Raw genomic sequence first — 142500 nt, forward strand, 5'->3', positions numbered from 1 at the left:
ATAGTGTTAATCTAACACTGGCAATTTTACTGTGATACTGCCTGTTTTCCACTTAGTCGTACATTATTCAACACAGTTCTCGCCGCTATTGATGTTTTTTCATTGCACACCCGAGCAGTTATGTATAAGTTACAGGGCTTGCTGAGCTGAGAATGTTATTAATTTAAAGTGGAAGTCAACCTTAAACAATCCTTGGGAATAATATGTTATATGTTACCTCATTTGCCTAAACATGACATTCTGATTAATAATGCATTTGTGGAATATGAGTTCTGAAGCAAAATCCAGCCGTTTTTACCCATCTCTGGGGGCGGCCATTTTGCCACTTGCTGTAGACTAGGGATGACATCACAGTTGGTTTGTTTTATTCATTATTTCATTTCGGACACATTATTACAGGTTATATCGATCACATCATATCATTTGCAACATTGCTCAGGCAACGACCAATCAAAGCTCACCTGTTTTCTGAAGCTGAGCTGTGATTTTTTTTTACCTGAGACCTGAGCAACTGTTTTATAATTTTCACTCTACAGCAGGGGTGCTGTAGTTCGGTCCTCGAGAGCCCCTATCCAGCCTGTTTTCCATGTTTCTCTCCAATAACACACCTGATTCATGATCAGGATCGTTATCAGGCTTCTGCAAAGCTTGCTGATTAGCTGATCATTAGATTCAGCTGTGCTGCAGGAGGGAAACATGGAAAACAGGCTGGATAGGGGCTCTTGAGGACCGAACTTGAGCACCCCTGTTCTACAGCAAGTGGCAAAATGGCCGCCTTCTGATACTGATAAAAACTGCTGGATTTTGCTGTTTAACTCATATTCCACTAATGCAATATTAACTAGAATACCATATTTAGACGACTGGGGCTGCATAGAACATACGGTTGTCAAGATTCTTTTTTTTTGGGGGGGTGGGGGGGTGACTTCCCTTTTTTAATAATGTCATATGTGACTTTGAAATCACTAGCCCATTCCAATCTATTTGACTGAATGGGAGGTAAGATGTTTGTGCACATAAACGGATACACGTCCTCCGCTGGTCATATAAAACCTCTGAGGTTTGGCGGAAGAGTAGACCAAGGTGGAGCTGTGTGTGAGGCAGGCAGACATGTGGCGGTCTAATCCCACAGACCTAACAAGTGGCTGCTTGGCCAGTAGCCTTACCAACACCACCCGCATGGTTAGCGCTCTGCCCAGAAAGCCATTTGGCATAGTAATGAGTCACGAGCAGGGTGCTGGCTTGAGGTTTGAACTCAGGCTTAGATGGAGTTGGGGAGGGCATCATTTAGTGCCATGTTAACTGACTTTATTAAATTCTTGTTTTCCTTTGTGTTGGTTTTTGTGCTGCCTATTAGGATTTATAAGCCTAGTCATGAGTCGGTGGTAAATGCCAGCAGTTTTGGAGACATGTTATTCATTATTAATGCTGCTGAATGGTGTTTTAAGGCTTTAAAAAAATATGTATACAAGGAAATTAATTATTGATCGTTTCAACGAAACTCCGAATTCCAGCCACTTGATTAAAGCATAAGGTTGGAAATATGTGATGCAACTAGGGAGTGTATTTTGCATATTTTTAATTGGTTGTTTTTGTATATGCAAATGCTGGTTATTATTTCTGTAAGAGGATACAGTTAGCTACCGTCCCTCTCATGTTTGTACATGAAATGAAAATCACTGAGATGCTTAGTTTGCCCAAAATCCAACTTGGTGTGAAAAGTGTCAAAACTTTATAAACTGTCAAGTTAACCAGGATTCCTTTAGTTGATGATCAGTCTGCAGTCGACACAGGATCTCTAAAGTTTACTCACCCTGTCGACCAACAGAGTGCCGAATTTCACCCATCTGCTCTAAAAAAAGCCAATGACTGCTGAGGATTTTAGCAGCATCCTACTTATTGGGAAACTGTACTAACCTTGTTGGCTCACTCATTAATATTTAGATTATTGGCTTCTTGTTTTTAGTATAATTATTAATTCAATCTACTGTAGATCTGTAGGCCACCTACTCTATTACCTAGAGTCAGTTGGTCTGTTACGGTGTGGTCACGGAGCGGCGTGATGTCCGTCGGCGTGTGGAGTGGAGGACCCAAAATGCAGGGAGGCAGGAGAACCACAGCAGGAGTGCGGGCGAGACTGGCGTGCTTTATTTTACAGAAAACACTAACCGAGGAACTGGTTAGCATAAAATAAACAAGGAACTGAAAAGGTACAAAATCAAAATGACAGACAGAACTCCGGGGTTGACCGTGACAAGCGGCAATGATCCCACACGGACTGATCACCACCCGGGAACTAAATGCTAGCCACACCTGGGGCCAGGCACAAGTGGCTGAGGGCCCGGATTGGTCAACCCGCGGAAGGGCGGGAACCCACTCAGGGCCCTCAACCAAAGCCAGATCTCCCCAGACATGACATGGTCTGTCTCTGCTCCTCTTCGTGCTCTTGACACTGACACAACAACAGACCAGAAAATAGATAGTGGCAATAAACTCCCATCAACCGATTACAGACTTGAACTTGACTTCTTCTACATAAAAATATGTAATACATTGCACATGGTTGCTAAATGTGTCCCAGATGTGAAGGATTCAAATATTGTGGTCAGTACTGTCTACACCCTGAAATGTGTGCGGCGTCATCAGAAAATGTTTTCAAATGCTGTATGTCAATTTACTCATAGATCCCCAGGGAAATTGTATATATTATCATAATTTTGTTGTCTTGTTATTTGTTGTTTGTTTGGGACTTAGTGTTTTAAGCCATGCTGATCCATCTGAGGCCTTAATTAAATATTGCTAAGGTTAAGTCTCTTTCTATCAGGAGGATCGGTTGATTTTTATGTGAAATCAATAGACCTTCTTGAGGTTAAGTCTCACTGACTGAACTCAGGGTTGCATATTTGACCTTTGGAGGTTCAGATTGACGGGTAAGGTCAAACACATCTGCTAAATGCAAAGTAAGCCACGATCAATAAAGATCAATATATGTGTATGTATGTATATGTGATGTAGCTTTGACGCCAGATTATACTAACTTGAACATGAGTTCCTTCCCCAAAAATCCCAGTTTTGTACTGCCAACACAGTGCCTTAACACAAATGCCTGAGCGCTGGTGTACTAACGAGCTTTATTTTATATTCACACAGGGCACACAGCATGGCACATTTATGCTACGCTAACTAGATTCCAGATGCCGGGCATCTGAGTAAGCACAACTGTTTATTTTGAGTTAAGAATAATGTGCATAATATTCTTTTTTAAAATTGGTTTTAGAAAGGCCTGCTTTGTAGCTTCCTCAATGCTTACTAATACTGTAAATGTAAACTAATCTTCACTTTTCATTTAATGGGTATAGCATAAAAATGTAGATGTATCAAAATTTGTGTGTTAATTTTGAATTAACTTAAAGTTCCTTTAACGGCACTATTTTTTCTAAGGCGCGATTAATGACTGTTCTTTTACTTTGAATTGATACTGGGGGAATTCCAGTCACAACACAGCAGACACGTTTATATAAAAATTTTGCAGTAATAAATGTAATAATAATTAATATATTTGTGGAGACTGGGGACAAGTTGTATTTTACAATTTTAAAAATGTGCAGAATTTCTTAAGTTATCTCATGTTAAAGATTAGATAGCTCTTAATATGAAAAGAAAAATGCACTGAAAAGTCACCAACGTCTTACGAATGCAATTATGCCATCTAGTGGCAGAAAATGACCCCAACACAAATCAATATCATACTCGATTATTTTTTTTTTATAATACATTACAACTTTGCTTTTTTCAGATAAGTTTGATTAAGGTCTTTTAAACAGTTATAAATCATGTTTTTTTCCTTTTAATTATCATAATTTTTTTTAACTTGCTTACGCTAAATGTTTTTAAAGTTGTCAATCTATGTTCTTTTAGTAAAAAATTTTTAACCTTCTTTTGATTTCTTTTTTGCTCTGAATGTTAACTACTGTGTTGGTTGATGCTTCTAAGTGTTGTCTTTCCTTGTGTAAAGCACATTGAGTTGCCTTGTGTATGAAATGTGCTATACAAAAAAAACTTTCCTTGCCTTACATCTTTTTAATTTTAACTAAATTTTATGAATTATTATGAAATTACTGTATCAATGACTAAAAGATGCAGCCATATTTCTATTAGTTGACCCCCCCCCCCCCCACACACACACACACACACACACACACACATACACACACACACTTTTGTGTTAACTAGAGTATAAAAACTTAGGGGGAAAAAATATTTTATTGCACGTCTAGAATCAACATCTACTATTGAAGTCATGTGATTAATTACAATTAAACATTTTAATAGCCTGAAATTCCCAAGACAATTTTAGGATCCAATGATGCATATAGTAAAATCTAATGATTACTTTAACACATGTTCGCATGTGGTTAGGACGGATGAGCCTGACGCTCACACTTTTTTCTTCCTCATTGTTGTTTCCCTGTCAAGCTTTGCCTGAAAAGCCATGATGATTTTCACACCCACTATTTTATGTTTCCTTTTCTTGCCTGTGCCCATTGATGTTACTTTTATGATCTGCTTTGAGGTAGTCTCCCCCACCCGCATCTCTCTCTGGTGGGCTGAATGGGGGCAATGGCAGTCTTGACTGTCACTCCACCATCAGCCTTACATCTGGCACAGACTTGTGATGCACACACATGCACAGTCACAGAGGCCGCCCTGTCGAGAGTTTACTTTGGTCACTGGTCTGCTGTCCCAGACATGAGAGAGGAGCCAGAACAAGCACCGTGCATACTCGGGCTGCAGTGCTGTGATGAGATTAGACATGGCGGGTATCAGGAGTGCATTTTAACAGATTAGTGTGTCACTCTGTGTTATGTTACCCATAGCTGACGTGTTTCCAAGAACGGGAGCTTAGAAAAAGACACTGGCAAAGTTTTAAGTTTGCATGGCTGTGTCCATCTGAGCTGGCATGCATCATTTCTTGGCACATCTGAACACCTCATTGTTTGTTTGCACTGTTTCTGGGTGTTTCTGTTAGGGTAAAAAGTCTGTATTTAAGTGCAGCCACTGCCCGCAAAACACATACAGAGTTCAGCTAGAAATGCGAGGCTTAAGTAAAATAATAATCTGTGCTGTGTCTCAGAAGTCAGTGATAAAAAATGCCTTGTCATTTAAAAAGACTGGACATTTCTGAGCTGGCATAAGTCAACATAGTATCATTCCATCAACTCAAATTAGGTTACTGCTTTTGCTTTCTTTTGGGAAAGGCATTAGTACAGGACTCAGCCTTGTGGCAGTTGAAGGTTTGAATCCCCTCTGTGGATGGAAAAAAAAAATGGAACTTGAGCCATGAAAGCCATTTGAGCGTTTATTTGATATTCTTGAACTCTACCTTGAAGGGCGGCCTTGGCCAAATGGTCCAAGCAGTATGCAATGTAAGGAAAATGAAACTGACATTCATTTCCAATTATATCAATCAGTTTTGGATCAATCTGTAGAGAAATGATTGCCCTTAGAACACCCATGTGAATTTTTCAAGCAAGTTGAAATGTATATGGAAAAGTGTTATCTGAAAGTACCCTCCATTCATTTAGATAAAAAAGTGGAACTAATGATATCCAATGAAAAAATGAAAAAAAAAAACTCAATAGCGCCACCTAGGCATGCAGTACCCTCCATTCATTCGCATGGAAAAGTGGAACTATGATAATCAGTTGGTAGACATCTACATGTATATGCATCATTTTGAAGCAAGTTGAAATTTAAACTGTAAATCGGAAGTATTACGTGGGACTTGTTTCTCGTCAAAAAAAGTGAGGAGAATAAAAATCACAATAAAATAACGATTGCATTTTTATATTTTTTACTGCTTTCCACACTAATTTGGTATTCCTGCACACTAAGAAGGCCAACTTTGGTATACTAATAGAATGACATGTTTCTAGTGAGGCAAAACCATGCATTTGTATACATCTGTACACTAATAGTACTACTAGCAAAGGGCTAGTAGCACACATTTACACATAATGTTTGTGAATAGTGTTGCATTTACTAAATCAAGTAAGTATTTGTTGTTTATGTACACTTCATACATAGTCATTTGTATTGCACATAGGAATCCTTTTGTACATCTATTGCTAATAAACATTTAACAAGTAATGAGCAGCAGTTTCTATGACGCTCCAGCCGTTTTAGCTGATCCAAAATGGACCTCACTTTTTCCACACTGTGTGTTTGTGCCTGTGCGTCTCACCTCAGAGTTGCTTTGCAATGGTCATCTTCCTCAACACAAATTAGGCCATTCAGTTGCATGCATTCTTGCACATGTTTGCACTTGGGTTTGCCTGTTAAGAATTCAGCCTCATTGTTTGTATGAATGAGGGTGTGATGTCATGTGAGGGTCAGCAGAAGGACGTTATTGTGTCTGGAGAGCCACGGCGGGTGTAAGAAGTGTGTTTTCGAGTGGCACGGCCCTGACTGGCCTACACAGAGGCCCGTCTGTAGCTTGGAGAACCAGAGGAGCGCCAGGAGCCCACAGGGCAAATGAATACACTGTGAAACGTGCGAAAGGAACTGGAGGGCGAGACACTGGGTTTTGTGTGGATCGCTCTCGCTCGCTCCTCAACTCGGCAATACACATGCTCTCTCTTTCTCTGTTTCGGACACACTTTTCCTTTCACACGCTGCACACGGAGGTTCACAGTTCAAATAAACAGCAGCCCAAGCAGCCAGCCGGGTCTGTAAACAGCAATGGGCTGAGGTGATTTACTCTCTCTCGTCCCTGCTCTCTTTCAGTGCCTCCTAACGGGCCATGCCTTAAAAAGGGAACTTAGAGGAGCGACTGTAAATTTGTTGGAGACGAATTGTACTACCATAAGAAGGCTCACATTTAAAGAGTGATTGGCAGATGTTATACCTTCACCACTGGATTTTGTTCAATACAGAATAATTTTGACTCACAAGTGCTTGTTGGCTGATAAATCCAAGCTCTCACAATCCATCAACTTTGTAAATTCTGCGTGAAAGGGGCTAAGAATTCATCCTGCTATGATTCAATCAAATCAATTTTGGCGCTAAGCCGATGTCATCTGGTAATATTGTTTATCCAAACAGCATGACTGGAAACAAGCCATTTTCTCACTCGCCATGCTCATCAATAGAGCCAGCTCAGTCCTCGCCTCATGGGGTCTTCGGGGGCCCGCGGAGATTATGGATTGAAAGGGAAATTGTCATTTGCTCGCTGTGACAGATTTGAGGCATGGCCCGATAAATATGGGGAACCTGAGGCTATATTGACTGATTACTGCAGAGCTGTCAGCCATTTGCAGCACACATGATCAATGTCTATCAGACGCTTTATGAATGTATGTGGATCTAACATTATCTTTAACTGCAAGCCTAGTCTAAAATAAGATATGAGTTTATCACATACCTTATTTTTCCTGTACTGAGATTCTGTCCTGAGATAATCTCTTTCCTTTAGCACAACTCAGTGACTTCCTTTCTCAAGAATCCTGCTGCATATAAACACAGCTTGCCCAGGAGATGGATATCTTGCTTAGCTGGAGAATCCGGATGAGTCCTGGAGGTACAGCTAACCTAAAAGAGACCTCCCACACTCTAAGAGCCAAATATTTCTGAATATGGATTTGTATGCCTGTTATATTTGAGGATCTGTTTAAATCAAGGCTTCTTTACACAGCTGACATTAGTGACAGCCCACACTTAACCTGGGGTTTGGAGTGGGCCACACTCAATTATGGGGATGTGGCTGACTACCAGTTAGCAGAATCAATGTTTCTGTATTTGATCATGAAATTCATATACAGTCAAAACAAGAAAACAAATTACTCCATACATTAAAATGATCACTGGAATAACGTGAAACTGAGAAAGTAGACACATTTTTGAATCGATTAATCTATCAATTATTCAATCGATTAATCGACTAATTGGATTAATTTGAATTAAAGTGTATTAAAAAAGAATTTTTTCCCCCCCTGAGTACTGTTTATTAACCAGTGATTGGTGTTTTTCGTACTTTGTATTTGCACAGTGATTTTTTATATATATATTTTTTTTTGCCCTGCGATTGGCTTACAACCAGTTAAGGGTGGATCCCGCCTACTGCCCGAAGACAGGCTCCAGCGCCCCCCCGCGACCCTGTGAGGAAAAGCGGTTAAGAAAATGGATGGATGGATGGATATTTTTATTTTTTTTAAGGGGGGAGGGGGGGATTGATGTTGTACTATATTACTGGCTCGGTCATTGTTTTCCAAAGTAAAAACTGATGTTTGCAAATGTCTTATTTAGATTAAACACAGAAGATAACCAGTCTTCTTTTATGAAGGACTACAGAAAACAGTGAACAGTTACTGTTGATATGCTAAAATCAGAGGATTTGGACCATTTTAAATAAAAAAAAGGCTCCAAACGATTACTCGATTATTAAAATAGTTGTCAATTAATTTGATAACCAATTACTTGTCGATTAATCGATTAATTTTGACAGCTCTAGGAGAAAGATAGGAATAGTTAAATATCTGTCTCAACAGATGCACAAGTTTTATTTTAGAGTTATCTGTTATTTCCTCAAAAGATCCTACCAATAAGTTTCGGATACCATTTTCATTTTAGTGTAGGACTATTTAATATATTTGATCTGATGGGCCACAATTCAAAAGCATCTTTATTTTTAGTTCTATCAATTTGCTATAGTTCTTATCCTGGTCAGGGTCTAAGGGAGCAAAAGCCCATCCCATCTGACTGGTCGGCAGTCAAATACAGCACACATGAACAAGCAACCATTCACACTGTAACTGAAAACATTGCGACTGAACACACGATGCCTGTACTAAAGTAAGGCAAGTAACCACAACACTGCCAGTTACTTTTGGCCCAGGCTTTTGTTACCATGACAACCGTGGTTAGGGCTTAAGTTTTGGTACAAGACGTGGCAAGTAGCTACTCATTCTCATGCAGACTGGAGTCCAAAGAGAAAAGCGAGCACCCATAAAGATGAAGCCAAAGTGAATTTGGACAATTTGAACTTGTAAAGGCTGCATTTCACACCAAGTTTCTATGCCCAGACTAGCTAAGTGATGGCCGTAGAACAAAGATGAAGAGACGATAATTGTGAGATGCCACAATTGTAAATTAATTAGCTTTGTGATGTCACAATTCAGCAAAATTCAGAACAGCTCCCTTATGGACACCTATTCAGAAATACAATAAAGACAACATAAAGTTTTGATCAAATGTAATTAGTTAAAACAGGAGAAACTTCTCAGTAACATTGACCAAAAAAAGTCTTGTTCTATGTTAGATTAGGTCTCTTAATGATTTGGTAGGTGACTTGAGCTAGGCCGTTGCTGCTGTGACCTGTCCTGGCTTGTCGTCTTCCTATCTATCTGCACTCTGGCGCACTTATCCAGTTGAAACCTGTTAAGACCATCAGGTCACACATTTTCATATGGGCTAGGGCCGCTAGGCTAAGCCACTCCCCGACAGTATAAGAGTAAAGACCATTTTGAATAGAGCAGACCTTCTTCCACATTCAGCAGATAAGGCTCCACAGCTGAGCAGTCGATCTTTCTGGCATCTAGTAAATAGTTCAACCGAGAATATGCAGTCTCCTGGTTGTTGTTATTATTATAGCGAGCATTCAAGATAAAAGAACCGGTGAAAGTTCCCATCTGAACTTTCCATCTAGATCAGTGGAGAGTAACCTTTTCATCAAATCTGCCTCTGTTCACCTTCATTTCAGAAAGTGCTCTGTTAAGAAAGTGTTCCTTTAACTTTGCTAGATAGCTAGTTGTGCTGGACGAGAATTGCAAGTTATGCACCACTTTCTTTGTTCAAAATACAATGAATGACAATAATAAAGAAATCACACGACGTACCATCACACCAGCCACAAGTCAACTTCTGAGCGCACCAAATTCCCTGCAGCACAGATAGGCCAAGCAATGTAGCGTGATTATCTGCAGCCAATGATGACCAAGCTGTATCATCACCAATCATATGAGTCGGGTGTGTGCCTTGACCTCCGTTACAATCCTTCAAAATCAATTCATTTGTAATGTTGTTATTACTATATTGCAAAGAATGCTCGCAGTCCCTGTGCGGTATAGATTAGTGCTGTTCCGATACCAATACTGGTATCGGCAAAGGCCCCGATGCATTAAAAATTAAAACAGCATTAAAACAGTGGTATCGGTGAGCACTGAAAGCAACATGCCAATACCATTAGTTCTGACGCTAATATAGGATTTTGGATGCAGCATCTTATGTCTTGCTCATGCACGACATTCACTGATGTGTGACATGTTCACTGCATGCCGAGCTAAGATATCCTATTGGCCCTTGAATGCTCTGAACCAATGGCAGGATAGCTTTTTCATGTTGAGAAAAAAAACTTAGGTATCGGTATGTGGGTACTGTAATCGGAATCGGGGGCCAAAAAACGGTATCGGAACAACACTAGTATAGATACAGAAAATGAATCCTGCTGGCTTATCTCCACGTAACTAAGGCATTTCATATCAAAGTGATTTGTCAATAATGACTCATAGCCACAAACATAAACACTGACGAGTCTCATGGCGGGATTTAATGGTGTGCTGATGGAATCTTTCTATTCAGTACACTAGGTTTAACTGTGTTGAAAGCAACTAAAATTACAATCTAAATGAATGGTGTAAATTCACACAAGCAATGTCATGTTAATGCGCCTTAAAAAGTGCCTCAGGCCAAACTCTATTGAATGGAGCGATTCTGTCTGTCACAGCTCTGCCCACGCCAAGTCATTTTAGGCTAAATATTTGTATGGGCTATGTTTTTATTATTGGAGTTTATTTAACTAAAACTTTGACCTCAAACTGTTAATGGAAAGGGTCTGCATAAACTGCCACATTGCTTGAGATAAGATTCTGTAGGTTCCGATGACAGACTTGCTCTTAAACCAAATTATATGTTTCACTATTCCTTTAGTTGTATAGTGGATGTAACTTGCATTTTCTTCACATTAACTCTTTGACTGCCAGACGTTTTCAGAAAAGGGATGTCGCCAGTGCCAGCCGATTTAAGCATTTTGACTGATCTTTCAAGGTCCACAGAAAATTTTGTGTTTGGACTATGGAAACACACATACTACCAAATGAAAGATTGGACTCTCATCTTTCATCAGAAAAAAAAGTTTGTTTCTACCTTATTCCGTTTTTCAGTAATCAACAATAGAAAATGGTTAGTTTCACCCAAATGCTCTGTTTTGAAACAAAAAACGGAGAAATCAAGCTTTTTGTGAAACGATATTATTTCATGCACTCTAGTGAATTTGACACCTTTTTTTTTCCATGAATGATGCCACAAACACCGAAACAGTGCTTTACTTCTGTAAAACACTACCGCCAACAATGAAAATGTGTTTTTTGATAGCAAAATACGTTAATTTACATTCAACAGTGTAACAATTTGACAAAACAATTTGGCAAACAAATGTGTGCAACCGTGGTACTATTTACAATTGTGTGGATGTGTCAAATACAGTTTTTCTTTTTGTAACACTCCCCTGCGTGCAAGGAGAGGCAGCAGGATTTGCACAACAGATTAGTTTCACTGCGATTGCAGACGCTACATTTTTTTGCTGGCTTTTTTTCCCCGGGGAATAGCAAGTATATACTGCAGTGTGTGTTTGGCCATGTTGCCATCAAGTCTACTCTCAGGATCATGATACGGTGACGTTACGGTGGTGTTACGTCTGGCTTCCTCATGTCCTTCAGCTCCTATACCGGGTGGTTGATCCATCTTATCCGCTCCATTCATGGTGGCATCGTAGTCCATAACCAGTGTCTTCTCCGTGGTCAGATTGTACCCACTCCTCCGATGAATATGCATTGGACTCGGGGCACTCTTCGTCGTCCGATTGAACGTCCGCCTGAGCATGCTCGGTTGTGCTCCGCGTTTTCCGGCGTTAGCGTCGCTAGCCGGTGAGGCTTTATGACGTGATCATAGCCGCCGCGTCAACGCTTCCAACTTCGGCGTCAACCTCGGAGTCACCATCATCATCATCGTCATTATCAATGTGCTCTTTAGCATTGGTCGATGCTTTTCGTCTTCGAAAAAAATGCTCAAGCGTGAGCTGCTTGCAACCGGTCGCCATTATGGCTTCCTCAGCCATTGTCCCCTCAACACTCTAGCTCCGCCTCACGTCTTCTACTGACGCCTACCCAATCTTGTCAAAAGAGAGTCATCGCTGCCATCTAGGGGCCAAAAAGTGGCATTATACTAACTAGATCTGCTTGATACTTTCAGCACAGCTGACCAAGGCTTTCCTCCACCCGTTTCCCAAAAAAAAAAAAAAAAACTTGGTGAACGTCTTTTAACGTCTTTGGCGCTCCTCCGTAGGTTTTTACGAAACGTCATTTAACGTTTTTGGCAGTAAAAGAGTTAAAGCCTTAATGTTAATTCACCTGTGATCCAAAACAATGCATTCTGCATTATAAAGATAATATTTCTGAACTTTATATTATGAAGTGGTTCTTATGTATTATATAAAAGGTTCAGATACTTTATACAAAGTATAAAAGTAAAGTTTTGTGTAGAGGATGGAAGTTGTGAATCATAGAGATTTGACACCCACACCGGTCATGATGACAAGGTGAGGCTCAGTAATGTCAATGGAGGCTGACTGAGTGGAGTGAGTCATATAAAAGGGTTGATAAGTGTGGGAGCTCAGCATGTGGGTGATTCATTTATTATGCTGAAGTGGGAAAAAAAGTGGATGACGTGTATAAGGTAGTGATGGGCATGACAGTTTTTTTAAGTGAACTGAATCTTTAGAATCAGTTCATTAAAAAGAACAGTTCAAAGGATTTGTTCATCGAATCGTTCGTCTACGCCTCCGCCGGCACGGACGTAAAAAATATAAATAAAAATAAATAAATAAAACACACAGTTAATGTTATGTTGCTATTTTTGTTGTCATAAATGTGTTTCTATCAAAAACAAAAGTATGTTCTCTCACTGAATCATTCCTGAACTGGAATTGGCAACACTTTCACTCACTGACTCGTTCACTCATACATTTGTGAACCGGAAATGGCAACACGTTCACTCACTGACTCATTCACTCGTTAACGCCAATAGCATGGGAGTACGTTCGCCCGTGTCTGACGCTGGCTGCTGATTGGTCGTTCGCGAAGATTGACAACATGAGCGTGGCTGAGTTTAAATGAACTGAGAAAAGAATGAATCACTTCAGGAAGTGATCCATTCACTCACATTAACTGAAAAGATTAGTTATTTTTTAACAAAATGTACGTGAACGACAAAACACTAGTATTTAGTGTCTCTCAGAAGAAACAATGTTTTAGCTTTCTGTACCAAAACGCCTTTTTCATCGAAAAAATGTCTTTACGATAACATGTTGTATGTGCCCCCACTAGTCTCAACACGGCACTCTGATTAATATTGTGTTTGTAGTTTGTGACTTAAGCAGCAAAATCAACCTGTTTTTATTCATCTTAGTCTATTGTGTTACTTGCAGTTGACAAGTTGAAAATGACATCACAATTGCTCAGGGCTATGATAATGACCTGACACTGCTCATCTTCACAAAACAGGTGAGCCGTGATTGGTCATTACCTGAACCACTGTGATGTCATTTTAACGCGACAGCATGTGGCAAAATGGCCCCCTGAGATGGATAAAGATGGGTGGATTTTGTTGTTAATTCATATTAATCAGAATAACATGACTAGCGGGGCTGCAAAGAACATATTGAAAATATTTTTTTTAGGTTGACTTCCCCTCTATTTTTTTTCTTTCTCATTCTCTTATTTGCCATTCCTCACATCCCGCTGCTTCAATTATAACATTCCAATTTACAACCATTTTCCTTTTATAAACAGAGTGTGACCTAGTTGTGTTTTGCTTTTGGGTCCAAGGGAACATTTTAACTCAGTGACAGAAGCAGAAGCGGTGGTTGGGCACAGCAAGCTTGAAATGGAGCTTTGACGCCCAGGAGGGAGCTGTCTGCATAGGAGGTTGATGTTGTGATGGATGTGCCGAGATGGAGGCTCCAGGGCTGTTTTTTCCTTCATGTTGGTGAGCCTTGAGGGCTAGAAATGGATCAAGTCCCCTTGAGTAAACATGCCACAAGGTCACCTCCTTGCCCTGGCTCCTAATGCTGGAAACTAACTGTCCAGATTACTTCTTTCTCTCGGATCTCCTTTTCCTTGAATTTTCCCACTATGAATTAATGACTTGTGCAGGCCTCTACACCATCGCAAGACTCGGGTTTGTATTTAAGCCAGCTCCATTAACGTCTGCAAATTGCACTTCTCGTTTCCTTGTTATTTCCCTCTCTTTTGATGAATATAATTTCACCCCTCCAGCCAGGCAGAATTAATCCAGTTAATGTTCAACATGGGTTGAATAATGGTCACTTATCTGCTTAGAACATAGTTAGAAAGGAGCTTAAAGTGAGACCGTGGTCTGCAGCTTCAATAAATCTGCTTTCTGTGTAGAGAGCTTGGACCATAGTACTAATAAGTCATGGCAGCGGGAGAGTTAAGCTGTTTATTTTAAAACCACGCCATCCAACCCCCAGAAAGTCAATTTTCACAGAGTGTTATAAGATTCTGTGTTCCCAGCGTCTGGTAGAGAAAACTGATGCTACCCATTGTTTTGCAATAGTTTCAAGCAGTGGAAAATTATGAAGTCTTACAACAACAACGTGTTCACAAATGTTTTATAGTATTACTCTAATTATGTTATGTTCACTGGTACACATTTATTAATGTTGCTGTCGTTGAATCTAAATTCTAGAAAAAAAAGCTCTGTTGGCTCTGTTCACACTCTTTTACCTTGGCCCCAAAAAAATGTACAGAGGTAGACAGGAAGCTGTTGATCAAGCAAGTGTAAACAAAAGTTTCGCCTATCTTGGGTTCAGATGAGGACCATTCAACTACCAGGACCTCTATTCTTCCACCTCACTACCCACTTAATTGCTTTGGACACTTCAGGTCTCTTTGGAATGTTACACCGTTTACTTGGTGGTACGACATGATGTTGCCATGAACATCTTAGGTGCACCTAGTATATTCAAGAAGATAGACCAAAATTGCAACCAGACCTGGACCGATTTTGGAGAAGCGTAAATACTAAAGTACTTTCCATGAGAAACATTTTCTTGGCATTGCAAGAAAAGCTAAATAGGAGAGGACGCTGTGTTCCTCCCTCTCAAGATGTCTTAGCTATCAGCTGTTGGGGTTAGCCCCAGCTGCCTTGTATATTGATTCTCGAGTGATAGCCATCAGCATTTGCCACATGAAAGGAGAGGAACGACTGGGGTTTCAAAAAATATGTTTATTAAAGTCAGGGAGGCAATGTTGAAATGCTGGCTTCATCTCAAATCAAGATAACGTTACTGATTTATCAGAAGGAATTTTCAGATTATCATTTTCTTAACTTGAATAATGACTGTGTCAGATAAGACGCTCTGAAACAGTACAGCTTTCTTACATACCGATACTTATGGTAAAACATATTTATGATCTTGTACATCTTGCATTTTGAGAGAGCCGATTACTCTTCTGCTCGCTTCAGAAGTGAGTAAACTCATTTGGTACACTGTCTAAAATTACCAGGCAGAGGCTCCTCATGCATGCCAGGAGTCCTTGCAGGCAATGCTATCTCTGGTATGTCCCATAAGACCACCCCTATGCTTTTATTCTTTCTTTTTGCAAAATTTTAGATGGTTTGTCCACTTCAGGAAACCGTTTATATGGGAAAGTGGATTTACTCATTGGCAAAATGACGGACCCATTTGCTAGTTGACCAACTCCGTGGTTGCTTCAAGCAAAGGACACTGGAACTTTAAGATCCGTGGGGCTGTGGAAAGGCCTGGAGTTTTGCCTAAGCTGTAATTGATGTTGTAGTATTTTTAAAGGGGCCACAATTATGAGGTGAGGGTAAGAGCATAGTGAGTGTTGCCAACCACATGTTAGAGAGGAATCCAAGGCAGAAATCTTAGAATCTGAGTAAGGCCAGGAGACTAGGAGTCAAAACACTGTCTTCAGCAACAAAAAAACGGTCAACACATCAGCCTCACAGGTGGCTTAGTAAGCCTTTTGGCAATGACGACCTACTTTGTAAAAATGCTACTGAAAATTTGATTCAATCACTTTATTTGCGACAATGTGAATTTTTTAAATGTATGTATAGCATTGGCAGGGGAATTGTTGCTAAACTTTCAAGTTAAGTAATAATTTTAGCTGGTAATTTAAACATAACAGCAATTATCCTGTGCTGCAGAGTAAAGTGTGTTTTGTTGGTGTTGTACTTTATCTGCTCAGAAACCTGACTGATCCTAAACATTAAACATGTTCGATATATATGATGACACATCTTTGCGTGTTGTTCAGCTTAGCTAAGGACCCCATGATTGTGACATGAACAGAACAATAACCAATTAGAGCCTGAAACTTGCAATATTGCCAGACACAACTACAGTGGAACAAATGCTTGTGTTGTGTGTGTGTGTGTGTATATATAAAATGTCTTTCAAATCAATCACCACCACAAAAATGACACGGAGGTTTCCCACAAAAATGTACTTACCAGATAAGCTAACAGTTAGCCTTGCTTCTTCTGCTACTTGTTTTTCCTTGTAATTTTCAGCATTTCCTTTGGCACCATACTGCGCCTCACAGGTCAGGTTGTTAGAAATTTGTATGTGTGTGCCTCACTTTAAGCCAACAAGCCCAAAAGTGTGTTGTATCCCACACATTGGCTTTATATTTGTATTTTCATTGGTCAGTACGCCTTTTGTCTTTTTTCTATCTTATGTCTGTTTCTTATGTTAAGCAGCTCTGTTTTGTTAACAGGAACTCGCCTCCTCATTCCCCCATGCAGGTCAGCACCCTGTGGTTACCTTTACTACTCAAACTCTTCCCTTTTGCCTTGGGCCAGTTGATACAGGGAAATAGTTGGATTCGCATGCAAATTATTTCAGAGCACCACTGCTTACACCGCTAATTACACCAGTGTTGGGACATGGACTTGCTGACATCACACATGGATATTAGCCAGGAGGGAAAGTGTGTGAGTATGTATATGTGTGTAATGGGTGAATGTGTGTCAAGTTAACTAGAGAAAGTCCACACGAATGCAGGAAGTATAATACTTCATCCTCAAACGTCATAAAAAATATTTTTTCCAACTCTCCTTTCAGCCATTTTCTATGGCACTTGTCCTCATTAGGGTCACAGGTGAGCTGGAGCAAGGTGGCATACACCCTGACTGGTCACAAGGCACATATCTTCCTAGTCCTGTGAAAAACACTTATTTCCATTTTTTTCATTTTTTACATTTATGGGATGAAACTGAATGCAGTCATCCCAAAAAAACAGGGAAGAAATAAATAAGAAAAAAAACAAAAACAAATGGACATAAGTGTTTTTCACAGGACAGTGACGATATGCAAAAACAACCATTCATTCACACTCACATTCACAACTATGCCAATTTAAACAGTTCAGATAACCTAACAAGCATGTTTTTGGAATGTGGGAATAAGCCGCAGAACCTGGAGAAATCTAACAAGTATGAGGGAAACTTGCAGCTCCACATAGGAACACAGACTAGAACCCTAATCCTTAGAACTATTCTATTCATACTTTTATTGTGAAGGTTGGAACGGGAAGTCACCGCGCCATTTTGTCAGCTTGAATTTGGTTCCACATTAAAGGTCTGTTAAACAGGGGTACTCCGGTGACTGCATTGCACTTCGACGTACGGAGAGTTCGTGTGAATCGTTTCTCAGACCGCAGATGCTGTAAACCATACGCAATATATTGTAGTTGCATTTTGGAAACGCCTTTCTGATTTTTTTTGCTCTTTTCTGGATTTACTGCTCGCTACAAATTGGGACTTATACGCGCTCTAAGTTTGCTTCTCGCTGACTGTCCTCGTTGGCAGGAGTCTCGAATGTGTGCGCAGAGATTTTTTGTTTTTGCTTTTGTTTTTGTGTTTTTTACACAGTGGATAGATGTAGTGGCATTACGCAGCGGGTGATAGATAGTGGGGCTGTTGTATCAAACCCCGTTGGTGCGATGTGGCAGACGTGTCTGAAAGTCTTCAGTGCCGAGGTCAGGACTCTGGCTTCACCCAGTCGAACTTTGTAACAAGGTAAGCACTTTTTTGTGTGTGTTTGAATTTGGATGTGTTTGTATGACGCTCGAGGGGACATTGAAGACATTCCGAATTGTACATATCAGGATCCATGTTTTCTATCTTTGCGAGTTTTGGTCTGTGCGTAAGTATGTTATTTTTTGCATGTATCGATTATTTCTTTTGATCTATACCTAATATAGAGGCTTCAGCTTTCCTAGAGTAGACGTGTTTTTACTGATTTCTATCTCACCCCACCCCGTCCCATCCCCCTGGAGCGCGCTGGTCAAGCTACTGAGCGCTTGCGGCCACAGCGTCTTTTGTTGTGCAGCCTCTGTGACATATGGACTGGATGCTTGCTGGGTAAACAAGAAGACAAACGGATTAAAAATGCATCTGGTTATTGTCTGTATCCATTTCTACATGTTTCAGCATAGTTAGCCATTTTTGTCTCATAACAGTAAATTGAGTTTCAAGATTTGCACTGAATGCATTGGCTGGAGTCGCACAATGTGGCTTGCTGCACTCTGCAGGTTTGGGAGCTGCAGCCCTAAAAAAAAAATCCCGTCAACTGACAGACCACCATTATTCCAGGCAGAGGAAAACTGAATTGCATTCCTGATCATTGCTTTTTCCCTCCGCCTGGTGACTGGGGCGTATATTCTGTGATATTTCCCTTCTAAGTGTTTCATTACTTTTGGACCCCGCAGCCAGTGACTTCTGTTTGATGCATCTGTTTCTGGCAGGCAGTTAGCAGGGAGTCTGAAGCCTGTTGTGGTGTGAGGTTTCCTTGGACGCGGCTTCTATGACTCCCTCTGTTCCCACCTCAAGTGTTCTCACTTTATCGAGCAAGTTGGCACTCAATGAATAAGTAATGGGGTTTGGTCTCAATGGTAATCTGGTACTCTGTATTTGTGACTAAACATTTTCTGAGTTGGATGTACTCGCTCCTAAGAGACTTTTACCTTGCGGTATTGAGAGAATGAGTTTAGCAGAATACAAATGTTATTTTTATCAGTATATACCTGTAGACATGCATGTTGTAATTACTATTGGTCATAGTTGAATTTCAACTTTAAAATTGATTTCACTGGAAAAAATGCAGTTTGCTAAAAACTGATTTAACAACTCATGGTCTCCCAATATATAATTTGGAAATCTTAAACAACAATTTAGTCCATTTTGGAGCCTGCGGTATGGATTTGCTTTAAAATGTTACAGTTTTAACAACAACCCATGATACCAGTGATAGACAAACACATAAGCAACAACCCCTAGAACTGTGTGTAGCAAGGGCCATGTATAATCTGTATATAAAATGAAAAAAGAGGCAGTTGAGTGAATAGATGGTCCCGCTTGAAGCAGAAGTTTATCACTTAGATAAGTTTAGATTTATGATCATAAATTTTGCACCATAATGTTAATACTTGGGATTAAGAATTTATGAGCAACAACACCAGTGTAGATGAATTATACTTAATGTCATACTAAAAGCAATGGGGCCTTTTGTTAGACTACAGGACTTATTCAGTCACCACCTGACTGCAACCTGAGTCCGTCTGAATGGCATGGTTCAACTCCAGTTCAACACGCATGATGTCAGTGGACATCAATATACCTATCAGTGGTACTTTAACTTTAATAGACTGCTCTTTAAGCAATATATCATTGGTGTTGGTACTGCAACAGAGGTTTCTAAAAACTTTATGGTATAGATCTAGTCTGATATTTGATTATCAATTGGAAAAACAAGAACTGATCTCAACTGGGCGGCCTTGCATGGGGATTTAGGTGCAGTTTTACCCCAACATCAACAACTCACTCAACCATCAATTTTCTATACCGCCTATTCTTACTAGGGTCATCAAAGAGCACTATACCTTTTGGAGTCTCACCCAGAACATTGCCATGGGCAAAAGGCTGATTATTTTACAAGATGTAAATGCAGGCTCTTCCTATTTCATCCATATTGACGGTTGTAGGAGACAATACCCAGCAGAAAAAAACAAATCTCAGGTCATCACATTGACGCCATTCTGCACATTTGAGCTGCAGAAAAATAAGTGGCGCTGGCTGTTTTGGTTTCAAGTCAAAGGATCTTAAATGTTTTCATCATTTTGTTTAGACTGTTGTCCCAGGGCGAGACTAATAAGAGGACAGGAGTACGTCTCTCAATAATGAGTTATGACAGGTGGATGGTAGCATAATCACTGGCTTGGGGAACACATTGCATCTGGCTCACACTAATTGGCCTCTAATGGAAAACATCTTTGTCTAGGCTGACTCTTGTCAGGAACACCTCCAGTCATGTTTAACTGACTAAAAACGAATGGCTCTGAAGTTCACATGGATACCAGGTAGATACATGTGTTGTGTTCTTGTACTTAAGTAATTTATCTAAAATTCAAGCGACGTTACTTCAAAAGAATGAACAGAAACGTTTGCGCCTATCTCTGACAATTTTTCCAGAGAAAACAAAAGCTCAGTGGAGTGAAAAAGCTTGTTCCGCTTGCCCTTCTCTTGTCATCAGGCTCTTTCTTTAGTACAGCGCTGCCAGTTAAATCTGCAGTTTTCATCTGATCATCTAGCATGATATGGAAAAAACAGCTGATGGGAGTTGCTTGAGCATCAATGTGAAATAAGACTCAGTACTGGAGCTAGAGTAGACAATTTTGCAAGCTTGAGCTAAATGGGTCAAAACCCGTTTGCCTACTTTTAGGCAGACTTTAAGAAAAAAAAAAAGATGGCCATTTCTGTGCTCAAAACTTTTTATGTTGTAGTCCTCCTCCACCTGGACAAACATAATATTAATGTTGGCTTAGTATGTTGCCTGGGCAATTGAAAGGAATATGACAAGGACTGTTTTCCACAGCACCATACCTACATGGCTATGATTTCAGGTACTACGCAGTATTATTTCTAGTAGCCTACCTGGTAGAGTTATAATAGTTTATTTCATATTGTATGTTTTGTTTGTTTTTTGATAGTTTTAATTAGTTTTCTAAGAGGGTTTTTAGTTTTTATTAATTTTGGTTTTTCTAAAATGCTTCATTTTATTTGAGTTTTTATGAGTTTTAGTATTAGGTTGTTGTTGTTTGTTTTTTTGGTTTTGTGTATGTCTTGTGTGAAAATTACATCAGGGCAATGCTTCGTGCAGACCGAAAACGTTTGGAGCATTCTCAGTGGCGCATTTCCATACAGTCAATGCTGTTAACACGGTTAGGCGCGGTTGCGTGCCAAGTGGCGCGTTTTGTGCATTTGAAGCGACAATTCTGCTCCTTCGTCCATTATGCTGCCATTATTTGAATTGAAGTTTTGACCCTGTTGCGGAAGAGACAGCCAATGAGTGTCGAGAATGTACTTACTATATCACACACATGCACATTCACGCCAGAACTGTGTTGCGATGGTGAAACAAAAACAATTTGGGAAGTATCATTACGGTCTTTGGGACCGAGAAGTATACAACACAGCCAGCTTCTTTTACTGGCCGAGACCTCGATTAAAAAAAGAGCACGATGACATTTGGGAGCAAGGAAGTTAGCGTACATTTCTGGTGAGTGGATTACAGCTGTTGAACTGTCAAGCAAGATAACATTTTGCAGCCAACACAACCACTGGTCACCAGATTGACAAGCGATCTTTAAATGTTTTCTTTTTGCCTGTCTAAGGAGAAAGAGGAACCCCTTCCCCTTTTTGTTCGAACTAGCGCCAGTGTGGAGTCACCCCTTCATGTTCGATCTACGTCAGGGATGTCAAACGTACGGCTCGCAAGCTGAATCCGGCCCCCCAGATGATTTTGTAAAGTAAAAAAAAAAAAAAGGAAAAGAGTAATGTCAGTCTTTGTGAGACCAATTAGTCAGATAGCCAAAATCAAAACATAAATTTGTAATTTCACAAGCAATCCTCAGATGAGCAATGCAACTTGTATACAGAATTTAATTTACGGTTTGTTGAAAAATATAACAACATAGACCAGGGGTGGGCAAACTTTTTGACTTACGGGCCACAATGGGTTTGAAATTTTGACAGATGGGCCAGACCAGGAGCATTTGGACCTCATAGCACAGTAAAAACACACAGATAAATGTACAACCCAATTTACTTATAGTGTGCACTTAGGACTGCGTTTTTCAAATGTGCAAAATCCACATATTTAAAACAGCTTTTCCAATAGCTTCATTTTTATTGTTTTAGCTCAACTTTTGCTGTGTTTTAATGCTTTGTAAAGTGACCTTGGGTGTTCTGAAAGGTGCTGTTTTTAAATGAAATGTATTATTATTATTATTATGATTATTATAAAATAGCCCTAATCCAGGTAGTACGTTTGCCTCAATGAATATGCAAGATGCGGCATTTACACACTATTTGGCAAAGTGGGAGGAGAAATGTAAATAGATTATAATAGCACATACACTGTGATCTGTCAAACCTGGTGACTGCATCTATTATTAATAGATTTCAATTCAAGGCGTAAAGTTAAAGAATTTTTTTCCATTGGCCCACCCATTTTTAACCCGGGCCCACAGTACGTGTGACACATGCGGCTGGATGTACGCGCTGAGGACAAAGCGCGTACATCCAATCCGTCTCTGACCACTTTTCCATCTCCGTGGGGGACGCATAGCACACGGTGTTTGTGCAGCAGCTCAAAAAGAAGCCAAAAGCCAACGAGGAAACGCTCATAGAAATGCTCGACGCACGCCCCGGGGATGTATTCACCAATATCAACAGTCTCCTGCATGCGCGCTCCTCACCTCACCCATGACAACATGTAGAAAGACTATCTTCAGCTGTCAAAAGGATCAAAACACGCAACAGTGCCACAATGTTGACTGATAGACTGAACTCTTTGTCCCTGCTTTCTTTCAAAAAAGAATTGACCGATTCTCTGGACTATCAGGACATTATTGCTGTGTTCAACACAAAACCGTGCCGTCTCCTGCTGTAAATGTCCAAATCCAGGAAGAATTATATTTTTTGAATCAGTTATCTTGAGTTAAACCTTTCTGTGCGTAAACGAGCTTATCAGTGAGACCCCGACCCAGTGATCATATTTTCCGGGTGTGTAGAAGTTATATAGTCTAGTATAGTCTTTGGTATGACCCGGCCGGGAATTGAACCCAGGACCTCCCAGTCTCAGGGCGGACATAATTTTTTTTTTTAGAGAGATAGTCGGTATCAAGCTAACGGCAATATGCATGACAGTACACGCCGAGAGAAAACCCAATTTCACGGCAACAGAAATGCCCCGAACTGTTGTGACAGACGTCAGTAAGACAAAAGTCCTGAAGTCACGTACAAGCTCCAGTTAAAAGCTCTAAGACATAATTATGCTGACATTGTTTTGTACAGCGCCTGTTGCCAGCGTTTAGCGGTGACTGCAAGCTAACAGCAAGCTAACAGCAAGCTAACAGCAGCAAGCTAGCCGTGCTATCTAGCAGTGGTAAAGTGCTCCAGCCGTCTGATTACTTTTCAAAGGCTGGGGTAGGCTCCAGCGCGCCCGCGACCCTAGTGAGAATTAGCAGTTCAGAAAATGGATTGATGGACTGTGCACACTTTGCTGCTGACAGCCTGATTAATTTGCTGTACCTACTGATCACTTATTAACAAACCAGGCTTACTCCAAAAAATTTAGCCGACAAAATCGCTATTGTGGGTCTGATGTCACTAGTTCCATTGACCAAAATCTATGGGGAGAGATTTGTCCAGAATCTCAGTGTTTCAGAGGAAAATAGTTTGCTGACAAGCACAGATTAAGTAAAAAGAAAAAAAGAACTTGATTATCTAATAATGAAAACCAGTTGGTCGTTAATTATTACATACAAATGTGTTTTTTTGGTCTTCTGTATTTATAATTGTTCTTTAACCAAGAAAGTATATAGGCCTATAGGTATATTTTTATTTCTATCCAAATACCCGATTGTTCGCTAGAATTTTCAGTAGGCTATCTGAATACCAAAATATTCGATAGCTGCAGCCCTAATAATATTAATATTAAATTGTTTGAGGCACGCCCACACGAGTTCTTTCACCATATAACCCTGTCAAAACTAGCTTGCACCCCACAAGCCATACTGCACACGTTGCACCCTAACTTCAAATTTTTGCTAACATAAATAATATATATTATTATAGATTCTGTTTGGTCCAAAAGGAACGTAAATAATTATAGTGTTTCAAATAATTTGAACTTGTCTTAATATTTTCAAATGTTTAAACATTTTCTTGTTTTGAACAAAAATAAATAATCGTTTTGAAAAATCGTGATTTAAATTATTACCAAAATAGTCGTGATTATTATTTTTTCCATAATCGAGCAGCCCTAATTTGTGGTTTGAATTACTGTTGCGAAGTATTAAACCTGATTGTACGGTGTACAATTACATATATATTTTCTCATAAATGAACCAAAAAAGGAGAGTTGTTACCTAGCATCACGTTTCGGGCGCATTTGGAAGCCATTGGAGAGATGTTGACGTCTGGTGCCGCTTTTTAATTGGCTGCCGATAGATGATAAATCAGCCCCAAACTAAAATAATGGTATTAACTAAAATAATGGTCTCTGGTCAGCCAAGGTTGTAAGCATGCAGAGCTGGTACAATACGGGAAATGTTGTCACCTTATGCTACCTTTTAAGGGTTCATGGCTGTATTGTACTGCACAGTCTCCACTCCTACTGACCAGTGCGTTAATCGGAAGAGCGAGCCACAGCCGTTGCTGTCTTTCCCATTCTTTAACCTACTGCTGTCTTTCCTGTTTTCATCTACTTGTCTTCTTTCTTTCTAGTGACACTTGAGTGTTTGTGAAGAGGTGCAGGTTGTTTGGAGAGCAGACAAACCCTTCAATGACTCCCTCTTGTGAATGGTCATGTGTCACATGACCCTCTGTCACCCCTATGCCATGTCCTGTGTAAACACCAATGAGGATGAAGAGTTCCAAATGGCAAGTTTAAGTTTGAACGTGCAAGATAAGTCTGAGGGTTTTGAATAAAACTGCAACTCACTGATTGGAATTCCTTGCAGTGCGGTGTTCCATGTGCCATGAAAATTCATAAACTCTGTGAGTGTCATTCACACTGCATGAATCATAGGGCTGTATTTTAACATCTTCCCAGGGGGGCAAATACTTTCATTCATATTCAAAAGTGAAAACAAGCCTTTTTACTTTCTTCACTTGACCTCACTTTAGTCATTTATGAGGCGTTGGGGATGTGCTTGACTTCTATTACTAGAGTCCTCAAATCTTTGCTAATTGAAACCATGCAGATTACAAGAGGAAGCTCTGGCATTGCGTTTCAGTGGAGGGGGAATCCCAGCATGTGTAAGAAGCCTGTTGTAAATCATAAGGACAGAAGGGGGTGGGTGCAAAGGGTGGGGGGTTCAACGTGCCTCAGGAGGCATACAGGATCTCTGCCAGAACTCATGTGGTGAGGAGATGTTTGCTAGGTGAAACACTGGAGGTTGGTTATCAAACATCTGGACCTGGAGGCAGGGTTTAGTGGTTGGGAGGAGGGTAAATCATTAAAGGTCACCTTTCTCCACTTGTTGTGATTAGGTACACTTGCATAATCTAGAACAGGGGTGCCTAAAAGTCCATCCTCGAGAGCCTCTCTTCAGCCTGTTTAAGATTCCCTCCTCCAATACACCCGATTCATATGATCAGGATTGCTTCTGCAAAGCTTGCTGATGAGCTGTTCATTTGATTCAGGTTTGTTGGCGGAGGAAGACACCTAAAACAGGTTGGATAGGGGTTCTTGAGGAGCGAACTTGATCTAAAAGTTCAAGTTACAAATTGATCTCCTTTTCATATAGACATTTTTTTATGTTTCTTCAAAGGCTTGCGAGGTTGATGAAACAGTACATTAATTTCCCACCATATGAAAGTTTACATTCTGTCATTTAGAGGAAGAGCATTTAATTGCTCTGCCTGTTATTATTCATCACTGTCAAGTGACACACTTAAAGTAACATTCTTTGAATAAATAATTTTGGGAACAATTAAGTAAAATAGGATAATTCCACATAGCACATGTGATGATGTCTCACAGCACACTGGTTGAGAATCACTGATGTAGAGTCATGTATTTGTAATAATAATTCCAAATAGAATTGTTCACAGTAGAATGTACTCTGTGCAAAAGCAGAAGTTCTGTGGCCGCTTTTATTGGATGTGCAAGGTCAAATCTCGTGTGTCAGGACATTTAATTTTGCCCACCGAGAAGGAATGCAGCGTGAAGTGCTTTACTTCGGGTCCTCCAAGGCGGCTATTTGTACATGCCCAAAGCAGAAATAGAAACAGCTGACCACTTGACATGCTGTCAAACTGGGTGACTTGTTCTTTTGTCCTCACACAGGGTGCTTAATTTTTTTTGCTTTTGAATCGCTCTCTTATTCTTGGATAGACAAGTGTTTGTTGTCTGTTACAGCAGTGCTTCTCAAATGCCATGCCAGGGTGGCCCGTGTAACCTCAGGGAACTTTTGCTGTTGTTGTTGGCGTACTAGAATAAAGTGCAATTGCACATCCACTATAGTAGGTGGCAGTGGCGCTCTCACTGTCAGAGAGTGTTGAAGGAGTATTAGCTCAGCTGCAAAGATGTACAGTGGAACCTTGGAGTTTGAACGTCTCGGAATTCGTACAATTCGGACTTCAACAAAAAAATCTGAGTAAAAAATGCCTCGGAGTTTAAACTCATTTTCGGAGTTCGAACACCAAAGGAAAGCAAGCTAAGCCGAACATACCTTGAAAACGAGTAGTTGAGTGAAGCTAAGCGAAGCCGAGCAACGCCGAATGCTTACGTTGCGGTAGTTGAGACGATGCACTGCTCATTTGCAGTCACATCGTGAATACTCCCGGAGGTGCTCCATACTCGCAAGTGCATTTTGATTTTTCCACGACAATTTTCTTCGCCATGGGCCCAAAGAAAGACAACAGTGCCAGTGGCAGCAAAGAAAAACATACAGTGCTACGAACCACAGTGAAATTAGGAAGGAGATTATCGGGCTGTTGTAACTACCGTGACAACTTCTGTAAATACTGGCAGGAGGACCCCCCTTAGCTGTTCAACAACGTGCCTGACGTTAAACAACGCACGCAAGGACCGATTAGTAGTCTAACAATATGCCCAATGTAAAATACACAAACTCAGCACTGAACTAAAGCTAGCATTAACATAGCATTTATCATCCACTGATGCCATCACACCACAACAGGTAAGGTAAGGTATATTGATTGTTTAAATACTGTACTGTACTGTAAATGTAAAAAAAAAATAATAATTAAAATAGGAATTTTCTGTTTTTGGAGCTTGGGAACAGATTAATTGCATTTACATTATTTCCTATGGGAAATAATTTTTCGGGGGTTGAACAATTCGGACTTTGAACACTTCGCAGGAACGAATTATGTTCAAACTCCGAGGTACCACTGTATTTACAACAATTTTATAGGCAAATAGTACTACAGTATTTAAAGCCGTGGTGGAGAGTTGGTGGGAGAGCGCTAAATGTTCTTCTTTCTTGGAGGACGTAAGAAAAAATAATTAAGAAGCACTGGTTACAACTAAGTTGTGTGATGATGACAAATCGAAAAGATGGGTTTCTCTGACTTTGACTCAAACTGCCTTGCTTTGACAACATAGCAACTTTTCAATTTGCTTGAGTGTGGCTTTTTCTTTTCTTTTTTTAAACCACATTCACAAGTACTGATAAAAGGCACAGTTGGAAATGTTGTGGTTTAGTGTCATTTGGTGTATTTTGTGGTCGTCCTTCCACATTCGCAGCATTTCAGCTTGTTTGCTCACAGCGCTTTTGAAAACTAAAGATGACAGTAATAGTTGGGAAGGGTTCACAACTGGTAATGGAGAACTTGTCCAACATTTGACCTGTCTGTATGCTTCACATGCCATATGACAAGTTGTAACATGTCACAGGGAAGCTTTTATTTGAACGGACACCAGGGATCATTTAAAACCTCTTAAAGCTCTGTCAGAGACATCCATAGCGGTGTTTTGCTAAAAAGATACATCTTTTGCACTAGAAATAAATAGATATGCTTTAGGGCCTAAGTTACAGCAGGATGGAAAAGATGTGCGTGAGTTTGCAATGTTGGTGCTGAAGTGGTAGATCTTGGGAGGTTGACGACTTGAAAAGTAGATCTTGGGTCAAAAAAGGTTGGGCATCCTTGGTTTCGGCAAATGCACAATGTGCCATGGATGCTCCTGGCGCTTTACATGGGCACATCTCTGACCACCCGAGCTGTCCGTGTGTGAAACAGTGTGCAGAGTGTCTGTAAGCTCCTCTGTGAGGGCTTTCAGTCAGGCAAGTAGGCGTCCGTCTGGGAAGGTAATGAGATTGTCTCCCTGTTTTTGCTGTCTTAGGGGGCCATCAAGGACAAAGGCAATCTGTATGTACATTATGCTTCTTGTCCCCATTTTGCATAGGCAGTCAGTCTGTGCAGGTGCCTTATATTGTTGTTTTCTTTATTTAATCCACAACATGTTCTGACTCCGCAATGAGTGATATGTTTAAAGCTAATCTCTTAAATCAATCTTAATGCACTTCTTGGAAGTAAGTGTTTAAGAAGCTTGACAGGCTCACTCAGTAGCCATATTTCCTTTTTTGTTGCAAGTTGTGAAAATACTCAAAATACCTGATCCGTGAGATCCAGCAATTTGCTTTTGTTGAATGTGTCAAGTTTAAAAGTGTTATGTTCTGTGTATACACCCCCAAGATGAAAATGTATACCAAATCAGAGTTTTGGTATCATGGCAAATTGAACTACGGTACACTGTATGGCTTGGTATATTATAATGACCAGGCAATCAATCAACTTCAAATTTTATGCATTGACCCCTTTTTACGGCATAGCTTGACTAACCAAACTGTGCTAGCTGACGATATTAAATGCTAATCGTGTGCATGTGTTCACAATTCTGCTTTCCATCATCACTGGCTTCATTCTGCTATTATTCCTTGTTCTTGATTCCGCTGAGGGTTGTTAAGCATTGTATTCACGGCCTCAACGTTTTTACTGTGTGTGTGCTGTGGGAGGCCTGACCTTTGACCTTAGAGGACTTTACACCCCTCATGTGTAAAGACCCCATCTGGTTTTAAGAAAAAGTCAAATGGTATTTACAGAATTATCAATGGGGCTTCACTGTGCTTACGACCAAGTAGGTGAGATGATTAGATTTTTTTCACACTTGGATTCCTTCTGTAAAAAGACTGAAAAAAACTGTCTCTTTTTTTCCCTTTGGTGATTTAAAACTTGTTTCATGAGACTAAAAATCAACTATAATGTATCAGCTTGTCTCTGATGAAATCATCCGAATGGTGATTTATTGAAGAGTTTGTTTCCACGCTCATGGTGTTCTCTCTGAATTGCTGAGCTCAAATGAAAAATGTTCCACTCCACAAAACTGGGCTGCATAAATTAAAGATCATATAGCCAGCTCTTCTTTTTGCATCCAACTTCAGCTGTGCTTTTGTGATTTGTCCAATGGCATCATTTTAAAGCAGTCCCCACCTTCTTTTTTGTGACGATAGGAAGATCTGTGTGCATTGTAAGTGTCGCCGGGAGGAGCATGCAGTGACCGCCATGCCTGTGGAAATGGAGAAGACGCTCACCAAGCTGATGTACGACTTCCAGAGGAACTCTACTTCAGACGATGACTCTGGGTGTGCCCTGGAGGAGTACGCCTGGGTGCCACCAGGACTGAAACCTGAACAGGTACAATGCACCCGGACACACGTTTTAAATATTCAACCATCCACTCAAGGATGCAATCACCAGCAACTTCATTAGGTACAATGAGAGATATCTTACAAAAGCGTTTATCTACGGGGACCATATTTTCCTAATTAAAAACTGGAACACTAGGATTTCAATGATAAACAAATGTACCATAAATTCTCACCAGGAACATATTATAATAAATGGAATCGCTAGTCAATCTGGTCACCGGTGGCTAAACATGTTGTTGAATTAATAACCATGATCAGTGATTATCTTTGTAAAGACTTCATTTCTGACACAGCTCATGTATCTCGTTACTTTGGTGTACCAAGTAATTGTCCACTAGTCACAAAAGATCATACATGTGACTGCAGCAGAATGGATTATTAAATCATATACAATAACGACTTATTCTGCTATTTGATAGCTCCTCAATTTTGCTTGCTGAGCCTGCGGGCTAAAGGATAAAACAAGGATTACAAAGCTCCTGCAGTCACAATCTCCCAATCCATTCTGCCTGCAAACATGTTTACATTAAGTTTCATCAAGCCTTGCAGCAACGCAGCTAAGCTTGTGTGATACACAAACACATTAAACAGCCCAATTACCGGTGGTAGTTCATTGAGCTGTGACTGTAGGAGGGTTTCTGGGTTTATTGGCTGAAAGGAGTGTTTATGGAAGCCGCTTTCTTTTTGTTGATGAGCTAAGGGTGATGAAGTGGTCAATACAACGCCCTCTGTTTTCACCACGAGAGGCTATTTTTCATTCCTCTCCTGGGTCACATGGCCAACCTTCAAGTCGATTAGGTTCATATCTAAGGGAGTGTGACTTCGCCAGCAGTCAGTCTAAAGTGGAACCTGATCTTTTGAATACATTCAACATATTTACTGCTATTTTACAACACATGTATTAGAATAAAGAACTATAGTTAGCCATGAAGGTCTGTTTTGGGACCTTTGGCTGTCCTCCCTGTATAGAGGCCTGAAGAGTGAGAAGCTAAAATTAAACTCACATATTTTAACAGTTGGTTTGGGGTTCCTCTTTTGCCAGGGTGGTGTTAAGTCATGTCTCAAAAAATTCAAGCCAGTGCTGTAATGATGAGTATGTAAAAACACACAAGGAATTTGTCTTCACACAATCTGTCCGAGAAACACGAAAAATAATAATGACCAGCAGAGGGAGACAGAACGGGAAGCCTGGCGGTTCACTAGTTCGTGCCCTGAGTTTCTTAGATGGAAAACAAACATGAAGAACGAGTGAGGGGAAAAAACACGGCACAATATGTGCTCCGTTTAAGGATGTGTATCAGCACTATGTGAACTTTAAGTCCTATCATACCCTATGTCCTTGAATGTGGATTAATGTCTAAACAACAATGTACAGTTGTGCTTGAAAATTTACATAAGCTCTTGTATGTAAACGTATGAGCACAACTGTAAGTGTACAAAAGCTAAAAGTCACTTAATGACAACCAAAATTCACATGCACATCTCTACTAATGTCAACTTCAACCTCTGAAAATATCAAAACAATTGCCACTCTACTTTGCATTTTATGGGCATTAAGCATTCTCGCCATATAGTGTGCTCATAAGTTTACATATGCCTACGGTCTATATAAATTCAAGCACAACTTTAGAAGGGAGAACATATCCGAACCTCAGCTGCAATACAGCGTAATTCATTTTGGAAAGATTACTGAGCTACAGTGTGAATATGGTATGCCAATGTTTGTTGCCATCTCAGTATTTCTCTCAAATAATTATTAGGGCTGTTGCCAAGTCAGAGCTTGTCAAAACCAATCATGCTGCTCAACAGACTTGGAAGCATCATGTGATAAGATCTTAGTGTCATGCACAACACGTCGCCTGTATCTTCTCTTCTTTTAAAGTGTTTTTTTCTGTGTGTTTTTTGTGTGTGAACAAAGAACATATTTGCCTTTGATTTGTCAGTTGTGTTATGCTATGGTTACGGAGATAAAGAGAGCGATTTAAGAAATAAAGCTTTCAAAGATGTACTTTACAAACTGAAATGCAAATCAGATCTGGTGGAAATTGGCAAAAGGACTTGCCTGTTATGTGAGTCAGTAATGTCAGTCACAGTCTGCGGCTTGAACTAGTAACGGTAATTATTAGATTTTTCCATGGATCCCCTCTTTTACAACCTTTGCTAACGCCATTCATCAGTAAACTGTCATTTGTGCAATGCATTGTTTATAAATGTTAGCATACAAACACAGTGCTGATTCTTGTGCATATATATATATTTATTTATTTTTTTATATATATATTATGATTAAATGGAGGCCAGACAGTATTTTATTGTGTAAGCGTAATAATAATTCAGTCCTTGAAGGACAAGCACAGACCTCTTTTTTTTTAACAATAATAAAATATGTCTTCACTAACATACTATAAAATGGAGAAATTGTTAGCGCTGGTGCTGGATACAGTCTTCTTCAGCTGTCCGACCCAAGACTTGAACATAAACCGGCTGAAGTCATCACTCAGCTGCAAGTCATATCGTTTAACATTGAAAACACTTCATTCAGCGTAGATCAAAATTGTCCGCTGTCTTTAGTTTCATCTGCTTTTGATTACAGTTATTATCACAAGCTGCTCCAACCGCCTCTTGCCGCAATCGGGTGTGTATTTTGTGCGGAATCTGTCTTTAGATTTTAGCCTCAGGGCGGTGGGCCTTTCACCTCCAAAATGCAACCTTGTTGTTGTTGTTGTTGGAAGCATGTGTCATGTGTGCTCCTTTGGTAGCATGTCCCCTTTTCGCTGTGAACCCTGAGCCTTGCTGCTGGATGCACCTTTCCCAGCTCTCTACAACACCAATTGATGCCAACATAAGCAACACAAAAGGAATCTGGTTACTTTTCCAACTATCTGCTATGATTCTATCCAAACAGTAAACATGCTTGTGTAAATCCGAATAAAGGAAACACCCAATCTTCCCAATTGGACAAGGGTTATAGAAATGATGTTGGATAGTGTAAGAACAGTTTAGGTGTGGTCAAGATGTGTATGTGACAGGCAATGTGTTGCCAAGGACATGCGTAGCTAGTCAGTAGGGGTTGTTAAGATTGTCCTGACCCAGTCAATGGTATTGATCACCTTTTCATTCCAATGATTTGTTTTTCGAGCCTGCTTTTAAAATGCTCATGATAAGCACCCCCAGGCCCCTCACATTCATGTTTGAGTGGCCGACCTCCATTCTACCCCGACCCCACCCCTGTTACAGCGCAATAGCAAGGCTACCATAAATAACGTTGACGTTAAGATGACGTTCATTGTCTACCTCTGCGATGCAAAGAATGTGCTGGTAATTTGGAATGACAGATTATCATTAATCCTGCTTCTGTACACCTACTTGAGCACACGCATTTCTACATGCATATACAGTATGTTAATCGCTTCTTATCCACGTGTGCGGGTGTGCACACATGTGACAGGTCAGTAATAAGTTCCCTTGTCCATGTGAAACGATGGAAAGGCAAGATTGCATTTAGTCTATGATGGTGTCCCATAAATCAAAACTGTGTGTGTGAGTCAGTCCTGGCCTTCTGACTAGGTGTGAGTATAAGGCAAAAAAGATAAAATGGTAGCAGGCAGCTCTATGCAGTCAACCATATAATTGTAAAAGGTAAGATGGGAAGGGGCTGTCTATTTTGTAAAATTGAATTTCAAGGTCAATAATATCCGCCTCCTAAATTAATGGACCCATACCATCATCATCAGGTTTGCTCCAAATAAGCCATTTACTTTATATATATTTCTACACACGCAGATAAAAGAAAAACAGATTTGCGTTAGAAAGGATGGCTGAGGTAATAACACAGCAGTCCTGTATTTTATGAGTAATTTGGTCGTAATAACAATGGTCAATATGGTTGTCACCATCCAAATCCGTCCTCCCTTGTGTCTCCATCAGGTCCACCAGTACTACAGCTCCCTCCCTGAGGACAAGGTGCCCTATGTTAACAGCCCGGGAGAGAAATACCGAATCAAACAGCTCCTCCATCAGCTGCCGCCCCACGACAATGAGGTGAGAGTCCAAATGCAGCCCCTCCCCCATCACCTTCAGCCACATCCATCCATCTCCCCCTTCCTCCCCCTTCAGGGCAAGGGAGACGAGACACAGAAATTCCATTAGTGAAAAGTGAATTGTGAAAAATGTGTTGGCTTTATTGCATAGTAAATGCCTAATAAGTCAATAAAGTACTTGAAAAATGTCTCGTTACATTTTACTTCACTGTGTTGAATTGATTTTACAGACTTATCAATTTCCATAATCATAATTGAAAAGGAGAGATGATGAGAGGGATGGATAGATGATATATGGACAGATAGATGGATTGTTCATCAACAAAAAGGCCAACCATCTTAGAAAGTGCAATTTTGTAATCTGAATTAACCCTACCTGCTTGCTCATTTTGTATGATTGATCCCATTTGGACAACTATTGATAGATATTTCCTGTGTTAAACCTGTCGGAAACATTAACGCATAAGAACGTGAAAACTGACATGTTTTTGCATGTTCAGGTGCGCTATTGCAACAGTTTGGACGATGAGGAGAAGCGGGAGTTGAAGCTCTTCAGTAACCAACGGAAACGGGAAAATCTTGGTCGCGGCAACGTCCGCCCTTTCCCCGTGACCATGACGGGAGCCATCTGTGAACAGGTAGAAATTTTGAAAACGTCATTCTTACGAGAAATAAATATGATCCGACTGAAGCTGTTGGCCACGGTAATGTGGGAGGAGCCCGTCATCACTCTTTTAAATATCCTTTTAGAGTGACGTGACATCAGTGGATAATGGTCAAATGTGTAGCATGACCATTCAGTGATTCATGTGACAGATATGCAGAGTAGAAAGCTGACAATTTGTAGGTCCTTTTACTAGTGATTGATCTATATGTTATTTTTCAAGGCGGATTTTTCAATAACGATTATTAGTAGTCAAGGAAACACCTAACTAATATTGCAAGCTGATAATCTTTTGCAGTACAGGGGAAAATATTAGCGTAAAAAAAAAAAAAAAAATTACTTGTTCTTTGAATTTTAAACATATAAATAATTGACGACTTTGTTTAAAAATTATAACAAAAATTGCAAGGTTCTTCCAGCGTCAATAGCATGTGTTAAGCTAAATTAAAAACTAAATTATAATAATCAAAAAAGAAAAGAAAGTTTGGGACAGAGGCATCGCCAGTGGAAAAATAAATCCCCTTTTATTTCTTCTAATGTGCACAGGTATAAAGTTGTTGTTGTGCACGTTGTGTCCTGTCCACAAACATTGTGCTTGACGGAGGTAATAAACATTCTTAAATTAACACTTCTCTGACAAACTACAAAAAAAAAGCACTTGTATTGAGTGTCATTACATAGTGTAGGTGTGCCTGCCTTATGCATGAAATTAATATGTTGTTATGACTGCTGAAATATTTATTGCCTATCATCACTGTTGTTTGGTATCTAATGCTAGTGTGCCATTCTTCAAGCTGACATCTGAGCTGTCACACTCAAAAAGTAACCATACTTGTTTGTCTTCCAAATGCTTCGGGACTTGTGTCAGTTTCAAACTTATCTAAATTCTTCCTGGAAAACATGCCCCAGTGCCTCCGTCAACATTTACAGTTTCGTTCACGTACTTGATACGCTTGCAGCATAAATGGTGAATTGTTAATGCTTACCTGTTTGCAGGTAAAGTTGTACCCTGACTTAGAGGGATAGAGGGAAAATAGCGTTTGTATTGTAAAATATTAAAACGTCAAAGAAATTTTGAAGAAATAAAATGGTTTCATTTTTTTGATGGTATCAACATTAAAATACCATTCTCTTTGTGAGTATTTTTATTTTACTTTTGTCTGTTTGACTGTTGGCACTCACAAGTCAGTACTGCACATTTGAAGTGACACATATCTGACATGACTCAATTAACTTCATAAAACACATGAAACTATGGAGGACCAATTTTTTTTATTTATGTATATACATATATTTTTTGTTTTTATTTCCATTTATATTACTTTTTGGATTTAATTTTTGAATTATATTTTTATATTGATTTTTATTTTTACTTATTTTATTTTTTATTTCAGCATTTTTCGTCCTCCATATGAAACAACCTCGCATTTGCAGATGGCAAAATTGCACGTAAATAACTACACATATGTCAAGACTAGGCAGTAGCAACGTAGCTATTGTTTTACTTTGACTCAACACATGTTGTCATCCGCACACAGAGCACGTAGAATAGGGATAAGGCTGTTGAGCGGGTATTGATGAAGTCCCGTTCTTCCCGACTGCCTCCATGCAGCTGTAAGCCTTGCTCCAGTTCGGCAGACAGATTGTAACTCGCCCCCATCACCATCTTGCAGCTCCTCTAAATCTTTTCCCTCCTCAACTTTGACCCTGTGTCTCCTTCACTTTCCTTCTTTTTATCTCTCCAACTCGTCTACCTTTGTGTCTCTTATCCATATATCACTGGCCTTTTATTCCTCCCTTTTGCCCCACTAGTGTCTACCTTTCAAACTCCTCTGGTGAAGGTCACACATGTGAGCGCATCTTCTCGTTTTAGTTTGCATGTAAAATGAATATCACTATAAAGAGCTTGTGAAATGGACTTAAACTTCTGGGTAGAAAGGATCGTGTGATGATGCTGTTAAGAAAAGGTTTTCTACATAGCATCAACCTTTACCTGCCCCTCAACCACCCACCCACCCATAATAGCATTGGTTTGCACTTGAAGGTGATGTGTAATGTGGAACAACAGCAGCCTGATTGGAGAGGGATTCCATCACATGAAGAAGAAATGGGGCTATTTCAAAGGACCTTTGATCCGTGAAAGTTATTATCGGAGAACGGGGTGTATCGTGATGGTCCAATATTGAACGTTCTCCTTCTGTTCATCATTTTTATGAAGCAAAAATCTATTTTGTTTGAAAAATGATGATAGTGAATAACACACAGTTCAAGCAGTCTTTGGCCACAACATTACGAACATCTGCACGATTTGATGGTGGAAAAAAAGAAGATGAGCACTTTATAATTACAATAAGAAATGCCTCAGTATAATGTGGTTTCATGTGCATGTGTGCCTGCACATCAGGTTCTGACTCAGACTAAGATCAGAACACATTTCACCAGTCCTAAAGACTTTACATTGGCTCCCAGTCAGCTGTAGAATTCATTTTAAAACCCTCGTAAGGAAATTGTAAAAAAAAAAAAATTGCTTTTTGCTTTTTATTAATGATAATATCAAATATAAAGTATATGAAAAAATCACTGAGTGAGTTGAAATTGCACACAATTGTCCAAAACATGTTGAAGTTGAAAATGGCACCGTCTGAAATTTCTAAATTATTATTGTCATTATTATATATGGAAAACACATTTTTATAGTACACATGAGTACAAATTTCCAAATTTTGGCCCATTGACTCCCATTATAAATCATAATTTTTCATGTTTTTTGATGCACTGTACACCTGATGTGTTATAGTACATTTCTCGTGATTACCCAATTTATCCCTTCACTGGAGCATCAACTAAACATAGAAAAAAAACATTTTGACTTTAGAGTCATAAAAGCCATAATACACCAGATAATGCTAGAGAGCTAATTATCATTTTTGGTTGAGCTGACTTATGTGCTTCCTATGTCCCCATTCTTATACCAAAACAAGAAAGCACGTTTGGGATCGAGAGCTCAGGGGTGTTAGCGTGTGTGGACGCAGTAACAGTGCCGTGCACACGCATATGTGTGTCTGATCAGTGTATGTGCGTGTGTGTGTGACTATTCCAATTTGAATGTGTTTTTTTAAATATGTAAAGATGATAGTTATTTGTGCTCTTAGACAATATTGCTTTTATTGTCCATAGATGGCATCAAAAACAAATAAATAAATAAATAAACTCTATATATTTATGGATAGGTATAGGATAGCCAATGAACATTTTGAGTGGTCGCAGGTATAAAAAAAATATTCAGAAATGACTTGGATATCACACTTCCAATAGTGAGCCAACTTTTGGCTATTTTTACGTATGTGTCGTAAAAAAAATAATAATAAGTTTACCTTACGAGGGTTTTAAAATTCCGCTATTGGTCTATAAATCACTGAATGGTTTGAATCCTGAATACATTACGGAAATGCTAATTGAATATAAACCTAGTTGGGCTCTAAAGTCTGCAGATAATTAGTGGAGTTGAGGTTTCAAAGCAAACATGGCGAAGCAACATTTAACTGTTGTGCTGCATGTGAAGTCAACGGCAATTATAAATACTTAATGTGTATATTACTGTGTAATAAAGTTCCCTTGCCTTGTCTCGTATTAATATTTAAGTATTGCGTTAAAACTACATCTCCTCCTCTTGTGTTGTCAGTGTGGCAGCCAGATAAATGGCGGCGACATCGCAGTGTTTGCATCTCGTGCCGGCCACGCCTTGTGCTGGCACCCGTCTTGCTTCGTGTGCAGCGTGTGCGGCGAGCTGCTGGTAGACCTCATCTACTTTCACCAGGACGGGAAGATCTACTGCGGCCGGCACCACGCGGAGAGGCTGAAGCCGCGCTGCACGGCTTGCGATGAGGTAGACGCCAGTCATGAGCATGTGGATAATCATGTGCTGACACATCACCATGATTAACACGCACACTGTGCACATTGCCTAAGTATGTACTAAACTGCTGTCATATGATGCTCACTGGTTTTACACACACACACACACACACACACACACACACACACACACACACACACACACACACACAGACATTGTAAAACTGTAAATGACATGTTCTTAGGTCTAATGATCTCCAGACAATTAACGCGAACTTCCCTCTCTAAATGGGGACACTGACACTTTTCCAACTAAAATGACACATCTGTCTTAAACTATGGGCTGCAAAAAGAAATAAATGAAATAAACATCACATGCTTGTCTATGACTAATCACAATGAAATGCTAATTATCACGAATCTGTTCTGAATTAACCGTAAAAATGTATTGTCAAATATATTTAATTCTACTTTTGAGATTTCCCTTTGGCATTTTGTTGTGGTTTACATTGTCTGGGACTCATAATGAATGTAATTGAATGGTTCCACAAATACATTATCTACGCGGACTCTCATCTTTGCGTAATGTCAAATTAGCCCTCAGGTTGCAGACAACTGTCTCACATTGAGTGAGTCCGAAAACGCTCTCCCTTTCTCCACACTACACAAGAGTGACAAAGGCACTTTCGGCTCAAACTTGTCTGCTGCTTTGTTGTCTCGACTCATGCATGAATTATTACCAGCTAATTAAGATGACCCACTTCAAGAAATTAAAAGTAAACTTGAAATATTATTTTGTCACACAATTCCACGCACATTTGGTTTATTTGTTTAGTTTTTTACTCCAGACAAGGAAGACAAACCATGATGACCAACAACATTAAAGGACCAGATAGGAGTAACAAATTTTAAATAAGCGCTTCAAGTCGTACCAGACTTGGGCACGCAAATCCCAGTCAGTGTGAGCTTCCCCCTCCGGTTAATCCCTCCAATCTGTAATCTGGATCTAACCCGCGCCGCGACCACATCTCCTGTTTGGCAGAGCACTACCAGTGGGCTAAAATTCTGGTTCGCCGACATAGCTCAGCACCTCATTTGAACTTCTATGACTTAAGCAACAGCAGATTATTATTATATTGCATGATATATTATATTCATATTTATATATTGGTATTCCAACACATTTAAGCAGCCTACTGTGTTCTCTGGCACTCGTGTATCGTAACAAAACATTATTTTGCATGTAGCTGTCCTAACTCCCACAACTTTCCTTCTTTTTGGGGTTCTCGACTGCCACTCGTGTCCACGTTACACGTCATAGGTCACATACTCCGGTAACAACATGCTGCACTCCGCTTTCCATTTGTCGCGCAAAGGGTCAGTCAAATTGAAAACAAACTAATTAGTCTCGTGAAAAACAATGAAAACCAGACATTTTCATGAATTTATTAATAAATAAATAAAACTAAAAGAAAAGTGGACATTTCCAAGCAAATGAGAACGTTTGAGCACCCTAATTTAGTGCAATGTATGTGCAAATACACGTTATAACTAGACACGGGCCAGTTATCAGTTTGATGGTTTACCATGGTTTTAAAAAGTCAAGGTCTCAATAACTGCTAATACTGCCTTTCTACTGCTGTAAGCAGGATACAATATGATTGGCTGCTTGCAGAGTTGAGTAAATGACTACTTCTTTGGAGGCATTAGCCTCCAATGTACTTTTTTCTGTCTCCTTCTTGGGACATAACGGAGTAGTAGGGGGGAGCAGGACGAGATACTGCAAGCCTTTTTGGTCTGATTTATGTGTATTGTCCTAAAATAAATAAAAAAATAAAAAATAGGCGGCAGTGGGTACTAGTTAGCCCCAAGAACATTCATTCATAGTCTATGAGTCTGTTCTAGAAATAGCTCACCAGTGATTGGGCACTGTGACTTACTAAAATAAATTAAAACAAAAGAATGTTAATATTCATTTATTTAAACTTTACATTATGCACTTTTCTTATTAACTAAACATTCTACATTTTGTTGAAAAATAAAATACTGTTTTTATTTACCCAAATATTTAAAAAAAAAAAAAAAGAAGAAGAAGAAGAAGAAAAGAAAAGGTCATTTTAGAGCTATAATTTTAATACCGTCACAGTTATCATACTGTCAGAATCTACATCACCCCACGAAGGAATGACTCAAAATAATCTGCAATGGCCAGAAAGTTCCTGTAATAAGGTGTTGTGTAATGAAGTGTTGGTCATATCCCAAATGAGTGCACATCAGTAGATGCCAGTGAGCAGAAATAATCACGTCTAAGCCAGAAGAACTGATCCAGTGTGAGCGCAACTTTAGTTTATGCCTAGAATTATTTCAACCTTGCACCCAACTTCCAAACAAACCTCCTACACATGAAATATCTAATTGTACTTATCTGCTGGAATGAAAAGCATGTCTGGCGGAAAAGCAGACTTTGTCAGTAAAATCGCAAGTGAGGTTTTATTAATGTAGGCCTTGTGGTGAAAAGATCTTATCGGTTCCTTCTCAGATCATCTTGGCAGACGAGTGTACCGAAGCAGAAGGCCGTCACTGGCACATGAAGCACTTTTGCTGTTTCGAGTGTGAGACCGTGCTCGGGGGCCAGCGCTACATCATGAAGGAGGGAAGGCCGTACTGTTGCTCCTGCTTTGAATCCCTCTACGCCGAGTACTGCGACTCTTGTGGACAACATATTGGTAAGTCTGTGACGAGCGTCCATTCAATGGGAGACAAAAGCGGGCAGCAAATTCAAATGAATTCAAAACAAATGCTGTCATCTGACAATGTAATAGGCAATCCCTGAAACTATTACAAAACTGATGCTTGAAAACCAGATGGCAGCTATTACCCAATAAAAAAACATTATCTCCCCATGTGGCTGCTAACATACGCTATAAAAAATGTTTCATTTATTCATGACTTGTAAAACTCCAGAGATTGCCTCAGAGTACACTTTAATTGGAGTCTCTTGCTGTTTTTCTCAAAAGCCTCTTTTCTCTAATTAACATTTAAATACGTTGACTTCTAATGTAATTTTATCGAATGTGTTCTTCCTGCAGGCATTGACCAAGGCCAGATGACATACGACGGGCAGCACTGGCACGCCTCCGAGGGTTGCTTCTGTTGCGCCCGCTGCAAACGCTCATTGCTGGGCCGACCCTTCCTGCCCAAACAAGGGCAAATCTTCTGCTCCCGTTCTTGCAGTCTGGGCGAGGAGCCCAACGGCTCGGATTCCTCTGATTCTGCCTTTCAAAGCGCTCGTTCCACCAGAGAGTCCCGGCGCAGCTCCAAAGCAGCAAAGGGCGGTAGCGGAGGGCAAATGGAGACGTTGTCGGGCGAGGTGGACCCGTTGTCTTTACAAATGGACCTACTGAGTATCTCCAGTCAAACCCCGAGTTTGACACGTGAGCCACCTGCCTGGCAGAACCAGAAGCAAGTCGCTGATGGTTACAAATTTGAATCCCAACCTGAAGCGACGGCAAACCCCACCCCTCTGCAACTCCTCAGCCAGTGCAATGTCAGAACGTCTTGTAACCCGCCAGGCACTGGGCAGAATAATCAACATCAGGACCACAGGGTCAAGGAGACCAGCGGTCTGAAGAGACCACCAATCTCGGCTCTGAAAGGTCACTCTCTGAATGAGATGTGGTTCCAGCAGCCAGCTGCGGATGATTACTATCCCCCAAAGTTAAGGACCCAGAAGAGCTTCACTGAGGTATCCCAGCTCTCGCAGCATAGCGGCGGCTTTTCCGCAGACAAGCGCTCCATCAGTCTGCACGGCTTCCAGAGGGACCGAGATGTCGGTCCTCCTCCAGCCACCCAAGCGGCAAGAAGCAGGAACCCCATCAATTCACTTAACTTCACCGAGCAACTGACGCCTCTAGAGCAGACCCCGAGGGGATCCATGGAGTCCTTGGCCCTATCCAACGCTACAGGTGGGTACTGGTGGGCAAGATGGGGATTTTCTCTGTAAAATAACCTTAACCCGTCAATTCTCATACCTCACAGGCAACTCTGCCGAAGGAGGCGGGAAGCGACAAGAGCACCTGTCTCATTTCTCCATGCCTGATCTGAGCAAAGACTCTGGAATGAACATCTCTGAGAAAAGCAACTTGGACACCCTTAACTCCTCGGTTCAGTTTCAGAGCTCCGACTCCCTTCATAGTGTCAATGGTGGTCAACCCTACATGGAAATAAATCCCTCCAGGTCCTCCCAGTACCAGTTGCAGTATTGTGATCCCTCCAGTGTGGGTGTGGGCAGGAGCTCGTCTCATCTACCTGCTGGGTTCACCTACCAGGAGGAAGAGCGGATGAGTTTGGTGAGCAGCGCCAACGCTGCTCGCCTGCCACCCATAAGCGAGCGCAGGGTAAGCGGCGGTGTCGGGAGAGGCGACAGAGGAGCAAGCGTCAGAATCGAAGTGCCGGAGGAAACCACTCCGAGACGCAGACACCATCACCACCACCGCTCCAGAAGATCCCGACGTTCTCGCTCTGAAAACGCTCTCAACTTGGTCGCGGAGCGCAGGGTGAGACCTCAGGAACAGCTTCACGTTCGAGAGGATTACGATCGCTTCCCTCCCCCGAGGAGCGCCAGGGAGCAGTTTGGGATCGCAGGAGGAGGGAGATACCAACCGCAAATGTTTCGGCAATGCCCCAGGACCACATCGGACCTAACGCTTCAGAACCCCGGCATCGGGCGGCGCACAGGCTTGAATCAATACTCCTGGGATGACTATGATGATGACTGGTGCTCCACCTGCTCTTCCTCATCGGAATCAGAGGACGAAGGTTACTTTCTGGGGGAGCCCATACCCCGACCCCTCCAGATGCGCTACCTCAGCAATCAGGAGCTTGTCCACAAGTACAGCTCCGGCATGGGAGGGACCAACCGCAGTGTGCCGTTAACGACGCACAAACGGCGAAAAAGCAAGAACTGCATTATTTCATAACATTGGGCAGTCTGCTACAGCATGTGTTTATTAATATTCTTCATCTGGAGAACAGATGGGCGCATTTATAATGTTGTTAATCAATAGTCAGTAGCAAACTGCAGTCGGTGAACAGTAAAAACACAACATTGTTTGCATGTGTCTTTGTATTAATAATTTCTTCTCGCGCAGTTTTATCAAATCATTTTTGCAGAGGCTGATGTGCAATTTTTTTCATGCATAAATTAGTTTAGCTTTTCATGGTGTGATTTTTCTTATTAAACAGGCCGTGCTGTTGTTGTATTTGGTTCATACTATGTACATAGCTAAATGAACTAATCATTTCACTAAGTTAAGAAATTCGTTGTAAATGTAAATATGGTTGTAAATGAGGCCTCACATATTTTTATATTTTGTATGGATAGAAGCATTTATGTATTAAATATATATGATATGTAGATATGCAGTAGATAATTTGAAAAACAGCATAGGCATGCATGTATGACTTGGCTGACCCGATCCTGAATTTGGAATAAAGGATTATTTCAGGCTTTCATTCCATTGACAGCTTGTGTTTTTCTCTAGAGAGCACGTAGAAAAAGTGTGTCTGTTTAGAATAACACTTTTCTCCATGTGTTTGGTGCATACATGAATAACGAGGTGGAGTGGACTTTGAAGTACAGTTGGATTGGTAATATGCAAGATGGCAGCCGAAATCTCTGGTTGATTGCATCAGTGCAGAAGAATGGGAACTTTTACTATTACAATTTGCATTGTGCGCAAACGCCATCGTCCTCTACAGTTGTAACTCACATTCAAGTCGCTAAACAAGCCATGCTGCCAATGGATCATCGTGCTAAACGCTAACCAATTTCATCTGTGTTATAAGTTACATCCTGTTTTGAAATAAAAAAAAATTGTGTGATCATTTGAGTGTGCTGCAAGGTTTGTATACGCACTGCACACACTTTGACGGTTTTATAACTGAGGAAAATGAATGTAAATTCTAGGCAGAATGTGCCATATTTTTTTTTTTGCATAAGTATTAAAGTAATTTGGAACAAAATATTACCTATTTAAACACGATTATCACAACACTTTAACTAAGGCTTGATTTCTGCTGAAAAATGTATTGCAAACGTGTGGTCTCTTTGTTAGCAGCTAGCAAGCTAAAATAGCTTGAAGACTTCGATATAGAGCAAATGGAGATTATCCAGACAAAGGATTTCATGAATGACAATTTACACCATTAAAGTAGTGATCGACGTACTCCGCTCGTGTTTCAACCAAAAGCAGCATACCTTGGCTTCCACTTCTACTTCATAGGGATCTTGCCCTCCAACCAACTCCAGTTTTTGTAGATAGCGGCTCCAAACGGCTGGTTCTATAGAGTCGCAGTAATGTAGTGTCCTACTAGGGATGTTTTTTGTGAGACTTAACATATTTCCCACCTTTAACCGAAAACGGTCGCCAAAAATAAAGCTCTTTCCATATATTCCTTATGGAGGGTTGTCCTCCAGGAGGCTGAGCAATAGCTAAGTAGTGGCGTCAGCGAAAAGGGTCTATACTTAAGCTACTTCATTCCTTTTCAGACCATTTGAATGAACAATAATTTCTCACGACACCTGATTTTTGCAGGGGATGACCTGTGTTAAGTGTGAATGCTGTCCAAGGGGAAATAAGCTCTCTTGTTTTAGATTATCACCCCCATAGCCTGATCTTTTTATAAATGACGTTTACGTAGGAAACAGGGGTGTTCTTCAGGGCACGGCTGCCACAAGAGTGACAATTTACGACCGCAGATAGAAGTTCTCCGCCGCAGTTCCACCCTCTCATTCCATTGTGGTCTCAAGACACCCAGATGATAAGGGCCAATCTGCCAAAGTTGAGGCTTCAAAACCTCCACAGGCCAATTGGTGACGTCAAGCTTGTGCGATCCTTTTAATGTATTAGTGTTAAACATTCATCCACCCATTTTTGTACTGTTTATCCTGCTGTGGTTCATGGGTGAACTGGAGCCTATACTAGCTAGACTAGACTACACCCTGGACTGGTCGTTAGCCTGTCACAGGGCACTGATAGACAAACAAGCAATTACTTTACCGACTGGGATAATGTTATAACGCCAGTGTGGTCTTGACTTGTGTTGAATTTGTAATAGGCTTCAGTCGTCCTACTTGAAATGCGGTTTGAAGGTTTTGTTACTTGCTCATAAAATATTACATGGCTGAGCACTTTCCTAGCTGACTTAGTTGTTCCGTCTCAAATCATTTCTTTGCAACACGTGGATCCAAAAAGAAGTCTGCTGGGAGCTTACATCTGGTCTGCAAGTTCGAGAGCATTCTCTATTTGAGCTCTAGTACTGTACTCAGAAATTCCCTACCTGCGGAAATTAGAGCTGCTATTGCCGTAGAAAAGTTGTCACTCATTTTTATACTCTTCCTAAACTACCTGTAACCCCTAACCCTAATGCTGCATTCGAGGATGGTCGAAAGTCTGACTTTTCCAATTTTAAACCAGGAAGTGTGTACGGAAACCAGGGAACGCCTCCTTGAACTCACAAATCCCACTTGCGAAGTCGGGGGGAAAAAAAGACCCCGAGACTTCACCGACGGACTACAATGTGACGTCACTCTACAATGGCGACCCCTTTGGAAACACAGACGGTGAACTGTAAAACACAATTTACTCGAGTATAAAACTAGATAACTTTCTTCATTCATAAATATTTGACATAACTTCACGTAACACAACGTACGTGATAGTATGCCGCTATCTCCCTGCATTAAATACGGTGAACTACTGAACTGTATGAAATGCTTATGAAATAAGATAAAAACAATAAATGAAGCAAAATTGCGAGAATACGAGTTTGCTGGAGGTCAAAATGAGTTTTGAGGACCAAAATAAAAAACACTTTATCACTATCCGCCATTTTGGTTGTTTACTTTCGCCTCGAACGCTTTTAGGTTGGAATTGGGAAAAATCAACTCGAATAGATCCAATTTCCGACCATCCTCAAATGCAGCATAACCCAACCACGGCTCACCTGTTTTCTGAACCTGAGCCGTGATTGGTCATTACCTGAGCCCTGAGCAACTGTGATGTCATTTTCAGTTGACAGCAAGTGGCAAAATGGCCGCCCCCATGAGATGACAAAAATCGTATTCTCAAAACGGTTTTAGACGAGTGGGATCACATACTGTACAAAATTGTAAAGAAGATTTTTGGGGTTGACTTCCTGAGAATTGTCCTCATTTAATTTTAGAAGGTTAACCACTCACAATCCATCTTATTTTAGCTCCGTATTTCCCCTATAACAACCAAAATACACTCGCATAATAATCGGTTTAAATACGTGTCTGGTTGCCTATAAGCGTAACAAGAAGTGTCATACTGTAAATTGGATTGCGTGTGACCTCCATGTGGATTACTGCTACTAGCTGTCCTAAGCCACATTAGCACACACACATGCGTTTTGTACAAGGTGTTTGGGCACTTATCTCATGATTAGAGGGAGCGGAGCGCTTTAATTCTCTTGGCACGACTGGCACGTTAGCGAGTTTACTTCACCTGCATGACCTCAACTTTTACAAGATGATGAAATAGTCAGCTGCGCTACATCCGAGAACAGCTGTCCGAGCATGTGACTTACATTTCAGACAGACTGCTTAATGTATCGGATGGATACTGTAACCACTTAGTAAAACCTCATTCTAAATTAAGCCGTGATCATATTTTCCCCAAGTAGCACAAAGCAATGGAAATAATTGAGAGATTTTTTTGTTTTGAATACATTGTAGTGCAAGTCGGTCCGTTTTATATGGTGCTGCAGCTGACTTGACTGACTTTGTTGTAAGGGTTCTTGTGTGCCAAGCATCACGCAGAGCAGCCTTGCGGTGTTTGAAGAAGTTGAAAGTGTTTTACAAGATCAGAGAAATGATGAAAAGCTTCTGTCACAAGATTCTGCTCAATTGAGGACCTTGTGGCTATTTAATGTGTAATGAGGGAGAAACTAAACCAAGATTATTTTTTCTTAAAGCTGCTGCTATATACAATTTAAAATTCCCCATGGCTGCAATAACAAAAGCTTATGTTATTCTGCTCTAAAGTTTGATGGGGCCATTTTGCGTCATTTGACATTGAAACTATTATTTTTAAATTGATTAATTTAGAACTTTATTCTCCATTAAGAAAAAATAGTTATTTTTTAAACAAATTCACTCAGATACAATAAGATAATCCTTTAACTCCTTTAACACTCAGGTGTTACAACAGGACACATAGTGTTTAAAAGATAATAATAGCAATAAATTAAAACATTAAAACACATTGTAGTAAGAAATGCTGGTATAGAGATAGTTTTTTTTCATGGCTCACACGTTTACCTGGTATGTGCCTGACTATATCTTTGTTTCATCTGAACACTCCATATATTTACGTACCATTTGGGCAAAGACTGCCAGATACACACCAAAGACAATCAGACTGTTTTTGGAACGATATTTCCCCTCCTTGACCAGGGGCGTGCAAAGGGTGGGGCCAATGGAGCAGTGGCCCCGGGCATCCCCCCTGGGGGAAGGGGAAGGGTTTTAAACTAAGGTTAGGGTTTCAAATAAGGAATTTACATTTGGGCTAGAGTTTCAAACTGGGGTTTCAAATGAAGGTTTCAATGTACTAGTAGGGTTTCAAAGTAGGGTCACAATTTATAACAGTAGCTATAAAATAGTTTGTTTTTTTAATCAACTGTCAAAATGTGGGACCTCTGTTTTGAAAGTAGGGTTTCAAATTAGGGTTTCAAGCTATGGATAGCATTTGAAATTAGGGTAGATATGGTTAGTGTTTAACATACGTTATTATTTGTAAAAAAATATATATATATTATTAAAATGTCTGACCTCAGTTTTAAAAGTAGGGTTACAAATTAGGGTTACAAAAGCATTTGTTAGTGTTTCAAATTAAATATGGATATGGTTAGGGTCTCAATTTAGGGTTAGGATTTAAAGGTAGGTTTTTAAACTACTGTTAGGGTTTCAAAGTAGGATTTCAGAGTAAGGGTAGGGTTTCAAGTGGTTATCATTTATAACAGTGGCTATAAAATTATGGGTTAAAAAATTCAACTGTCAAAACGTGTGACCTTAGTTTTCAAAGTAGGGTTTCGAATTAGGGTTTCAAACTATGGTTAGGGTTTAAGGCTTCAAAGTAATATTAGCTTAAAATATTTTAAGTTTTAAAAATCCTCATATGTGTATGGGGCCTTTCTGGTTCCAAATAGTTCTTACGAGTGACAAAAAGTCAAGCGGGTCCCTCCTCTGCAGTCAAGTAACCAAGCTCCGTTCTTGACATGTGGACCTTGACTTAACCCTGTCCTCTCAAAAGCATGACCTTTACCCTCCCTGCAACCCCAAACCACTATTCACTTCAATTCTCCAATAAATCTCTTTGAATGGCTTGCTCTCTGATAATTGAATTAGCCTGCACGTTTTACATCTGCACATTACATCTCACAAGTGAATATGGATTGCTGACATGTGTTTGAGCTTTCTGACAGTTGGTACGGGAAAATGTTACCAGGTGTTGCAGCCCGATGGGCATCTTGCCTTAATGGAGATCCACATGATGGGTACCTCACAGTTGCTTGGCTCGAGGGCTCCATCTGGTTCATGACATGGATGCCCCCTCTCATACACTGTGAAACATTCACAAGCTCAGTACCGAGCCGGGAGGTGTACCATCTGTATTAGATTGCCATTTTGTAAATAAATGTGACATTAATTATTTTTATTTAAAGAGCAGACTTTTTTAAAGGGACAGTGTGTATTATTTAGCACCATTTAATGGTGAATTATTAAAAAAAATAATAATTATTCACTATTAATTTCAATAATATGCAAAGTTCTATCACATCAAACGTACATTTTTTTATATATATAATGGTAGGTCTAGTAATCGCCAATTGTATTACATATGCCCCCCTTTACAGGAGTCTAACATGTTTTGCCCCCATCTTTCTGCTACAGATACCCAAAGGAGAAAAACTTTGCAAACATAGTTAGCCTCTGTTGGTGCTTGCAGCTCATGTCGGACCCAATGGGTTGTCTGACGCTTACCTTCCACAGCTGGGGCCTGCAGGTGGTCGTCGCTCAGTCCCGTGAGTCGGGCTCCCTCAAATAGGGTAGATGACACAGACTTCCAACTTCCGTAAGTGCGAGTGTGTAGGGTCTCTCAGTTTTCTGAAGTGCTTGGGAGAACTGAGAGACCCTACACACTCGCACCCAGCAACAGGATCGCGCAATTGAGTGGCAAGCAGTGAGGCAAATGGGTCCTATTTTTGCAGTCTTCGTATGACCCGGCCGGATTGAACCCACGACCTCCCAGTCTCAGGGCGGACACTCTACCACTAGGTCACTGAGCTGGTTAACCAGTAACCGGAAATAGCGTAGGTGTATGACTTACGTTAAGTCGGGAGTCCCGCCTCGTCCATGGCATATACCACATAGCCACTCCAGTTCTTGTTAGCTGCTATTGCTAGCCGCTCCCTTGCTAGCCACTCTTGCTCGTCGCTGCTCCTGCTTGCTCACTCCCAATAATAATTGATAGTAATTGGTAGTAGCCTTGCTAAATCTCGTTTCTCTGAGGTATCGTAGTGTGCGTGTTTCAAAGTTGTTGCATTCTATTAGTATACCTCTAGATGGCACTAAATAATACACACTGTTCCTTTAAGTGGCACAATTGAAAATGTGACTTCACTTACTTCTTACTTAAAATAACAGATTCATTTCCATGATCACATCACACTTGTGTGATGATTTTTTTGCATAATTCATAGGGACATTAACTCCAAAACGGTCTGACCTCATTGACAATAAATTAACCAAAAATCAGCCCCATAATTAAATACATAGATTTTATTTAGCCTACATAGTATTTCTCACAAATAAGGTTAAAATACAAAACCAAAAACATTATACAGTTAATACAAGAAAAACTCTAATTAAAACAATCAAGCCTTCCCAATGCCATAAGGACTGTGGGTGTAACTGCACAAATACGCAATCGTATCCGGTATACCACCATACGTTTTTAAAGAAAGATAAATAGCGCCCTCTCGTGGGGTATTGCCGCCCTGCACATACATACACATGTCCTTGGGTGCATGTTTCCTACCCTTTTTCTTTTTGTCGTGAGACAAGTTAGGGCAATTAAGGCGTTTATTCTAAAGTGATGCATTGCAAAGTCATTGGTTGTTTGTAATTCGACCACTGCACTGTTTGGTTTATGCATTATTTTCTTTGTTAAAATGATGTGATACATTTATAAGCGGACTGTTGCTGTCTTGTGCACATTTGTTGAGCTGCTTCACACCATTTAATATTATCGTGTGATAACGTGTCATAATTATTCTAATATACATATTGGTGGGAGGCACTGAATTTGACATACATTTACTCAAGTATTACTTTTAGGGACTACAGGATTTTATTGGCTAATGCATTTCCATTACATTCCACGTGTTCATCTACATTCACATTGGTGCCGCAGTAGAATCACATCCTATAACCTGGTCTCCATTTGGTTCACTTCTACAAAAGATTTCCCACAGACGGTGATGGCTTGAAAGTCGTCTGAGATCTCCAGCAGCGTTTTCCCTTTGGTCTCGGGCAGGAAGAAAAAGACGTAAACGCAACCCAGCAGACTCATGCAGGCAAAAATCACAAAGCAGTATGAGTCGAGCGCATCCTGGAAGAAAAAACAACAGTCATGTTGACTGTACTGCCATTGCAAATCATGCAATCATTTCTTGTTGTGCACTTACAATGAGTATTGGAAAGACAAGGCCCAGCATGGCGAATACCAACCAACGCTGAACCCCGAAGAGGACAAACGCAGCCACCCGATCGGACTGGATGAAGATCTCACTGATGAGACTACTTGCTGCTCCCCCTTGCATGGACAATAAAAATGCAGACATTTACCATAGAAACATCAAGAGCTTGATATGGATTTATGTTGTAAGTGAAGCTGATACCAGGCCCTCCACAGAAGAAGATGATGAAGAGGATGATAAAAACAGCAATGAGGTAAGAAGCCCAAGAAATGGAACCCTTCAAAAAGAACTTTGCCACATAAATATTACATATTTGCTCTTTTCACATTTGAGCTCATCATTGTTATAAGGCCGGATATTGGTCCTCAACCATCCTTAATTTTTACCTTCAAGTTGAGCACAACAGTAACTGAAATCCAGCATGCAGACACGATGCCATAACCCGCCAAGAACAGTGGCCTCCTTCCTGCATGCTCAATTAAAAAACCCTGAAGAAAGGTATACAAATCAACACGGGTAGTTTACGTTCAAATGGTGCGTTTTCTAGTTGCACTGCGTCACACTTAGACCACTTTCTAATATTTTTATTTGATTGTTTACTTTGCGGTGAAAAAGAAACATGCAAGGAACAGAAGATACTCACACAAGATATGCAGGTGATAATTTCCGTTACGCCAAGTCCTATAGTCACATAGCGGATTTGATCTGTCGGGAGCCCCGCTTTCCGAAAAATGTCAAAAGCAAAAGTGCTGATCTAGGAATAAATGATACAGTTGTGGGAATGGCACGGAATGTTGTGTTTGGAATATTTTGTACGGGTTAACCACATCCTCACCATAGACATGCCTGAAAACTGGTTGCAGCAGTAGATGGTAGACATGGTGATGAGCTGCCATCGGACCGTTCGGTCCCGAAGGAGCAGCAGAAGACTTTTTGTGGGGGCCGCTTCCGCTGTTGCCTGCTCGGTCGACATTTCCTCCATCTCCTGCTTGAAGTCGCCTCGGCCCCACAGACTCTGAAGAGCTGCAATGGAGAGAATAGATCTTGTGCTTGTCAATTTGTATTTCTGATAAAAACACAATCAAATCTTCACTATATTATTTATTTATTTATTTATTTACACTACTCTTGATCAGGGGTGTCAAAATCTTTCCTCTGAGGGACACATAAAAAAAATTGAAGGATGAACTAAAAATATTAATAAATGGTAAAAAAATAAAATTAAAAAAACGGTATCACAGCTTTCTGTAAAGAGGGCACAAAGAAATTTTGGGGTGGTCAGCTGCGCTGTAACCCACTACAGAAGATCCGCCCCTGTATTGTGCTGATCTCCAAAATTGAAAACCAAAACAAGAGAAATCTGTAGTAAGTTGACATTTTTAGGATCATTAATTGGACCTTGACAAAAAGCAGCAAGTGGAGGAAACCATTTTTGCTTATTAGCTATATTCATCTTAATTGAAAGAAATGTTGTTACTATTTTACTATTAGTCATTTTCTTTATGTCTTTACAAATCTTTTCCCGACAATCACTTTTCCACCATCTTAAAAATAAATAAATAAATACAATAGTAATGTGGGCAGTGGCCAATGTTATTTTAAGTATATGCTGTGGGCCACTAAAAATGGAAGGCCAATGGCCCCCGGGCCAGAGTTTGGAATCTATATGGTGCTCATGGTGGTCATTTTAATGACAAAGCCTAGTGTAATGTAAATTGAATGCATTTCCACTACATCTTTAAACCAAAAGCACCACTTAGAGGAGTAAATAATATTGTGATTCATGAAAGGTAATTTTCCCATCACTAATTATTATTAATATTATTATTATTATTAGTAGTACTAGTAGCATTATACTAATTTATTAAAAATACAAAATGCCATCTTGCTAATGTAGAAAAACATTGCCACATTTTAGGCAACAAACCACACCACACACATGTATTTTACAGTCAGTTCATGTTGATGTAATGGGTAAAATAGCGCTCACCCTTTTTGCAGGCTTTGTCATCTCGTTTCTCGATGAACAGATATCTGGGAGCTTCGGGAAGAAAAGGCATCACCATCACTTGGACCACAGAAAAACACGCAGGCACACAAAGGACCACGTTCCAAAGCTCTTCGCGGCCCAGGATCTCACTTTGAGGAAGAGAATCAAATGTGGGGCAATCTTACATTGAAGTCATTTATATAAAATTTGTTCAGAATAGGGATGTCAGTCAATTAAAATTTTCATAATTAGTTGCATGACTTCAATAGTTAACTCTAACTTTTTTTATCTGTTCTAAATGTAGGATAAAATATTTTTTTGTAAGTTTTCATACTCTTGCTAACATAAAATTGGGAAAAAAATGTTTAACAGAAACAAAGGGACAAATGGCTGCACCTTTAAGTCATGTATACAGTAATTTCATAATAATTGATAGAATTGAGTTAAAATTAAAAAGATGTACTGTACTATAAAAACCGAGTGTGATATTGATTTGTGTTGAAATATTTTTTCTGCCACTAGATGGCATAATTGCATTTGTAAGACGTTGGTGACAGCTCAGTGCATTTTTATTTTTAACATTAAGAGCTATCTAATCTTTAACATGAAGTAAAATTTCTGAAACTAAAATACAACTTGACCCCAACCTCCACAAATATATGCATTATTATTACATTTATTACTGCAAACTTTTGATGTGGACGTGTCTGCTATGACTGGAATTCACCCAGTTTCAATTCCAAGTAAAGGGCGATCATTAATCGCGCGTTAAAAGTATTAGTGCCGTTAAAGGAATTTTAAATGAACTCAATTTTAACACACAAAATTAACACACTAATTTTGACACCCCTAGTTCAAAAAAAATGGGAACTTGAGCTAAATGTTTTCTAGTTTAGAAAAAAACATAGTTAGATTATGATTTGTGTGTAATACAAACACAAAATATTGACAGAAGGACATAAAAAGAGAGGTTGCACGAATCACGCAGATTCATACCTGAGGCCCAAAAACTGCGCAGACAGTTTGCCAATGGAAACAAAAGTCGCAAATGACATGGTGACAGTGCCTCTTATCTTCCTGGGTGACATCTCAGAAAGGTACATAAGATGGGTGCTCACTCCCAGAGCTGCAAGCCAGGAGGATGTTCATCGTGATTTCAGCAGTACAACCAATCATCACACATTCGCGTTCACACCAATGGACAAGATAAGAAGTGTGAGAGGCAATTTGTTACCTGCTGTGTAGCCAAACAATATTCTGGCCACAATGATCATTTCGTAAGACTTGGCCCATTTACTTGTCAGCATGATGGTGGCTGCAGCAATGGCAATAAAGCTGTTGCAGATCACCGCTTTTTTTCTGCCAAAGAGCACACACAGGTGTGAATCCTCAAAAAAGGCCTCGTTGAAAGCTGCCGTTGAGACCACTCACCTTCCCAGCAGGCTCGTGAAGTACTTGACACTGACGGCGCCAAATAGGCCCCCCACGGCATACATGGACACTATGAGGGACCAGATGATGGCTGGTGGTGGCGTCGCGTATCTCTCATACCAGGTGCTGTTGATGAAGCGCTGTATGAACTGCATGGAGAAGGAATCCACATGGAACCAAATTGGATTCAGTATGCACATGGTGATGTGTCTGACGTCACGTGATGACGCCTGAAAACAACAGGAAGTGTTGTGTGCGATAATCTGCACACCCGCCGCATCTCACCGACCGGAGAGGGAGAACTCAGGGAGGTGAGGTGGTATCCTGACTGAAAGCTTCCTCCAATTCCCAAAATTAAGATAAGAAAAAGAGCGTTTCCACGCGTCTAAAAGGACAAAGCGCAGAAGTAGCACAATTACAACTTTTATTCAAACTTGTATTTTTAACCCTATTAGGCCTGAACAATGAATTATATGAGAGAAAATTCTGATTCTTTGGAAATAGAGTATTTATTGGTCCTTTTGAACAAACTTTTTTTTTTTAATCAACTTCCACATATGACTTTTGATTTGTGTCATATTTTATACTTCTGGTCACAAAACTTTAAATTTGTACATTTATAATGATCAAAAATATAATAATAAACAGACATATCAAACATATTAGTACATCAAAAAATCTAAAAGAATATTTCCCACTATTAATAAGTATACAGTGATAAATGTTTTTTTTCTCAGTTATTCACAGTTGATTAAAAACATTAGGTATACTTCAATGTGCTATTTGTTTTTTTCCCGTGTAATGTTTTTACAGCAAATGTTAATTTTTAATTACATTAATAATTAAGATTTTCTCAGTTAATATGTTTAATTTTAGAACTGCTAAAAACAAGTACACTTTACTAGGAAGAGAGAGAGACATACAGAGAGAGAGTGAGAGAGAAATTTCTAGAATTTGATATGTTTAAATGCTTAACGTACATTATAATGCACGTTATACACTAATTACACTATGTATGTACACAAACGTAATATATTAGTGTGCTTTAAATTAATTTAATTATTATAAAATATGTTTTTTCCTGCTTAAGGCCATCCAGGAAACATAGAACTTTGACTTGTGTGTATTATAGATAAATTATAGATTATAGAGTGACTGTTTTGCTTCTTTTTTTTTTCAGAACTAAACAAAATGGCTTTCTTTAACATTATCTGTCATTGGTTTGTTAGGGGCATAGTGGGTGGATGACATTGACATTGACATTGTCATGTTTGCCTTCCATTGCAGAGGATGTGAGTTCGAGTCCGGGCTTCGGAATTATGGGTAGAGTTTGCATGTTCTCCCGTGCTTTGTCGGTTTAATCCCACATTCCGAAATACATGCAATGTATGTTAATTGAAGTGACTAAATTGTCCCTAGGTGTGAGTGTGTATGATTGTTTGTATTTATTTCAACAAATTTAGTCCAGGTACTAAGATGTATTGGGTTAAGAGTTCAGTATAATTAAGTAAAGTCAAATAGAAAAAAGTACTTATTTGTTTCATACTGGTAATCATTTCCTGTTTTAACTCATTCACTGCCATTGATGGCTATAGACGTCAAAAATTCATTTTAACTATTTCCATTAGTTTAACTTTTTTTTTTCCACTTTTGTTAACAAGGGTATGAAACCTAGAATTTTTTGGTACATTTAGAACAGATATAAAATTTGTGATTAATCGTGAGTTAACTAGTGAAGTCATGCGAAAAAAATTAGGAGCGTCAAATGATTAATTTTTTTAATCGTAATTAATCGCATGACTTCACCAGTTAACTCACGATTAATCACAAATTTTATATCTGTTCTAATACAATTTAAAAAATCTAGGAAAAATGTGGAAGAATGTTAAACTAATAGAAATAGTTAAAATGATTTTTTGACATCTGTAGTCATCAATGGCAGTGAATGAGTTAATATTATACTCATGAAATGTATTTAATATGATACATTTGACTTTATAGGGTTAAAGCATTTTGCTTGACTTGAGCGCGACCTTTGACACCATCTCGCACCACATCCTCCTCAATAGACTCTCCCCCACACCACCCTAGACTGGTTCTGCTCATACCCCAAAGACCACACTCAGTCAATTTTGCTAAAGTCCTTTTCATCTGTTCCCTCGCCAGTCACTTCAGGTGTGCCCCAGGGCTCTGTCCTGGGGCCCCTGCTCTTCATCATCTACCTACTCCGCCTCACCTGTTACCCTAATGAGGACAAACAAGGGCAAGAGAAAATAATCAGCAAAGCAAGCATTAAATGTTTTGTCTTTGATATTAACATATCTATTTTGGTTTGTCAGCGACAGTATTTTTTATTTTTTTTTATCTGAATTGGTGAAAGTCCATTCTGACACCCACCACCCCACCCCTTCAACTCCTCATGATTAGGAAATTTTATTTCATTATAGGTAATAGAAAGCTTTTTATAAATGAGCTTCAGATTAATGTATTAATAAACAGAGAAAACAAAAGAAAGAAAATGAAAAAAATGTAAAATTGCACTTTGTTCTGACAGAAAAGCATTTAACATTTTAGACAACAAAACAACATAAATTAAATTCAAAACATTTTATTCATCGTCAACTTTCCTGTTGATGTAACGGTTAAAACAAAACCTAGATAATAACATTTAGAATGACTAAGCAAAAATGGTTGGGATGAGTCACTGCTTTAACTTGAAGCTTTTGAGTTACATATTTTGTTTATGTACAGCATCATGGTCGAGGTCAGGGCTGTAAAGCAACACGAGCAACATTAAAAAGTTCAAACGTGAACATTTGATCGAATACAAACTATAGTAAATGAAATAAATTCTGCGAAAGCCTACCAGCTGCTGCAGTACAGTTTCCATGAGGTCCTCAGTTGCACGCACATTCACAGATCAAGAGCATGCAGTCTAACGGGAACCTGTTAAATAGCTAAGGCTGCTTATCATTAACTTCTTACACTTTTTAACCGGAAAAAGCACAAATACAGGCTGACACATGTCTTGATGCAAATTCCTAGAAGACTTTGTAAGTATCTTAAATCATTGACTATTTGTTAATAATGGAGTGTAAAGAATTTGTTTTTGGGTGCCAGTATTATTTCACTGATGTAACGGTCCTTGTCTGTTTCTCCCTGTGATATTTGCACCATACGCTTAATAACATCAAATACATTCTTTTTTTCTCCCATTTTTTTTAAACAGCACTACTAATCAAGTACCACATAACTTCTGACTTCTTTATGTTCTAAAAAGTGCATAAACGTCAAATAGACCAATATATGAATTAGGAATTGTGAAAATTTTAATATTGCTCAACAATATTACCTTGCTTTACTTTCAGTGGGGCAATGAAAAACACGTTTAATTTGTCTGAGACCACACTTGTAACGCAAATCACTTGTATCTCAAAACATCTTTCCTTATACTGAAATAAGTGGAAATGCCATTAATCCGTTCCATGCGCCACCCCACCCCCAATAAAAAACAGCCCCAATTTTTTTTATGAGAAAAACAGCACTTGAGCTTTATAAAATATACAAGTAATCATTAAATAGGCAAAACAAATTGAAAGAGTTTGCCGTTTGACAACCGTTGAATTGCCATTATGCTACTGCCCAACTTGGCCACCTGGGGGCAGTATAAGACACACATATGGATAGACAGTATTGAACATGCACGACATGAACATCTAGTATAAACATTTGAGCTCCTCACAAACGATAAATAATATAGGACTAAGTAAAAAAAAAAAAATACTGAATTTTTGCTCCCAATACTGTAAAAATTAACAATTTAGAGTGGCCTTATTATGTGGGCAACCTAGGGCACACCTGTAAAACAATAATGAAGTACTTAGCATCTTAATGTCACGCCTGCAAGGTAGATGGATTACCTTGGCAAAAGAAGTGCTCACTGTCATATTCAGATATGCACATTTGTGAGTAGTATTGGAAAGAAATGGCCTTATATGTACGCACAAAAACATATATAGTAGCATTTTTTCCTAACATTCTGTTATGTAAAAGTAAAAAGTGGGTCACATAAAACTACTCTTTATAATTCATCACAAAAGTTAGTTTAATAAAATAGTCAGAGACCAAATTGTGACCAGAGGTAGCTACTGAAAGTCAAATGAAGCGTGGACTTAAGTTCCTTGCAAGCTCTTCTTCAGATGAGCAACAGATGCAATGTGACATTGGTAAAAGTAGCCTAGCATGTGTTGTGCCATTTTACAGATACAGTACATCTTTGTATTCTGCCCTTTCACCTACTTTGTATCTTTTACAGTTCAGCCTATCCTCAGATGGTTTTCAGAGATGTTTATCTTTAATGTATTTTCCAAATGTTTTGCCATTTACATCACTTGCTTTTTGCCTCGTTTTGGATTATATGCTTACAGCTTCCTCTGGCTCCGTGTTTGCTCATCTGAAAGGAAGAAAAATGTCGATTGAGGAGGAAAATAGAGGCATGGATCACCACAGTGCCATTTGACAAAATATGTGTTGGCTTGCTAACAGGCTGGCCAAGAGTAGCCTGTGTACATGTACAGCAAATAAATGATCAACCAACAATATCTCCAATACACTTGACATTCATTGTCCGAGTACGCAAGTATTGGTAAAGAGGGACGCCCATTTTCTGCCAACATTTGCTGACAAAAATAACAGTAGATTGTTTTGTTTTAGTAGAAATTCAAACCCTGAACTTCAGAGCACGCAGGCATTCTATACTTTCAATATAAATTATTGAAATAAATAATAAATTAATGGTCCAGTTGAATGTGGAAACATTGCAATTTTATTGACATTCAACTGTCTCAAAATGCATAAGGCGCAATTTCAATCAAGACAGTAGGCTAGTGGTCCACACTGCGTTGTTGTTTGTGGTTGTGTCCAGCAGATGGCAGTAAACTGTAACTAGGGTAGTTATTATCCCAAAGACGTCCTCTCTTTTCTTTCCTCGTCGAGCGTCTCTGCCGGAAACCACGCTGTGCTGTTTGCCGTAGTCATCGTTGATTAGCACACATCCGTCAATTTTGCTATCCGTCCTCCTAAAGACAACGTTACTTGATCTTCCTCACGTATACACCTGAGACAAAACATGCCGCTAGAGAATCTCGAGGAAGAGGGTCTGCCCAAGAACCCTGATCTGAGGATAGCACAGCTCAAGTTCTTGCTCACAATGGATGGTCACCGACAAGATGCTAAAGTGAAGACTGAGCTCATGGACGCTATCAAAGCTAACAGTGAGTTAGCATGTTACTACTTTATGATCATGGTTATTGTCGCGACAAAAACGTTATTACGCGTAAAACAATGAGTATGATGGTGCTCAATGGTAAAACCAAGGTGCTAACGAGGGGCTGGCTAATTCCAGCTAAAGCACATCCATCATGCTCAACATGGCAAATGTTTTTTCTTCTTGTTGTCATTCATTTAGCTTGACATGTCTTTTGTAATGCGTAACCAACAAAGTTGTAACCGCTTATGATCATATCCCCGACCTTTTAATACATTTAGCTTTATTAATTCTGTGCCATAGACATGGCCCCCTACTATGAAACCTTATGCAAGGAGCTCAAGTGGCAACTCGACAGTGACCTGCTGAGCAAGATGAAGAAGGCAAACGAAGATGAGCTGAAGCGACTCGATGATGTGCTGGAGGATGCGGAGAAGAGCCTCGGGGAGAGTGAGATCAGGGATGCGATGATGGCCAAAGCTGAATATCTGATCAGGATCGGCAATAAGGTAAACTCGCTCTTATACTGTCTTCATAGCATCTCACCAACCACAATTTTAGCTACCATTGAACAATTGAATTAGATCCAACACAAGCAGTATTTCACATAAAAAGCCTCTGATCCTGCTTTTCCACACAGGAGGAGGCCCTAACAGCATTCAGGAAGACCTATGACAAGACGGTGGCTCTGGGTCACCGACTAGACATAGTCTTCTACCTGTTGAGGATCGGCCTCTTCTACATGGACAGCGACCTCATCACGCGTAATTCTGAGAAAGCCAAAAGGTAATAATGCCGGTCAAAAGTGTCGAGCATCGTCATTGTGTATGATACTAGTCATTGATTGCGCCCGCCCCTTCCCCTACAGCCTGATTGAAGAGGGGGGAGACTGGGACAGGAGGAATCGACTGAAGGTCTATCAGGGTCTTTACTGCGTGGCCATCAGGGATTTCAAGCAAGCCGCTGAGCTCTTTCTCGACACCGTCTCCACCTTCACGTCATACGAGCTTATGGACTACAAGACTTTTGTCACCTATACGGTCTACGTGTGCATGATCGCCCTCAAGCGCCCTGACCTTCGCGAAAAAGTACAAGAAAAACACGTGCACTCGCAAACAAGCTAGCGATTTTTTTTATTTTGCAGTTTCTAAATCATTAATGCATGGCAGTGTTTTCTATTTCTCAATGCATTAGGATCGGTAATGTACATTATGGTTCGGGATGCATGATAGTAATGTGTTTTGTTTTTCAGGTGATAAAAGGAGCGGAGATCCTGGAAGTGCTGCACAGTCTCCCAGCTATTCGCCAGTATCTGTTCTCGCTCTACGAGTGCCGCTACTCGGTCTTCTTTCAGTCACTCGGTGAGGACATTTCACATTGCCTGTTGCGTTAAATGTTGATTAAAGTGCTTGATCATGGTTTATTATTTGACTGAGCCCTGCCACGAATAGCGAAAATCTGTGTGTAATTGATGCCTCACAAGTATTTGTACATCTCCCCCACTCTAATTTTCCAAAGAAGCTCACCTCCGGTGTCTTTCCTTCCCTTCCCACAGCAACAGTGGAGCAGGAGATGAAGAAGGACTGGCTCTTCGCCCCACACTACCGCTATTACGTGAGGGAGATGAGGATCCAGGCCTACAGCCAGCTGCTGGAGTCGTACCGCTCGCTCACACTGGGCTACATGGCTGAGGCATTTGGTGTCAGCACAGAGTTCATCGACCAGTGAGTGCCGTATACGAAATAACAGATTTCCTCAATTTGTTGTCACAGAGGGCCAAATTATGTCAAGGTTACCAAGTCACAGGTCAAATTGTGTGATTGTTTTCTTTTTTTTTTTTTTTTGCATTGAGCCAGTAAATATTATTTTATGTTGCTATTTTTAAAAGTAGTGTCATTGTTATGATTAATGCCAGTAATGTAAGTGGTAGTTTGTTGTAGCAGCAGATATTTGTTATACATGTTACATGTATTTTAACTCATTCACTGCCATTGACGGCTATAGATATCAAAAATTAATTTGAACAATTTTTATTAGTTTAACCATTTTTTCCACTTTTGTTAACTAGAGTATGAAAACCTAGAATTTTTTTTATTGTACATTTAGAACAGATTTAGAATTTGTGATTAATCGTGAATTAACTATTGAAGTCATGTGATTAATTACAATTTTAAAAAATGTATCGCTTGACGCCCCTAATTTTTAATCTTTTATTTAAAAAATATATATATTAAAAAAAAAAAGTCTAGGATTTCATACTCTTGCTAACAAAAGTGGGGGAAGAAATGTTTAACTAATAGAAATAGTTCAAATGATTTTTTTGACGTTTAGAGGCGTCAATGGCAGTGAATGAGTTAATGTAACTTCCAATTGCAAAAATAAATAAATACTCGTGACAAGTTTAGCAGCTTATCTTGGTGTTTAAATAGTAAAGCTGTGAGTGGTTGGTTTGTGATGGGATATAATTAAATGCGTATGTACTTTAGATGTGGACAATAACAGGTCTCCCTGTTATTTACTTGAATGGTCAAGCTAGCATAACTTTCTCGACACTGAGCAATTTCTTACTTTGTCAATGAGCTATATTGTGACAACTTAACCACTTGCTGGCCAGTCAAGGGCTCAAATATAAAAGCTGTTTGTCTCTCTAGGGAGCTGTCCCGGTTCATCGCTGCCGGACGTCTCCACTGCAAAATTGATAAAGTGAACGAGATTGTGGAAACCAACAGGTAAGGTCACCATTCGTTAGACCACATTTATATTATCGCTGACCGGTAACTCAAAAGAAAATGCAAATCATTTTTGTTTCTACCAGGCCTGATAGTAAAAACTGGCAGTACCAGGAGACCATCAAGAAGGGTGACCTGCTGCTCAACAGAGTCCAGAAACTGTCGAGAGTTATCAACATGTAAACACGGTGGCCACATTTTGTCAGGTCAGCAAGGTGGCGCCGTCATCTTTGCTTTTCTTACACTTGTAGTTTGTTGACAAATTCATTTTTGTGTACATAATAAAATGTTTGACTGTTAAAGCTGGTGTTTTGGAATTATTAGGAAAGAGGCAGAGACATTAATTTGTATAAATAGTATAAATTATTTTATTTACAGAACTTGTTACAAAACAAATATACTATACAATCTTTTTTCTTTAAATATTACTTCTAACCTATTTTTTGTTCATGAATTACATAGCAGCCAATACATAAAGTCTAGCTGAAAAAGATTTGATGTTCACCCAAAAAATCTACAGGCTTTTTGTCGTATGAAGGGTGGTCGCGCCCCCCCAGACATTAGCTGTACTCCTGCGTTCACATTCCAAGTCTATGGTTCTATTTAAAAAAAGAATAAAATTCCTCATATTTCCACCTGCTGGAAACTTCAGTTGAGATGTCAGTGGGGTTTAAAGGTAAAGGACCAGATTGAATGTTGTACAACGCCCAGTAAGCCAGAGGCTTCAGCCGCACATACACTCACACACACACACTGATGATAGGAAATGTTAGCGTATTGTCAGTCTCACTGAACACACACACTAGTACTGTTTGATACTGGGCAGCTGGCAAGCTCAGTTTTTTTTCTACCACATTTAGGGTTGATAGGCAGATTTAAACACTTTGAACATTCAAGTAAGGTTAAAAAAAATAATAATAGTAACCCAACGACGCTATCCTCAAACAGTCTGGGTGAAACAAATTCAGGCACTTTCTTAATTGGATATTTCTTTGAAAAGCTGTGATTCAAATTACTTGTTTGGCAATGACAATGCAAAAAAAAAAATGCAATGATTAGTCCCCCCCATCCTTCTAAAACAACCAAGAAACATGTTTAAGGTCAAGTGTACGACTGGCGGCTCCATTGAGACGAAGCCTGCGGGACACTCGAACGTCACAGGCTGATTGGGCCACAGGTACATTAGTTGTGTTGATTCAGAGGCAACCAAATATGTGTTTTCAAAGCACATGTGATTTGAGACCTTGAAAAGTGAATAAAGGTATTTCGCTGTCAAACAGACACGTGCTACAGTGGAAAAAAACACTTCACCTTTGTCCCTCAAGAGACTCTCTCTCCATGATTCATGAGAGGCTTCTATACATACTGTATATATCCACGTATTGCATTTTATAGACTTGGCAGTGAAACACTTAAAATAATCAAATTCTGGCTTCTCCTCTGGCTTCCTACATAAATAACTCTTCAAAATGGTACCCCAAAATTCCTGCATGTACAAAAAAAGCCTGTGCAAAAATACACGTTTCATTTATGTACAATTTCTTAACAAAATATGTTTTCTCAAATAGGGATCCTTCTTAAACTACATACGCGATTAAGGGGTGCAAGAGGAAGCTAAAATTGTTTTTAAAAATCTACTTTCCACTTTTGACTGACATCAGTGGAGGTTTTCAGATATCAACTGGTGCTGCCAAATGTTGAAATAATGTCCTGTGAAGCCATCTGCATGAATCTCACACCGCAAAGCCAAATCTTGAAACTGCTCAAACATCTCACTGAGACCGCGGAGTAATGCCTGATTTAAGACTGGAGGAATTCAAAGTACGAGGCTTCTCACCCGTCACAACTCAACACCCACAGAAGACAGTTGAAGTGCATAAAGTTTGCTCCAGTTAAGACGTACCGTACCTGATTCCCCATGCAAGAAAGAAGAAAAAATTCATATCGGTCCACAGGCAGATGTGGATCTTCCCGCAGTATTGAATTAAAAAGATTGTGGCAATAATAGGCTTTGCACAGATTCTTGACATCCACACAGGCAATGGCGCCTCTCCAATTACTTTACCGGACCAACTTGAAAGTTGGTCGAAGACACAAAAGCAGCAGCTTTGTTGTCAAAGCAGCATTGCCTATGGGGAGAGAAGTTACTTAGTGCTATTCACAGTTGGGGAGCAGGTCTACTGTGGCTATCATTCTGCACAATGATAAGATTCGCAAATTATGTTCAAATTTGTCACATTGGACAAAAGATTCACGCGAGAGGGCGCAAACGTTCTCAAGCGTATCTAGCAAGTCTCTTTGTAGTACAGTGTAAAAGCTCATAAGAAACACGGGAATAAGGTAACACTTGCATAATTCTTCGGGGCACTAAAATCAAAAACATTTACAGGGTCGTCCCTAGCGGCCCTCGTCAAGATAGCGCGCGTAGTCCCCCAAAAGAGTCCGACTGAAGAAGCATGAAACAAGGTGATTGGTTGTCTGTTCAGGTGGAGCGAGCTCGCTCGTTAGCTGCTCCTCCTGCTCTCCCTTCCAAACAAGGCTTCTGAGATCAGGCGCTGGGGGTGAAATTGAGTCGCAAATTCCAGTAGTCCAGCAGAATCGGACATGAGAAAAATACTTTTCAACACTCTTCTTTTTCACACGCACATACAAAGCCGATGAGCATTTGCTCGATATCCTACTAGTGCCAAAATGTTTGTGTACTAGTACGCTCTTTGACTTCAATAGTGAGAGGAATCCTGTTACCCAAAATGCAAAACTGCACCAATTGACATCTGCACACTATTAATACTACAACTGAATTATTAGAATTGTAAAATGTCATGATCAGTAGCAGCTCTCCTCGTGTGCCGAGTTGTCTTACAGTAGAAATGAAAAGACATCAATAGAAACACAAAAAAATCTGGTCATGTGCTAGATGTGAACTAATAGAATTTTAGAATGCCACGAATGCAGAGGTCAACTAGTGCACAATTTGCAACACTAGTAACATGCAGTTGTTCTACTAGTGCGTCCTACTCAATTTGCCTACTAGTTTGCAGAAAGTCATAGTAATGGAGAAAATTATTATTTTTTAAAACAACCCACGCTAGTAAGACATCTGACATCTGCACACTACTAGTATTGCAGGTCTAGTTATAGATTAGAGCAGGGGTGCTCAAGTTCGGTCCTCGAGAGCCCCTATCCAGCTTGTTTTCCATGTTTCTCTCCACTAACACACCTGATTCATGATCAGGATCGTTATCAGGCTTCTGCAAAGCTTGCTGATGAGCTGATCATTAGATTCAGCTGTGCTGTAGGAGGGAAACATGGAAAACAGGCTGGATAGGGGCTCTCGAGGACCGAACTTGAGCACCCCAGGATTAGAGATATTCAATACCACAATTTTTCACACAGACACCAGTACTACGAGTATTCACTCTTCCAATACCTCTGGTAATTTTGATATGTAAAATTCAACTAAATAACATTTAGCACATGGGGTGTCATACTCATTTTAATTCAGGGGTTACTTTCACAAAAATGTCATCCAGTTGGGCCGTGGCCTAAAAAGCTATAAATAATGACAGGTCAAATATTTCTTCTTTTTTTTTGTGCAAATAATTACAAGTACATTCTGAAAATATTCTTATTGATCCTCTTATTGCAGAGTAATCTGGAATTGGGAGAGAGAAAAAATCACAATGTCATTTAGTGCTCATCATTGTGCTCTCTAGTGGACAAAATTAGCAACAACAGTTCATTGGAGCAAAAAAATAAATAAAAAATGCTATTTGTGTGGACCTCAATGGCCAGTTTGGACCACCTGATGGGCCATTTCTGTTTGACTACTCTGATCGAGCACATCTCTAGTAGTAGTAGTGTGTAGATGTAGATAGTAGAACTAGTGCAGTTCTAGCGTATTAGAACATGGACAATTCAGCGCACAGATATTGAACAAATGCTCAACTGGCTTGCCACACGCACGCACACGCACGCACACAAACAAGGAAGAGATCGGCTTGTTGTCTCCCCACTTGCTCAGCGTCATGACAGCTTGTGGCCGCAGAGCTCGCAACAGCCCTTAACCGGAACCAAAGTGCACCCTGGAGACTCCTGGCTGTCGCGCTCCGTCCTCCCGCGCTGGGACCGCCTGGAAGACCGCTCGGAATAGCGGGACAACGCCACGTCTGCGGAGGTCCGTACGTGACGTATCCCTACCGAGTACCGCTTGTCCCCACCCGTCCGACAGACATGGCTTTGGGAGAAAAAGTACGGACATTTGACTTCACTGGGCAGTCCGGATCATTTCCAACCTGAGGATTGTGGGAAACTGAGACTAATGTGGGTTTTCGTTTTTGAAGGCCTCTTTACGTCCGGGGCGGATCGCTCCGGACGATTCCCCGTCATCGTGCCGCATCCACACACTCTGTGGGCTGACACCACTGTCAGGGACGAGCCTTTGGCTGCATGAGGGGAGGAAAAGAAAACAATAATTTGAAAGAAAGACCTTTAAATCTCAATATAGCATTTCATCAATGTCATCCCCCAAACTTTCTTCACAATAATAAGTTTGATGCAGCCCCACTAGTCTAAACACGGTATTCTGATTAATATTGCGTTTGTGGAATATGAATAAAGCAGCAAAATGCAGATGTTTTTATCCATCTCAGGGGGCAGCCATGTTGCCACTTATTGTCCACTGGCATTACAGTTGTTCAGGGCTCAAGTAACGACCAATCACAACCCACCTGTTTTCTGAGCCCTGAGCATTGTGATGTCATTTTCAGTCAACAGCAAGTGGCAAAATGGCCGCCCTCTGAGATGGATAAAAATGGGTGGATTTTGTTATTTAATTCATATTTCACAAGGGCAATATTACTCAGAATACCGTGTTTAGACTAGTGGGGGGACATATGACATACAAATTTTTTTGGGGGGTTGTCTTCCTGTTTAAAATTGCATGAAATTAATCACAATTTCTCTATTCTTCTCATTTCTAGTTCCGGATTGTGAAACGGCCACAAAGAGGTAGCTGATACTTGTATCGATACCTGAAAATAAGGCCTGGTATCTGCTCGATACCAGCACCCACACCCTACTTTAAGTAATAGGAACAAAAAATTAGTTAACAATATTAATTTTCAGACCCAATGTAGCAGTTTTACTTTCTTTTTTTAATCAGTCATCTGTGATTTAATAAAACATGCTGTGCCGCAGGTCATTTTATTGATGGGCTTATGAAATGACTGATATTTACATAACATACTGCAAATAAATTCTCAAATGTTTTCAAGTACCGTCTGCAAGTTGCTTGCGTACCCCTGGTTGGGAAACACTCCTAGTCTAAGCTGTGTGAGTGGCCTCTACTGTTGTTCAATTGTTACTTGCAGACTTTCACATCAATATGTGAAGAGTGATGTGATTAAATAACAACTCTAACTGAGCCAGAAAATTTATGGGATGATTCATGGATCTGACACCTGTTAAGAATTTTGAAAAGTGAACATTTGGAAAAGCATTCGTATGTGCAGTATAAATACAACCGACATATTCTTTTATGTTGCCAAAAATTTTTACACATCATTTCTAGGACACAACCCACCTGATGTAAATGGGAGTTGTTAGGTATCCCTGGCGTCCCTGGAATGTTCCGTCCGTGCTTGCCGTGGATGTTGTTAATAGCAGGCGACTTAGACACCTTGGGTCGACCCGGTCCGGGTCCCCCTCCTCCCCCGGCACCACTATTAACCCCGCTGGCTGCAGGGGAGATTTTGCGCTTCTTGCCTTCCAGGCGCCCGTCTGAGGAGTGATGGCTGAAGCTGGTATGGTGGTCTGCCGACGACTGGTGGTGGACAAAAGGCCCCAGAGAGAGGGTGGAGTCGCTGCTGTTCATCACCACACTCATACGCTTGATGGACTCGGCGGGGCTGCCCGAGGGGGGACCCCGTGCCGGCGGGCCCGAGGAGCCGCCTGCTGACCCTGCGGAAGGCTCGGCCTTGAGACTGAGAGAGTTCGTGCGCACGCTGGGGCCACAGTTGAGGCCCACACTGTGGACGCCGCTGTGGGAGGAAGATAACGACGAGGATGAGGAACCTAGTGAGCCGTGGTGGTAGGTGCTCCCTGAGCTGCCGACATTTGCACAGTTCTTCTTGAAAGAAGGTTCTGAGGAGCTGTGGGACAATGAGAGGAGAGAGCTGTTCTTCCTCTTCTTTCCCGAGCTGAAGCTGGTGCTGCTACTGTTCGTGCCCACGCCAACTGAGGTGGGGATGACGGGGGCGGAGGAGCCAGTGGAGATCTCCTTGGGCCTGACGGACATTGACTTGGTAGTGCTGCTGCTGCTGGAGGGACGGGACTTAAGCGCCCGGCCTGAGGCAAGTGAAGGAGCTAAAGGGGAGGTGGATGAGGACAAGTGGGCTGAAGGCATCTGCGGCGACGAAGACACTTGTCGGGCCTGTGTGGTGCCGTAGGCCGGGTGCTCAGGCCCTCCCTGCGGAGAGCTGCGGGCGTTTAAGGTGGTCCCATAGGAGAGCACAGGCTTGCCCTCGAAGGACTGGCTATAGGGGGTCTGGGGCATGGTGGCAGGGGGGCCCAGGAAGCCTGAAGACGGGTTGCTACCGGGGGAATTTGTGCTTATCCTATGGGGAGGTGCAAAGGAAGAGCTGTTCTCCAAGGCCAAGGGGATTTTCCTAAAACAGAAAAAATGTAAAGCGCCTTGTAACATTGTTTTGAAAGGTGCTCTGTACATAAAGATAATGTTATTAGGGATGTAAGGATATCCAAATGTCGCAATAAGATATTATCACGATGTGAACCTCACGATACAATAATTTTCACGATATTGTGGGGAGGATGGCAATATTAAAAAAAGAAGAGCTCATACTAAAAAAAAACACTATTATATATATATATATATATATATATATATATATATATATAACAGCAATGCACATAAACAACATAAATCTCTACTAACTCTTAAAGGCAGTTACTTGCTAATGCACGCACACATGGAGTTCCTCCACATATTGACTCTGTTCACAGGCATATTGCGTCCCCCTTCATCTGACCATTAGAGTGGATTTTAAACATAGAAGGGCCAAAACAAACTGTATGAAAATTTAACTGCACTAAAAAAAAACTAACCAACAGAGGGTGCTAGAACTGCACAAATAGAAATCAACTTGACATTTTTAACAAATGTGCTGCTTTTAATATCATGACATGACAATATTGCCGTTATCGCTACATCCCTAGTTGTTATTGCAGGGGTACAAGTGCATCTGCCTCACAAATCAGAGGTTATGGGTTCAAATCCGGACTGTGGCTTTCCTGTCCGGAGCTTGCATGTTTCCTCCATTGCTCAGTAGGCTTTCACCGGGCACTCTGGTGTCCTCCAACATTCCAAAAACATGTATGGTGTGAATGGTCGTTTGCCCCTGAGTTTAGTGCTAGTAACCTACCATGCTTGTTTTTGCAATGTGGGAGGAAACCAGAGTGCCCAGTGAAAACCTCTTGACTGTGAGGCAGATGCCATCAGAGCCACCCACCGTGTTGCCTGACAACAAATACTGCATATTCTCCGTTCAGTGGATGGCAGAAAGGATGTGAACGAGGTGCTTAAAATGAACATCTTACATGTGACTAAAACTGAGGATGATTAGAACTCTTACGCATAAAGTGTATTCGTTGTAGTACAGACTTTATAAGTTGTTCATTTGTCTGTAACCAATGAAGCTTATGTTTGTATTAACGCAGCAACAAGCAAAGCCAAGAAACTGACCACAATACAATGCGTGGCAGATCTCACTAGGTACATGATAACGTCTGGGTACTTACTTCCACATCTGAGAGTTGACGTGCTTGTCCATCATTGCAGAGAGCACACATCGCATTCTGTCCCATCGCCTGTCAAAGGAGTAACAGCCTCTCCCAAACAGTCGACTTCCAAAATTACAGTACTGAAAACAGAGTTGGTACAAACAGGGGTCAAAGTTTGCTTAGTTGACAATTATGCATTTAAGGGTATTTAATGGGAAGTGTTAGGAAAGACACTTACAGCTACCGGTCGAGGGTGATAACCTGAATAGTGACAGTGCAGTTTCTCAGCGTTCTCCTCACGCTCCTCGTTCTCTCCCTCATCACTGGAGGCTCGAGAAAACCCATCAGGCGTACTTTGGGGATGATGCGGTGACTCGTGGACTATTGCAGGGTCCGCTGGCGTACCAGAGCCATGTGTGTTGTTTAATCTGTTGGGTAGAGAGCACCAAGTGATTCTCAACTTTTAACAAAAACAATGCTTCAGTTTCCATTTAACAAAGTCTTTATCCCCCCCATATAACTGTTTGTTGAATTGGGGATGACAGTCAGTCAACTGTTGAGTGGCACTAAATTTAAAAACAGCATAATACCAGACAACACAAAACAAAGCACCACTGACCGTGGAAGACCAGGGCTGTGAAATTTAGGTTTGTTGGATGGCAGAATCTTGGTGGCGTCTGGGGCGGGGCCGTTGCCATGAGCCACCGGATGGACATCATAAGAAGTGGGAAGATGGAGGGAGGGGTGAGGGTCCCTGAGAGGGGGAGGTTGCTGGGAATGGGTTTGGTGGAGTTCTCTCTCCCGCTCCTTTGTTCTGTTCTTGTGCTCTGCCAGCAATGTGTCAAAGCGCTTCCTCCGCCCTGGCACTGCCCTCCGCTGGCTCAAGGAATGTGTCTGATGTGGCAAAACAAAGGTCAGAATTCTTATTTGGGAAAAGAACCTGTTTAGGTTTCAGTTTGAACATGTGCCGATGTCTTATATTCCAGTGCATCTGGAAATTACTTACAGCCTTTCACTTTATCCACAGTTTGGTATTTCACAGTCTTATTCCGAAATTAATGGCAATAAAAAAAAAATCTCAAAATTCTACACAACACCCCAAACTCCTAAGCCTTTAATTTTCTCAAAAACAGACAGTGCGCCTTATATGTGGATCAATATTGGTTAAGTAAGCTCCATCTAGTGGATGCTTAACGCAACCCCAGCCACTACATTAGCATCTATTCTATGAGCCTTATAATGCCTTATATATGGAAAAAGTTTTTAAATAGGCCATTGATTGAAGGTGCGCCTTATAATCCGATGTGCTTTATAGTGCGAAAAATGCGGTAAATGTATTTAAGTGGAACTCTAGACAAAAATGGTCTCTGCAGTAATATGTTCTATGCTAGTAGTCTAAACACGGTATTCTAATTAATATTGCGTTCTTGGAACAAGAAATAAGATGAATCCACTCGTTTCCAGCCACCTCAAGAGGCTGACATTTTACCTAGCACTGCCCCGTTGTCAACAGGAAACATTTTTATTTTCAAAAATGAATTGAGGGCCACTGAGTGTTGGCTGATCCCTGCTCTATATTTGTAAAGCCATACTGTGTAATAAGTTACAACTAGATGTCGCCATAGCATAGAATGCAGCCAAAATGCATGCATTTAGAAGCACACACACTACGGTGGCTCAGAGACCACACTTCGCAAGCCTACAACCAATTTTTATCCTGTGTGAGCAAACGAATAACTCGGCGCGACTTAGCAGCCGCTGTGAAGCCAGGCGAAATTTAGCCGGAGCAGCTAGTAAAAATAATAATAAAAAAAAAAAACTAGCAAAAGGCTTGCGAGGACAAAGCAGAAGGTGAAAAGCGACGGGAGCCTGAATCACTGGATTCAGCGACAAGCTCAGCCGTGGAAAGGTAAAAGTGATGGTCGACCCATTGGGTCTGACACTCGATGCACCACCAAGGCTAAGGCACCACCAAGGCCCTCTTGAGAGCTTCCACTTTTGACCTTGCATTTTGGTGGCCGTGCTAAATACTTTAGCTAATGTTAGCACTATTGCTATCAACAGTTTTAAACAACTATCTCCAGGTGACTACAGACCTGTACAGGACGCCGTGTGTGACTTTGCAGTCCGTTCCCAAAGCAGAATGCGAAAAAATTTATTGATTTATTTTTAAACGTTGGTGAATATGTGAATGTGCCGATTTTAAGTGTGCCGCACCATGTGTCATCTGCACCGCACTGCACGTATCCGTGCCCGCCGGTGCGAAGTACTGTACATTGACTATAAAGTGCAATTGCACCGCCAGGAAAATGCTCAGTTGCTCACCCGCGTTTGGTGTTTAATGTACCATTCGCCAACATGTCTGTGGTGTGGACGCATTTCAATTTATATTGTGCTTTGTTAAAATGCCAGTGCTAAATAGGCCTAAAGATTTTATAATAATTTTAATTAATTATAATAAATAAAATGATAACAAAAAATTTCGGCCAAGCATTTCTCATTTTCGGTTTTGGCCCCATTTTTCCCCCCCAGTGCATTCCTAGTAAAAAGCTTGGCACTGCGAATACATTCCAGAAGCTCTGTACAGTAGAAATAAAGTCTACACACACCTGTTGGTGTAAATGGCAGTTTTTTGTGATGTCAAAAAATGACACCAAGATAAGTCATTTAAAAACATTTTCAGCCTTTAATGTGATCTTTAACCAACTCAATATAATTTTCGTCCGTTCTTTTGTTGATTTGGATGTGAGCATTGTGGTTTTGTGATGCTGAAAGATGAAATTCCTCTTCAAATTTTTACCTTTTGGAATTAGATAAAGTTTAATTGAGGTAAATCAGAGTCACTGTAAATGCTGGCAGGTCAGCGCTGACTACCATCTAATGAGTCTGAATTTGATTGGTATATTTTGAACACAACCACATCCCCAGTTATAAGAGGGTGCGCCCACTTTCATAACTACATTACTTCAGGTTTATTTATTCTTCCCCTCTCACAAATATAAAAGCTGTTATTTGAAAAAGGGTGTATAGACTTTTCTATGCCAATTGTTGGTGTCTAACAACACTGCAGATTTGAGGTATTTGACGCAAGTATAAGACAACGGCATCATTCTTTAAAAATGTGTATTTTTTTCCAGTGGCAGGACATCAAGTGACACGTCAATACTAACAAGCTGATACTACATGACAGACTAAGCAAACAGCACATTCAAAAGAAAGCATACTTACCTTGCATGTTAGGGATCGTGTGCAGGTTTTCCGAGCTGTCACATCCACGACACCACAGTGAATATCTGGATTGAACTCACGCTCTGAAGGGGAGGAGGGGGAGTGAAAACATTAAATGATGTACACAATGGAGGAAAAAAAGTAATGGAGACATTTTCATGTTAAAAGTATTAGGTGGGTAAAAAATACTTGTATAAATTTGCACTCTCATCCCTTCTCCCAGCTGACCTGTCACTTTCTTGTTAAGGTGGCGTCTGCTACTGGCACTGCTGCTGTCCTGCTTCTTGTCCGAAAGGACTGAGAGGTGGCCTTTGCCGTTGGGGATCTGACCCGGGGCCAGCAAGGGAGGCTTTGGTATGGAGGGACTGTTAAGGCCTGGTTTAAGGGCCGATGATGAGGAAGTGGTGATGGTGGTAGTAGTGTTGGAGCTCACAGTGGTGCTAGAGGAGAATGTAGAGGAGGATGATGTGGTGGCGGGAGCAGAGGGGACCTGCACCAGTTTAGCTGACGAGTCCACATTCAGATGCATCTTCTCCACCTTGACAGCCGGGGTGAGGCTGGAAGAGAAGGTTACAGAAATGAAGAGGGCAGCAAGGAGGAAGCTGAGAGTTAGAAACATAGAGCCAGTGAGAAATGCATGATAAGAGACAAACGTGCACATATGGGTGGAGCTGGAAGGACAAAACAAGAATCTCATGATCCGTTATTCATAAACACAAGTGTGTTGTTGTTATATTGGACATATCCACAACAGCACAGTCATTACAAGCTGTAATTAAGGTTGAGACAAGAGCATATCAACAAGTCTAATTTAATGTTTCCTAATGCAACTCAAAACAAATTTATTTATTTATTTATTTATTTATTATTAATTTTATGTCCACGTCATACTGTACACACACACACACACACACACACACACACACACGCACACACACACACGCAAATACCATTTGTAGATTAGGGCTGCCAGTTGAATTTTTTATCATAATCGCATGATTTTCACAGGTAACTCTTGATTAATTGCAAATTCATTTTACATTTGGTCTGTTCTAAATGTATAATAAAATATTATTTTCAAGTTTTTCATATTCTTGACAAATATGGTTACCGAATACAAATGTGGTTATATTTCAACCACTGATACAGTAGTTTAATAGCAATTTGTAAAGTTATTTGAAGTTAAAAATAGATATTGAACAGTTAAAAAGAGTGTAAAACATGAGTCATACATTTGTTTTGGTAATTTTCTACCACTGGGTGGCATTGGTGTTTCATGTTGGACGCTGGTGACAGGAAAATGTGACGTTTTGTTTTGTTTTTTTCCAAATTCAGAGCAATTGGTATTTGGAACATCAAGCAACTCTTTGTTCACTAGTCACCATTCTCCACAAACATAATTTTATCACATTTATTATTGCTAAATTGCGTTATAGTGATTCCTTTGCACAATATTTTATGTAAAATAAAGCATGAACAACAATTTAATTAATTACTTTAATTTAACTTTTAAATCAAATGTATCAACATTTTTATTTTTTAATGCTTTTTTGTATAATGCTATTAGAGCCGTAATTTTAGCTAAATGCTTTTTAATGACCCGTGGAAACCCTGAGTAGGTAGAATTGCAATTCCTATGTGTGCATTGCACATAGGTAATGTGTCCAAGATTGAACTTAAAACTAATGATTTCTTGTAATTAATATATTTTATTTGTGATGTCACGTCACAGGCCATATGCCTCTAATACATCTCCTTTGCATGGGAGGGAGATAAATTCAACTTAAAACCATATTATTATGTTGACATCTTAAAGTCATTTAACCGTATTTAGTATCTGCAATAATTTCTTTTCACTGTGGTCATGCACGGTATACCATAACAAGTACTGATATTTAAAAGATAATGTTGTGCAACCTTCGCACCACACCCCAACCAGATGTGTATCAAACTTACATCTTGTCCGGCTGCAGCATTCTGAAAGGGGGAAAGTGAGGTCTTCGCTGGATGCCCGACATCTTGTCTTTGGCTGGTTTGAGTAGTTTGGGATTGGAGGAAGAGGAGGAGGATGTTGCAGAGGAAGAGAAGTTAGATCCAGCAGTAGCAGTTCGGCTAACAATCCCTCCACTTGACACTCCAGTGAGAGACCCTGAGGCAAGTCCAGGTCCGAGACCACTGCTACTACTCCTGTTCCTTCCCGGCAAAGGAAAGGGCGAGGTGGATGCTGACTTGATGGCAGAATTATGTCTTCTCTCTGGATAAAAAGCACAAAACAATCTGGTAAATCCATTTACATCATATTATCATACGTCTCTGAGTACTCCAGCTTCCTCTCACATTAAAAAAAAAAACATGCACATTGAGTTGATTGAAGACTTAATTGTCAACTGGTGTAAAAGGTTGTTTGTTTCTATGTGCGCTGTGAATGGCTGGTGACCTGTCACAATGTATCCAACTTCTCTCCCAAAGTCAGCTGCGATAGCGGGAATTACACATGCCACTAATGAGCACTATCCATCGCTGCAAAATTAATGAATGGATGTAAAAACACAATGATAATGTGCAAAATATGATTGAAGATCACTAAGAAGGGAATATTTTGTTCAGAAATATTATTTATTTCACAGCCTAGAACTACTCACAAGAAAGACATTCATGAAACATTCTTTCACAACTCCACATCTTTTCAGTATAAATAAATCAAGAAATAATGAGCACTAACTGGTGCAAGGGTGTCAGATTTGTCTTTACACATGACAATGACACAAGATAAAGCTTTGATTGAACACTAGTCTTTCCACAGCCAAGGAGAAAGGCTAGCCGTAATAGTACATAAAAAGCTTGCTCTGACAATACTCAGCAGCATTTGTGCTCCATGCAAGCTCAGCCTTAAAATAGAAACAACCGATAGGTCAAGAGCATCATTTTCATGCCTGAGCTTCTCAGAACAACATGATCAAAGGCAATGTGAAAGACAGCAAAAACAGTGAAGATGTAACTGACTAGTGAAGGGCTGGGGGGGATTTCAAACTATGCTGAAAAGGACAAAAAGAAAAAATGAACAGTATTATACAGTATACCATTATAATAGTATAACATTGCAGTCCAACACTACACTGAGATGTGCACTTGTTTTTATGTTTTGATATTGAACATTAGTTTTTTGTTTTGTTTTTTACACTTGTAGGACAGTTAAGAATGCTTAATGTTAAATAAAAATGACCCTTACTTCTTACGGTATTTTTTTTTTTGCCAATAGTTTAACTCGGGAAAAGATGATTCTTTTCCAGTGGTGTAAATATTTTTTAAATGGCAACAAAAAGTATCACAATCGTGTATTCGACAAAAAATGTTGGTGTTTCAAAATGATCTAAGGGCTAACATGGACCTCGTCACAAGATATATATGTGTATATATATATATATATAATTTTATTAAAAACTTTTTGGGAGGTGGACAGTTTACTTGGTTGGGCCACCCAAGTATCAACATGGTGTGAGAAACAGTGAGATCTAATGTGTTTGAACAAGCATTTATATTGCAGATGCATCAGGTTATATCCACATACAAAACAGGTGGATTTGAAAAATATCTGAATTGAACTGTTCACATTGTATGGAAAAAAGAAAACCAGATACATGTCACATATGGGCAAAAAAATCTGAATTGATCTCCAGTGTGAACAATAACAAAGCCTAAGTGACCAGTGACCACACAATTTAAGACTCGTCGCTATTTGTTTGTTGCCTTACAGCACAAATCAAGATAATATAAAGGCCTGATGTGTTTGGTGTGAAAGAGACTGGGTGATAGCAGTCCCATCAAAAACCTTTGGATGATCTACAGTCCTGCTCACCATTATTGGCACCCATGAAGGTAAAGTACATAATGTGGAATATGTTCTGAAAATATTAAAGTAAATCCTTTTATTTTTTACAGTGAACTAGTGTTTTATCCTAAAGACCAAATGATTAAAAAAAACAAAATGATTTAAAACAATAAACAATGGGCGGAAAAAATAGAAATCTTACAATGTGCTCTGTCACTAGTATTGGCACCCTTTCCTGTAAATCAGTATTGAAACACATTGTGACTCACCTTTGGTAAATCACAAATGAGAATTCCCTGTTCTAAATTGTCTGTGCACAATTAACACAAATTAATCAATGAATGATGACTTTGATGTTTTTAAAAGCCACCGGTTATCCCCTTTTCTTTTGGAATTGATGACAGAAGTATTTGACTGTTGGTTCGAATGGTGGAAAAAACACCACGTTAAACATCCAAAGACCTGAAAGCCAACCTGGAACAGTTTGGGATCATGGTTTCAACAAGCACCATATGCCACACACTGAACCACAAACAGGGCTTCATGGGTAAAGACCCATTCCTGAGACAGACATAAAAAAAGAATGGCTAACCTTTGCTAAGGAGTACCTGGACAATTCTTTTGGGAAACTGTTCTGTGGACAGGTGAAACAAAAATAGAGCTTTTCCGCAATGCACGCCAACAGTTTGTTTACAGACAACGCAATGAAGCTTCCAAGGAAAAGAACACCCTCCCTACAGTTAAGCAAGATGGAGGAACCATAATTCTGTGGGGCTGCTTTGCTACATCTGGTACTGGAGGCCTTGATCGTATCACAGGAATCATGAAACCAGAGAATTATCCAGTCTTTCTAGGGGGACATGTCCTACCAAGTGTAAGACAACTTGGTTTGAGTTGAAGGTCATGGGTCTTCCAGCAAGACAAAGACCCAAAGCAAACATCCAAAAGCACACAGGAATTGTTAAAAAGCAAAAAATACTGTTTTAAAATAACCAGCAATGACCCCTGATCTCAAATTGGTTGAAAATCTTTGATATGAGCTGAAATGTGCCATTGGGAAAAGAAACCTGCAAACATTCAAGAGCTTGAACAATTTGCAAAGGAAGAGTGGGGGGTTAATACCAGTAGAAAAGTCCAATTAGTTTGGAGATGGCTACAAGAAACGTTTGGAAGCTGTCATCACTGCCAAAGGGTGTGCAACTAAATATCAAAGAGGGGTGCCATTATTGCTGCACATGCTGTGTTTTCTATTTTTTCTTTGGAATTACATTATGTAAGTTGAAAAACAATTTCCTTTGTTGAATTACTTTGGACATACAATTAAAAGGTCATGATGATATAAAAATGGTACATTTCCATTGATTGCTGAAGATATTGTCGAGATCATGCAAAAAATGAAGGGGTGCCAATAACAGTGAGCAGGACTGTAAAACACAGCAATCCCTTTTTGTATTCACCATTTTAATACAACTTCCCAGACACACACCACAGAGCGGTGACATGAAAACGGTATGCAATCATGTCCATACTGTTCTCTTTTAAATTAAATAATAAGAAAACCTCACAACAACAACACCAAGAACAACTGTCACATCCGAACAAGCTGCCCACCTACTTTGCAACAGCAGAATAATGGGCTTTCTTCCGCTCCTGCCCCACATCACACCCCCATCCCCAACCCATTCTCTGTCGCCTTGTTCTAGCCCAGTCACAGTCACAGCACACAAACTTCCTAGGAAACCCCACACACACTCTACAAACAAACCACAAAAACTGATAGAAAAGCTTAACACCAGTCATAGCACACACCCCAGGAACAGGAGGAGTCTTCATATCTTTTTTTCACAACGTCAAAGTGTTGGCTCAGTGTTAAGGGGAATGCGTAGTTTTGGAACACAAAAATGCAAAACTCAAGCCAAGTCAGTAGTTAAAAAATAAAATAAAATTAAGGGTGCATTAGCTTGGAATCAGGGTTCAAGAACATGAAAAGTTTTCTTGCAATGCCCTGGACAGTGGAAACATGAGCTTGCTTCTTGCTTGCATAAAGTGCATCCCAACTGACTTCCTGCTCGGCCACAATCAAGAAGCTCAAAAACAAAGTAATGAATGTTATCTTACTTGAAATAAATTAATGTGTTATATAAGTATTTTGCTTGTGAATGTCCCATTACTACAATCCCTTGATTACGAGATTTGATTTAACAACCACTATAACATGTACAATAATAATTTCAGAGTAATTTCAATATGCCAGATAGGTTGGCATTGTGTCATATTCTTAAAAGAGATGAGAATCTAAAGTGAAAATATGTCCAAAAGACAGTGGCTAAGAATGGCTACAAATATGGATATTTAGGGGGTTATATTTAAATCTGTTGCTAATAGTAGTAAAGCTCAGGTCATGTGTAGTAATACCTCCCTCTTGTGGCTGAGCACAAACTGTAGCTGAATTTGCCATTTCCTTTTTTTTTTTTTTAAATGGCTGTCCATTTGCCCAATGCAAAGGCTATTTGTCTATCATTCATCCATTTTCTATATTGCTTATCCTCATTAGCAATTTTCTTTTCTCATAACTGTCAGATTCCAATCGCCATGCTCCATATTGAGCAGAACAATAAAATATGCTATAGATAAATTTTAGTGTACACACAAACTGCAAAACACACATTTATATATTTTAGCTTTTTGTCTACAGACAAACATAGGGGTAAGGCTGCCAAGAGGTCGACAGCAACAATGAATGAGCTGCAAGGTGATGCCTTTCCAAAACTCTGTATCTGTGTATAGACAGGATAACCGTATCTTTTTGGTTTGTGTCATTTGAAGTGTGTGATATGATCCTATGTTTTACTTATAGCGCTATCTAATGACACAGACATAAGTGTGACACAACTGCAAACTGAAATACACAAGAAAATTGTGTGTTTGCTCAGTCTCCTACTGACCAGCAATGGTTTTGATTGGATTGCATTTTTACAAAAGGAGGTGTCTGAATGCGCAACCAAGCGAGGTGACTTTTGCTACTTTGAGCTCCCGACTACAAAAATATGCATAAATACCAACAAATGTGTTTTCATATGGACAAAGATCATTCTACAACCCTGTTGTGCGTGGCCACAGATCATTTTTGAGTTTGCAAAATACAGTGATTACAAGTCCACAGCCCTGTGAAATGCCAGGTTTTTATAATAAAAACAAAGAATGAACTATAAAGAAAAAGGAAAAGTTAAATCAAAACTTTTTTTCCACCATTAAGTAACCAAAACTACGCAATTAAAAAAAACAAATAAAAATCTTAGAGAGGAAGTAAAAAAAAAAAAAAAAAGATGTGCACACCCTCTTATAAAAATAGGGATGTGGCTGTGTTCAGAATTAACCAATCCCATTCAAACCCATTAAATGGATCTTATTACAGTGCATCTTATTAACCACCAAATAAAGCCTGCTGTTCTAGTAGATATTTACAGGCATTTTTATTATCAGGAAGGTAGAGGGAATTACCTATAATTACAAATAAATGTTATTTTATTTTATTTACAACTGAGTTGCCGGATTATAAGTCACATTAATGGTAGAAAACATTGTGGTTTATCTTGGCCCCCACTTTGTCTACATAAAGGCAGAGCAGATCTTTTTTTTTTTTTTCAAGTTTCCCATAAACACAAAATCATTAAAAAAAAATAAAAACAAAGTGTGTCCACACAGATGCTGAAACTGTAGTTTATATCCCAGGTCTTAAGTGGCACTGTAATGCTACCTCAGGAAGTCACCAAAAACTGGGAATAAAAAGTTAATGCAACATAATATAGTCAATATACTCATGGTTCAATAGTCTGTGCTTTTCAAGTGCTCTACTCATCCCAATAGTCTAGTCTACTACATCATCTAGAAACATTGTTGATAAATCTTAAATCAACAAAGTGCTTGAAGCATACACAACTTGAAAATCTGAACTGCATTTTGTGTGTTTAAAAAAAGTAGCACATCACGTGTAGAACAGAACTGTATCAAATATTGACAGGGGATTTGAACACACGCATAAATACACGCACACATCAACTACAGCGTTAAGCAAATAACACAAAGTTAGTGGAGCCCTCTCTCAGGTTTCTGCTTTAAGGAGGTAAAGTGGTTGGGTAGAAGGTGTAAGAGGAAAAAGAAATACTACAGTCTGTGTAAGAAATATCCCCAATGTTGTAGTGGCATGCAAAAGCTTACTATTTATTTATTTTTTGCAGATTTATTGTCTCTCTTATATACCTTTTGAATAAAACATCACTATCAAACATTAAAAACACCCAAGTGTCTACCTGAAGAGTGTCTTAAAATAAAGAGAAAGTGACTTACCATAATGTGCTTGGAATGCTTGGGGCTTCACTACTTGACTACAGTGGCTGCACATCACCAGGTAAAAGTCATCTTGTGCAGGATAATGGCCAAATATAGGCATGTCTATACACAGGGGAAAATTTGATTGTTAGGGTACAAGTCATAAAGAAGCAAGTAACATCTGTGTTCATGTTCATAGAACAAACAAAGACATATCAAAACAAAATACAAGTAGAATGATTTAATAGCAGTGCATGATGTTTTGTTCACAGCTTATGCTATTACCACATATGTGTAAATACAACAGCCATGTTCAGATTTAAAAAATTTTTTTTAAAGCAAATTAACGAGTAAAGTCTTGCAAATAAAAATAGGGATGGCTATCTAGCACTTGGCTGCATTCATCCTGAAGTGCAAGGTGATAAGAAGAGGCCAAGGTAGTGATCCAAAGGTTACCTGCTGTCAAATAACATTTCCATCGAGTAAACTTTTTTTCCTCGTTATGACTGAGGATGTTTTACTGGAATCCAGGTTCCAATTGTGTCTCTTGACAAACTTGCACCTTGTTTTTAAGTTTCAGTTAATTTTACCATGTCTTCAATTCAAACAGATATTTGCAGTGAATTTTGGGCAAAACGTGGAAACTTTATTATGCACTGTATAACAAAACATTGATACAAGTGTTCATCTAGTGCTGTTATTTTTTTATATATTTTTTTGCATTTGAGCTCATAAAAAAAAAAATTTGAAAACTTGTGGTTATTTTATTGCATTCACAGATTGGATGTTATATTTACATTAGTGTTTTCTAAGACAAGCAAAAGGAGGTTTCCTACCAGTGAAACGGTGCTCCACTAACCAAATAGCTTATTCAAACCTCATAAGCACAGGGAACTAAAAACCTCCTAATTTGAGAAGGTTAATTAAGAGATTGCTTGGGGTGTTATGGGGAGAAAAGCAAAGGACCGAACACAAGAGAGGAGCCTTTCTCCAACATGTACCACTCAAAGACTGTCAAGTGTCCTCAAACCTCATTGACAGGGTCTGGAAGGGATGAGGACCATTACCCAATGACCATATAACAAGATCTACCTGGTGGGCTGCCTCTCAAGGTAGTGAGTGGCATTCATTTGCGGCTGAATTGACAGACCTGAGCCTACTTGGTGTATGTGAATTGCATAAAAACACTTACTGGTAGCTCAATGTCTCCTTCACCAAGAGACTTTTGTAGTGGCTTAAGTGGTCATGGAAAAAAAAGCCAATGACTTTACAACTCTGACTAAGGCGTATAAAGGACATACTGTATCTAGATGCTAAATAGAAAATCATTGCAGCTGATGTGTACTACCAAGAGTCGGGCTTCTCTGACTAGGAGATAAACGCCATGTGCGGGGGCATGTTCACTGGTTTGTTAGTAAGTCACAGACCTGCAAGTCCACCTGGCCACAAGCCCCACAACAGCTTATTAACCAATTAAACTTCTTTCTTCTTGGGAGGGTTAGGATTTAGAAAGCTATTTGGTAAATAAAGGTAGGCCAATTGTGATTTTGTTATCATAACAAATTCATTTTAGACCCAATATTTAGTAACGATATTTGGAATATGACAAATGGTCTTTCACTTGTAGAGCGCTTTTCCACCAATTAAAGCACTCAATAAAATACAATGACAAATTTGAGGATTGGGAAAGTATTAATACCAGGTATCAATATTGGGCCAATACCAGGCCTTATTTCAAGGTAATGGCACTCGCGATGGTGACCGATACAAGTATCGGACGCCCTTTTGTGGCCATTTTACGATCAGGAACTAATGAAATCAGAAGAATAAGAAATTGCCATTAATTTCATGCAATTTTATGGGAAAATGCTATATTGGGATATACAGATCTTTCTTTAAAATTATCCGTCATTGTTTTGTGGGAAAATTTTATGTATCAAAGGTACCTGGTATCAGTAATGGTGAATACACGTACTGGTATCGCTCGGGAAAAAAAGCGCTATTGAACATCACTAATAAATTTAATTATTCAATTAAAAATATAATTATTCGTGCTCCATTACGACATCCCAATGAAATGATTCACATATCCATTCAATACATTTTCCTTAGTAGATCAATCGAAGCGCAAGTAGAACTCTTTTCCAAAATAGCCAAAGTTGCTCACTTAGAGTGCCATATTATGCTATGCTATATGTTCAAGTGTATAGCGCAAGTAAAAAGACATCCAATCCAGATCTGCTTGCAAGTCTAATTCAACACACTTACATACTGGCTGTTGCTAATGGTCTACGGAATCTGTGAAAATCTCCTTAAATCACACCGAGTGAAAAAGGATGCTGAGAAAAAAAAAGTCATCAAGAAAAGCAGAGAGACAGAGAACAGGAGCAAAGCCAAGAAACTAGCATGGTAGATGGAGACAGAAAAAGAGCAAAAGCAGGGCTCAGCAAGACAAAGAGAGTGAGCAGAAGACCTGTGCTCAAGAGAGCTTGAGAGCAGCAAAACAGGGAGAGATTGAGAGTCCAGTTAATTTTCAGCATCCTCATCCATGGCAGTGATGAATGATCTAGGTGGCTGCCTCCGAGCAGAAAATACTGGATGAATCTAAACCTGCAACTGACACTGATCTGTGACACTAACACTATATATGTAATAAACAAAGGCATCATTTACTGTGTATTTAAAAAAAAAAAAAATACAACATCTGTGTGTGAATAATCTCTCCTATAGCGTGGCGGTGGTTACACCACAGTGGGAATCTGGCATGAGTCACGGCAGAGAGTGGGAGAGCCACTTGTAAAACACACGCACACACACGAATATAATTCTATCTAGACACACAGCAAGAATTGATCAGACCAATGACAGTCTCTAAAGGATACTGCCACATGATACAGATGTGTTTTCACAATTGCATGGCAAGAGATGCACTGTGGTCATGGATTTAGAACGGCCTCTCTCACATGCGCTTTATTACAGGCAGATGCAATAACATCCTTCCTTGATTTCTTCAGTATTAAGCGCGCTCTACTCAGTTATGTGTCCAATGTAAAGTACAATACAGTATTAAACACAGTAACACAGTATACATAAGCACTTGTTTGTCAGCTGCATGGATATGCGCTACTTGAATTGTGCAATGGTCTTATGCTCTGCACACAGGCCACATTGTTGACCTACGAAAGGACAACACCAGATAAGTGCCATGACAAAGAGCCGGTAACTAGCCCGTTAGTTCACAGCAGGACAAAACAAACTTATACTTGACACATGCTGATGACATCATCAATATTCGCCAAAATGAGATGACCTGAGTGACTGTACCATTCTGCGCTCGGTCATCCCTCAGAATCAAAGTAGAAAATTTTAAACCGTGATCGCTTAATCAGCTGTAGTTGTGACAAACGAGAAAGATTGGAAAAACAAGAAAGACTTAATTTTGATAAGCAAAGAAGAATCTAAATAATGCTGTAACTAGTTCAAGTAATACATGTGCTTCATATGTGTCCTTGAAAAGTCCTAATGTAAAAAAAAGTATTAAGGGCAAAATAAAAATTTTAATAAGTTTGAGAATCTGAAAGGCATAAAAATAAACTACAAATGATAAAACTTAATCATGTCAATTGAACTCATTATTAATGCTCATTAATGTTCTGCACTAACAGTTCTTCTTTAAATATGACTTAACTGTGAACTCCTTTAAATATGACTTTTAACTGTGAAATGAATAATGATCAAATGACACAATGAGCTATCACACTTGTCAGCATAGCCTACTTCTTCCATTCAGTGAAAATGTTCAAGGTTTATACAGCAGGTGTTTGATAAGCAAGAGCGTGGTTGAGAATGAGGACGGGGGAATAGGGTTAGGTCACCCGTCACTTTCCAAATTTGCCCCCACTGATTTTGAGCCATGAAAGCAATTTCATTCCTTTTGAACATGAACACATTTTTGCAAGCTGCCCTTGAACGTATCATGAAGAGTTGCCACACAGATGACCAATCACACACACTTCAGATGAAATAGAAAGATCTAAAAAACAAACCACCCAAAAAAAACATGCAACAAACAAGCCTGCAAGAGGCAAAAAAATAAATAAAAAATTGGACACTTAGTCCAGATTTTTCCAGACAAGCAATGAAAATTCAGCAAACGTAAACGTGAAGTGATGTGGAGTAAGTCTGTAATTGACAATTCCGACTCCGAGCATACATCATAAGTGAAAATGGCAGACTTATTTCGTAAAATGAAGCTGTCCGCTCATGGAAAAGCATTGGACTTCGGATTGTTTGTAATTTGATTAGTGAGGATTATTTGGATTTTAAAATGTGATGAGATGTCATTTGGCCACTATAACAATCTGCCTGGTTTGTAAACTAGTCACAAGCAAAAACAATACAATACGTTGTTTGTTTTCACAGTGTTAAGGAAACATTTGCATTGCGTTATTGCAGAAATATCAGAAATGTTTGAATGTTCAGAATTATCAATTACTGTCCTTATTATGACCTAAATCTCTTTTAGATCAAAAATTTTGCAAATTTTAAAACACTATGTGTGTCATAACAGGGTTCTACATTTACTTACAGTGGCCCGTGGCCACTACCTGACTGTGTCGGGCCACCTGTTCACTGACGCTGGCCTGAACAGGCCAGTACAAATTTCTATAAATATAAATAAAAATGATGAAAACACGTTCTTTAAAAAAATATATTTAATAGTTTACATTTTATCGACTTAAAATGATCAATCCACATTGATTTTTGTACTGTGCTGGGCACACTTTTTTTTTCCTTTTTAGTTTAAATCCTTCAAAAGGGAAAGGAATGGCTTGAACAAGATTAAAGACCTTTAAAAGCCAGCTGTTAAATAGTCAGATTTTACACGGCAAAAAAGTAACTACACAATAGTAATCTTTTAGGATAAAGGCTTAAATAATACAGTATAAAGACACTAGATATGAAAAAATTATTGAAATGTATCATATTATATCATGAACATAAAGTGCTGTTTTGACAGGGCCACCACAACCAACATGGGTCATTGTGGCCTCCACCCGAAAACGCTTAATGCAAGACCCTGCATAAAGTTAAAAACATTTTTTTAATAAAGTCATCCGTGGGGCTGCTGTGGCTCCACCCCCACCCTTGCTTGTGTGAAAATAGTGAAACACAGCCCGGATGCTAAGACTGTGGTAATGCAGTTTTGTTACTTACATTACAGGTATGCCATCTTTTTCACAAAAAAAAAAATATGAATAATAGAAACGAATACAATCCTTATGTTCTGCGGTAAATTTGGACTTACTGCTTTGCACATATTCAACAATTCAACTTTTCATACTATAATATTTTAATCACTTCATATCTAGAAATCATCAAGTTGCATTGGATTGCAACATATTAAATCCATGATTTGAAATGTGTCGTAAGTAAACGGCCTGATTTAATGTTTATATTTTCGTGTTTTCGCTGTACTTTAATGTTAACTGTTATTGATGTTCAGAAATAGTGAGCTGGAGTGACTTTTCATTTGTATTTTTATACCCGTCCCCCATGTTCAAGAAAACAATATATTTGGGAATAAATTTTAGTGGTCTTCAGATTATTTTCAGATTATGATTTGGGGCCTGGACATTTATATTTGGGCATGACTATGATTGTGTTTGATTCGAAACATGCAAGGAAAATGAAAAAAATGTTGATCAGTCTTTCTAAGTCTAGCTGATGTCCATCAATGACTTGTTTTGTTTAAAATATAAAGACAATATGTCTGAGAGACAGCATTCACATTTGAAAGGCTGAGTTTAATTTTTAAAATAAATCAAAATATTTTCCCCTCTTCTTTTCAATGGGCTTGCTGGCAAGAAAGATGCTGCATTGTCTTTTTGTGTTCAGTGCTTCCGTTGGGTATGTTACTATAGGGCTACTTTTGCATTACTGTCATGTTTTATCTCAACCAGTCTGACTTAATTTAGTTCTTTAGCCACTAAATGTGAGAGGATGACTACTTGCTCATCAAAGTTGGCTTACTCGTGAGAAATTTGTCATCACCCCCATTTCTGAAATGATAGCTACACTTCTACTAAGAATGATTTGACGTAGTAATACAATGTCAAAGAAAGCGTGTGTGATCATCGGTCTAAACATCAAATAACATTATCATCCAAGTTGATCATATATTGCATTTTTTTCTGAATATTTATAATAAAATATAACTGTTGAAAAGATGTGCTGAGATTGGAGCAAATATGTGACAGTAAATTGGTAAGAGATATAGATTATTATACATTTAGGAGAAAAAAGCAAATTTGTGTATTTCCACAGAATAAACTGTATTACAGAACTAATCAATAACTTTGAAGAAAGATGAAAAACTAGTGTCGCAAATACCACAGTCTGTTACACATGTTTAGATGTACGAGACAATTTGAGAGTGTTATTATTTATACATTTTAAGGCAATACTCTATGACAGCCAAGTTATTTGAGAAGTTATTTTAGGGACAAATGTCAACTACCACATAAATAACAGACATGTTTCACAAATGAAAGTGTTGTCCAGTCATTTGATCTGCTGTAGAGGGCATTTTGAACGATGAGTTTAAATAGGCTTGAGCGTGTTATGTGCAAATCTGACCAAATTACTGTACTGTACACATTTGGCCCTGACCAGAAAGAAAAAAACACTCACCTTCTCTGCACAAACGCATGGCTTCGCGATTTTTCCCCAAGTCTTTGAAACTTTCCTCCAATTCAGCACCTGAGAATGGGGCGACGCGACAGAGGCAAATAAATAGTTGCACGCTGCTACCACTATGGTTTCTTCGTATTCCGCCGACAACTGCATGCGAACGGCTACAAATAAGCACACCAGCGCCGGCGACGGTGGCGCTCCACCTCGCTTCTGCGCACACATTCGGGACCGGAGCGGACTCACCGTCGTTTCCGTGGAGTTTGGCGGCGTCAACCCAGTTGCTCCAAGGCTGTCCCACCATTATTTCAGGACTCGGTAAGGATCTCCGCTCCGCAACAGTCGCCATTGCTGTGGAGCCTTCTCCCCGCTGGATCGGCTGCTGCTGCTTCAGCTGCTGCCTGGCTGCTCGGCGCTGCTCCCCCCTGACGTCATCCTCGGCCCTTTCCGACATTCTTTCCGCTACAATGTAACGACACGAGAGTCAGCTCCGCGCAGGAAAGGACTTTCCTCATGATTTGTACCGAATCGTCTCACCTCGTAACCCAAAATAAACAAATCAAAAACAAGCGCGTGGCCGCTCGGCGGTCAGGAGAAAGAAAAGCTGACGGCCCCAACTCTGCTCCCGGCTGTTAAGCATTTGCATGTTTGTTGTTGTTGTTGTTTTACTATCCTTTCTTACATTAAAACTATTTTGATGAGGCACCATTACATCGCAGCAAATGTAAAAAATTACAAGATATGCGCTGCGCACTTGGGCAAGATATCAAACTCAAGGCACTGGCGCTCGATTCGGCCCGCCACATCATTTTATGTGGCCCACGTAAGCAAATCACGTTGTGCATTTCTACATCACGCATATGTCGGTGTTTCTTCGTAAAACATCAAAATTGCAAATTGTGTTCACTTTTAATAACGTTAATATATGTATTTACAATCTCCCTTTTAAAATTGAACATTAGTTTTACTGGCTTGTGATTCCAGAACTATCCATCAATTTGTTGTAGTAAACATGCAGTAATAAAGAGTCGATCATACATATGAAAGGCCCTCCGAGAGAAAACATAATTATGATGTGGCCGCCGGTGACAAAAAGGAGTTTTACAACCTTACTATAAAGAAAACTAATTTGCTCAAAACAACTTTAATTGTGTTGCTATTAATAATGATATTCATTTGTTGAAACAGTGATTGTGTCAATGAAATCTTTCAATACTTTTCAACAAGGATTTAACAAGGTATGAAAACATTAATATGCAGAACTTTATTTCTGTAAGTATCTCCAAGTGTTTACATTTTCATATGATGACTTCTATGACAATCCCAGGAAATGACAATATCCCATCACTGATGAGCTATTTTTAGACCAGGCCCAAGGGCTACTCATGCGCTTGCGGGCACCATGTTGGTGACCCCTGGCATAGTCTAATGTGACGCTTCATGATACCGACGCCACATCATTGCTTTACTGTGCATGACCTCACCTTTGACCTTGTAGCAACAAAAAAAGTAACAGTTTGAATGCATTAATTTGCATGATTGGAGTGTCTTCCCACAGTAGATGCCTGTTCTGTTATTTGATTTATTCAAATCCTGAGCTGTTGTGCATGGTTAAAAACAGTAGAGTACATATTAACATACTGTTATGGACCATAGCATTAATTTAATATCTATGAACATATATATTTATTATAGTGTATGCACATCTCCAGGCATCACTACAATATACTGTATCTATACCATTACATATAGAGCGCTGGGAAATATATACAGTAGAAGACCAATGCAAAATGTTCAGTTCATGCAAACAAATTTTCACATACATAATTAATTTAGATGAGGCCAACCCTTCAATACGGGTTAATTTCAGCAAGACAAGACGGGTGTGTGAAGCGCCCCAAAATTCTTGATGATTGGGCTATTTTGTCACAGACATGTTATTATTTTAAACTATGTACAGTACATAGTGTGTCACTTGTAATTGTGTGTATTAAACTGGGTGCCTTATTATGTTCCAGTTAAATTGTATTTCTTGTTTGTTATGTTAACATGAATTATGTCATACCTCACAGTCATATCACAGTTGTGGATATATGGATGTAACTTTGGCTATTATTGTCTTGAGATTGTGGGCATTTGCTTGCCAGTTACATTGAATTCAAGACAAATCATCTGCAACAAAAATATACAGATATTTTATGATTGGAAAATGACTTTCACACAATAAAAAGCCGATAACATGTAAAACATGTGATGTAATATTCATTCTACTGAGGGAAAACACCCACTCCGGTCAAAGTATACTTATCAAACATGTTTATCATTTATATTGTAATGGATGCTCTTTATCTACTGGAGTGAGTCTAGCAGGGAAATAAATAATTTTTATTTACAGATCAGCTCATTTAACCTCTTAACGGGGTGGTGGTGACTCATTCATACTGATGTAGTCATATTCCTTCGCAGATTAGAAACCATTCAAATTAGGTAGAGGAAGTTTGTTGTGCTATAGACAGATAGATACCATTTTGTAGGCATGTCGCTGTTCAACCAGACTGAAGGTTTACTTTCACTTTCCAAATGAAATGTTCGAAGTGTGCCAGATCTTTTCACATTCCCTTACAAAAATGGGCAAGCATGCAGAGAAATCTTCAAAAATGTAGACAGTCAAGTGGCATCAAGTGCCAGTCACTTATTTAAAGTTTTCTGACATTGAGAAGGTTGTGGCTGTACGTTAAGAATGAATATATTGTTTCACATATTTAAACAATATTACTAGAGCATTACAGCTTTGACAAATAAAAGGAGTTACAAATAAAATGTAAGAAAATACTATTGTGGGGAAATGTAGCAAAACGTCAAGTTCAGAGGCACACTCGATGGGTCACATAAGTCAAACATGGACAAAGAAAGAAGTGTTACAGTATGTATTAAAGTATGTACATCGTCAGATGCACAGAGGTTAAATCTTAAAAAGTGCATGAACTGTGATAATGTCAATTACCTACCCACTTTTCTCTGCCGGAGAAGTCTATTTGAAGGAGGTATTTATTTTTCCCTTCTAAATGATGCAACCAAACTAACAAACATGGCATCTCTTAGCAAGATGGCCACTAATTGAGGAAATACAATAAATACACAATTCTGTAAAAAGTTTATGTATTATAACCTGTTGCTCAGAGTTATTTGAAATCTATGTATGGCCTTTCCCTGAGAATGCTCTAGTGAAGACAAGTTCAAGTTTTCTTACACATGCAATGATTGAGCTCTTTGTAATTTTTTTCTTTCAAATGTCAGTGACAAAGGCTCAGAAATAAACAACCAATAAACCAATCTCTTATTCCTTTTAGATGTATTGCAGGATATCTGCAATGGGGTAGTGTCATATATAAATCCATATAAATGAAAGTACCCAAAAATGTGGGCTCTTTCTCCCTTGATGATATGATAAAATATTAGTAGCATACTTGTGGTGGGGATTCTAGGAATGGGATGTTTTGTGAGCTCTTGCAATTCATAACAATTTGTAGGTACTAATTCTAAAAGTGCTACCTACATGTTACAGGATAAAGATCCTTGCATTCTTGTGTTGCAGTGACAGATGCATTGCGCAACATAATCGGTACGTCTTGTCTATGCATTCCACAACATAATTTTGTCTTTGCATTTACAATTGAAATGACAATGAAAGTACGTCAGATCCTCAAAGTTTAGCAGGTGAATAAAAATATTATATGGTCCTAAAGTCAAACAAAACAGGTCCAAACAGGACAAGAGGAGAAAAAAGACTGTTTTCTACACTCCCAGTTAGGGGTGTGAATTACCTGGCGATTCGATTCGTATCACGATTTATAGGTCATGATTCGATTCGATTCGATTCGATACTGATTACTGATTCCCGATACCAATCTATAAATTGATTATTGCGATTTTTTTAACTCAAATTTAGAAAATACTAATCAGTAAACTTGTACATTGACACTGTAAGATTTGTATGAAAATGTATTTATTTATCTGAAAATTCATACTGCAGTCTGTTTCATGTTTGAACAGCACCGAAATAAAATATTAAGGATTAATGGTCCATTAATATAATGTTCTTCTATGCTTAATGTGTAAATCCTAACCCTAAGTAAGACGTTTTGTTGAATATTCCCATAAAAAATGTATGTTTAAAAATCGATTCGGCCGCATATTGAATCGATTCAAGAATTGCGAGCTGTAATATCGCGATATATTGCCAAATCGATTTTTTCTAACACCCCTACTCCCAGTACATATTCTTTTCTTTTCGTTTTTTTTTTTTTTTTTACAGGGTTTCTCGACTTTCTTTTATATACATTTCCACATGAGTAACCGTGATGATGAATTAAAGGAGAGCGCTTCTAATTAAAAGCTCTAATGAAAATGATTGCTACACATTTTCACAATTAATCCGTTACTTATATAGCTTCATTTAAAACCTATAGTGGTATAAGAAGTCTACACACCCCTATTCAAATGTGAGGTTTTTGGGATATATATTAATAATAATAACAATAATAATAATCAGATGCATCATTTCAAAACTTTTTCCACCATGAATGTGGACTAACTGTACAATCCAATTGGGGGGGAAATTACAAAGAAGAAGTAAAAAATCAACAACTGTGATAATGTGACTGTACAAGTGTGCACACTGCACACCCATTTATAACTGCCTGTGGCTATATTAAAAATTAAAATACATTCCAATTTATCCATTTATAGTGCCTCTGATTAAATCCAATTGAATTCCAGATGTTCTAGTTGGCTTTTGCTGACAAAATTGTAGTCAGATCTTAAAGCACAAACACTTAGACTTTGTCTATGTGTTGTTAAATGTGAATAAAAGTATTTTCACAGTAAACTCCGTAGTAAGCTAATAAATTTATAACTCCTGCATGCATGAGTTACAGTGATCTTCTTGCGATGACGGTGGCGGATATCTAAAATTAGGTTGCCAACAGCAGTTTGTAAAATTTTGAGTAAAGCTGTAAAAAGGGGAATAAGAACCTTCAAAACACAAACCCAGATCAAAATTCTACCTGTAACCAACAATGAACATCTTCACTGTGAATTAGTAGAATTGGTCTAATTAGTAGGGGTGTGAATTGCGTAGTACCTGGCGATTCGATCCATATCACGGTTCATAGGTCACGATTCGATACCGATTAATCCCGATACAAATCCAGTGTTTCCCACACCATGTTAACACTTGGGCGGGCCACCCAAGTAAACTGGTGACCACCCAAGTAGATTTCAAGAAAATGTAATAATAATTATTATTATTATTATTATTATTATTATTATTATTATTATTATTATTATTATTATTATTATTAATATTAATATATATATATAAAGTGGGACTTTTAAGAGTCGGAATGGTTAACTCATGGCTTACTCTTTAGTTGCTCATCCATCAATGTTATATTTTATTCTTTACTCTGTAGTATTCAGATGTTTTTACTTTTCAAAAACAAAATTATGTAACTTTTAAGAGTCGAGTTTGTACATTATATTGACTTTCACTAAAAAGGGTAACTACAATAGTACAAATACCCACATTGTATTTTCAACCAATACTGTCGTTTGGCAGTTTTTTTGGGGGGCCCTTTGTGCTGCACATTTTAATTGAGCATTTACGCGCATAATCATAATGAAGTCTAATTTGAACATTTAAATGACAAGTGTTACTGTGCAACTTACAACAGCTTTTTGTAAACAACTACAATAATGGTTGATGTATAATGATTTGATATTCTATCGGGTACAAAACTGCAACACTGCATTTATGAACCAGCAGTTCCTAGGATATTACCAACTGCAATTAATGTGAATGGCACAGAGGTCATAAACAAGTGAGATATTACCTTGGCAAATAAGAAAAAAATAAACTTATTTGTAAGTCAGTCAGCTGATCCACATCAGTTTGGGTTCTCACTGGCTATGGCACACACTGAAGAAGAAATCTGGAAACACACATGCACATTGAGGGGAGTCTAGTTAATAGCATATTCTCTGCTTAATGTTGATAGAATTATACCTTGAATAACCAATTAAAAATGTGTATTTAACAAATATGTTCATATTAAGTTATTGACCAGAAAGCAGTATTGGTAATCTTCTCTATAAAATCCTTCCAAAACTTTAGTCTGCTCTTTCTACAGATAAACCATATGCAAACTGGTGTATGTATTCATCTTTTCTCAACAACTTCAATAGTTGGTCGTCAAATTATGCTATTTAAGCCACCAATAGTGTTTAGGTGGGTTGTGCTTTTTAACAAAACAAGCAAATGTCGAACAATTATTAGGGGGTCAGGAATGCAACGCACAATCATTTCAAAAATATTTATAATTACCATAAATATCATAGGATTATTCTGAAAAATAATGCTCAATAGATAGATAGATAGAATATGCATAAAACTTTGCATTTTAACAACGTCGTGGTCCATTACTGCATTCTGTCATCGCTCTCGACAATGAAAACAGGACAAGCCTACTTGAACTACATTGCGATTTAGACTCTAAACAGCTATGTAACCAAAATGCAAATCACTTACCAAAAAAGAAAAAAAAGTAAAAGAAAAGAAAAGAAACAAGAAAAAACAAATAATCGCCTAACATTAAAGTTACTAAAACTGGCAGCCCCAAACTAGACCAAGTTTAGTGTAGTCTTGCTCCCACCTCTAAAACAACAACGATCATTGGTCATTTCAAAAAGAGAGTGCGATTTGACGTGTGAAAAGGTACGTTCACTTCTGCTACTTGTTCAAGTGGAAAACGTAAAGTATAAATCTGACAGAAGCCGTGTAGTGACAGCAAGCTTCATCCATTCAGGCTCTATGTGGCTGCTCCAAATGTTACCAGAGAGCATTTGGTAGCTACGTCGCCCTGCTAGCTAAAGCCTGAAGCCAGCCATGACTAGCATTAGCGAGGAAGCTGCCAGCAGCCTGACAGCACAGCACAAGTCATTACCAGTCGTCACGGAGCCGCGGCAAGTTTCCCCTTACCAATCCTATGGTTGCCGAACGTGTAAACATACGCCAGGCCGATTGAAATCCACTGGATGCAAGGGGCGAAGGGGGCAGGACACGGCGAGAAAGAGCGAGTGCGGTGCTCAGCCTCTGTGGAGGTCTTCACCAGGTGCTTCCATGTCTGTTTACCAGACTGCATTCTGGGAAAGTGACGTCACTGAGCCTCCGACGAGCGCGACCCTGTAAATAGCTCACGCAGAATATGGCTTTCGTTTCATTGTTTCAAGCGTGTTTTGGAGAAAGACAGTATATTTTTAGGACGCGAACGGGTCATTAGAGCTCTACGCAAACATAAAAAATAAAACCAAAGAGGGCAGTCAATAATTTAAGGATGTGGGAAGTAACGTAGTTGAACTACTCGTACAGTAGATTCACGTATCTGTTCACTATTTTATTTTTCTGACTTTTTTAAAAAACTTTTACTCAAAAATTAATAAAAAAATTAGAAATAGTTAAATGTAAATATGTAATAAAAGCCACCGCAATATTCTGCAGTTTGAACATGACGACTGTTCTAAAATATATAGGAGAAGTGTTCTTAAATAATGGTTCAAATTGTATTGTAAAGGTTATATATGTTACCTAAATATTGTAAGTATTTGCGACTGGCTGGTAACCAGTCTAGGATCAGGTAAAAAATAAAGGCCCTGCATCCACCCAGTAGGTCTACTGCATCATATCCTCACTGTGTACTGGAGTTTATTCTACATAAAAGTTAAATACAACTGAACTGTACTTTGGCAGGACGGTGCTCAACTGATTGACATATTACAGTTCAGAGATTGTGTCTTGCTCTGTGGAGTTTGCATGTTATCCCATGCCTAAAAACGTGCATGGTAGGTTAATTGAAGACTTAAATTGTCCGTAGATTTAAAGGTGAGTTTTTAGTTACACCACGCCTCTTGCTCAAATTCAGCAGGCACATATTTGTGCATAGGTTGAACATTTAATTCAGTCATTATTTTGTGTACCGCAAGAGGGAGCCTGCGTACCACTAGTTGTGCAATAGTGAGAATCATTGACTGTAACTCCTTATTAAGCTTATTTTCAACTTCTTTATTTTTACTATTCTCTTCAGTACATTTCAGTCTGTATTTTTTTACTCTTACTTAAAAACAGGTGTTGAATAAATGTGTCTACTTTTACCAGTCTTTTTATGTCAGTTTTTTTGTTTTGTTTTGTTTTTTACACAAGTGTCTGTATAATCTAAGCAACTGCATCTTGTGTACTGTACATGGAAACATTTACATACAGTATTCATGTCTGGCACGTCTTGTCAATTGTTTATCTTAACATGTATGGATAAATATCAATCAATCAAACAATCAATCAATCAAAGTGTATCCATAGTATAACTGATAGGAAAAAAATATTTTTACGTTGATGTACTTCAGTGCATTTCAGAGTCTGTACTTTTTTACTCAAGTAGGCTACTAAAGTTGAATCAGTACATCTACTTTTACAAGAATATTTTCTGCGTTGTATTAATTTTAAATTTATAGACAAATATTAGCACTTTAAAAAGATGTTTTAAAGGTAGCTTGTATTTTAGAGACTTATATGCATTTCCAGTTTGACATTTTAACTTGTCAATGGTAAACAAATACAAGACCATAATATTAGGACACTGACATAACCTAAACAAAAAATATCCCCTTCATTACTGCATGTAGGCCTACTACATTTAATATTCAGTATAAAGTCAATACAATTTAAATCAATCGTTAAAACTATTTTTGTTTTAGTCAATAAACAATACATTATATATAACGCATAGAGCCCTCAATTGTCAGGCTCCTCCAACCATGGTGGATTCGGTGTCGTATTATTTTGATAAGTCACTGATGTCTGCTGACAAAGTTTTGTTTAAAATCATGTGTCTCTTCATGTGAAATTAAAAAGTAAATGTAATCACTAGTCCATTGCCTCCAATTTGGAATGCACTCTTCCTTTTGAGCTAAGAGCTCCCTCGTCAGTGGACTTTTTTTTTCAATAGGTTAAAAAAAACATACATTCCAGTAAGACTAAATTGTTTTTATTTTGTTTTTCATTTGATTGTGACTTTTTTGTGTTCTGATTTTTATATGCATATGGATGCCTGTGCTCTGTCTCTCGTCCAGTAGAGGGCAGTAAACCCATAGCATTTGGTTTGTTGACTCTGCTCCAGTAGTCGGCAATGCTGTAGAAGAAGAATTATACTAACCGATGAGGACATGGGGTCTATCACAGATGGTAAGTATTATTGTTATTTTCATCTAAACTTAGATCGCCGCTGTTAAAATCCACTGCAGTTGAATCGAAGCTGTAAAAGGAATCTGTTGGATGTTTCCACCCGACAGTACTGACGTAGTCGCACGTTTTCCAGGCTGCAGTCACTTCTCACGTAGCACTGTTAGCCGATAGCGGCTATCTACGTGACCCATAACAGTCTCTTGTGGTCTTTTTCAGACGAAGTCATTCGAAAGCGTCTGCTTATCGACGGCGACGGAGCTGGGGATGATCGGAGAATCAATTTGTTGTTGAAAACTTTCACCAAGTGGTGCAACTCCCCTGGGACACCGGAAGAAAAGCAAGTGATGTAGACAGACTTTCCTTGGGGTTTATTTGTTGAATCCATGCATATTTTGCTTGGATAAATGCTGTCGTTATCTTAATATTTCCTCACTAGAAGAAAAACGTTACAGGTGCATCGCAATAAAAATGAATGTCGTGGAAAACGTGAATTTAAATAGCCAAACTCTAGCTTCACAGGACACACCTTGAAAATTGCACGTTTTTTTTGGGCAATCTTACAAAAATACTTATAAATAATTAATATAGTAAATAATAATAAAATGTTGTGTTGTTTTGATTTAAAAAAAAACAAAAACAGCTTCACACAGTACCAGAGGATGCTAGGGACACTGGCTCAATGTGAATTCTCTCTGGGAAAGACGCTGATGGTCTATGATATGAATCTCAGGGAAATGGAGAATTATGGCAAAATCTATTCAGATATAGGTAAATATTTTTTTTTTACTTTTTCATTTTCTTAATAAAACTTCATTTTCACATGACAGACTTACTCCAATCACCTTCTTTTCTCTACTCAACAGAAAAAAATATAACTTTAGCACATGAGAAGATAGCAGAATGCAAAAAGGACATCCAGAGAGCAAAGAGAGTGAGGAAGAACCGCCAGGGTAAGAATATTGTTTTCAAAATCTGTTTAAGGTCCTCTTCCATCATAATCTTTTCTCCACTGTTTGATGCACAACATTTGTCAAAATGAGTCTATGATATATTTCCAAGTTTTCTTTTGAAAGGCGAAAGGTCTTCAAAATGCACACATATTCATGCAATCACATTACATTTGAGTAAGATCGTATGAATGGGTTCAAGTTTCTATACCACATTATGAAAAAAATGCTTTTCAACATTGTTTGAATATATCTTCCTGCAGAATATGATGCTCTTGCAAAGGTTATTCAGAATCACCCTAATCGTCACGAAACACTCAAGTGAGTTCATCAATCTACAGTGGAACCTTCATAGTCAAACCCAAGTCTGATCTGTAAGCACCCACAGTGTTTGGTTTGAAAAATTAAAAATGAAATCTCTCCAGAAGTAAAGTCTAAGACAGAGTAAAATTATTGTATCATTTTACCTGTCATAGACTAGTTAAAATAAGACTAAGGGCATCTCCAGTCAAATTTCTTAATCTTAATTGACCTTTATGTAATCTTTGTTGAAAACCTGGTCTGGTCAAAGCGAGATTAAGAGAGCACTGTACATGTACAGTGAAGCAGGTCAAAGGTATTGGGATACAAATTGCGTTTTGTTGCTGCACTCTACATGTAAAGTGAAGCAGGTCAAAAGTATTGGGGCACAAATTATGTTTTGTTGTCTTCCTTATTGAGGCTGGTTCTCTTGAGTAAGTGTAGCTAAAATAGGAAATCATACACAAAGATTAACCTTAGACACATACTGAGCTGAGGTCTCGCATAATTTGCTTTGGGGCATTAGACTATAAAGGTTCCACTGTATTTTATCCAAGACTAATGTTTTCATTTAGTGTTCAAGAGTGGATACTATAATACTGTAATTGCGTTGTCTGCCTATAGGCAGTTGGAGGCACTTGACAAAGAACTCCAGCAGTTGTCTAATATCAAGGAGAATGCAGATGCAAAGGTATTTCAGTTTATTTATTTTTAGTAAACCGGATGTATTATTTGAACTTTGTGTGGTCCGATTTTAGTTGGAACTGCGGAAGAAACAGTTCCATGTGCTGCTCAGTACCATACAAGAACTACAGCAGACCCTTGACAGTAAGTAAACAAAAGGATTACTTTTGTTTCTTTTTCTTTTTTGTTTGTAATTTCACATTTGCGATTTTGGTTGACTCGCACCACAAATGACAAAATACAACAATTTTAAATTTTTTATTTGTAATCATTTGAATCTCACCCCTTAGATGATGATAAATTAGACACTGATGATAACAATCAGCAGAGTCCATCAGAGAGCGCCGAATGAGGACTCCGCTGTTTCATTTCGAATGAAGTGAACCAATTTTGTATGCTAAATGTTGTGTATTTTTGAATAAATGTGAAAACTACTGTCTCTGAAGTTATTTCTCAACCTTCTGCATTTTGACATTTAAGTCAATGTGGTATGCGGGCTTTTTAAAAAAAAAAAAGTTTATTGCTGGTTACGTCGTTTAGAAACACTTGGATGGGATATGAAATTGTGTGTAAAAATTTTTTAGGGAATACCTTAAGACAGTTACTTCCGCAGTTTACTTTGTTTGCAGAGAAGTTAAACAATTCAACATGGAGAAATCTCAAAAGTCTGGCCAAGAGTGGGTTTCAGGAGGGCAGTTGGGGTGATGTTTAATACATTTAAGTATTAGGCAATGTTCCTAGTTCCAGGCTGTAGAGCTTGTCCGGGTGTTCCACAATTGGATTCAGAAAGACATTGTTACCCCAATGATATGCATTTGACTTGTGTTTTAACAAACACATTTCGTGAAAATGTTATGCAGCAAAAATATTGCACACATATGGGCATCATGAGATGTTTTATTACTACACCATGCATATGTCAACAAAAAGGGTCGCACTTGTCATATTTCCTCCAACAAGCATCAACTTAGCATTGTCACTTCCTAAATATAAAACACAAACTTCACTGATTGTCATCTTAGAATAAAAACTCAGCAAACTTTGTGTATAAATATAATACCACCATATTTTTGGGCTGGGCTTTTGGTAGGTCAGTAGACACACTGGCATGCTTTAACAGAACTAAACCCTGCTCTGTTTTTTTTTTTTTTAGCATGGACAACATTCACCGTAAATTGTTGCAAAAGCACCCACATGTAAACAAAAGGAGGGAAAGAATCATTTTTACAAAATTTACGACGAAGAATTTTATTGGGGACACATGACATAACCATAGATACACTATTAAAATATACTTCCTGTTTGGTTAAAACCTGCAGACCTACTTTTACATAAATTCCATATACCATGTCATGCTGACTGGCCCACATAAAATATCAATAAAAATACATATTTACAGAGACCATAGTATCATGCACAAAAGTCAACACCATTTCCAAATTTTGGAACATACTAATACACAAAACATCCATGTCCACACTTTCCTTTAAAAACATTACCAAGCAAAAACATAGATAGGATCCAAACAAGAAGACATAGAACTTATTGCAATTACCACAAATACCCCCCACCCCCTCAAAAAAAGAACCAGGAGGAATAAAAAAATATACCTGACAAAACGTTTATTCATTGGGTGCAAACTTTTCTATCTCCCTTTGGTGGTATATTTGTCCTGCCATTGCTATCACCTGTTGCCATGTTTAAAATGCAGAAATACCATTCGAGGAATAAAAAGGCAAACTACATCTGATTGGCATAAGAAGGCGGCCCTCCAACCTGACTGTACTCAGACAGCTGGCCCAAGTCTCCCTGGCTATTGTAGCTCCCTGACTGATCAAAGCTCCCCTGGTTGTAGGGCTGCTGGGTAAAGGTACCGGTCTGCTTCTCGGAGGCTTCGCCGGCAAACCTGACAGTGCCCTTGTGCCAACCAGTCTCTTTAAATACGAACCAGATGTTCCCCGCCCAGACAACAAAGTTGAGGAACCCAAACACCTGGAGAGAAAGAGTGGGATTGTTTTTTGTTGTTGTTTTTTTGGTCGACTTTCTGGTCATTTCTGCCCAGTTTATTACTTACCACTGAGGTGTTGAGTCCAGACCAGCGTGGTTCCTGCACAGAGCCGCATTTATTCATCTGATCCTTGCAGGCAGAGATAAGGAGCTGGACTTCATCTGGATATGTAGCTAGCTTGACATCAGACAGTGCTTTGGCCCAAGCGGAAGAGCTGACCAGCCACATGAAGGAGAACACAACGGTCACGACAAAATCCTAAAGGGACAAGACACAAAAACGCATTGTAGCCTAATACAGCAAGTAAGACAGACCTCCACCAAGGTTGAACTGTTCACCAAAGTGAAAAAGACAACACTGCCATCAATCTTTGCACTTGTTCCTTTGTTTAACAACATTTTATGATAGCCTAGCGGTTAGCATGATTTCTCTGCCTTTCTCTTTTCCTTTTAATAATTCTTTGACATCTTTTCATAATAAACATTAAACACACTTGTCAGAAGAGTAGCTTATTTGCCACCACTTTGAGGACCATCTTGCTTGTAAGTTTACATATGGGTATGTAAACTTATGAGCACAACTGTAAAGTATGTACAAACGTGAAAATGCTATGAATCATCACCAAAATTCCCATGCACATCTCTACTCATGTCCACTTTAACCTCTGAAAATATCAAAACAATTGCCACAGTATTTTTGATTTTATGGGCATTAAGCCTTTTTCTCACTAAACAGTTGTGCTCATTAAGTAATATGATGTGTGCCAATAACCTTTTTGTCACTATTGCTCAATTGTCCTATTCTGTAATCAGTTCACCTGTCCTAATTTCTCCCAAAACTTTTGAAAGCAGGTGAATGCTAGAATCATGTTGAATTAATGGTAATGAAGATACCTTTTCTTATGTATTATTATTATTTTTAACTAGAAAAACATACACACATTTTTACCGTGCTACAAATGGTACCTTTATATGTACACAACTAATGATAGGCCCTACTCACAATAAGTGGTCCTTGGTTGTTTTCGCGGAACTTGTTATGGAAGAAGATGTAGATGACAGTGGCAACCAGGGAGTAGAGGAAAGCAAAGACTGCTATTGTAACAAAGAACTCTGCAGAGGATGAATAGTCTCCAATGAGAAAGATGCGCTCCCTCCTCATGCCCTCACACACGGGGACTTCAAATGACACCTGGTGCAACCTGATACAGAATGGAGACATTGATCACAATCAAACATTTGCTCTAGAGCAGTGGTTCGCAAACTTTTTACACAGAGCCTAAAAATACTTAGTTCTCAAAGTATTGCATTGTAGACGTTAGTGTTGATTAAAGATGAGTCAGAGGTTGTATTATTTTCAATCACTTTAACACTATCCACATTTAAACACGATGTTTGAATATAGTAAAATGAAGACTGTATTTAACAGTTTTTAAAGATCAAATCACAGTAATCAATTTTAATACAACTGAACAGTAATTAGGCAGTGATTCTTTCACGCACTTACCACTAGATGTAGCTGTGCCACATTTTAAGAATCCCTGCTTTAGAGCGCAATGCACATTAGATGTGCACCACAGGTAAGGTATAACAAGGAAAATGAACACACTCCGATTATTGCTAAAAACAAAGCAACTCAATAAATATGTCATGAGCGTTTGAAGATGACGATGAACATGTCTCACCTGAAAGGATAAGCAAAGTCAATGGCAATGCTGAGGTTGCTGCTGGCCTTCTCCATGCAGTCCACACTAACCCGCAGCTGCCCAGAGTAGCCACCACATGTTGCAAAAGCAAATATGGCAAAGATCTAAGGAAAAGGGGGGAAGGAAGTTATTTAGTATGACCTGTGCTTGTTTGCTAAATGTAATAGTTCAGAGCCTTCCTTCCTTTAGCCTTGTTTGCTTAAGCACTTGGTTCAGCATGTTTTTCAACCTTTTGTATTTCCATTATGCAAAAAAAAAGAGCAGGCTCATTATTTTGAGTCACCCAATATTTCTTGATAATTCTAGTTTTTAAGTTCCATTAGGTAATTGCAACAGAAACGTCCCCATATAAACATGTTTTTAGTCATGCAAAGGGGAGTTTTGAGGTGACTGTTTTCTGTCAGTTGGTTCCGGGTCCGTTAAATCATGGTTCCACTGTGCTATTTTCCTGAGGCCACTAGAATTGTAATCATTATCAAATCTCACAACAACGCTGTATTTTCCAGCATCGGCATACCAATCTCAAATTGCCAGATGGAGAGAAGTGGCCAGAGGAGGCAAATAATAATCGCTTTTAAGTGTTACCAACAACCCCTGATGATGATCTCTTTCCTTCTGTATCACACCCTCCTGCAGTTGTCTCTTTTGCAGTGATTTATCGGTCAGGTTTAGTTAGCCCTTCTCATTTCAGGCAGGGGGCCTTTGAACAGCGGAGTGTGGCATTGTAGCGGGAGGGTGGCTGCTAAGCCTTGCACCCTGTGTGTTTATCTGCCTCACACAGCTGGGCTCCTCAGGGAGCAAGCCGTAAAGAAAAAAGAAATGGAACAGCGGGGAAAATGCTTGGGTACAGAAATGAAAAACAAACATCTCACTTTTTGCCCTTACATGGCATTCGATTGATTTATATGAAGACGCTAATTTACACCAAGCTTTTTAAACAAATCTTTTACAAGTTAACAAATAGTTGCAGAGTAGATCAAAACATTGATGTGATGTGTGCATGTGTTGAAGAGTGTTTTTGAGAATTTTTATTTATTCTTTTTCAAACACTCATTACGACTTGACAGTATAGCTAGGATGATCCGTGGAGACAAAAACTCATCATGAATAAAAAATCTACACCATCACTGGCTATTTAAAACATTTTCCTTCTAATATTGTACTTAACAATATGTTTATTTTTCATAAGGCCTCTTAGTTAAGTTAAAAATAGCTTTTCCTATTATATTATATATATAAAAATATTTGTACATGAAATCATACTAAAATTATATACTATCAATGGAGCATCAAACAAAACCATGATGAAGACGAGTTGATGTTTTTCAGTTGATTGAGATCACTTCTCGAGGTTGTCAGCTCTGTGACTGGGCATCTTTTAGCTGGAAATTACACCAAAAAGTGTAAAAAGTAGGGGTGTCAAAATTAGTGTGTTAATTTTAAGTTAATTCAAAGTTCTTTTAACGCCATTAATATTTTTTAATGCGCAATTAATGATTGCCCCTTACTTGGAAAGCCTGTACTGGGGGAATTTCAGTCCCAACGCAGCAGACACGTCCACGTCAAAATTTAGCAGTAATAAATTGAATAATAATGCATATTTGCGGAGAATGGGGTCAAGTTGTATTTTAAAAAATGTGCAGAATTTCACAAGTTACTTCATGTTAAAGATTAGATAGCTCTTAATTTGAAAAGAAAAATGCACTGAGCTGTCACCAACGTCTTACAAATGCAATTATGCCATCTAGTGGCAGAAAAAAGACCTAAACACAAATCTATATCACACTCGTTTTTTACAGTAAAGGACTTTTTCATTTCAACTCAATTTTATGAATTCTTATGAAATTACTGTATCAATGACTAAAAGATGTAGCCATATTTCTATTTGTTTAAAAAAAACATTTTAATGTTAACGAGTATGAAAACTTACTACTATATTTTATTGTACATTTTATTGTACATTTAGAATAGGTATAAAATTTGTGATTAATCATGAGTTAATTATTAAAGTCATGCGATTAATTACGATTAAACATTTTAATTGTCCGAAACCCCTAGTAAAAAGATATATTAATCTTTACACGCTGAGAAAAAATTCAAGCACCCCATGATTAGAATGTTCTTCTAGATTATGCTACCATGTTGATCCTTCAAAATGGTGCGAAAATATTTACTTTTCTCAAAACTGTTAGGGAAATGAATAGTGAATGAAAAATATTTTATCCATGTAAAAAACAACAACCAACTTTTCATTTAATCTGAATCAAATTCCTAAAAGCTAACCACTTTATTAACAGCCGTGCACATGAGCAACATCCATGCGCCTTCATGAGCAAGCTTGTCTTATCTTTTTACAGCAGCAGCGTCACAAAACAAATTCAGGACTCATTTAGTGGCAGCTAATCCCTTCATGCACGGGGAGTGCTTTTTGTCCTGCATAGCCCAGATTCATCTACCCCACTAACTCATTTCTCTCTCGCTTTCTTTGCAGGCTTGACTGCCCGCAAATATAAAAATCTCCATTAAGATTTTGTTACCCTCTAATGTCCATTGCTTTTCATGGCTATTTTGGCAGGGGTTTGTCACCTGGACAATGAGACATGGACATGTTCCTGCTAAGTCTTCTTTCATCTACTGTATATATTTATGTGTGCCGGTCAGTAACACAAAAAACAAAATATTTGATCAATATCGGACAAAACAATCACTCCAGTAAGGCCCGTTGGACTAAAATGTAGAGTTTCATTTCATTTCGTGTGCAATTTAAAATAATGGCGGATGCTGAACTACCTCCACATATACTCTTGGTGCTTCCCTTGTTTTGATTTGGTGTGAGTGTACTGTATGTGCGAGTGGACATTGTGCAGCAGTCTGTCAAAAACATACACCTACGCGGCATTATAGTCCACTGAGGTCAGTCAAAAATGATGCAAAAACAACACAGACCCAGCCGAGATACATTGCGATGGATTGTAGCTCAAACAGGCTCAATCTTATCTTTAAAGGGACAGCATGGGAGTGATCACAACTGGTCTTCAATTACTGAATTAAGGCTTTTTTGGTTTTCGGTTAATGTAGCGTTGAAATGGTCCTCACAATGAACCATTGTAAGATTAAGACAAATAGGCAACGTGTAAAGTCCCAACTATGACATCATTATGATTCTGGGTCAGCCCCATCTTATAGATGATGAGAAGTTCCTGACTCACAAATGGAACTAAATGATGAACTCTTTATTTGTGACTTATTCACTTGCATGTTGCTTCAAGGTCACGTACGATACAGTGTCTGTACAAGTGTGTGAGATGTTGCAGCTATGATGATGCTTCAATGCATAAACAAATGTATATCATTAGCATCATGTGCTCATTCAACTGTGCAATTTCGCTGCTTTTCTCATTCCATCGCTCTTGTGTGCGCACACACAAAGACACACACACACACATACAGTGAAGTGCTTGGGCACATCTCAAAGGACAGCTTCTGCATGAGTTAGTCTATGGTGGAGAGAAGCGGACCTTACAGCTGTTTGGAACAGAATATGCCAGCCTGAGATCGTGTGCCAAACACACACACACACACACACACACACACGCGCACACACACACACACACACACACACACACACACACACACACACACGATCAGCATTCTTTGCACACATGGCAGCTAACTTTCAATCTTAAATGAAGATTCAGCAAACTCACTGGACTTCTGCAACAATGAGTATGGTTACAGAGAACATACCTTCAGCGACCACATGGCCAATCAGCTGTTCAGTTAAAGGTTGGACATTATTACCCAAGCGAGATGCTGGTCAGTCACCCAGGAAAGAAAAGCTCTTATTGCCTGAAGTCACGTAAAATACCCAACTCACAAGCTTGTGCTTCAGATAGCTTTATAACGTGCAATGACATTTACTTTGTTTTCATGGTCTATACACAGACAAAATAAGTGTTTAAATACAGAACTGTTTCATATGTGAAGTGGCTTATTAGTGACTTTGAAATAAAATAGGTTAGCTTTCGTTCTAGATTATGAGTGACAGATGGATGGATGGACAAATAAGAATTGATGAATGAATGAATACAGTAGGTGTGTGATTTTTTTTTTCCAGTCAATTTATGGTACCTACATTTATAGGGAACATCGATGGAACAATTTATTTCTAATCATTATTAAAACAAACAAACAAAAAAAACTTTGAAGTTTAGTAGTTAAAATTGTAGCACAAACAATTCCCCACTAATGAAAGCAATCTCCTACGTAATCGCGATTTTATTGGACAGAGGAAGTGTGTTCATTTGCAGACAGTTCAAGTGCTGTGGCCTGCTTCCCCCGTGGTTGTTTTGCACTTATGTTTATGTATCTCTGTGTGACACTACTATTTATTATTATTGTTATTATTATTATCATTATTATTAATTATTTATGTGTTGATGGGCACAGCCACATTTCTCGCTTCTTTGTTTTATTTCTGACACGATGTATAGTTATGACACACACAAAAATGCTGGGTAGATGTGGATAGAGCAGATTGGGTAACTTTTACTCAAAGTTGTATTTTATATTGTAAATTGCAATATTTTGAACCAGCAGATTGGCTTGAAGATTTGATTTGGACGGGTTGGAGCTGCTGAAGCTGGTTGACATTTTTCGATAGGCGTACTGACGTTTATGTCAATTTAATGCTTTTTTTTTTTTTTTTTAACAAATGAATTACTCATGGCGGTGACTGGATAGATCACTACTGACTTGGATTGGGGTTGATGGGTAGATGGCCCACCCATGGAAAATGGTTAGTTTGCATGTGGTGTATGGTGATCCCACCTACATCCAAAAGGTAATCAAACAACATACTGTTCTGTGAGTTTTCGCACACATTATTTGCAACAAACCACACAAACACGCACGCACATGCACACGTACACTTTTTTTTTTTAGGTTCACTTCACATCACAGAAAAAAACGAGTAACAGACTCAAATATTTAGTTTTGTCTTTACTTTCATTCCATTGCTTCTTATTTTACTATATGTTGCGTTATGGATCAGTGCAACGTACGCGCTGGTGTGGCGCATCCAAGATACGCACGAATGGAATGGAAGACACATCCTCGTGTAAAACACCAAAGCTATGTATTGTTAGATTAGTGGGTGAGGGGTGGGGGGTGGATTTGAGCCACAGTCACGGTGGCATGGTTACTTTATAGCTAATTTCGTTTAGGCTACATCCCCAAGTATTGATGTCACGAAAGGTCTGACTGTGAGAAATGCGGACAGGGGTGAGACGCAAACGTCCCCCTCGTCGCATTTAATCCACATTATGTAACTCAACCGTGTTTAATGAAGTTAGCTCATAGTATGAAACAAAATGTTCCAACTCACCCATTCCAAAACACGGATAAACCCCAGAGGTAGTTTAAGGACCTGGAAGGTCCCCGCAGATGCAAGCTGCAAAGACACGAAATAATTAAGTAGCCTATAATGGTGTTTTCATTTTTATTACCATGTTTCATTCAGCAGGCAGTAACACTCCTTCAAACATTCTATTTACTGACCTGATTTGCAGTGTCCATTCCAGCAGCGCTTCCTTGTCCTATTCGCTTGATTGGATGTAAACAAACAGCAAACGGAGACCCAAATACAGATAGATGTGAGGTGGGATCAGTCGGGGGGCTTTTGGCTCGGATTCCGACTTCACCCGAAAGAAACCGAGTCTCCCTCTCGCTCTTATTGTTGTCCTCTTGTGTCAATCGTTCTCATTTCTGAATTATTAATCTCGTTTAAATGACAGGAATATATATCACAGTATTTTACATATTGTCTCATATTCCTGTATGAATATATTGATGAAAATATTGTGTAAAAATATATTGTGTTAAATTATTTTCCCCACCAAAAATAGTCACTGGATATTGTAAAATGCTGCACTGTGGAAGTAGCCTAGATCGTTTGTAAGAGATGAGATCAGGGTAATAAAGAAAATGAATTCAGAACTTATGTGTAAATAAAAATACTTAGATAGGCCCCTATTTTTGTGCCCAGTGCAAGTCTAGTACACAGCACAGTCTAATATGGGTGGAGTTAACTTTCATTCGGTATTTAGATAGGATAAAGCATTTTGCAGTGTGCGCCATTGTGGGATGGAACGCAGACTCCCCCCAGCAAATCGGAGCAACTCCGCTCATGCATCCATCCATCCATCCATCCATCCATCCATCCATCCATCCATCCATCCATCCATCCATCCATCCATTCATCCATCATCTACCGCTTATCTGAGGTTGGGTCGCGGGGGTAGCAGCTTTAGCAGGGAAGCCCACGGCTTCCCTCTCCCCAGCCACTTCAACCAGCTCCTCCGACGGGATCCCAAGGCGTTCCCAGGCCAGCCGAGAGACATAGTCTCTCCAGCGTGTCCTGGGTCGCCTCCCGCCGGTGGGACATGCCCGGAACACCTCTCCAGAGAGGCGTCCAGGAGGCATCCGAACCAAATGCCCGAGCCACCTCAACTGGTTCTACTCAACGCGAAGGAGTAGCGGCTCGACACTGAGTCCCTCCCGGATGACCGAGCTTCTCACCCTATCTCTAAGGGAGAGCCCGGATACCCTGCGGAGGAAATACATTTCGGCAACTTGTATCCGGGATCTTGTTCTTACGGTCACGACCCACAGCTCGTGACCATAGGTGAGGGTAGGAACGTAGATCGACCGGTAAATCGAGAGCCTTGCCTTTCGGCTCTGCTCCTTCTTTTCAACAACGTACCAATACAGAGTCCGCATCACTGCAGACGATCCGCCTATCGATCTCCTGTTCCAACCTACCCTCACTTGTGAACAAGACCCCAAAATACTTGAACTCCTCCACTTGGGGCAGGATCTCATCCCCGACCCGGAGAGGGCACTCCACCCTTTTCCGACTGAGGACCATGGTCTCGGATTTGTAGGTGCTGATTTTCAGCGAGAGTTGGAGATCACGGCTTGAAGAAGCCAACAGCACCACATCATCTGTAAAAAGCTGAGATGCAATGTTGAGGCCACCAAATCGGACCCCCACAACACCTTGGCTGCGCCTAGAAATTCTGTCCATAAAAGTTATGAACAGAATCGGTGACAAAGGGCAAACCGTGGCGGAGTCCAACCCTCACTGGAAACGAATTTGACTTACTGCCGGCAATGCGGACCAAACTCTGACATCGGTCGTACAGGGACCGAACAGCCCGTGCAACTCATTCCCATTAATATTAGGGTGATAGAAGCGCATATTGCGGAGGCAGAAATGGACTCACTGGGGTTAGGGTTAGGGTTAGGGTGAGATTTGCATGTGCAAAGTGCATTTATACAGGTAAACTGCAAGATCTCCCCTTTACGGATGATGTTGTCGGCTACACATGTGATGTGGGAAATCGGAAACCAACTTGCACCCCCTATTGTGCACGCCCGTCTGTGACCCAGGGTGCCAACAAATATATTTTTGCTATTAAATGTGCATGCGAGAGTCCAAATGAAAGTGGGGGCAATGCAGCCTCTGATTCACTTCCATTATGGCAAGTGCAAAGCATTCTGATAGAACTGCTTATTTGACCACATCTCTACCATTGTTCCAGTTTAATTTCTGTTCCCCCCTCCATTCTCTTTGTTCCCTCCTCTGTATTACACTCACACACACATACACTGCCTGGGGGGCTGTCTAAGCATCAGAGTCATTACTTCTGATTGGCTCGTACATTCACCATTAAATGGATGTGCGCAGAGACAGATGAAGTCTGTATGATATCCTTTTGGTTAGAATATACTTGAGATATGCACATATGTAAAATATATATATTGTGGATATGTACACAGTAAATTTGACTCTACTGAGAGTGGGACCAATTAGACTGAGTTGTAGAGTAATATTTACACTTGGACGAGAGTAAAATAAAAATAAAGAATTGAAAAACATAAAATAAAAGTCACTCAAGGGTTGAGGAACGAACTCATCATCTTAAGCTTGGGAGACAGCTGATCTACTCCCTGAGCCATGCAGCTGCTGCTGTGTGTAAGTATATCACTCATGTCAGCTGGAATCTCCGTAACGCCGAGAGACCAAAAATAATTTTTATTGTTTCCTCTTGGATATAAGCAAACATTAGAAGGGGCATAGCTCAGGTGGTAGTGTGGTAGTCTCCCAAGATGAAGGTCATGACTTTGTCCATTAACCCTTGAGTGACTTTTGCCCCCCAATTTTTTATTTTACTCTCTTTTAAGTGTAAATATTACTCTAAAATTGTGTCTATTTGGTCCCACTCTAAATAGAGTTACATTTACTCTAAATACAGTCAAATTTACTGTACAGAATTTAGTGTATATATATATATATAAATGTTCAATACTACTTTTTTTTTAAACAAATACCTATGAGTACTCAAAATCTTGAGTAGTAACAGATAACGCTACTAAGTGCCAATACCACTAATACTTTTGATACTTACTTTTGATATACACCCCCCCCCCTACACACACACACACACACACACACACAAATTAAATAAAAATAATGATAGACAATTTTAAAGAAAGAGCTGTGTACCCCAATGTGGCATTGTTCCTTAAAATTGGATGAAATTAACGGCAATTTTCTCTTCTTCTAATATCTCATTCTTGAACATAAAAGAGCCACAACAGGGTATCGGTTTCCGTCGTGACCATCAATACCTTAAAATAAGCCCATGTATCGGATCGGCCCCTTACCAATAACTGGTATCAATACTCGCAATCCATTGCAGGATGCTGGCTGACCTTTTATTTACTCATAATGGCAACAAACTGTTTTGGGTTAAATAACATTCTTATGATTCCTAAGAATCACAGTATAGTATTAAAACGAGAACACAATGAAACAGCCTAATAATATCAGCCTAGCTACTTTTAACTAGGATTGCTGAGGGCGTGTTTATGAAAGTGTGTGTGTATCTCTGTTACAATACAAATAGTCCATCAGTGTTTCCCATCAATGAGGCTCAACTGGAGCTGAATGTGTTCATATAGCAAGAAAGAATGAGAGCTAGGCAACACAGCAGTATAGGAACAATCACAATTGTTCTTTTCTGCCTAAGCCTATTTCACATTGAGACTCAGTGAGGAATTATAGTAGAGAGAGACTGGGTCAGCCACTTATCCATCTCATCCAACAACGCAACACTCCACAACCCCACAGTAATTACTGCTCCGCAGGAACTGCTGCCAAAGCTTGTCCATAGTCCATACCCTCTGATGTTGATGATTTAGAGCAAAACCAATGAAGAGTTTAAAAAAAAGACCCTGCATAACACACATTTAAAAAGAATAAGAACACAAACATATTATGGAAAACTGATTAGTGTGAATATGTCACACTCAACCGTTAATCAAATCTATCCTTGTGTGTCTGTGATAGCAATGAAACATGATTAGATACCAAAACAAAAGATGCGCTTTGGAAATGTTTCTGGGTAAAATGCCACTAGCGCTGCTCTCGTCCTGCACCAGTTAGATGGCGTACATAATTGGGATTAACAGTAGCCTGATGGGAAGAGAGAGAGAAAGAGAGAGAGAGAGAGAGAGAGAGAAAGCAAGAGACGGAGAGATTAAAAGACAAACCGACAAAATGCACTGTAACTGAATGTGCCAATATTACATGACAAATCGAAATTACTATTTTCTAGGGCCCCAATCAGTTATGGGCTCCCCCCTACCCCCCGGTATGAGGTATGAACACCATTTCTGAGAGACATGTTAACTCAGCGTCCTCTGGAATATCCACTAGAATGTCCATTGCTAAGCAACTCATTGGTGAGTATAGGCAGTGGAAGAAGGTTTCTAACTTCTATTTGTACAGGTATACACAAAAATTGGGTTGTGCATTATCATGCAGCAATGTGACAGTGCCAGCAGCTTGAGAATCGGCTTCAAGATATCTTTGCATATACTGTATCTCAAATTGTCAACAATATGTGCCATGACAAGAGTCAGGTGGATGCACAGTGCCTTCTGCCATCTTGTGGAAGAACATTGAATTGATCTGCCTGTCACAATACATTGCTGGCAATAATAGATGAACAAGATACATTCATTTTCATGAATAAATTCAGAGAGCCAAATCAGTCCCATGAGCTCAAATCCAAGAGAGTGGAGTTGACAGGCATAATAATGAGTGTGCCGGCTGCTCTACAATAAAGATTACTGCATACGGTTAAAAAACGAGAAAAAAATAAGTCATGTATTTTAATTCAATGTGCTTTTATTTTTTTCCAGAGTGAATAGTGTTTACAGGGATAAGACTTCACTTACCACCCAGATCAAGACAGCATCATCACAAGTGGTTTAATCACTCAAGCAAGCAATATTTAAGATCACACACAAGATTTTGGATAGTGATCAACACAAATGTGCACAACCCATTGGAAAAGTACATTTTATCCATGTCAGTCAACACAAATACTGTGTTCTGAATTTTGATGTTAGACTCTCAGTGACGTGTAATAATGTTCTGCACTAACATTGACAATTAAGGATGTATCAATAAAATACCAGTATCTGTGTCGATATTATATGTCTGTATTGGTGCTGTAATAACGCCCCATTACTCAGGTAAAACTTCACCAGCATGACTAGGCAATAGTGTAGTTTTATTTTACAACTAATAAGGCTTGTGTTATACACTAAACAAAAATATAAACGCTCCCATTTTTTATGAGATGAATTGAAAGATCTAAAACTTCTTCCACATACACAATATCACCGTTTCGCTCAAATATTGTTCACAAACCTAAATCTGTGATAGTGAGCACTGCTCCAGACAGCTTCTTTTTTTTTGCCCCCGCCCCAATAAAACAAAACTGCACCTTTAAGAGTGGCCTTTTATTGTGGACAGTCTAAGGCACACCTGTGCACTAATCAAGGTGTCTAATCAGAATCTTGATAGGCAGTTGGGATGGATTATCTCGGCAAAGGAGAAGTGCTCACAATCACAAAATTAGACTGGTTTGTGAACAATATTTGAGAGAAATTGTGATATCGTGTATGTGGAAGAAGTTTTAGATCTTTCAGTTCATCTCATAAAAATGGCAGCGTTTATATTTTTGTTTAGTGTATAACACAAGCCTTATTAGTTGTTAAATAAAACTACACTATTGCCTAGTCATGTTAATGAAGAGTTTTTTTTTTGAAAAGTATTTGATTAAAATAATACACATTTTCATCACAATTGTAAAATGGCATTATCAAGTATCATTGGTTTGTATTGACGAGCACTCAAAACTACTTGTAATAAAAAAAAAAAGTAGTATCACTAGATACAAACAAATCAACATTGAAAAATGTATTTGTGGGATTGTTTTGTAGGACAGAATATCATAGAAAATGTTTATTCGTAGGTTCATTTCATTCAAAATTTTCAAACAAATATTTTTGGGGATTTATATACTCACTTGTGTTGAGCAGCATTTGTGTTTTTCTGTATTACATTAAGCTGCTCGTCCATGAAAACATGTCACCAAAGTCCCAACATAGTGTTTGTGCTGTTGCTGATGCCAGAAGATGTGGAGCGTTAGCAGGGCGTGGCTAACCTTGATGCTACTGAGTCTCTGCAACTTTACGTCGTCTGCCACCTCTTGGCTGAGTTATTGACTGGCCTGAAAGCTTCCACTTCGCAATAACGTCATTTACAGTTGATTCTGGAATATTCAGGAGAGAAGAAATTTCACCAGCTGGCTTGTTGCAAAGGTGGCATCCTATTACAGAACCACGCTGAAATTCAGAGAGCTCTTTAGTTTGACTCATGTTCCCCACAGAGATGCAACTATGCAAGGCAAAATATTTGAAAAGTCGATCCACTTGTAGCAGTGAGCCCAATGCAACAATGGAATTCAATAATGAATGTGAAAGAATACTTTGTCCTGATGTGTATAGGCCAGTCACTGAAATAAATGTAGAAATACAGTATTGTTAATCATTAGGATGTATTGTTAATCTTTTCAATGCTACATTTCCGCTATATCAATTTGTAACAATAGTTATTTAAATTTGAATGTAAAATTTACCATGTGTATTGGACGAGGTGGGCACATATGGATACAGGGGGCTGTTATTCTGCGATCCTTGATCTGATCATGAGAAAAATATAAGGCTGTCAGTATTAACCGTGCAGGAATTTTTGTTAAGACAAAAGTTAAAAGTACAATGCTTTACAATGAGTGCGTTCACTTTTACAGAAACAAATGAGTGACGCATTTCAGTCTATCCAATAACTATTAATAGCTGTCAATGTTTTTTATTGTGGGTGTGACAGGTTTAACAGAAAAACACAAAGCAGTTAAACGAATTGTAAATTAGTTAAATGAAGTTTATTAACATAAATTCGTGCTCCCACCTCAGATATATCGTAAACTCGCATATTTAAAAAAAAAATAAAATACTTACCGTCGAAAATGATGCACAAAATGCGACTATTTGCAATTTGATTTTTGCTTTCGACTTCCTGTTTCCTGTGGCACTGAGCATGCGCAATGGCAGGCTCTGCCGTCACTCTGCGTTGGACGAAATTTCGTCTTCGTTTTCCCCGTTTACTTAATCATCAACAAGTCATCCAAAAAATATAAAATTTAAGTTGTAAAATTACTGCAGGGGCCGAAAACGTCATCGTCTGTTGTACAAAGTGGGCGTGGTTTCCACTTGGGAAACACCCCCAAACAAGGTTACTGCCGCCCGCAACACACGCCAACAGCAGCACACGAGTCTCCAAAAGCAATTTCACTCGCTCCTCACCTTTGTGCTGAAGTGCTGTACTACGGTACACAACCCAACTAGTGCCAATCGTGTTCAAAATCCCATTTGCTGATTTAGCAACTTTTTATATTGATGGGCTGTACCACAGAATATTTAATAGTATTTTAGACTGTTTTAGCCTCGCATACTTACTGATTGGGAGGCATGATTTAGGCAACTTTTTTTTTTTAAACTGTTTTTATCCTCTCACGCTGACTGATTGGGAGGCATGTTTTAGACCAGGGGTAGTGAACCCTGGTCCTCGAGAGCCGCTGTCCCGCTTGTTTTCCATGTCTCCCTCCTTTAACACAGCTGACTCATTAACAGCTCATCAGCAAGCTCTGTAGAAGCCTGATAACGATTCTGTTCATTCAAATCAGCTGTGTTGGTGGATGGCGGCATGGAAGACAGGCAGGACAGCGGCTCTCGGGGACCAGGGTTCCCTACCCGTTTTAGACAAATTAATTAACTTTTTTTTAAAGCATCATTTATGTATAAAAAAAAAAAGAAGAAGGAAAAAAGAAAATTTAAGAAATTGCAAAGCTTTACATAAAAAAAATGGACTCAAACATCTATACGTTGGCTGTGTGTGTGACTATCACAGAGTTTGTTAGTTTTTTAAATTTGTTTTTGCATTGTATTGAGAGGGGGTTTAATATTCTGGTTGCACAACCAAGTACCAAAAAAATAGAACGTTGTAATTTCTCAAGTGCTTTCCACATATTTCATTTGTGTAAATTGATGACAAAAGTATGAACTCAAAGGATGCATAGATTGAAAGCAAACTTAAAAACAAAACACTACAACGCATATCATACCATCAATTAAGTGATAAAATAAATTTCAAACCATCAATTAAAGTGTAGTGCAAAAGAAACTGGTAGTACAACTGTCATTTGTAGTAGTTGGTTGAGTAACATGATGTAATGGATCATAAAGCAAATGAAGAAACGGGCTTTTGTAGAAATGTCAGTGTATATTGTTGCGGTAACGGAAGCCAATCCCAGCTGATTTTAGGCAAGGCGGGGTACTTGTGACTCGCCAGTCAATCACAGGGCACATACAGATGACAAACATCCATTCTGTCTTGGTAAAAACTATTCTAGCATAAAAGTTGTGACAACTGAAGGATATTATAACATTTTTAATACCTAATTTCATATATTAACTATTGTTACACATTATGAACATTTTAATTCTTCATTTTAAGTTTGTCAAAGTGTCTTGTGTCCTGAGCAGGGCACATGATGTTGACCTCGTATGCTCTGGCCTTAAGCTGGGACCATATTATTTAGTCTAAAAAAGTTCCTTCTCATCACTTTGTGCGAAAACATATTTTAGCCCTTGATTTTGCTATACACTGATTGGTCCAGAATTTCTTGTTTTTATTTTGTACACGTACATTGTGGTCTTGAACAGAACTTGTTTTGCTTTTCCATTAGTCACGGTCATTGGTGCTTTTGGGTCAAATGGTAAGTGAGATTTTGTTATGGAGAAGAATACGAAAAGTGCCTTGAAAATATACATATTTTGGCTAGAGACGAATACAGCTGCAACTGCACTAAGAGTTCTATTGTTTGACATGTCCTTCAACTGTATAACACATTTGCTCATTCATGAAGGGAGAGATATTCTGCTTGGAGACTGAATTGTAATAAAAGGCTGGCCCTTCGAAAGAAGGGTGTGCATTGTTGATCAGAACTTGTCGGAGTTTGATTCAATGGTGCAACAGGAGATCTCCTCTAAGAATTATCCTGCGCAGGAAACTCTGTTCATTTCTCATCTCACCAGTTGGTTTATTGGACACGCAAAAGTATGGATTAATACCTCACCCTTCAGTTGGTGACCCTCCGACGGCAGGGCGTTTAACGGTTGTTGCGTTCGCGGACGGTTTGAATTCCTGGCGCCATATTAATTGAGGTAAGTGGAGATCTTATCCACGTTTGAGGAATTCTTTCTGTCTAGGAGCGCTCCGGCCGCCATGCGTTCTTGTAAGATAACCAAATCAAGGGTGAGATTTGTGTGAGCAGAGGTAGAAGTTTAAGTTGTTTGGTTGTATGGAGTCCTACGGTATTTGAAGTATACATATTTGTGGTGCACATTGAATTGAATAGCGATCGCTTGTAAGTCAGTCTGGGAAACATTTTGTCTTTACAATTTTGTTTTTACAGATGATAGATACGTAGATAATTGATTTGAAGTCTGTGTATATGAGGTTAAGATTAAGATTAAGTTGTTGAAGTTGAGAGTAAATCAGCTGGGGAAACATTATTGTTGTAACCAAGCGTTAGATGTGTGGGCATTGGTTTTACGTCCATACATATTTAAGTTGAGAGAAGTCGGCTCAAAAAGCATCTTTGTCTTGATCCCTGCCTGATGCGCGAGAGAATTACGAGACAAACACTTTGTTTTTATGAGTAATAGATTCTTGGGTAATTAGATAACAAGATCCTTGAATAAGTGTTGCCGATTAAAGCTGCGGGAGGATCGACTGCTTCATTTTCTAGGGACAAAAGACTCAACTTATAAGAAGTCAGATTGACATAAAACGGATTTAATATGCCGTTTTAAGATTAATCGATAGGTCTATGAATAATTGGATATTGACATTTTTAGACAAGATATAAGATGTATTGACTCAACTCGTGTAAGTCGGGCTGACTAAAGCATATTTGATACGACGCTTTAGATCAAGTCAATAGGTCTATTGAATATTCGTGATTAAAATTCAAAGACAAGAAACTGTTGAAGCTGGGGTAGCGCAGTTGACATCCGGATATTTATGTGTTGATATGTCGTACAAAACGACATGTCTTGTCTGTCCGTTGTGTGTGTATGCCGTCTGATCGGTGAAGAAACTCTAACGTCACGGTAAAATGTTAAAGGGACCGCGATGAAATATTTTGTTGATTAATTTTGTCAATAATTACGACGACAATATATTTAGAAATATAATATAATACAAATTAATAAGCTATAAATACGGGCAATAATTAATAGAAAGAAAACACTGTTTGAGAACTACAAAAATGGTTGTCATGAGGCGACAGGGAGTTGCGAGCACATGCGCAGTTGCGATCGGAGAAATGCCCAGTCCGTGGTTTGAAAAACTGATAAAATGGATATACGATTGCGGTGGAATAAATTTTATGGCGCCGTTATAAGCTACGGTGAGTTAATTTTATTGATGACGAACGTTGAAATTTGCACCGCCGGCCGTTCGACGAAAAAAACGAGATATAGAACACGTTTACGAGTGAAATAAAAACGACACATAATCGTGTAATTTTGGATAAGATAACGAATAATGCTAGAATACTAAATTTAGGTATTTTTGTGAAGTTATAACCATTTATATAACGTTAAATAATGACTAAAAATGTTGGGACTACGGTACGCTTTTATTCTGAAGGACTAAATGATTTGACCGCTTATCGGAATTAAAGCTTCCGGATTAAACATACCGTTTAAATAATGACTTAAAATGTAATTAATATTGAACGACGGGACTTGATTATATTGTGGAAAAGGTTAGTTTATTTTAATAAGATATGGTATTTGTTTGATGGTTTTAATGACGGCAATTTAACTTTGAAGGTGCGTACACGGCGACCGCCCGTTAATAATGTTATGAGTGTATGTAATTTTTATATAGAGGAGAGTCCCGGACGTATCTTTAAGAAAAGTGTATTGAAAAATTATTAATACTGAAATGTTGCTTTGCAAATAAAATAACTGTATAATACAAATTTATGTAATAAAACAAATTAAGCCGTTTAATAAGCGCTAAACGGGATAAATTAATTAGACGGTAAAATTACTAATAAAACTTCTAACGCTAAAACCCGCAATTGTCTGCGTTAAATAATTGAACGACATTATATAAATTGTTGCCGTAACTGATTTTATAAGCCCCTTATATAAATTTCTTAAGCACTAATGTTGAATACTTAAACTGGCTTCACGAGTGCAAATACGTCATATTTAAAATTATGTTTGATATAAAACGAACGAATATTAATACACAAATAACAAGGAGAGGTATAGTTTCAAGATATTATAAAATTTAGATGCATATCTTATGCTTATAGAACATAAATAACTTTGACTGATTGTAGTTGCTATGACTCTAGCTGACCGCTAAGTGTCACCCTTTAATCAATTAATGACGTGAGTCAACTGGAAATTTTAGTTGCTGTGACTCATTTTGACCACCAGATGTCCCCTTTCTCAAATTAAAAAATGCCAACAGCCATCAATCTTTGTAATGAGGTCAAATAAAATGTTTTTATAAAAGGTAATGTTAATTGTGTGATTGTTTTAGATTAAATAGTTTAGTCTCTACCCTTATTTTAATAATAATAATAATAATAACTAAAAACGAATAACTTGGATGGCAATTAATGTGGAATAATTCTTTATATAGATGATTGTTTTTTCCCTTATGATTTTGTTTGTGCGCGAGAACATTGTTTAATAAATTTTAAATATCTTTTCAGAATCAGGAGACACACCCATTAAGGACAATTGGGGTCCCACCAAAGTGCCATATTCCGGTCCTGGGGATGAAGTAATGTGTTAATTATAATTTAAAAGGAGTTTTTTATTTATTTATTTTTTCTCCCAGGTTTATAAATAGAAATAATTTTAATCTCTCCTGAATATATTTAACCTTTGAATTCGACATTTGAAGTCTCATTACAAACAGACTGGGGAAGCTATCTGGAAGAATCACATTTTTGACATAATTTGAGGTGCTATGGAATTAAAATCATTCCTGCTTTGACGTTTGACCAAAGGCTGACTTTACGGGCTGCGGCCTCCATTGAGAAAACATTAATTGAAAACTACACACTTATTAATTAACTATATTTGTAAATTGTTAGAGTATATCTGTCCTATTTTATCCTAAGTATTATTTATGAAGGTATGCAAAACATATTAAATTAAATATTGTAAACCATAACAAATATTGACATATAATTAGCAATTATTTAAAATTGTAAACTTTCATTGTTTTAATTATTATTATTTTTTTATTATTTTTTATTTTTTATTAAAAAATTTTTAATAAAGGAAGTTTTTGTTTTTAATATTTACTGACATGTTATAACCTAAATACTGTTGGGGCAGATTTTAATGTTTTCGGTCGAGTGAGGATTATTGGTCAGGGGTCATTATTTCAGAACAAAGTCAACTGGCGGGACACAGACCTCTTTAAAACCCCCCACCCACAAAGAAACTGCAACTGCCACCACCATCAGAGGGGCGTGATGCAGCCATCATCACAAAACATCCTGCCAATACCTGATGGAGAGGGGAGGTTCCTGGCGCCACCTGTTGCCACAATGACTGTGCCATCATATACAAATGTGATAAAAGAAAAACTGCTCCAATGCACACAATGCTCCGCACGAACTGTCCTATGAAAAACTGCTCCATATGCTCTGCACAAGCGTCCTTAAAGCATTCCTGCGTCCAGAACTGTCCACTACGATGGTGACTCAACCCCGCAAACAATGCTTTCCTTGAATTAGTGATACCAGACCATATGATGTGATACTGACTGTTTACACTGCACTCTATTTTTGACAGATATAAGGTGATAACATTTACAGTAAAACATTTCGGAAATATAATGAACTGATTGACAACACTATATACACACAGATTTATTACATTTAAAAAACGTTTGATGTCTATTTTGATTTGATCTGATTTGTTTATCTCTGTCTATTTTAAAAACAGTCAGCTTTTTGGACAAACATCAACAAGGAGGACTGGCAAGCTTAATGATAACATTAAAACTAAGGGCAACTTTATGTATTAATAATAATTGATGAATTGGCTGAAAACTGAGATTCTTTGTAAAATTCATTGGCATAAGCTACAATATTTTTATAGCACAAAAGATAATACAGGTAAATTTCGTCTGGTTTCAGAAATTGAAAACAGCTAATATGAATACAGATAAGATACAATTTATTTCAATCTTATTTATTATATTTTACTTTTTTAAGTTTGGTCTTCTAATGTTTTCCCGAATTCTCTTTTGAAATTTAAATAGTTGCTTGGGACGCATTGTCGAATTTGCTGGTTAAATGTAAAAATTTTCCCCTCTTTCTAAACAAAAAGCAAGCAAAATTTATTTACTGCAAAACTTTATATTAGTCTGAAAAATTCTCTAAAGCGATCTTTTTCAGATGGGGGAATTATTGGTTGGTCTGGGTATATCGTCGCGAAGGACACAAACAGTCCATGATAAATAAATACATTTAAAATTAAAAGTTAGTCTTAATGCGATAATTATAGATAGTCCGTGAGAATGAATTTTACAGGAGGACAATTGGGGATTCTCTTGACCATGGAGAAGGAGTAAGTTTTGGCAGAGACGGCGAAAATAAGGTGAATATGTTCCATTTCTATTTCTATTTTTCCCCTGGGGTTAGATGTTATTTTTGATTTTATTTGTTGACGAAAGTTGCATTTATTTAATGGCCGGAAGCACATCCATGCTATATCTATAACAATAAATATTATAATAAAACATTCCAATAATTATTACATTCTGTAAACAAAATTGGCCTCGTCAGATTTGAACTGGCTAAAGATTTACATTTTTTGCATTTAAGAATGTGCTCAGGTCATTAAAGTCAGCCAAAGGCTGGATCCTAATTGAATGTCACAACAAACAGAATTTTTTCCCACAGGAGAGGCCTACAGAACTTTACTAACATTTACTAACCCCTAACTAATAACACTACCAAAATGCTCTTTCAAAAAGAAGGGATGTGAATAAATGTTTATTAGTGACTAAATGAAAATATTTTGCACCCAGATAAGGTGATGAAAAGGTCAATCTAGTCCAGTCCACGGGGCACCTGGTTCCACATCTTGCCTATTAGACCAACCGGAGGTCCGCCTTCTACTCAACCCCCACCTTCAGGAGCCAGCCACCACCGGGAATCAACAGAGAGACCAGCCAGCTGCTCCAGTGACCAGACGTGCCAGCCGAGAGGCCATTCAACTGCTTCCAGTTTCCACCAGACGAGCTGAGGATTACCCAATGGAGAGAGGAGGAATGTGTCCCTTTTCCGGGGCGTTCCACAAAGAATGAGTCACACCTTGGGCCGGGTGATCATCTCTGGCAGTTGATGTGGGTTCTAAAAAAGCTGAAGGAATCCATCCATCCATCCATTCCCTTGACCACTTGTCCTCACAATGATTGTGAGGGTGCTGGAGCCTATCCCAACTGGCTTCGGGCAGGAGGCAAGGTGCAACCTGAACAGGTTGCCAGCCAATCGCAAAGCTGAAGGACTCTGTTTGGAAAAACAAAACGCAAGCAACAAAAACTTCCCTAGCCCAAACGACAGCAAGTCTTCAATCGCGTCTCCAATTGCACGTACATAATGATCCTCTTTCTCATATTGACTGTCATGCCAATTTGCTATTTCTGGGATTCCCCAACACAAATTTTGAACATAATCACAACACACTGTCTTCATATATGATATGCTTATTTTACTGAGAAAAAAACAAAAACAAAAAATCTTTTAATGAATCACATTGTTTTGACATATGACTGACTTCCTCTCCTGCTAAAAAGAATGTTTTCATTTTCCTCTTCCTATGTTGCACCTGCCATTGCGATGATGAAAATCCCGTGGGAATCCTTTGGTAAAAATGTTTAAATATTTAGTTTTTGGGCTTTATTTTAAATAAGCCCAAAGGGGGGACTGAAGGATATTATAACATTTTTAATACCTAATTTCATATATTAACTATTGTTACACATTATGAACATTTTAATTCTTCATTTTAAGTTTGTCAAAGTGTCTTGTGTCCTGAGCAGGGCACATGATGTTGACCTCGTATGCTCTGGCCTTAAGCTGGGACCATATTATTTAGTCTAAAAAAGTTCCTTCTCATCACTTTGTGCGAAAACATATTTTAGCCCTTGATTTTGCTATACACTGATTGGTCCAGAATTTCTTGTTTTTATTTTGTACACGTACATTGTGGTCTTGAACAGAACTTGTTTTGCTTTTCCATTAGTCACGGTCATTGGTGCTTTTGGGTCAAATGGTAAGTGAGATTTTGTTATGGAGAAGAATACGAAAAGTGCCTTGAAAATATACATATTTTGGCTAGAGACGAATACAGCTGCAACTGCACTAAGAGTTCTATTGTTTGACATGTCCTTCAACTGTATAACACATTTGCTCATTCATGAAGGGAGAGATATTCTGCTTGGAGACTGAATTGTAATAAAAGGCTGGCCCTTCGAAAGAAGGGTGTGCATTGTTGATCAGAACTTGTCGGAGTTTGATTCAATGGTGCAACAGGAGATCTCCTCTAAGAATTATCCTGCGCAGGAAACTCTGTTCATTTCTCATCTCACCAGTTGGTTTATTGGACACGCAAAAGTATGGATTAATACCTCACCCTTCACAACCTAAAAAAAAAGAATGATTAGGATTTAAATAAATAATATCGGCAGGAGAATAAATGGACACTCCTTGGCTCATTCTGTGGGCAAATACATTAGTTAGTAAAACACAGGAGTGGGAAGGTATATATATATATACTGTATATATATATATATATATATATATATATATATATATACTGTATATATATATATACTGTATATATATATATATATACTGTATATATATATAAATATATATATACTGTATATATATATATATATACTGTATATATATATATACTGTATATATATATATATATACTGTATATATATATATATATATATATATATATATATATATATATAAATAACTCAGTCTGTCCAACCAATCAAGGATACCACCTGAGCATCTTCGGGCGCACTTCTAAGATGAGTGTCATTTGTTCCTGAAGTGTTATTGATCCATTTCATTATCGTTCTGCAAAGTTTTCATTGCTAGGCCCCAAAGAGTTACACTTGAGATTAAGTTCCCTTCACTGGACCTGTATAAGCCACTATTGGATCGAGTGGCACAGTAATTGTCTTGAACAGGCAGATACGGCTTGCCTAACAGACCTCTACCCATCTCACCTCCCATAGGTCCATTCTCCACATAGGGCCCATATTCCACCTCTTGAGAGACGTGTGGTTTGAGCAGCTTCATGTGATCCGGGCCAGGTAGTGCCATAGTCCTGTCCTGGTGGGTGGACGCAAGCAGGTGATGTGGCACGAGGGAGCGTAGCTCTGGAAGGGAGGTTGGAGTAGATGTTGGGCTAAGATGGACACTCAGAGATGTAGTCTCAACGTGGGGTGTTGGGGGTGAAGGGGTAGGCGGCGAATGCTTCTCAGGTCCTGCGTGAGGCATCGCAGCAGAAAAAGGCTGCTCACTTGTGGCATCGCTCTGGCAGACAGTTTTGCTAAGCGAGACAGCTGCATCTGAGCTGCCGGTCTGGTCAGAGGTGTCTGTGATGGCGCCATCAGCTGGTGCGCCTTTGCAGCGCATGTTGCTGTGTTTCCTCAACATGGCTGACCGGGTGAAGCTTTTTCCACAGGTGTTGCAGAGGTAGGGTTTTTCTCCAGTGTGAGAGCGGATGTGACGCTGCAAGTCGCCTGAGCCAATGAAGCATTTCCCTGCAGAGGTGGACAATATTTATGGTACAGACCTATTGACAGTATGGACAGCCGTTTGAGCCATTATTTGAAATCCAGCTTCAGAGCCATGACTCGTATGCTTTGTTCTCACTAGTAAGACAATGCAATGCACTAGTAGAAAGGCTGTAACTTACTAATAGTGTTTTTATCCTCACGCTTTTAGTGCCCCTTTTGGCCAACTAGTACACAATTAAACCTTACTAGTAAACTACTGTTGGGCAGTCTTTTTCTGGTCCGTTTCGAAACAAAAGGGGTTTCTCCCAGGTGGGTTGTTAGTAGGGGTGGGAATCTTTGAATGTCTCACGATTCGATTCCGATTTTTGGGCCTGCGATTCGATTCAGAATCGATTTTCTATTAAGAATGATTTTTGATTCAAAATGATTTGATTGACAATGATTTTTGCTTCAATCTATAGATGTGCAAGGAATTGTAATGATCTTCTCCAATCTGAGTCGCTAATGCTAATTAGCGCGCTACTCGCGGCACTTCTATCACTCAAAAGAACGGCTCCACGCTGAAATATATATATATTTTTTGAAATAACTTGATCGTGACTTTTTCCTTCTACTCTCTAATGTGGCTACAACTTTACAGTGTATTAGACCGCGTGGAACCACACTGCCCCTCAGTGGCCAAACCGGGTACAACATGAACAGCGCTCCAAATAAAGGCACACACACAGACAAAGGCAAGACAGTATAAAATAATTTATATAAAATAAGATTTTTGGACATTTAAAATCGATTCTGAATCGTACTAAATGAGAACCACGATTCTTATGAGAATGGATTTTTTGGCACATCCCTAGTTGTTAGCTCCCTGCAGGATAGTTAAGGGACGAACCAAGGGTTGAATGAAAGGTAGTTACAGAGTTCTTGCAGGAATTACTAAGTTCATTTTAGACACCTTTTTTTTTTATTTTTTAGACCATTATGAGAATTTTGGACCAACTTTGCTTCCAGCCTAGTTTGCAATGGACACTGGCAACTCCTAATTTTTAACGCTTGAACAACATGAAGATGAAATTTACACTTCTTGCGGTACCTACAACATAAAAGTACATACATATTCCAGCTGTCAGGACAGCTTTAATGTAACAACAACAGTCCATGCAGCTGTCCACATTTGACATTTTCACTTGTCAAAAAGTACAGACAGCGTACGCATGTTTCTTTTCTCAGAATGGACGAAGCGGATGTAAATTTTAAGACTTGAGTAACTCAAATTTTAGACCTGAAAATATGGGTGTTTTTTTAAAAAGACTTTTAAGGCCTAAAATTTAAGACTTTTTTTGTTAGACCCTGCGGGAACCCTGTAATAGAACCACAGACACTATTCTTTATTTTTACCTTATAACCTTGATATCCTGCTTAAAGCATGCTCTGCATCCTCAATATAATATAGTATAATAGTAGAACATTCACATTTTACTACTGAGGCAAAACTGAGAAATAGTTAACTGCATGCTCCTGGTGAAATTTGAAAAATTTGACTAGTTAACATCTCATGCTTCACTAGTAATACGCATACATGTCAACTAATGCACTTTTCTGCCTTACTAGTACTAACATGCAGCTGTCCTACCAGTATGCTAAAGTTGACCTACTATTGAGGGCAAAGAGTGTACTAGTACTTCATCTGGTTATCAAGGAAATTGAATAAAAGCTCAAACAGCTTGAGCATTTTCTTGATAGTCTTGGTAAGGAAACTATAACTATAGTAATGTGGCACATGCCTACTAATTGGCCCCAGTACTGTTACTTGTGCAGCACAGTTGTTTACTAGATTGATTTAATGGCGTACAAGTAGGCCAAAGAGGCAGTAGCGGTGGAAAAAACTTGACTAATCAGATGCAGTCATTCTACTAGTGCGTTGAATTGTCTTACTACTGAGTACAAAGAAAGTAGTACAGTACATCAAGGATATTGTTGACTAAATGCTGAAATGGCTTTCCATACAACAGTGAACATGCTTTCAAGTTTTTATTAAAATCACATTTTACAAATGTTGGAATATACTGTATACTGTGCCTGGTTGGATGTAATGCTTTCAAACAAGATGCAGACTTACCACAGGTGTCACAACTGTGTGGTTTCTCGCCACCGTGGCAGGCTTTGTGCTTCAGAAGTTTCCTGTGCGTGTTGAAGGATTTTCCACACTGGTCACACGTAAACGTTTTGTCTGTGATGTGTGTCCTCTTGTGTTCTTTGAGATTGCTCAAGTTGTTGAATCCTTTACAACATGAACAGTAAAGTAAAATGAAGACAAATGAATACACAACAAAAACAAACTACCGTATATTAGTAGTGTAGAACTCTAGAAATGAGGACAATTGATAATGTTTCGAGATAAAACTTACCTCGACCACATATATCACATAGATGTGGCTTTTCTCCTGTGTGCACCACTTTGTGACGGTGGACATCCCCGGATGCAGTGAAGCTAGTGAGAGGCAATAATAATAATAATAATAATAATAATAATAATAATAATAATAATAATAATAATAATAATAATAATAATAATAATAATAATAATAATAATAATAATAATAATAATAATAATAATGCATTCGATTTATATAGTGCTTTTCTATCTAATCTGTCACACTGTGGTGGCGGTAAGCTACTTAAGTAGCCACAGCTGCCCTGGGGCAGGATGACGGGAGCGTGGCTGCCAGTGTGCGCCTATGGCCCCTCCGACCACCACCAAATATTCGCACCTTCCATACACCAGTGTGAGTAGCACTGGAGGCAATATGTGTGAAGTGCCTTGCCCAAGGGCACGACGACACATGACTTGGGGAGAGCAGGGATCGAACAGCCGACCTTCTGGTTACTAAACGACCGCCTCTACACCCTGAGCCACAGTGGTTGCGAAACTATTTGTTTGGCAAAGTTTTTAAGCTTGATCCCCTTTTCAGGATTCCACTTAACAAATGTGCTACATTTTTAATTGCAAAAACAGTCTTTCTAGACTTCACTTAACAAAAATACATTTTGAAAAATAGTTTTGAAGGCAGTCTTATCCACTTGGTATATTTAACTATCAATGTTGTGATGGCAAAATGCAACATATATAATGTACATTGTTTATAAATATAGTGATTAAAATTGGGGACCCGCAGTCACACAATCTGGTGCGACTATGAATGCATTCTGCCCTGCAATTTGTTTGCTTTTTTTTTTCTACGTTGTTGACTGAACAGAGTGTGCAACAAACCTTAATATTTTTTTGTTTTTAGCTGACACAAACTCAAAATAGTGACTCTACTTGCATTTTCAAAATGTGAATCTCTCTCCTTTTACCTTGTCGTTTATGGATACATCAGTGCACTGAAACCGATGATGTCACTCCCTCAGATGTGAATGTCAATTTGAATACTCCCACGATGCATTTCACTTTGCTCAATACCGAAGTGTACCTTTCTTAAGTGTTCTATAATGTATATGTATTTATTTACTGACTTTAGTGAGTACCATAGTGTTACGAATAATTAACCATTAGTTTTCAATAAAATACGTGCCTGAGAGATGCACCATTGCTGTTAAGTGTAGGCTGTTATTTAAGTCTTATCAATTCTTGCTCACTAGTACATCCTGCAGGCAGTCAACTGCAACTGCTTATAGTGGTTACAATGCCACTGTTTCTGAATTATTGCTTTTAACTGTACATACAAGCATATCAAAGTAACTATCAGTGGCATTAGAAGGGTAGAAAATACCGCATAGTGTTAATTGTATCTTCCATTTTTAAATTTAGTCTTAGTTTTAGTCCAGTTTCAATCCCGCATGTTAGTTTTTAACATAATCAACCTCATCCTGTCTTTATTTAGTCAATTTTAGTTGACTATAAATCTGTCATTTTAGTCTTTATTTTAGTCCAAGACATAATTTATTCGTCTAGTTTTAGTCAACAAAAACTGTCAACGTTTTAGTCTAGTTTTAATCGGTACAATCATTTTACCCCTGTACATTTTTTTTGCCAGCAGATAATGTTGAACGTTTCAGATCTAAAACTATTTCACAGAAAAAGTTCTCTCATCTTTTTGATGAAAAAAAGACTTCACTTTACAGTATATCAATCAACAAGTGGCTACTATGGCTCCATGCTACGAGCTAGTGAATTATTATAATATTATTTAGCGGTCGGATAAACATTGTTGTTGTTGTAACATTATACTTGTTGGATTAATGTTACATTAATAATTTCCTTTTTTTATTAACTGTTCACCATGAATCCAGCTCCTGTCTGACCCATGTGTTGTGCATGTTGCCCTCGCTAGCTGCAGATTTGTAAGAGGGGTGTCATATGATGACAGTGTCACAGTGACGGATATTAGCAAAAACAAGATTTTACAAACTCATATAATTTTCGGCTCGTTTTTGTTCATGAACTGAAATGTCCATAGATTTTAGTCCAGTTTTTAGTAAGTGAAGTACATTTTCGTCTCCTCCTCATTAGTTGACGAAAATGCATACTGATTTAGTCCCAATTATTGTATATTAATGAGGGTCTTAGTCCAGTCTAGTCTAGTTTTAGTCCGGTGAAAAATGTGCGTTGACGAAATTATTTTTGTTTCGTTTTTGTTCCCGAAATTAACACTTAGTACCGCGTTACCAATATCACTGTACACATAATAAACAGTACTAAAAAATAGATTTCAGTGAGGACATATACCTTTTGCCACATAATTCACAAATGTAGGGTTTCTCTCCAGAATGTCGTCGCAAGTGTGTCTGTAAATTTCCTGCCTGGGGAACAAACAACAGACATGTCATTGCAACAAAACAAAGAAAGCCTGATGCAATTTCAATTTCACATGATTTTATCATACCTGTGAGAAGTTCTTCCCACAAATGTTACACTCAAACGGCTTCTCACCTGTAAAATGCAAAAACAGAATCTTAACAACAATAAAATATGTATTATTGGCCCGTGGCAAGACAGCGTGATTGTATACACTGACTAACCTGTGTGTGAGCGTTTGTGCATCTCCAGGTTGCTGGGGTGTTTGAAAATTTTTCCACACATGTTGCAGGAATATTTGTGGGCTGTTTGCTGTGGTATTTCTGGCACAGTCTGCAGTCCTTGCTCCTCTTGGCTTGTGGGTGGCGGTCCAGAAATCTCAGTGTCTGGTGGCGCCTTAGGTGCATCTTCCCGGACAGTCACAAGGTTTTCAATTGGAGTTTCCTGAGCTCCATTCTGGACCACAGAATCATCTTGGTGAGTGTCTTTGGAGCAGTTAAGAATGGGCTCACTGACTGATTCTGCAAACATTTCCTCTAACGCCTTTTGAGAATGTAGGTAGTTGTATTTCTTTAGGTACACAGTCTTCTTTGGGCGCACTGGTACACTGAGCATGGCGTCTGCATGGTCAGAACTTGGCGTGTTTAAACTATCCGAGGGTGTCAGTGCAGACACATGGTTCTTGTCAGCTGCCAAGGATGTGCAAGGGGGGGTGGGCTGAACTGCATTTCCTGAGCATAAATGTGAGTTGTTGTCTCTCTGGCTGAGCCCCAGATGACACTGTGACTCCTCCACGACAACTGAAGGTCCTGGACCCTGATTTGAGGCCTGAATTGCACTTTGTTTGAAGTACTGCTTACTGTAGAAATTGCGGAGCTTGTAACCATGGACTAACTGTTTTTCTACAGGTGCCTGGGTGCTGCTACCCGAGTCACTTGAGCTGCTGTTAGGCACAGAAATAGGCATTCGTTTGGTTTGCTCCATGAAGCTAGGTCTGGGTACTTCAGCGGGACAGTGGAGGTCAACATCACTAGACAGGCTGCTTCCCAGGAGGCAGTCATGCTCTGAAGTCAGCATGCCCGGGAGAGAAAACGATGGGATTTCCACCGCTGGGGGGCAAGGCTTAAGGAAAGTGTTACACATGCTTTGGACGTTCGGAACTTGCAAATACTGAGCGATGTCAAGGAGCGCTTGTACATTATCTTGGTTGATGTCAAGATGGGAGGTGTACATGTAGTCTAATATTTGGCCAATGCCACTGACATCCTGGATAACCAAGTTGAACACTTCATTTTTCTGACTAGGGGAATTCTGGAATAAAGACCTGGAGAGATCAAAAAAGCAACATATTTGAGAAAATCTGCATTTCAATTAATCAGATTGAAAGTACAAAATTCACATCTAGTACATTGTACACAGTCAGAAGGTCACCCGAATAAGCAAATAGGAGTACAAAATTGTCACACTACGTAGGCTACTTACAGAGATGTATAAGTATATATAATTGAAAAAAATAATAAAAGACTCTGGTAAAAGTAATGATTTAAACTCATGGGCTCATGAAAAACAATCTATACCATAGGTGTCAAACTCCGGTCCTGGAGGGCCCCAGTCTTGCAGTTTTTGGATAATTCCGTTCTCCAACACATCTGATACATGATCAGCTCACCAACAAGCTCTGCATAAGCTTGATAATGACCCTGCTGATTGGAATTAGCTTGTGTTGGAAGAGGGAAACCTCCAAAACCTGCAGGACTAAAGCCCTTGAGGAACGGAGTTTGACACTTACGATCTATACTATTGGTCAGTCCACACGTGCGGGTGTTATTTTAATTGTATTTATTTATTTTACAAATTATTGACCAATCTAAAGTGACGTAATGGTAATGTTGAACAAACTAGTAATTTTTGGGGTATCCTGAAAAGTGCTGATTTTGGAAGTACAATGTTTTGTCACTACACCAGCGATATACTAGTTTGGCTTGACCAACTCCAGGAAATGTCTTGCACAAATAACTTGTTGATGCATATGTCAATAAACCAATACATACAACATACCTGAAATAAGAGCTGAAAGCAGCCAGTACATTTTTGTGGGCTTTGAAGCAAACCCCTTTGACCACCAACATGCAGTCACAGAGCATTCCCTGAATCCTCTGCTCCTGGAGCTGCTGCAGCAAGTAGGAGCTGTGGCTGGATAGTGTGTCCATGCTCACTCATCCGTAGGAGCACTCATAAAGCTTGTGGAAGGGAAGAGAACATGCATTGTTAAATCAGTAGCAAGAAGGTAATTATACTACAGTTTATGATCCATAAAATTACAATACAACCTCGCGGCATTAGCGTGTTGCGCTGATAACTGACATAAACAACAGAGCTTCGTCTAGTCGCCTTGCCCTTACGCATAAATAAATCGACAGAAATGGCTAGCATGCTAACTACGAAGCTTTGCTAACATACAAATTTACTGCGAATTGGAACAGAGCTCATTCACACACTTGTAACTTTATCCGGCAAGAATGAAAAGCTGGTTGATCGCTACTACTGTACTCATATCAACATACCGTTCATTTGATGGATTCTTTGGATTAGGTCACCTCTCCACCGCTGTTGCCTCACTTCCTGGTACAGTTTGCATTTCGTGCTTTTTGGTAAAGGTAACGTTAGTCGTTTTAGTATACCGCAATAAAATTATATACGTTATAATACCCTTGACGTGTGTTTTGTGAAATTAACTATAACAGATACACTTGCGGCTCAAAGTCTAACAGAAAAGTTGCGCTGTCCGCCAGGTCGGAACTTTTCGTTTGTACTCCGTGTCGTGTACACTTTCGGAAGACTAATAGTGAAGCAATTGTAAATTCTGGCGTGACTGTGAACGTGTGTTTTGAGAAGTACACTGCCACATTAGTGCAATGTGAGGATAGCGTTTCATTTAACCATTTTTAGAACCTGAGACAATTTAACGTGACATGTTTTGGTTTGCCGATGTATTGTTATTATTTTTAATCAGCAACATTTCGGTTTGAATAACGGTAGCTATCGGTTTCGGCTTAGCCTGGTGCCTACCTGTGCTGTGGGGAGAAGCTGTAAATTTCGCAGGATTTAGTGTTTCTACATTACTAAGATAACAAGCGATCGGTGGGGCACAGGCGACATTGTACTCGCCATTTAACCCACGTTTACGTGGACAGAGGAGTCATTCAGCATGGTGTTCTTCACATGCAACGCTTGTGGCGAGTCCCTGAAAAAAATCCAAGTGGATAAACACGTGACAATGTGCCGGGGCTGCCAGGTTCTATCTTGCATTGACTGTGGAAAAGATTTCTGGTAAACTTTAGTGTCCTTTTTACTTCGACTTTTCAAAACTTCCACAGTCTTATAAAGTTGTCTTGTTATGTGTTTTAAAGGGGTAATGACTACAAAAATCACAACAAATGCATAAGCGAAGACCAGAAATATGGTGGTAAAGGCTATGAGGCAAAAGCGAACAAAGGGGATGTGAAACAACAACAATGGATCCAGGTAAAAGCCAACCTCCGAGCATTAAGCTGTGTTATTTGCGGAGAAATAGTTGTACTCAAATACGAATACTTTATTGCTGAAGAAAATCCACAAAGCCATGAACAAACCTGGAATAAGTGCAAAGCTGAAACAAGTGCTCCAGCAACTCAGTGCATTTGACAATGTCCCAAGAAAAAAGGCCAAATTTGAGGTGGGTATTGATGTTAAAATTATTGTGATTTTAATTCTAAGGGAAAGGATTTGTTTGATTTGTGGGTAAATATGCCTTGTAAGTGTCATGATCTTGGCTGTATGATCTAATCACTGTGAAATGTTCTATTAGAATTGGATAAGAAACAGTCTCAGGATTACAAACCCAAGTCTGCTTGAAGATGTGTGGATCATCCTCAATTCAGCGTCAGACATTGTAAGTGACAGTAAATGTCTATGGGCCTACTACCTTGATACACCTTCTGTAAACGGTGATTGTGATGAAGAAATAGACACGCTGTGTGTTTACTCACGAGATCCATCATTAATATTATAATATTCAAGGAGAGCTTGCTTAGCTTTTTTCTCTCTCCCTGAGACGTGTTATCATTGCTTTGCATGTCTCTTACACATAAGCACAATTTGCACGTTGTCTTACAGCTAGATGTTTTTTTCGATTATTAATGTTAAGGATAAGCGGCTAAGAAAATGGATGACTGGTTAATTACTGTTTTATAATTTGACAGACCCCAGATGAAACCCAGGAGAAAAAAGAAGTGAAAGAGACACTGACTGAAGTTGAAGTGGATAGTAATACTAAGAAAAAGCAGAATGGCCATGCAGACATTAAGAAGAAGCCTACAAAACTAGAGCGTAAAGAAGCCCGTCAACAGGCAAATGGAAAACTAAAAAAAAAATCAAAACAGACAGAAATGGCAGTAGTCGAGGAAGCGCAGGTATCCAAAAAGAAAAAAAAGGACAAAAAGAGATTACGAGATTGCGAAGAAGACAGAAATGAAGACCAAAATGGTGCTTCTGAGCAAATGTCCAAAAAGAAGGTGAAAAGTAAGTAATACCTAACCAGGGTCTACTCAAGTCCAATGTACACGTACTATATGTGGACAATTAGGAATAGAAGCAAAATACTGATATGTCCCGTAACTGCACATTTGTAACTATTCATGAAGAGCTGTTATCTGATTTCTCCTAGCTGACCAAACAACAGAAGCTGCTGTGTCTGAGCAGAGTGAGGATCTGGCAGTTGCCAAAGGTATGGTCAGTCTATACTAGACTTTACGCCGATCTGATCAGCTTGATCGTGATCGGCCAATAATTGGCATTTTATGCATGATCAGCGATCGTCGATAATGTCATAATTTGCCCGATCAATCAATGACAAAATTGATCGGATCTGCGAAATAGGACATTACAGCAAAAACAACCTATTCACTCCAAAGTCGTTTTGTGCTGTTCTAGTGTACATGTGTGCCCGAAAGCTAATCTATCTTTAGCGTCCTTGCGTGCCATGGGAGCGGATACGGAAATGCTTTGCACTGGGAGGCGGAAGTTTCGGCTTCACGCCCTTGACCATCCAATCACAAAGTAATAGCCTTCGAGTATTTATTTATTTTTTTGCCTGGTAAACTGAAAAACATTTGGTTTTTCTCTAACTACAGTATATGTGTTATTTATTTAATGTTAACGTCTCTTTAAGATCTTTCATCAATCCGCATAATAATGTTAACTTCCGGCCGCACACATCAGTCCATCACAAGATGCAGGAAGACGTATTGTATGAATGAACAAGTAAATACAGACGCACTAAACTGTTGTGAGGATACCAGATAAGCCACGATCTAATCGAACGTTGAGTTGAGCTATTCTCGCAACGCGATTACTTAGATATGAAAGTCAAATGGCTTTTTCCACAGAGATAGTGAGCAAAAATAGCCAGTTCCAGTCGCAGGAACAGAATGTAACATAGCTGGTAAGTTAAGCGTATGTATGTGTTGAAACAAGGTAGCAATAGTATATAGCAGTAGTTTTAGCAAAACCCGAATGACTGACTGGCGATGTTAATGCACTTTTTTTCCATTAATGAAAGAGATATAAACCTGGAAACATTACATTTTATATTGTTTATCATCAATTACATGAACAACATTTTATAGTTTACTTTTTTCCTACAATGCATTTCAATGGGTGCCAATTAAACGTGAAATTGCGCTATGACAAGGCCCAGGGTTATACTAGAGTAAATATACAATATAGTTCTCCATCTAATGATTGAATTGGAGATTGAGTATCATTTTTTTTTCATAAACTCACTGATTGACTCCAAAAATCCTAAACGCGTTAAAGCCATTTCTCCCCCAAATAAACATTAAATATACAGTATATATATTTTATATTTAAATAGACATATTGCACCATCTTATGATTGGATCGGTGATCTGAATTTTTTATATATTTTTTAAACTCTTCTGATCGGTTATTGGCCCCAAAAATCTTGATTGTATAAAGACTAGTCTATACCGATGTTCATATGCTACTTAGCAGTGGTGATTGCCCTAAGACTGCAAGAGAAGCTGGTTCGGGGTCCTGCACGCCATCCTCTGACGTCACATTACAGCAGCTCCAATTGAACAACAAGCATTTCTTTTTCTCCGTTCACCTCGATCATTTGTCTCCATATAATTCACAGACAGTTTGTGAATGAAAAAGAAGGGGTGGGGGGACGCACTCAAAAGTGATACGGCACTTTCGCTTAGGCCCTGACATTTCCTGTCTGCTGTCGGTACCAGATATGATCGTGCTGTAAGACTATATAAAGTGAAACATTTGTTTGACTGTACAATAAATCATATTTATTTGGCTGATGAGTGTTGTTGAACTCCTAATAGGCAATTTCAAATGGAAGGAAACTATAAAAGCAGTCCTGAAAACTTCATCTGACCAGGAATTGCCAGTGAAGAAACTCAGGAAGAAGGTAAACTATTGATGTTGGTGTAGTGTTTCTTTCCCTCTGACCACAATTTGTTCTGATAATGTTTTGAAAAAACTGTTTGGTATCAAATGAAAGAATGGATTCTTCTCTGCAGGTTTTGGCTGCTTATTTCTCAGTCACTGGTGATGGGAATTTCAAGACAAAGGAGGAGGTCCTTGCACTTTTCAATAAGAAGATCAATCATAATCCCAAGTTTAGAGTTTTGAAGGACAGAGTTAGACTTGTAAATTAAACTAGCACATTCCACCTTTATAGCGCGAAGTGTATGTTGCTTCAAGATTATTGCCATTGTTCACTGTTCATTTTTTTCTTTCCATACATAAAGTTTTGATAATAAAACAATTTCTCATTTTTAGTAGCTCTGTACTGATTCCAAAGTCCACTGTCAACACATTACTGTAGTGCAGAACATTTCATTCATGCAGAAAATGACACGTGAGAGTTGGCTGCTTTGCTCAACATTCCATCGCTGGGAAACGGCACCTTATCTGTGGGATTGGATTTTGCTGTGGGGGCAGGGAAACGAGAGAGGTACACCTGAGGTAAATTTGACTCTCACGCGGGACAAAGTTAATGCACATTCCTCGGCATCCGCAACAAGGTTCACTTGGCCAGCGACACAGAAGCTCCATAGAAGATGGTGGAACCCTAAGGTGAATTTTTGATGCGGTCTGATTTTCCACTGCTAGAATGAGCAGCCTTCACACTTGCATGCACACACTCGCACAGGAACACACAAGTAGCTACAGCAGGAAATATGCTTTATAAATCTTTGGTAATCCCAGTAGGTCTAACAGAGATGCTTATTCAATGTTCTGCTTATCTGAAATTTTATATTGCATACTTGGGGTATTAGCGGAGCAGTTCCTCTAGTGTGCCAGAATTAAAGTTGTATTTAATGGCCAAGAGTTAGATATGGCTACAGTATTACTAAATGCTTACTTAATTCCCAAACTTCAATAAAGACGAACAAAAAAATTGCCTTATACCTTAATGTTGTAAAACAAAAATGTTACTGCTATTATCATTTTACCTTGGCTGTGACCTGATCTTTTCTATGAGTTAGTCCATGTGTCCATGAGTCCACGTTGCCGTATATTATTTAGAGTTTTATAACAAACAACCAATATCTAGAGATTATAGATATAGAAATAATTTTGGCCATAGTTTATTGCTTTCCACCAAAGTTGGTATTCCCAGCAACATACATGTAGAACGATATTCATTTAAATTTTGTTGAATTATACTGTACTAACTGGTGCAGTACTACTTTTTTTGTAACATTGAGGGATGACTTGTATGTACCTTTGGAAGAGTCTACTGCACAAATGTTTTGACAGTATAATAAAAGTAATTTAAATTGTTGACAGCTAACGTACTTTTGTTTTACACATTTACTGGATGTCTGACCCTTCTTATATATCGTTGTGTTGCAAATATACAAATATGTGTTTTGGCTTCTGTTCGCTCGTTTTCGGGATGGTACCACTAAAAACTACAATGGTCGCTTTCAATTACGTCATAAAACGCGACGCAAACTGCAGGAAGTCAAGAAACTCGCCCGCTTTCAAAGAGAGCTGTTCAAGATGCTGAGTGACGGTGAATTTGCAACGCTGAGAAACAGATTCCAAAAAAATGCCGAGTTACTCATGCAGACAACAACCTCGTCGCCTGACGAAGACGAGAAGTGTAAGTGGAAACATTTAATATAGGTTAAGATCCTCGCTACTTGAACTCTCTTTTTTTCTGCCTCCACAGCTAACACTGTACTGTACTGTGTTGCCCGGGTGTAATTGTCTTACTAAAGGGAAAAGGGAGTGGCGAGTGGTCGTTTAACGCATTATCAGACTTGTGTGGCGTACATGTTTGTTTTTTTACATACTAATTGTTCCACATGACAGGCATCTTATAAAGCCACAACATGACATTGCCAAAGTTGAATACGTTGTTCTACTGGCGAACAATATTGCCTTTGAGTCAGCCCCTGCATGGCTGAAGTCCAGCAATTCTTGAGTGAACACTGTCAACTCTGTAACCCGGATCTGTAACAAATCACTTTTTGATTCTGAGGCCATCTCTGTCTGACTTCCGGACGCATACAGGTAAAATTTAAGTACGCTACATTGACATTCATCACCTTTCATTTATCGCATTGAACCCAGTATCCACCACTGCAAGTAAACATATGCAAAATAATTATTTGTTTGTATAGGCTGGGTATTGCCAACAGCTTTACGTGTCACAGTATTGGGGCCACGATACAATACATATCGCGATACACGTGCATCCCGATACATGGCCTTGAAGGCCACACATAGCCCGATATTTTACATTACTTGAGATACATTTTTATGAAAAGAGTCATGCATATCATATTGATATATATTTTTTAATAATTCTGGATGGCAAAAATATTGAAATGTGTGCACACTGCACAGCAGGGAACAGCTTTCAGAGACGTTCCATAAAACTTTATAAAAATAATATGCAATATTGATTCTGACACTGCCGTATCAATATGTGTATTTAAACGAGGCCTGCAACAATATATTCCTGTATCATTCCTTGAGCACACTGATACAGTGGACCAATGCAGTAACTCACCTGCAAATATTAGGGGACTACTGTATATTATAACCATATAATACAGGTGATCAAGCAAAAAGTCAAGCAAGATTTTTAAAGATTTGTGGATGGCCTTGGCCCCGTTTTCCAGTAGAATAGATCCGCCCCTATAGCGAAGCGCAGAATGACATGCAAGAGCATTCTGAACAAAACTGACCTTCACGCAGAATATAAAGTGGAGCAAACAATCACGCTCAGTTGCTCACGCTATTTGCCACTGTAACCGAATTATCTTTATTCATTGTGATGTTTGGAATATACATTTTTACTATTTTAATTGTAAATAACTGGGTGCCACGATGCCATCTTGCAAATATAAAAAGCTCCATATAAAACCCAATGTGTTTTTATTACTATGGATTGATGGTGGATGGATGAGTTCATTGACATGTTTAGTAATAGTAGTGGTGGTTTCTTAAATAACGTCGCTCCGGTGGAAAAGACAAACAAAAAAAACTTGCAAATTCAGTACGCCGAGGCGCATCTTACTAAATGATGTGTGATTGTTGGGAATAAAAGATGAGAACAAATTTGCCTGCCTTGCTGACAGCACTCAGTATAGAAAGTCAATGCAAACAATGACCGTGTTAATACTACTATATACCGTGGGTTGTTGGAAAAAAAAAAAAAAAGAAGCATGGCGGGCCGCAAATAGCCGACGTTCCGAATTTGGAACCTCCTGATTTTTTAATTACTGTTGTCCTAAAAATGGTCAGTGCAGTAGAAAATTATTGTAAATATAAAAATGCTTGAAACTATCTATCCAAACTTACTTTGCTGGGGAGTGAAAATCGCAATCATGCAGCGTGTCGATGGTGATGTTTTTAGTGCGAGTCTTTTTTTTAAACTCCATTAAGATTGGATGCCATAGAGAAAGGCTTGACATGTTGAGCCGCAAATGGCCATTGGGCCAAATTTGGAACCTCCTGATGTTTACAGATGTGTCATAACAAGAACAGTACAGATTTGATCTACGGCAGTGTTATCTTTATCAAAAAGTCTGTATTACAATTTTCACTTATCAAGTGGCTCTTCTGACAAAACACATTGGAATAGTATACCTTGCCTTGTACAGGAGGCGAGGCAAAAGGGATCGCGTTCCCTAAATATGGAGACCGACTTCCTTTAAAGGTCACTGAGTTCTTCGTGAGCAGTGCAGCGTGCATCAGCACACTCAGGTCTTCAGCAGCCAGCAGCTGCCATGATGTATTTAATCCAGTTAATCAGTGTCAAATACAGATAATTACTTCCCAAGGCAGTAAAGTAATCTATAGGAAAGCTTTCACCGAAAATGACAGTTTTATTTATTTTAAGGCTCTCTTGTAATCACTGTTGTAATGGTAGGTTGAGTTATGAGTGACCTGATTTGCCATTCCTCACCCAATTTTTTATTTATTATAATTATTTTTGTTTTGTACCAGTTTTGTGGCCTAAAAAGGTCATTGCAGTAGAGACTTATTGCAAATATAAAAATGCTTGACACAGTTTATCCAAACATACTGTACCTTGCTTGAATATCACAATCATGCAGCTTGTCGAAGGTGATGTTATTGGGGCACCCCCCAACCCCGCCTCCATTAAGCTTGGATGCCATAGAGAAAGGCTTGACAAAAATAGAAAGAAGTTGCGCTATATCAAAAATAGAAAGAACTTGACTTCTGCACTATACCAAAAATAAGTTATTTTAAAAGCAGGTTAATGCTTTTAAAATAACTTCTCTTTTGTGATATATATATATATATATATATATATATATATATATATATATATATATATATATATATATATATATATAGATATAGATATAGATATATATATGTGTGTGTGTGTATATATAGATAGATAGATATATATATGTGTGTGTGTATATATGTGTATATATATATATTTATATGTGTATGTATATATATATGTGTATATATATATATTTACATGTGTATGTATATATATGTGTATATATATATATTTACATGTGTATGTATATATATGCCCCTCCGTGAGTCATCACCTTATCGTGGTGGAGGGGTTTGCGTGTCCCAATGAGCCTGGGAGCTATGTTGTCCGGGGCTTCATGCCCCTGGTAGGGCCACCCAAGGCAAACAGGTCCTAGGTGAGGGACAAGACAAAGCATGGCTCAAACGACCCCAATGACGAACACAAACCTTGGATCTTCGTTTCCCTTGCCCGGACGCGGGTCACCGGGGCCCCCCTCTGGAGCTAGGCCTGGAGGTGGGGCTCGAAGGCGAGCGTCTGGTGGCCGGGCCTATACCCATGGGGACCGGCCGGGCACAGCCCGAAAAGGCAACATGGGTCCCCCTTCCCATGGGCTCACCACCGGTGGAAGGGGCCAAAGGGGTGCGCAGTGAGTTGGGTGGCAGCCAAAGGCGGGGGCCTTGGCGGTCTGACCCCCGGCTACTGAAGCTAGCTCTGGGGACATGGAATGTCACCTCTCTGACAGGGAAGGAGCTCGAGCTGGTGTGCGAGGCTGAGAAGTTCCGACTAGATATAGTCAGACTCACCTCCACACACGGCTTGGGTTCTGGTACCAATCCTCTCGAGAGGGGCTGGACCCTCTTCCACTCTGGAGTTGCCCACGGTGAGAGGCGCAGAGCAGGTGTGGGCATACTCATTGCCCCCCAGCTAGCCGCCTGTACGTTGGGGTTTACCCCGGTGAATGAGAGGGTAGCCTCCCTCCGCCTTCGGGTGGGGGGACGGGTCATGACTGTTGTT

The 142500-nt window shown here is 39.1% G+C and overlaps 9 protein-coding genes across 16 annotated transcripts in view; 5 read left to right on the plus strand and 4 right to left on the minus strand.

The window, feature by feature from the left end:
* The first annotated feature begins 17760 nt into the window (after nt 1-17760).
* prickle2b (prickle homolog 2b) lies at nt 17761-44354 on the plus strand. Of its 3 annotated transcripts, none has more exons than XM_077574140.1 (8): nt 17761-18183; nt 29712-29895; nt 33837-33950; nt 34450-34587; nt 38296-38499; nt 41008-41194; nt 41558-42433; nt 42507-44354. In XM_077574140.1, exons 2-8 carry the CDS (start codon nt 29764-29766, stop codon nt 43445-43447), a joined length of 2592 nt encoding a protein of 863 aa, XP_077430266.1. In that variant the 5' UTR covers nt 17761-18183; nt 29712-29763; the 3' UTR covers nt 43448-44354. The 3 variants fall into 3 exon arrangements, with proteins under 3 accessions (XP_077430266.1, XP_077430265.1, XP_077430267.1); XM_077574139.1 differs by lacking the exon at nt 17761-18183 and adding an exon at nt 20437-20522; XM_077574141.1 differs by lacking the exons at nt 17761-18183; nt 29712-29895 and adding an exon at nt 31897-32024.
* Nucleotides 44355-50852: 6498 nt separating this feature from the next.
* Nucleotides 50853-57605, minus strand: slc2a9l1 (solute carrier family 2 member 9, like 1). The gene is made up of 12 exons (XM_077574032.1): nt 57542-57605; nt 54965-55060; nt 54676-54824; nt 54479-54603; nt 54241-54370; nt 53245-53393; nt 52090-52277; nt 51898-52008; nt 51641-51742; nt 51456-51531; nt 51243-51370; nt 50853-51166 (listed from the first exon to the last, which is right to left on the minus strand). The coding sequence occupies exons 1-12, from the start codon at nt 57563-57565 to the stop codon at nt 50981-50983; spliced, it is 1464 nt and encodes a 487-aa protein (XP_077430158.1). The 5' UTR covers nt 57566-57605; the 3' UTR covers nt 50853-50980.
* Nucleotides 57606-59674: 2069 nt separating this feature from the next.
* psmd6 (proteasome 26S subunit, non-ATPase 6) lies at nt 59675-62972 on the plus strand. Its single transcript, XM_077574453.1, has 8 exons — nt 59675-59948; nt 60245-60450; nt 60582-60727; nt 60810-61029; nt 61194-61302; nt 61497-61665; nt 62593-62670; nt 62757-62972. The coding sequence occupies exons 1-8, from the start codon at nt 59804-59806 to the stop codon at nt 62851-62853; spliced, it is 1170 nt and encodes a 389-aa protein (XP_077430579.1). The 5' UTR covers nt 59675-59803; the 3' UTR covers nt 62854-62972.
* Nucleotides 62973-65965: 2993 nt separating this feature from the next.
* Nucleotides 65966-95735, minus strand: atxn7 (ataxin 7). 2 transcript variants are annotated; one of them, XM_077574307.1, is made up of 13 exons: nt 95589-95735; nt 94444-94542; nt 88796-89011; nt 88550-88618; nt 81875-81979; nt 75655-75952; nt 73927-74255; nt 73699-73781; nt 71090-71364; nt 70709-70898; nt 70489-70610; nt 68255-69338; nt 65966-67115 (listed from the first exon to the last, which is right to left on the minus strand). In XM_077574307.1, exons 3-13 carry the CDS (start codon nt 89001-89003, stop codon nt 67098-67100), a joined length of 2781 nt encoding a protein of 926 aa, XP_077430433.1. In that variant the 5' UTR covers nt 89004-89011; nt 94444-94542; nt 95589-95735; the 3' UTR covers nt 65966-67097. The 2 variants fall into 2 exon arrangements, with proteins under 2 accessions (XP_077430433.1, XP_077430434.1); XM_077574308.1 differs by lacking the exon at nt 94444-94542.
* A 1995-nt stretch (nt 95736-97730) lies between these two features.
* Nucleotides 97731-100210, plus strand: thoc7 (THO complex 7). The gene is made up of 8 exons (XM_077574206.1): nt 97731-97844; nt 98061-98181; nt 98485-98612; nt 98708-98794; nt 99055-99112; nt 99716-99782; nt 99850-99919; nt 100066-100210. The coding sequence occupies exons 1-8, from the start codon at nt 97826-97828 to the stop codon at nt 100125-100127; spliced, it is 612 nt and encodes a 203-aa protein (XP_077430332.1). The 5' UTR covers nt 97731-97825; the 3' UTR covers nt 100128-100210.
* Nucleotides 100211-101007: 797 nt separating this feature from the next.
* Nucleotides 101008-109225, minus strand: synpra (synaptoporin a). Its single transcript, XM_077574205.1, has 6 exons — nt 109048-109225; nt 108875-108940; nt 103468-103592; nt 102786-102984; nt 101850-102041; nt 101008-101767 (listed from the first exon to the last, which is right to left on the minus strand). Exons 1-6 carry the CDS (start codon nt 109063-109065, stop codon nt 101516-101518), a joined length of 852 nt encoding a protein of 283 aa, XP_077430331.1. The 5' UTR covers nt 109066-109225; the 3' UTR covers nt 101008-101515.
* A 4509-nt stretch (nt 109226-113734) lies between these two features.
* Nucleotides 113735-133476, minus strand: zbtb49 (zinc finger and BTB domain containing 49). 5 transcript variants are annotated; one of them, XM_077573942.1, is made up of 10 exons: nt 133208-133476; nt 132702-132883; nt 130868-131967; nt 130732-130778; nt 130575-130648; nt 128254-128336; nt 127965-128126; nt 125333-125872; nt 115548-115610; nt 113735-115181 (listed from the first exon to the last, which is right to left on the minus strand). In XM_077573942.1, exons 2-10 carry the CDS (start codon nt 132851-132853, stop codon nt 115081-115083), a joined length of 2322 nt encoding a protein of 773 aa, XP_077430068.1. In that variant the 5' UTR covers nt 132854-132883; nt 133208-133476; the 3' UTR covers nt 113735-115080. The 5 variants fall into 5 exon arrangements, with proteins under 5 accessions (XP_077430068.1, XP_077430064.1, XP_077430066.1 ...); XM_077573938.1 differs by having other exon boundaries at nt 113735-115424; XM_077573940.1 differs by lacking the exon at nt 133208-133476 and adding an exon at nt 132974-133187 and having other exon boundaries at nt 113735-115424.
* Nucleotides 132954-137500, plus strand: lyar (Ly1 antibody reactive homolog (mouse)). The gene is made up of 8 exons (XM_077573943.1): nt 132954-133973; nt 134054-134168; nt 134251-134358; nt 134491-134574; nt 134885-135203; nt 135349-135408; nt 137042-137127; nt 137240-137500. The coding sequence occupies exons 1-8, from the start codon at nt 133852-133854 to the stop codon at nt 137375-137377; spliced, it is 1032 nt and encodes a 343-aa protein (XP_077430069.1). The 5' UTR covers nt 132954-133851; the 3' UTR covers nt 137378-137500.
* Nucleotides 137501-138679: 1179 nt separating this feature from the next.
* Nucleotides 138680-142500, plus strand: part of tmem128 (transmembrane protein 128) — a 10445-nt gene continuing 6624 nt past the window's right edge. The window contains exon 1 of the mRNA XM_077573639.1: nt 138680-138834. Within this exon, the coding sequence (XP_077429765.1) occupies nt 138732-138834 (103 nt within the window). The 5' untranslated portion in view covers nt 138680-138731. The remainder of the gene's footprint in view (nt 138835-142500) is intronic.

Source organism: Vanacampus margaritifer, chromosome 8 (genome assembly GCF_051991255.1).
Source record: "Vanacampus margaritifer isolate UIUO_Vmar chromosome 8, RoL_Vmar_1.0, whole genome shotgun sequence".
Taxonomy (NCBI): Eukaryota; Metazoa; Chordata; class Actinopteri; order Syngnathiformes; family Syngnathidae; genus Vanacampus; species Vanacampus margaritifer.

Bases quoted from the DNA above. Each gene is read 5' to 3' on its own strand.
- atxn7 (XM_077574308.1), bottom strand. From the start codon at position 89,003: ATGTCGGAAAGGGCCGAGGATGACGTCAGGGGGGAGCAGCGCCGAGCA. The intron at 88,619-88,795 runs GTGAGTCCGCTC...CCCCATTCTCAG, and splicing joins CAAACTCCACGGAAACGACG to GTGCTGAATTGGAGGAAAGT. The intron at 70,899-71,089 runs GTCAGTGGTGCT...TCTACCCAACAG, and splicing joins CACAGCCCTGGTCTTCCACG to ATTAAACAACACACATGGCT.
- thoc7 (XM_077574206.1), top strand. The intron at 98,182-98,484 runs GCAAGTGATGTA...AAACAAAAACAG, and splicing joins CCTGGGACACCGGAAGAAAA to CTTCACACAGTACCAGAGGA. The intron at 99,113-99,715 runs GTGAGTTCATCA...GTCTGCCTATAG, and splicing joins AATCGTCACGAAACACTCAA to GCAGTTGGAGGCACTTGACA.
- psmd6 (XM_077574453.1), top strand. From the start codon at position 59,804: ATGCCGCTAGAGAATCTCGAGGAAGAGGGTCTGCCCAAGAACCCTGAT. The intron at 60,728-60,809 runs GTAATAATGCCG...CTTCCCCTACAG, and splicing joins AATTCTGAGAAAGCCAAAAG to CCTGATTGAAGAGGGGGGAG. The intron at 61,030-61,193 runs GTACAAGAAAAA...TTTGTTTTTCAG, and splicing joins GCCCTGACCTTCGCGAAAAA to GTGATAAAAGGAGCGGAGAT.
- zbtb49 (XM_077573938.1), bottom strand. From the start codon at position 132,853: ATGGACACACTATCCAGCCACAGCTCCTACTTGCTGCAGCAGCTCCAG. The intron at 130,649-130,731 runs GTATGATAAAAT...TTTGTTCCCCAG, and splicing joins GTGGGAAGAACTTCTCACAG to GCAGGAAATTTACAGACACA. The intron at 115,425-115,547 runs GTAAATTTTACA...CATTTATTTCAG, and splicing joins CACCTCGTCCAATACACATG to TGACTGGCCTATACACATCA.
- synpra (XM_077574205.1), bottom strand. The intron at 102,985-103,467 runs GTGAGACATGTT...ATTCTGTATCAG, and splicing joins GACTTTGCTTATCCTTTCAG to GTTGCACCAGGTGTCATTTG. The intron at 101,768-101,849 runs GTAAGTAATAAA...CTTTCTCTCCAG, and splicing joins CTGGACTCAACACCTCAGTG to GTGTTTGGGTTCCTCAACTT.
- slc2a9l1 (XM_077574032.1), bottom strand. From the start codon at position 57,565: ATGGAAACTGTACTGCAGCAGCTG. The intron at 52,278-53,244 runs GTGAGCGCTATT...TCTCCATTGCAG, and splicing joins TGACAAAGCCTGCAAAAAGG to CTCTTCAGAGTCTGTGGGGC. The intron at 51,167-51,242 runs GTAAGTGCACAA...TTTTTCTTCCAG, and splicing joins TTGTCTTTCCAATACTCATT to GATGCGCTCGACTCATACTG.
- prickle2b (XM_077574139.1), top strand. The intron at 29,896-33,836 runs GTACAATGCACC...TGTCTCCATCAG, and splicing joins CAGGACTGAAACCTGAACAG to GTCCACCAGTACTACAGCTC. The intron at 38,500-41,007 runs GTAGACGCCAGT...GTTCCTTCTCAG, and splicing joins GCTGCACGGCTTGCGATGAG to ATCATCTTGGCAGACGAGTG.
- lyar (XM_077573943.1), top strand. From the start codon at position 133,852: ATGGTGTTCTTCACATGCAACGCTTGTGGCGAGTCCCTGAAAAAAATC. The intron at 134,169-134,250 runs GTAAAAGCCAAC...TTATTGCTGAAG, and splicing joins AACAACAACAATGGATCCAG to AAAATCCACAAAGCCATGAA. The intron at 134,359-134,490 runs GTGGGTATTGAT...ATGTTCTATTAG, and splicing joins GAAAAAAGGCCAAATTTGAG to AATTGGATAAGAAACAGTCT.